Source organism: Ornithodoros turicata, chromosome 3, assembly GCF_037126465.1.
Source record: "Ornithodoros turicata isolate Travis chromosome 3, ASM3712646v1, whole genome shotgun sequence".
Taxonomy (NCBI): Eukaryota; Metazoa; Arthropoda; class Arachnida; order Ixodida; family Argasidae; genus Ornithodoros; species Ornithodoros turicata.
The window spans coordinates 107,559,680-107,681,575 of record NC_088203.1 but is presented as its reverse complement, the minus strand read 5'-3'; the positions used below and the strand labels follow the sequence as shown (position 1 = coordinate 107,681,575).

Here is a 121,896-nt window from a genome sequence, read left to right as displayed (position 1 = left end):
TCACTTATTTTTGAAAAGTACAAGTTCCGATTCGAAACTCGCGAGGGTCGCCTGCCCTGCCAGAAATGCAACCATTAACGAGAGCCAATTTTAGCGTTCGTCCAACCTGAGCCAGATCCGGTCAGATGTTCTGATTTAGCCGACAGGATATAAGAGACTCCCTGCCGTGTGGCGACAAAATGCTATCTGTTTGTTCATACCTGTATAGTGGATGGGATTTCGTTACTCGGTGTAAATACCAGTAAACCAGCGAACGGAGTAACTTTCGTTACCCGACAGATTCCACGGGCAGCAAAAGACAACTTGGAATTGGGCACGTTTAGTGGCGCTTTGTCCCGGTTCCATGGCTAAAGGCGGCATACAGGTGACATATCGAATAAGAAACCGGTTACGAATGAATACCAGAAGTATTTGTGCCAACCACTTTTGCTTAAAAACGCAAACATCACAGCGTTACGAGCGCACTTGGCTCCCTCGCATTGGGCTTGTTTTTATTGCTGGGCCTGTTCTAATGCGGTGTGGAACGAAAACCGAACCATCGCTTGCGGTACTGTTTCCAGGAAGATTTTTTCGTAGAACCACTGAATTCTGGTGGTGGCAACCCTGGACAAGTATGCGCTTGTGGTGCGATATCCAGTGTGGGCACACAGGCGTCTTGTGCCAAGAGTTTTGGCGTTCTTTACCAGGCTCTTTTTCTTGTTCTTCCAGCACGAAATCTTCGGGTCATACTTCACAGGCCTGCCAGTAATGCAGGAAACACTATAGAAAAGCAAAAAATAGGGAATGTGATAACTGCACTGTGTGCCGTAATGTACCTTGATTGGTCCTATATTGACCTCCCATTTACCCAACATGGGACCAATGTTAGACCAATATTCCGCTGCTGCCTTTGAAATATGGGATGTTCATTGGCAATACAGGAGCTGTATATCGACTGCCAATATTATGCCTTGATTGGGCCGGGTTGCAATTGCAGAATTGGTCCAACATTGGGAATCCGAGATAGCCAATATTTGTCCAGCCTGGGGCCCACATTGGGGTGCTCCCTGGGTACAACCATCGCTCGGCGTTTTGGGCCTTCGAAACTCACGATCACAATCATCTGATAAAGCGCGAGTCCGGGTCCTGCTACGAACTCACGTGAAGGTCTATGCATGGCGTGTCGGTGAGCTCGATCATGCGGCACATCTGGGCAATCACCAGATAATATCACACCTGCTCTGTTTACAAGTGTGATGTTATCCGGTGAGTACACTAACATGCGGCATGATCGAGCTCTTCGATACACGCCATATTGACCTTCACGTGAGTTCGAAGCAGGAGCCTTATCAGATGATTGTGATGCTGAGTTTGGAAGGCCCGAAACGCCGAGCAATGGGTACTATACATGACTATGTTCAGCGATGCTTGAACATTGCCATATGTACGAGAAATGTTTATACGAAAACTGCTAAAATGTATTTTAACAGCAGACTAGATTTTCATTTGACAATTTAAAAGGCGCAGTGAAAATACTCGCGAGCGAATGAAATTAATTATGGAAGACGACGACCACCATAATGGATTTTATCAAATCCAAACTGTTCATCAACGAACGTCTTTTCGTGTACTCCCATATTATCGTCTAACCGAGTCGACCTGAGAGAAAAAAGAAAACGGTGTTAAGTTGGACGACCGACCGAGCTCAAATTGACCTTCCTTTCATTTAGCTCCTTTCCTAACCGCGAAGCTATTCATTTTTCCTAACGTCTACTTTTCAGCGCGTTTCCAGTTACACGAGCCAACATAATGATACGTCATTAAGGACGCATGCGCAATGAAGACGCACAACCCGACATTAAATCCCCGAGGATAAAAAATTGGAGTATAGCCTACCATTATTCGGTAGTCGGTCGTGTCTGACCCCAGAGGACTTTGTTTTGCTCATTCAAGTGGTTCATTTTCAGTCTGGTAAGAAGGAATACCGTGACATTTCGGTGACTAACAGAAAGAGCATGGGTGGAAGAAGAAGCAAAATGGAGAGGATTCTCGTAATTGGACAAGACGGAACGAAAGGAAGGCAACGCAGCATGACTATCATTTGCACTCTGGTGAGCAAAAATAATCCTCCGCACCCGATTTGAAAATATTTGCCCACGAGAAATTCCGTATGCATATTACTTGAAAGGAAGCAAACAAGTGGTTACTCTGGAAGTGGGAAACACGCTCTTGATGTGTTTTCGACCAGATAACGCACGCCATGCCATCCAAGGAGCGAAAAATCTAAATAATCCCTCCTCCGCCTCCTCCTTGCCAAAGGAGGCACCGCGTGACGTCAGCGCTCCGCCCACAGTACTGCAACCGGTTATGCCGTAGTTGCGTATCCGGGCAATTGTTCTGCCTTATTGGCACGTTACTTGATACGCGTTCAGGCGGGTGCTCTTTGATGGCGACGAGAAAGTTTGGCGACAGGATCATTCTTTGCCTCTTGAAGCCATCATGGATTAGTGGTTCCACCCTCGCCATGTTTCTGGACTTGGCTGTGTAGACGGCTTCTCTTGGCATGCAGGTAAGCAATGGGATGTCCTTGAAACGTTTATATCTTATCCAATTGTTGGAGGAAGCTTGGAGACGTCCGGACTGAAGCAAGTTCCGTTACAAATTTCTCATATCTTGTAACTATTTACGCTCTTGGAAGAAGAAATCCTCCGGTAGACTGTGCGCGAAAACCGGCAAGTACTACAAACTGAGCAATGTACGCATTGCCTAAACTTCCTGAGAATATTGTCTCGAATATTAACCCGCGATTTTTGTGTGGGGTACGACTAACAATATATGCACGTCGTAACCACGTGCTTATGTTTCGCTATATCCACCTTGCCCATATTTTTAAGTGTTTCAAAAACTATGCCCAAAATACTGAGTAACCCTTATTTTAGGAGTCGTCTCGCATTAAAAACCGCCCCCCTTCCCGCAAATTGTGCTGTCCAATTTCATTGCTTCAAGTTCTTGCTTTAAGTCGAAAAAGTGCGCACAAATTGGGAATGACTGTGACAAAAAAAGAAAAAACAAAAATGGATCTTATGGAGCTTATTTTCAGCCAGCTAAAACATGTTGTATGCACACGTGCGTCCTGATGGTGCGGTTATTTACGCCACAACTTCATTGAAAATGGTACTGCGCGGCGTCACCGATCGTTCGAGACGATGGAAGTCCGTCAGATGAACGGATGAAGACGAAGCCTGTATAAAGAAAATGATTTGCGTCTCGTCCTCTGTCGTCTTTACCCCAGCTTGCGTCCTCACACTATTTTCTACTCTGAGTTTTGTTTACTTTGGATACGGTAAAGAAACGCACGAAAATTGTAGTTCTACGATCGTGGGTCCGTCTACTCCATGAGTGCTGAGCGACCGCTTGGGAATGTAGGAGAAATGAAGAAATAAAATATGAACAAGTAGGATGTGATCGGCAAAAGGGAAAGGGATACATGACGATAAGAGAGAAATAACGGAAACAAAGGAGGGCGACACTTTCACAGGCGCTTAATTGCGGCAAACTACAACCTAAAAATCCTCCAAGAGGGGGAATATTAATATATTATTAATTGGTGGCATCGCGCTCACAGTTGATTAATTTTGGACCCACCTGGGCGTTATTTAACGTGCGCTGAAATCTCGCTGAATGTGAAAGCAACTTTTGGCATAGATGGCTGGTGGACAAACTCCACAATGTGAAAAGCCTGAGTCTGGGTACGACTAAGCGGAAAGGAGTTGTGCCTAGTCTTAGGACGCAACTTGTGGAGGGACAAATAAGTTCTCCTCCTTTCACTCAACTGTGGCAGATATAAAGTGTCGTTAAACTCGGAAGGTCGAGAACGGGAAGGCGTCCACTTGAATGTCCAGGAAATGTTTGACTAAGGCTCGAAACGCTCGTGTCTTCAACTTTCCAGAATTTTGACCACACACCGGTCGTCCAGGCTGAGGTGACGTGCTTCAGACACACTCAGTGCCCCACAGGCAGAGCTGTTGGCGACAGAACCCGTCGTCTGGGTCTATCCCGCAAAGTTGCCCACATCTCACACTTTGTCGCTCCCATAGACAGTTGAACCGCACGCTCGGGAAGCTGGCACATCTGCTGCGTTATTCCCAGCCAGAATGACCACTGTAGGCGGTATAGGAGCAAGGCCTGCGGAAACCAACACTTCTTGCAGGGCTTTCATTCAAACAAGGTGTTGAGTCACGATTGTGCTGCTGTCTCAAGAGCTTCGCTGCAGTGAGTGATGTGCGCAGACAACTCTCAATTGAGAGCTGAGGAAAGTCTGCCCTATACGTTGTGCAGAACCACAAGGGCTTGCTTCCCATAAGGCCAAGGGAGACTCATGCAAAAGAATGCAGTGGCGGTTTGGTGTAATCTTGAGCAGCTTCGTCGCAGTATGATACGAATATAATGACCGTGGGGAGGTACACGTGTAACTCCAGCCGTGGACACTGTGTGGCAGCCGGACCATGCAGCCGTACTTCACAAGGCACTGTGAAGATGAGGACTCCCAGACAAAATGCCAGTCTCATGCACAGCCTGTGAATTCAATACCTTGTCATCTCATTCGTCAGTGCCTCATGCAGCCTGAACATTACTATAATCTTTTTTATATATCTTATTTGTCTTTAATCTGTATGATCCTTATTTCACCTGTTGTTAGTTTATCCTAATCATTTTCTTCTTTTTCTTTATTTTCTTTTTAATTTCCTGTGGAACAGCAGACCGACACACCGTTTGGCTGACCTGTCCTCCTTCTCCCCATTTGCGTTCTAATAAATATATCCATCTTTTTACTTATTTTATTTTATGTATTTATGCCCTTATACGTAATTTGCTTCCGACAATATAGAGATGGGAGACGATGTAAAGTCACATTAAAAAAAATAAAGAAAGAAAAGAAAATACACTAACAGGGCGACAAATTGCGGTTTTAAGCATCCTTTTTTGATTCTTTGTCGCAACAACAAAATTTTCTCACATCTTGAGAAGTCCCAAAAACTGTAATGATGAAAGCTTTTTCATTAAAAACCCGATATTTCGCTCCATTTCTGTTTTTGGCAAAGTGTTAATCCATTTAACCTTACAAATATAGTCTACCCAAACGAGCAACCACCTTCTGCAAGAAATACTTGATGGATTCGTGACATAACCTTTGCTGTCGCTGCCCAAGTTGAGGGTCCGGACGCCCATTAACATTTGAACCGAGATCAATCCAGACTTGTACAAAATACTGCGCAAAAGTATTTAAAATAAGATACTAAATACTCTACAGAAAAAGTATTTAAAATAGACTTCAAAATACTCAAAACTGAAAGTAATTTGAGTAGAGTACTAAATACTCTAAGAAGTATTTAAGATACTATTTAAAGTACTTTAGTACAAGCAGTAAGTGAAACGCGTATTCTGAACGTGACCTTACAAATGAAAGGAATAAACTTCATCAGCCATGCATATCTTTCATTTGCAACGTCTTGGTGTCAAGTAATGTTTGGAGAACTTTGATGAACCCAAGTAAACTTTGTTGATATGTTCTGAACCAATTCGTAATCCGTCCTGTATGTCGGTTCGGGTCTTTCAACCTCTGGCACGTGTTTATTGCTTTGATGACCAAGGAAATAAATGCCGGGATTATCTTGTACCTAATCCCCCGGTGATTCACCTGGCAATATGAATAGGAACGGTTTTCTGACGAAGCTGGCTATTGAGAAGCAAGGCCAGGCTTGGGACCAGCCTAGTGTACAAGAGGATAAATGATACATTCGCGAATTCCCGAAAAAAAAGAAAACGATGAAAAAGGGGGTTAAATTCCAGTGAGCTGAAAATCTCGGCACGGCGGGAAGCGTGCTGGATATGGCTTGACGAGGAAGGAAAGTATTTTGAGTACTGAGTAGCAAATACCGAAAAAAGTATTTTAAATACATTAAAAATACTTTCGCAAAAAAGTATTGAGTAGAGTACCAAAATACCGGAAAAAGTATTTAAAATACTGTATTTTGAGTACGTACTCAAGATACGTACAAGTCTGAAAGGGAGCTACTATTACTGAAGCATATATCACGTCACTAACTAACGTTTGTAAAAAAATTGGAGTGCTAACTACAATTTTTAGCAACCCTTGATCTAAAGCTAAAGTGAAAAGCTAAAAGTGAAAGCTATACCTGCTGATCGTGAACCAGGACTCGAATGTGGTCTATACAGAAAGAAGTTTCACGCCAGCCTTAATAGTAGACGCTTAAAAAGCGCCTTAATTAGGAAGCAAAAACGGTCCAGCGTGAAAATTGCGCGCATAATAGATTTCGTGACCACGTATGGCGAACAACACGCATGACGCAACACAGGCGTCACGTTACAATGCTGCCGGTCTTATACCTATATCTGCATTAAAAGATGATGACGAAATTTATAGCTTAAAGATACCGTAAAACAGCAGACAGGAAGTTTATGTTGGCGTATATAGTTTAACAGCTCGTTGCTGGTAAGCCCAGTTAAACATGTGACAGGTATTTTTAATTGCCGAGTTAAATTGAGGTGGGGAAACAATCCCCAATTTGTCAAGCAACAGCGATCTGGCTCATGAGTTCCTAGGCGAATGGTATAGTCGTCTTCGTTTTATATTTATTGGTTTTGCACTAAGGCTCTCAGTTGGTGAGGTCCTCACCCGTGGCCTTCTGACGCGCTAGTTTCGTCATTTCTGCGTTTACCGCCTTCGAGAGAGCTTCCAAATGAACGTCGTTGAGCTGGCTCACACTGGGAGTACCCAAATTCAAGAAAAAGAGGAATTACACACTCCTCCCTCTTGTACACTTCCTTTCACCCTTATCCCGTCCCCTTTATGCGACGAGCGGTCAAGCATGTATCAAGTGTATCTGCGACGATGCACCCATTGAGTTTCGGCATCGAGCTGCTTATATGGTCATATTATGTTATGCGGGCTGCATATGGGCAGTCAAAGGTGTCGTGGAGGATTTCATGACGTCAACACGACACCTGTCGCTAGTGTCGGAGTTACACCTGGAGAATGTACTCCGTAGTTACTCCTGGAGAAATTTAGACACTCTCGTAGGGTGTAAATTTTACTCTCAAAGCGAGTGCTCTTGGGAACGAGCTACTTACTCCCCTGAAGGAGTTGTGAACCATTTGGTTTTCAAAGTGACGCCGCAGTTGGTGTGTGGAGGGGAGGGAACGTTCTGGAGCAGCAAATGACAATGTTGGCGGAATGCATGAGATAGATAGACGTAGAAAGAAAATCAATGGCAGCCGCGACCCATAACGCTGGTGGTGGTAATGGAACCGTATGGCCAAACGGGCAACGTCACGACTGTCGCGAGGTGCTTCGTGCTTCCTGGGCCGACTTCACAGGGAGCACACTGTGCCGACATTTGTCTCTAGGTAAAACACCCAGACAAGCACAGCCGGACTCGAACACGGGACATCTTCCAGTCTCATCGTATAGCCACTAAGCCACAGGATCTGACGTAATGGCACAAATGCATTGCTGCAGAGCCAGCGATCACCCAGACAAAAATGTTCTACTTTCGTTGTAGTACGAGGGGTGTTCAAGTCAAACCGGGACTTACAGGCGAGAAATTAGTTTTATTTTTCATCGTAATCTCCAGCTGCACTAATGCACTTGTCCCGGCGTTTCACGAGGGCTTGGATGCCAGCAGCGTAGAAATCCTTACCGGCGCGTAGCAGCCATGATCGGACCGCATTCTTGACCTCGTCGTCGCAGCTCAAGTGGCGGCCCCAAGGAACGCCTTCAGTGGCCTGAAGAGACGGAAATCGCTGCGGGCGAGGTCTGGACTGTAAGGGGGATGTGGCAGCAACTCCCAGCCAAGTTCCTGTAAGGTGCGTGTCGTGATATGCGCGATATTCGGGCATGCATTGTCCTGTAGGAGGAGGACCCCCATGGTGATGAGGCAAGGCCGCTTTTGCTTCAGCGCCTTATGCACATCCCTGAGAACCTGGCAGTAATATGCGCTATTGATGGTGGTACCATTGGGCAGAAAATCAACATGAACAACGCCAGCCTTGTCCCAGAAAACCGTGGCCATGACCTTACGGCAGACGGGGTGCTTCGGAACTTCTTGGGAGCTGGCGAGCCCGGATGCTTCCACTGTTTTGATGCGCGTTTAGACTCAGGAGTGAAATGGTGCACGCACGTTTCATCGCGCGTGATGATCTGATCAAGGAACGGCTGTCCTTCAGTGTCGAAACGGTACCTTAGCTCTTGGGAGATTTATAGTCTTCTCTGCCGGTCAAACACGGAGACCTGCCTCGGGACCCAACGGGCACTAACTTTCCGAAACTGGAGGTGTTCATGAATGATAGTGTTCAACGTTCCCACAGGAAGGTCCGTCTTTCGAGCCAGTTCGAGACATGTTATCCGTCGGTCCTTGAGGATAAGGCGCTCCACAAGTTGGATGTTCTCAGGAACTCTGACACTGGGCTCTGAGCCGCCCCGGCCGGGATCGTCCTGCTCTGATGTACGGCCGTCTCGGAACCGTTTGCACCACTCAAACGCTTTGCTGCGGCTAAGTGTATCGTGGCCATACTGAGCCTGAAGTCTTCTGTGAATTTCAGATGACTTTACGCCTTCATTCACGAGAAACTTCATGCCAATTCGCTGTTCGATGTGCGCGCTCACCTCGTTGTCGGCCATCTTGTCCAGCACGTGTCTTCTGTTTTGCACAAACTTTGGACCACCACGTGGTGAACGCGGAAGCCTGGCGCGAGTGAAAATGACGAAAAAAGAAGTAGCGCGAGCCATTTGTACACTCCGGAGACAGAAAGTCCCGGTTTGACTTGAACACCCCTCGTATATAATGGGTGCGACCGTCCGCAACCAATGGGCTGCCATGCACTCCGTCTGTCTCTTCATTCCCATTTAAGCCATAGTGGCAGGGATATGCAGTGACCTCTTAGACGCTGAACTGGATCAACTATATACCGGATCTTCATAACGAACCCTGAGGCTGAAAAAAAAAAAAACACTAAACAGTCTCAGTCTCTCTTCCCCAGTCTCGGGGTTCGTTATGAAGATCAATTATCACCAGCTCGCCTACTTCCTTGCCGCTCTCTACGTTATATACCGGGTGTTTCACGAAAGTCCCCCGGTTGAATAATTCGTAAACAAACGGTGCTATCGAAAAGCTTTGTGTATAGTCACCATCTCTGAGACATCAGCCAAGAATTGTACAGTGGGCGGTTCATTTGCATACACTTATTAATCAAATAAAGCTTCTAACTTTAAAATTTTCCTTCGTACGCTCTCCGGAACCTCTGTTTTATCGACCGGAACCTTCAGCGACGAACGAATTCAGCTACGAATATTCCAGAAAAACACACCAATCGACACTTAGTGATTTTTAGAGTAATTAATTGATTTCGGTTAACATGTTATTTCTTGCGCGGAGCTGCGTACCAAAGCGCTCTTTCGCTCAGCTATCCGCCTGCCAATTACGTGCTCATCCGCCTGGGTCACACGCGGGGGTGACGAAAGATAAGGAGCAGACAGAAGAGGCGCTTTTGTGCATTCGTTTATCATGACGATAAAGGCACTCTCTATACGGCGGTTCCTTATCTTCCGTCACCGCCGCGTGTGAACCAGGCGGATGAACACGTAATTTGCAGCCCGATAGCTGAGCCAAAGAGCGCTCTGGTACCCTACTCCGCGCAAGAAACATATAAACCGAAACCAATTAGTTACTCTAAAAATCACTAAGTGTCGACGCGATTTGTGTAAAAACATTTTCCGCTGAAGGTTCCGGTCGGTAAAACAGAGGTTCCGAACGCGTCCCAAGTAAAATTTAAAAGTGAGGAATTTCAGTTAGTTAACGAGCGTATGCAAATGAGCTGCTCACTGCTCAGTTCTTGACCGATGTCTCAGTGATGCTCACAGAAAATAAAGCTTTTGAATACCTCCACCTGTTTATGAATTATTCAGCCAGGGAACCTTCGTGAAACACCCAGGTATATAGCGAATGCAATGCCAAGCAGTCATCGAGTCAGTGTAAGCAACACCGTAGCGTACAGTATGCTCACAGCTGCACCAATTGTTTCTTGTGAATTATGATATGCCCTTGAGTATATATGGAGCAGCTCAGTATAAGAAGAACTGAGCGCAATGCTCGACGTTCGGGACTCGGTCGGCCAGACTTGTAGAGAGGAAAGCTGTGGATCGCAAACATTGTCACCCTTCAGCAGACCTGCAAGAGGGTGGCTCCCAGTATAAAAATAATGGTCTTCTACCCAGGAGGAGCTGGAATTAGAAAAGAAAAACATGGAGATGGTTGCTCCTACAAAACACAGGAGCCGGACTCCAAAACACTTAAAAATAAAAATCAGTAACACTAAAAAGTTAGAGGCTTAGAGTTAGAGGTTAAAAGTTAGAGTGTCCACAAGAAATGCCATTAAAGCAGCTGTCGCACGCTGGGCCATTTTCCGAGAAAGCGCGTTATTTGCTTTGGTTATTGACAAGCATAAGCAGGAAGCCGCATTGGCGATATGCTGAAGCTGCAGGAATCGCAATATTTAAACTATATATACACTGAAGTGATCGGTGGAAACGACGAACACGGGGCTATACTTTGGGCCAAGTCAGCTCGTACAGGTCATCCCCGCCGACAAACCTAAAGACGTCTGTAGTTCACGTAGGCGGGAGCATGACACCTCCGAGTAACAACGTAGTGTTGCTTCCAACTGTTGCTTTTGTACTGATCAGGTTGCGTTGCATGCTTTTAAAGCAATTACACGTAAACTATTGGCGTTATTAAAATGGTTTCTCTGTCTGCCTGGCGTCCGCCACCTTCAATGTGCAGACTATATTCTCCGGAGATACACCTCTGTGGCAGCAGCTCTTGAGTTGGACTTTTCTTTGGCGGAAGGTAAAACTATCATGTACTCAGTCGTCCCATTCGCAATATCAGTGATGAAGGTCATGGGGAACAGGCCAGGTACCTAACAGCTGGGAAGGTGATTTGGTAATCCTGTTATTTAAGCCAGGAAAGTACATCTCGTCGTTTCAGTCGCTTACTTTAACAAGTTGTCAGGTACTGATGGGGATGGTACTACACAGTCTGGAATGGATGCTCGAAAGGAAATGAATTTTCGCTCAAGAAATGGTGTGCTCTCGTCAGCATTGTAGTCCCACAGACTACATCCTGGACCGACAAAAGAGAGTGGGCGCAGACAAGCTGGTGCATACTGAAGGCTTGTCTCCGTCTCCATTTTTGTCGTCTCCGTGTCTCCGGTTCCAGCCTTCAGTATTACATCCTGGACCCTGTGACCGACGTCGAAGAAGCGAAGAGTCACAAGAAAATAGTCGTAGCAGTATTCCTCGATATCAGAAGAGCTACCGATACTGTCAGCCATACGTATATTACTACACGACCCGGACTGCAGTATCTCGTAGTGTTTTTACTGTACAATAGGAAAATATTGCGTGCTAAGCTCGATCCCATCCAACCCTCCCTGTGACGGATTATAACCGCTGTATCCGCCAGAAACTTGTCGTACAGCAGGTGCATCTGCATTTGGACCACTGAGAAATCCGGGACCGCAATTCAACAACAACGAGATCGGTATACTTCACTAATGTCAGCATTCATGGACATCTCAGATGAGACGTCTGTTGTGCTGTCAGTCACTCTAACTCATAATGTTTGGGTGCAGTATGACGTGGGGCCCCGTGCTGCTCTCTTTCTTTTAAGTCTCCTACCTGGTTGCAAAGAGGTGACGTGTGACACTCTGGCATGAGTATCGCGACTTTCTCCAGCGTCTTCTTTTGATATCAGTGGAGTACGATTTAGTAGCGTGGATGATACCGCTGTCTTGTCTAGCTCTCTGCAGGGGCCTTTCCAAGCTTCTTGAGATGGTGCTTGTCAAATCGGGATCAATGAAGGAGGGATAATCAGCAGGGTCGGAGGGATGCCCTCCAGTGTTCTCTGCATTACTGTGTTGTTGGCTTCCTCAGACCCTCGAATCGGCTTTCGGGAGATGTACGGAGCCGAGCGTTGTCTTGCTTGCTTAGTCCTTGTTTAGCTCACTCAATGCACTCCAGTGTTACGCTGTGACTATAAAACCCCGTACAACAGACGCATTGTCCCGCACCTATATATATATATAGATTAGAAGCTTAGGAGGGCGGTTATATTATATATATATATATATATATATATATGTGTGTGTGTGTGTGTGTGTGTGTAATTTACCAACTATAACATGGACACTTTTTCATATCTCTCTCCCTCTCTCATCCCTTCCGCAAAAGCAATGTGGCGGTGAATGGTCATCACATCATCATCCCCTGGATATGTGTGTGTGTGACCTGACTGCACGGGCATCGCTGAAAGTGGTGAGGATTTTGTAAAGCAGGCTATCACATATTTTGATGGCGGCTTGTGTAGTGAGGAATCTGTGCGTTCGGGTGAGATTTTTTGGTGTAGCGTAGTACTTGGAAAATACCGTGTAATCCAGTGGTAGCAGATGCGGTGACAGCCTCTGCAAAGTTTCTGTGATGAACATAACACAAGAAGGCAAGCGACCTGATGTGACGGCGAAGAAGGCAACATCTCCTTGAGTTTGGGGACGACGACCTGAACGTTTATGAGCCTTGTCCTATCTGGTTCTTTGTTCACGTCCTCATCCCTCTACTATCCTCAAGCTCAAGGACACATTGCTTTCTTCATGGTTTCTGTGAAGGCACTTGCAAGTCTCACTTCTGTACTGGAACCGTCTCATAGAAAGTTGTCCTGAAATTGTGCCAGTAACAGTGTTTTCACCACGTCCTTTTCCAACATGTTGTTGGTTCTGGCAAGTTGTGTGTGTATTTGTTGTTGTGGTAGTATCCAAAATGGTTGTTCTGGTTGGAGAGTCAGAACCCTTTTCTGAGGCAGATTTCTTTTCTGTTTCCGTACTGTCTGTGCTTCATTGCTTTCGTAGCGATTTTCAAATTTTCTGGTGGTTTGACTGTTGGGTGGATGACGTGTTTTTCTGTTTCTTTGCATCTTAGAACTACAGAAGGTGGTTCACGAGCTTCCGCCATCCTGGTAGTCCTTGGTAGTTCCAGACAGATTCTGGGGTCCAGGATGGAGTACGTCTAGCTTAACTTCCTCATGGGGGCCATGTTGTGCGTGTGCAGAATGCTGTAAACCAGTGCTTATTTTATCACTGGTTGGTGAACGGTCTGAATCTGATTGATTGATTTTTAAAAGAAAAAAAAAATGGAGATGGTCTGGATCTCATTTCATGTTGTCCAATATCTTGATAATAATTGCATAAGCCGATTGTCTGCTGAGGTTTCCTGATTTCTTGCGCCCATGACAGAATCTGGTTTAGGATTATTCCTAGGTTAGTCATTCGTGGCTTTACGTCGCGAGACCAGTCAGCGTAGCACAGGCATCGGTCACAGGGCGGATGCAAGGCCCGAATCTTGCAGGACGCGGAACAGGGCTGTTGTGAAGGCCCACTGGGGTAGGACGGGACCAAGAAGGGTGGCCATGGACATCGTGCTGCACTGAAACTGCATTAGACGCTGCTCACAGTGCAGAAGATATTGAGGAATATCGGCCAGAACATAAGGGGGAGCTGAATTGGCCCATTTTGTATAGCAGCAACCAAGTGCGGGCAACGTTGAGACGGAGGCGGTGCAGAAGTGATTCCTCGCGGCGACTGCAGTGACACGCAATGAAGAAGGCAACCGAGGGGTCGATGGACTGCATGTGACTGTTGAGGCATCAGGGAGATATCACAGAGTGCCCAAGAGTATAGCGTCACGAAGGAGCAGCGCAGTGTAGCACCGAGAGAGAACGTTCTAGGTAGCCCAGAGGGGAGCACCGGAGACTCAACCGCTGGCATGCGAGGAGGATATGTCGCCTTCTACACGACACTCATCTTGAGCAGGATGAGTGGAGTTGGTGCCACATTCAGCAGCAGCTTATGAAGCAACGTATCCCCTTTATACGCGGCATGGTTCAATAGCGGGTCAATGGATCGCAGGTATTACTGGTGTGGATAGCTTCTTGCTGAAAGAGCGGCGTGCGACGGATTTTCGGCTGGCACATAGAGAACGTAAGGGGACTGGTCCGTATCCCGGGCACGCCGAGCCAGAGCATCGACATGGTCATTGCCAGAAAGTCCGACATAACAGGAAATCTACTGGAACCACATGCGCAGCTGCGGAAACACGAATGCTATTGGCTGAAGCCCTTGAGATAGAGATTTTACTTGCGCCTTGGCTGCTTCTCGCCGCCGTCTTGACGCCACAGACGAAGTAAGCTTTCCAGCTGTTTTTCGGCAGTAAGATCCCTACTTTTGCGTCAAATGAAGTGTTGGATCAGGTGGGCAGCATCAGTACTGAAACAATTGACATCATTCAAACCAAACAGCCGTAGAAATTCCTATTTCGCTTCTCGTTTTTGTCTGTAGCGTTTTGAAGCAGAATAAATTACCTGACACACATTACCGATGAAGAAATTGTATGCCTGAATTGACGAATTGACGTTCCTTCTGTGGAGCGGTGTCAATCTGCCATTTGGGATGAACTCGCTCATTCTTGCTCGGATTCACCAACGAATCACTTGCGAGGAGGGACGTCTCTGTAGCCGATTCAAGAGATCGACAAGCCGGCCATATATGTGTTGACACGCACACAAAAAAAGTGTGGAAGCAACGCAAGACAGACGGACAGCGTTACAGGAATTTGACTGACGGAAAGGACGTGTGTCGGTCGGTCCGTCTGTTTGGACACGTTTCAAGTGATCAGTCATCTCTATATTTTCGTGGTGCCATTAATATGGGCTGTCGTTATTTTGGTTGCCTCTATAAGCGGAAGGTTCCGTTACTTCCAGATGATGGATCATTTGTCGTCACACAATAACGGTCATAGCGGATCATATATTTTGGATTATTGGAGGCAAACACAGGAAATTCCTTTCATTCCCAAATTATGCAAGTTAGAGGCACGGTAAATGCAAAACCTCCAGCGATGTTGGTTCTGTTCCATCGTAGAACATGGCGGCGAAATTGCTGTTAATATGATGGGAATAGAAAGGACAAAGCCTCAAGTGCCTAAGATGAAAGAAGGCTAACCTTTTCAGTGATTCCTTCTTTCATCATTAATTGCTGTTAATATATTGTCTGAAAAAAGAAAATTTATTAACATACCGATAGGCGAATATATTGCTTATGAACCGGCTCGTATTCGAGAGGAGGGAGGAGCGTCACGTGCCAGTTTCGTTCGTTTATGCTTTACCCTGTAACCCGACAACTTCCCTGAGTCTTTGCCTACAGGAGTCTCCGGGTGGTATATAGTAGCCCTGAAAGAGCTCGCCGTTGTCGGCCTCACAGAGGTGTGTCGCGACTAACACTCTGTGCGTCCTGGGCCGACTTCTAAGGGAACTGTGTCGACATATGTCTGACAGCGTCTGAGGAAAATCAAACTTCCGTGGGAAAATGTTCCTCGCGGTCACTCGAACAGTCCAATGACCATTGAAAATTTGAAAGCCATCTCAAGCTACATTAACAGAGGAGATGACACCCATCCATCGACATAAGTTTTGTAGAAGAAAGGCATATATAGTGAAGGAAACTACTTGATAGTATTTTAATTGTTCTCTAATGGTGCGGTCACGATTTAATTACACATTTTTGCACCGCTGTGCGTGGTGTCGAAATGAGAAAAGCAAATTTGAGAATATCTGTTGTGGCATTTTGTTGCAGTTTTCTTTGGTTCAGTGCTTAGCTATCAGTGGCAATTTTCGAGGATTACCCGAGGACTACCTGATATGGTTGGTCGACACGAGGCCACAGCAGCCGCGGATAGGGCTGTGTGCGAGTATTTCCAATACCGAAGCGTATATCGGATGCCAATTCCTAATGCAACTAAGGAACTCTTCATCGAATTTCGAATCCAAATGATGTCTCAGTTTACCGATCACTTACATGTTGGAATAGTTCCGATGCTGCACACCAGAAGAGAGGATATAAAACAAACATTCGCTTAGTATTTGCTTCGGGTATTTACTTCCGTTACTATTTGCGGAGCCCTATCAGCAAGCGAGTTCTGTCAAGTCCGAATCTCACTGGTGCCAGGGATGGGTATACAAAAGCGATAGAAACCATTCATCGGGGTGAATGGTTTCCATGCAGGTGCAAAGAGTGCGTGCTCCGAGAAATTGCTTGGGAATGATAAATCGTGCGATAAATCGGGAGATGAAAGACTGCCGGGAGGTGTTGAGAAAGCGCCTTTGTTTCTTTTCCAAGATCCCAGTCCGAGATCTGAGAATCGTGCGACGCCGCGCATCTTTTAATCAGTACCGTCTTCATCGGCGAACATCCATGTACGAGTTTACGTCCACCATTTTTTCCTTCGCTCATATACGCCGAAGGATTTAAGCAGAATGAAAATAAATTTCGAGTCGATTTTAAATTGCACGACGAGTAGTTTCTTACGTCTAACGTTTTTCCGTGCGAGTGCGTCAAAGAATGACGTCTCACTTTTCTGCCAACTCGAACGAAAAGAAACCTTTGCCAGCATTGCACATTATGTTCAACTTGGACAGTCTGTGTTGCTCAGCGACTGTCCCATGGTCTCCAGTGTTGCGGTTCTTGAGTCAAGAGATAACCCGTGAGAACCCGATTCAAGTGCAGTCGGAGTCAGACGCGTTTTGCGAGTATAAGATATATTTTCGTGCTCCTGTTCATTGCACGAGTGTTGTTTATGAAGAACAGAATCGTCTTATTTCTGTAGGCGGGCGAAGATAAGGGGCTATGAAAAAAGTTTCTTTCTCGTATGGAAGAATGTCTGCTAACATTGGTGCCAAACCCTTATATGATAACTGGCGATAATTAGTGGCTTGACGTCGCGAGCCAACTATGATGATGAGCGACGTTGTGGATTCCACCTGCGCTATATTTAACGTCTCTCGCGGAAGAGTGTATGTGTCTGAGCCCCGACTGGGATCGAACCCGCAACCCCCAAGAACTATCTGGCTCAAACGCGATAGTTGGAAACGTTTCATGGGTTATCGCCACCGTTACGGGATAGAATGGTCCAAATACTTCCAAAGGAGGGGCATCCTATGTAGCTCTATTGAGAAGAACGTCTTCTCGGCTTTTTTTGCGCCAAAAGAGTCAGTTTTATTTCGCTCTCAAGATCGTCTAATATTTGTGTCAATTATCGGTTGTACACACACGTATTGTGCCATCAATAACAACCCCAACTTGACGTGTTCGCGGTATAAGGAGAATCCCGGAGCGCTACCGCCCGTGGAGATAGTAGCGGCGCCTCGTGGCGGCGCCCCCTGCAGCGTCTGTGTGCGTTTCCATGAAACGATCATGGTTCCGGAAACCCCGTCTCTCTTTTTTGCTGCTAACGCTAATCGGAAGTTAAGTAACGTCAATTTCCGTCCAGTATTCATAACGGAAGACGGGTATTTTTTTGGAAATCCCACTAAGAAAATTTATATATTCTCGCAGGTCATATCTCTCTCTCTCTTTTTTTTAGAATAAAGTATGATCGACCAGTCCTTTAGAAATTCAGGGCGCGGTTTTCTGAGACCAGGAATGGCGCCCTGTAATTAAGCCAAGCAGTCGCCGAAAGAAAATGCGTGGTTTTCAGTTGCACCGAGTCTGAATGCTTGTGCGGCTACCGTCTACATGCAAAGCAGAAAGACGCTCTCGAGATGTACCGTACTTTTCGGTGTCCATCCAAGTTCTTTTTTTTCTTCCCATATCTAAACAGATGCCAGATTTTCTTTTGTGTTTGTTGTGATCGTCACGTATCCTTTGGTGTATACGTCCTATGTGTGCTGAGCGGAACATGCTGACAGCATTCAGGATGCTTTGTTTCAAAGATGGCACCCCGTAAAATGACCTTGATCCGTAGAGACCTTGGTAAGTCTCCCGACTGAGCCCCTCAGGTCGTGCAGTCCAAACTGGTTTGATCCTTCTCTCTTGATTCGCTGCTGTCTTGGCATCCAACTCTGCGCCGAACCACGATGGATATCGAAACCTCTTTGTGGAAAAATGTTTCGTCGGAGGCTATTGTTTACGAGACGAGGATATCCCGATAAAAATTTCTCACGAGCATGCCAACTCATGCTCATTGTAGCGAATGGGTTGAGCACGAGTAAGCTGAGCGGGAAGTGAGTGAGCATCAAACGAACGGAAGGTGCTCAGCTCTCGTTCCGACGTTCTCTCCGTTCTCTTCATATGACGAACAGTTACAATGGCAAACAAGACCATATGTATGGGCGAAGGTAGTCTTTATGGGGCTGCAACACTGACGTCAAAATTCACTCATGCTCAATGTGGCAAATGAGGTGAACAGGATTAAGCAAACGGAGAGCTGAGTGAGTGAGCCGAGCTCTGCGGTATATAGACGAGGGTGGTTTAGTGGATCGGAAGAGAAAGTCAAATGTCAGCCACTCAGAAGGGATGATCATGTTTTCGTTAATATTGCACTTTGAAGGTTATTATCGCTATCAGATTGAACTTTCTGTATTAAGTGTACTGGGGTAGCCAGTTTGACTTCGTCGAAACTTACATCCCCATTTTTTTCTTTATTCACATCACATCATCACATCATCACATCGCTATTACCCACCGCCAAGTGGCGGAGAAACGGATGTCGGGTTACCACGAGGGATTAAAAAATAAACAAACAAAAACATCCAGATTCTGTCATCTTATTTACGTCTCGAGGAGCGACATAGACGCTCCGCTGAGGGAAGTGCGCCAATTTTGTGTAGACGCTTTGCAGGAAAAACCATCAACAGTAAGAACGAGTGGCATTAATGGGAAAATTGAGGGCTGCACAAAATATACAAAGTGGAGTGGAGTGAAGTGAAGTCTGCCTTGTGTGATGATGACGACGGAATGTCTTTGAAGCCTTTTTGTGGACCACAGGAAGGCGTGTGCAATGATTGGCACAGACCAACTATGGAACATCGAAAATGGAAGGCTTCTTTGGACGCCCGTAGCAAGCCGACATAGGTCTGGCTGACCTCTCCTTGCGTGGACGCCACCTCCTGTTTATTAAACTTATATATACCCCCCCCCCCGTATGTTTACAAAAAGGTGTCTCCTGAAGTCAAGGCTATCACTCTTTGAGCGCATGTTATGGCGTCAAGAATCTGCTCTTGGTAAAAAAACATGCTTCCAGGGTGCGTCATCTTGCTGATCATCAACTCATTCGCGTCATCAACTTATTCGCGTGTGGTAACAAGTCTTCCCGCCGTGTTCTGTCTCGAAGGTATGGAAGGGTCGACTCCAAATTATTTATATGCGTGTGTCAGGAAAAAGTTGCATTAATTGGTGGGGGTGCAAACGGTGGGCCAAGTTTCCTAGCAAGGAAGGATTCCTTCCTTGTTAGGAGACTTGGCCCACAGTTTGCATATACGTTCGTCACGAACTTTACCGAGCATTCTCTTGACGTCGGATCCCTCGTGACGCACACTGGCGTTTCCAAGAACCCCAACCCCTAGACGACGTGCTGTTATGTTCACACGTGACATTTTGAACGATGCCAGCTATGACCACGGCAAGGATGGAAGACAGACCTTGGAGTCGGCAAAAATTACCCATAAGATCTGATGAGTCACCGGGGCGACCAGTCAGTTTGCTCTTTTGTCAGGCTGCGCTGTTATGTCGCAACTTGGGATATTCTGTTCACTTTCAATATTGTCATTATATGGCGTCCCTGCTCTGTTCTTCCCATTCGAGACTTCATCAGCCATCTCAAAACAGTCCTGAGGTGGCAAGTTTCTCACGCAAGGGGGCGTTCCGTATTCTGCTTCCTGCGTCGAAAAACAAACAAAAAAAGTTGCAGGGGGGGGGGAGCGCGACGGTTGTCATCGGGGCACGCCCCCTCGCATAGGGGGGATTCAGAGTAGAAATTTCTTCTCTCCAATGATCCTCGCCGACGACGCCCATTTTTGCATTGTGGCCTTGGCGCCACATCAGAATCCGGCGAGATGGTTGTCAGCGCCAGACACGGATACCTTCCTTTTGGAGACCCCATCATATTACGCTGTGTGGAAGGAAATGCTCGGAAAATTTGTCACGTGTGACTTTATGAAGGGCCTCGATTACGAGTGAGTTCTCGCTCTGAGAGCGGTACTGAAGCACATGTGGCCTCAGTTGTTGACTTGGGTGTATAAAACATACGGAGTTGAAGTAGGGTAAACGGAGCTCGCCTTGTGGTCACTCGTCTTATAAATGAGGATAGTCAGTTTGAAACCGAACCGAACACGAAGCAAATAGTGGCTATGTAGCCGAAGCGAATACGAAGCGAATATTTATCTAATGGAGCTGAATACGTATGCACGCGCAGCGAAAGCAACGCGAAAACGGATCAGGTGATCCAAAAGTGCACTTGTATCCAACGGCATTGAACACCATCACCCTTGGAAGCGCCATTGCTTCGTAGAACGTATTTCGAAACATCACTAGCGCTTCAGCGACCACTTCCAGCAGTTTCTTACATTGCTCTGCAAGAGACAGTCACCACACACACACACACACACACACCACGCCGATTACCAGCAAACGAAAGCACCGCAAAACACGGGAATGTCCCAGCGTGGATAAACTTGGGGAAAAGTCGCTATGTTTAGCTGATTTGGATGTCTGTTAGTTACAAAATTTTGCGCAAAAATGTTGCGCAGACAGTTCACCTACTTGGATAGGGTACAGTCCAAGGTGGGCCGCATTAGAGTCACTAAATAATCTACGCTTCCGACTATCGACACTGAGTTCCAAGAGCGAGCATGCGCCATCTTGTTTCCGCGCCACGCTACCCACGCGCACGCGCACTGCGCACGTTAGCGCACGATGCCATCTATCGTGCGCGGGTGAAATGTTCCTTTCGTGTGCAAGCAGCAGTTGACGGCCTCGAGCTCACCTCGACATCCTCGGGGCGCTCTGGATGACAACACATGGATTATCGCGCAACAATCAACGCTTCTCTATCCCATTATGGTAGCCGTCTTTGGTCCTGAAATGGGGATGGTACCGGTGCTGCGGAAACAAGATGGCGCTCGTGCTCTCCCTTGGACCTGAGTGTCGATACCCTGAAGCGAAGCTTGTTTAGTGACTCTAGGCCGCATAAACAAAGGCGCGCTCGCCCTAAAAAGGAGAGTGAGGCTCACTCCAAGAAAGACCTGAAGACACTGACGACGCTTCAGGGTTCTCTTTCCGGTTCCTCACCTATACAGGACGCTCTAATTCAGTTTGTCGTCTTTCAAGTCTACACTTGCGCTTTTAATGCGCAGCAATTTCTAACTCAATAAGTTATAGATTGTGTTCCGCGTTTCCTTTTTTAATCGAAAAACTCCGAAAAACATTCGTCGGGTAAATTTTCCCTCATTAAAATTATTCCCTCAATTAAAATTAAATTAAATTAAAATATTTAAAAAAACACCGAATACAGAGGGACATTCTAGGAACGATGACGGAGATTAAATTGCTCCACATGCCCAGCAAGTTGTTGATGCAGATCAGAAAACCGTACAGAAATACGATGGTTGTGAAAAACGTCCGTTTACTCTTTTCTTTAAACCGTAAACGCCACCGCAGCGAACAACGTCACGTTGAATGAGCGTCGTGGGGAAATACATTGTGATTTCTATTAGCCCATAACTGTCGGGTAAGCCACGAAAAACATGGAAAAACACCGATTTCCTGAAAATCAATAACCACCGAGAAACATACCCCGAATCTGGTCAAAAATAAAAAGCGGAAATGCGAAACCCTAGATCTCGTTTTTGTCGTTTTTCGTGGTTGTTACTTTCATTTACTTTTCGTAAATCTTATCGACATTTGAGGCTCACCTTATCAGGTTCCCCTGTTTACCGTATACTTCTTGGAACCAATAATCGCAGCTCATTGGCCAGTGTTAGTAGACTGTGACTCAATGAATGGATAATATTCTGAGTGCTTCACGGCGACTCTATTACCTTTGGGATTGATTGCTGATGGTGTTATGGCTAGTTGTTATTGGAGTAGATTTACACGTAATGGCGACATATGCTGCACGTGAGTAGGACTGCCGATAATTTGGACCACCTGAGCTCCCTTTGACCTGCGCCGGAAATCTGCGACACACGGTCCTGGGAGCAATGTTTACCTCCACCACATTGCCACCGTCCTCGGCCAGGATTGGAACCGCAAACTTGAGCTCAGCAAGCCAACACATTACCGACTGTGAGCTACCGAGGCCGGTCATTGATGATGATGATGATGGACAGAAGAAAAAATGTGGAGGCCGGCCATTGCGGCTGACAGAAGGCTGGCTCGTTGTAAATAAATGCACGAGGGTCGGCTGAAAAGTAATGCGCAATCGCACGTGGCGCCAGAACAAAACATGATAGAGAGCGGCGGTGTGATGGTTGCACCCCACGACAAACGTGGTTCACTCGGCTTTGTCAGCATCGGTTGCGATCGAGTGCGCCTGCTATGTGATCGTATTTTTGACAGCCGAGAAGGTGAATCCATTCGGCGTCGCTTACAAAACTTTTATGGTATAACGATACTGTTGATCCAAGTGCTGCGCAGAGACAAGGCCTCACCTATCCAGGTCATCTCCTTCCACTTTTGCTGGCTCAGAAACGGGCCTTATGGACGGTCCTCGTGATGCCATATCATATGCATTCCCTCTCTTGTCCGTACACAACGTCTACGACCTTTTCAAGTATAAAGTTGCTCTTGTTATGCATTCATTTTCTTGTACCTCATCCACTAGACTTGACCTTTCGGTCAAGAGGAACGTCCAAATGTATTTTTGTACATCATACTAGTGTCATGTTGCGATGTTCTGACTACATTTGCTTCTTTCACTTTAACCCCAACGTCGTTGTTACCTTGCTTTTTTTTTGGTTCAGTCTTCTGGTTCCACTCTACTTTACTCTTATTGTAACTGCTCTAATTAACTGATTGTTGGACTGTACCACAGGGCTTTGCCCTCACAGTCTTGTTATAGATCTGTGTCCCTTTCGGAAAGAAAGAAATGCATGAGAAGCTGGCAAAGCGAATATTGAGGATGAACTTCTCTTGACAGTGTTCTGGGATTGTGCGGCGTACACATGAGAAGACGTGTTCTGCGGCCACACACATCGCGAGCTGTCACACTCTTGGTAACCGAATTTATAGGGACACCATTCGATTCACCATGGATGCAATGAGGTCGTGGTTCAAGGAAAGGCCGCCAGAATTCTTCAACTGGTTGCCGGCGGGATAAAAGTATAGCTATAAATGGTGGTTGAAAGGTAAATGAGCATATATATAATATACTTTCACGCATCGCCCCCGGGGATGAAACTCCCAAGCCATCATCCCGTTGTTTTTTATTCGAGCATCTCTTTTCGTTTACGAGGTAAGCGCTACTTTTTTTTCAGCCACACGATCGTATATTGCTCATTTGTACAAGTAGAGTCCTCCCTTCTTTTGTAACGTGTCGGGTGGTGATGATGGTGAAACGGCTCGTAGATGTGGCCAGCGTCACGGGGGGAATGTGCGTCCTGGGCTGACTTCTATTCTAAGGGCCGACATATGTCTGAAAGCGTCTGAGGAAAAAAAAAACCCACAGCCGGCACCGGGATTCGAAACGTGTCGGCATAGCATCGGGGCCGCAAGCGGACCAAATAATATATTCCATCCCCACCCTGTTTCTATTCCTCTTTTTTGGAATAGCAAGCCTCGTGTATATCTAACCTTTCCTCTTATTCGGTCATTAAACTCATATACAGGTGCTTTAAGAGCAGCATCGACATCGTTTTAGTACAGGCGTCTCGAAGAGAGTATATAACTACTAGGTGACCAATTACCTCTCTAACTAGAGAGACAATCCTCGTTGAAAGCCATTTTAAATTCTACAACGAGCACATACGTACAGTTGAAATATCCATCGCCCAATACTTGTCATGCAAATGAACAAAAGCAACTAAAACGGTGCGCCTGACCTTCACCGGATGAGGATTATCTGGTCAGCAAATCAACACCCGCTCCAATCACCTCCATCGCTCCAAAGCACGTGGAATGAGTGCTGTGCGCTCCTGATGGGCACGGTTTCGGTTTCGACTCATATGCATAGCAAAATTCAGCGATGGAATAGAACAATAACTTTATCTAAATGATGATGAGTGTCATCGCCAGGCGCGATATCCCACCCCTTCAGCGATGGACATTTCAATGTACGTGCTCATTTCAAGATTAAAAAAAAAACAGAATGGCTTTCAACGAGGATTACAAAAACGGTATATAGACGACCTGAGCCCCTACGTCATTGATTACGTAACGCCACCGCGCAAGGCATGCCGGTGGGCACTATCAGCTTTATCAGCCGCCGCGTTTTTCCCGCTTCTTGCAAACCAGAGCAAAATATAACCTCGAGCCGGCCTTCTCGGGATTCCACATGTTTGTAAAGGGAAAGTCGTCTATATACCCCTGTTTCATTTTCACATCCACTACAACGGTATATATGCCGCTCTCGTAGCTTTTTAAGAAAAGTCGGATGCAGCTAAAAAATAATAAAATACCCCTATATTGGCACCTGTATGTTATACTGTCATGCTTCGTCTAGCTGTTGTTGTACTAATAAGATTAAGCGAGATCCACTTTGAAATAAACGTTCCTTAAAAGAGAGAAAGCGTCCCCCTTCCTTGTAATCAGATTGGTCGATCGCGCGCAGACCTCCGGATATCATTTTGCGCGCCAACAATCTCCCCGTTGCTCGGTGACCGTTTATAAGTAACCGTGCCAAATCCTGTTTAGGTTCCTTGTTTCTGAAGGGCGATGATGGGGCGGCTCCCTTTGTTGGGGATCCGTCCCTGGGATGCATCCGACGACGCCATGTCTTTGCCAGGGATTTCGTGTCATTCTCTACTGTTGCTCAAGTTTTTATCTCCAGAAAAGAATACTGAAAGAAATGCACCTACGAGAAAAATACTTATTATTACAGCAGTTGTGAGTAGATTTATACCCTATATAGCCACACGGTAAACTTATACCCCTTTCAGACGGGCTAATTTACTGCCATTTTCGTGAACTGCACTCCAACCATGCGCATGTCACGTTCACTACGTGCTTGCTACACGGCTCAAGCAAGTGTCTCTTGAGCAGGGATGGAAATTACGATAGATAAGAATAAACGGCGGCTAAAGTTTTAGTCGTGTGCCACAATACTTTACTCAGAATATTTTTCTTTGATTCAGAAATACATCCCGTTAATATCTGTTAAGTAATCTTCTTCCAACGTTAAACAAATTGGCCTCAAATATGTGTTACAACAAAAATGCCGCCACCGGATCGTCGAGACCGCCAAGTTCTCACAGGCTTTTAAGAGAGTAATGACGTGTTTTTTTTTTTTTCGAAAAAATGTCACGCTGTACTAAAATAAAATAAACGCGCTGTAGAAAATACTCGTTTAAAAATATTGTGGTGTCAGGGCCCCCCGCTTTTTCTCAATATTTTTACCTGTACCGCAATGGCTACCATTGCGACTACAAGCTCGATCAGCCGCACTTCCTGCCGAGTGTCACTAAAAGTTGTCGTGTGACGGCACACGAATGACACTATAAGCGCAAGTGTTACTCGTTGAAAGTAACACAAAATTAGTCCGTCTGACACGGGTATTAATGCATTAAACGGAATGGCAGTAACTTGACCTCCTACATGTTCTACTCCATCATCATCCATGTTCATCTCTGTTCATCATCTCTCATCTGTTTGCACTTTCTGTATGTAGGCGTACTGGGGTAGCAGTACCACTTCGTCGAAACTCACATCCGTATTTTTTTCTTTGGCACATCACCATCACCTCCTAACCAACTACCATCTCCAATGACATCGTTCCCTCCCCTGATTTGTTGAGAACGGTACAATACTGTCTGTATACAATAATGTGTAAAATAATCTACTGTACAATAATGTCTCGCATAATTGGCACAAAAAAGGCGTACGCCACCTGTTTTTAACAAATCAGAACGATGTCATTGGTTAGGAGGTGAAGTTATTGCCATTCCGTTGAATGCATTTATTTTTCAGATGATGAATGGGGAGTTTCATCGCCAGGGGCGATACTGTACCGCATTACTGATGGTGATTTGGGGAACGAAATAAGGGCATATTCCACGTAGGATGAGCGAGCCTATTTGTGTGCTGACATCCTGCACGTGCGGATAGTTTCGATCTCCTGCACTCTAAAAAATAAAACTCCTTTTTAGGTGTAATTGGGGTGTATTTGGGGTGTATCAATTGTTTTACTCCCTTATTACACCCTCAGGAAAAAGAATACGCCCTGTTTTTGGTCTGAAATGGGTGTATCCGGCTCTGCAGGGTGTAATTTCGAGAATTGGTGTGAAAAAGGTGTAATGGCCATCAAATTTCTAACGTTTCGCTACGACAGGTCTGGCAACAGTGTGCTGTTTACTCTGTGTTCTCCAGCTATGGCGGTTGGAGTTAGTTGTGGAAGTTTTCGTGTTCTTTGGGGAGGTCGTTTGGTGAACTACAGGTCATTTGACCATCTGAGTTTAGTATGACATTGCAAGGATTATGGTTCCGGGTCTCGAACGGATGCAAGCAACAGATGCGCCGTGCCCATCGGATCGAGTAACTTGTCCGAGCGTCTTGCCGCAGAGTGCTGTTTGGTAAGTGTTGTCGGTGTATTTTGTCTTGTCTGTTGATTGAGGTGCCTTTGAAGCGGGTATTTTGAGATTATGTTTGAACCTTAAGTGAAATGCACGGATTAGATCAGAGAACAGTGCGCCTCGTGTTGTGTCGTCGCGCGTCACACGTGGTCGTTAGGCAAAGTCAAGGGGTATACGTAACAAACGAAGTTGGTGCAATTTGTGGTAGCAAGTAAGGCAGCTGGCAAGAGTCACAACTCAAGAGGCGAGAGGTAGCGGGCAATGAAACCACGAGCCCACAACCCTCTGATTTCCGGTCAGATGTGCTGAGTCAATGGCTGTGCGCGTCTTCTGAACAAGGCCCTTGCAAGTTTGCGTGTTGGCGATGTCAGAATGGTGTAATTGGTAATACACTTCACCAGAAATCTTTCTTTCTTTATTTACCCTCAGGTCAGAGAATTACAGAGGGGAGTGGCAAAATAAAGGAACATACAACGAATTTACATACAAAGTAATTGGTCCAGCAGCTTGCGGAAGCTGTTAGGGTCCCGGACGATGACGGTCAGAGGTCAACACAAATCAGAGAGTATGGGTTCGGGTCTCGCTACCGACACTTCGCTGACCCTTTACCGATTGCAGCTTTGTAGGGACATTGGTCTTTTAACTACACTATGATTGTGTGCTTCTTAATTTCTACGTCATTTTAGTATAGTCATCTGATTTTTAACTAGTCACAATATTACCATGGTTTTGGCGTATTATAGCTTAAGTTGCTTTTGCGCCAATAAAATTCAATCATCATCATCATTTATCGATTGTCTTACTTTCTATCTTGAGCTGCTTGCATGTTGACGAGGGCTGTGTTTGTGTATGCTCTTAATTCTTCTCTAGCCTCAGCCATCTGCGTAACTGTCATGTAATTTGTATTTCGCCCTTAATATGACTAAGACATTTCACTGTTCATTTTTTCTTTCACTACAGAGGCAGGACTTCTCTTGGCGTCACTGTAATACCTTCATCTTGGTCGGCATGTTGGTGGACACTTTTATGTTTTGTATTGTGCGGTGACTATTGGTGTTGTTATTGCAGTGCATACAGTGTATTATAGGTAATCCGAATAAAGAATATGCCTGTTAATTTAACCGTTGTGTTTCTGTTGCCCTCGGCATAACACCCTTACTGAAGGGTGTTGTCTTGCCTGAGGGTGTAGACATACACCAAAAAGGGAGTCAGTTAGGGTACCGCTAGATTACACCAAAAGAGGTGTTCAGAGAACACCCTTTCTGAGGGGTGTAGTCTGGCCAGAGGGTGTATATATACACCAAAAAGGGAGTCAGTTAGGGTATCGTCAAATTACACCCAAAAAGGAGTTATATTTTTTAGAGTGTGGGATACTTTTGACGGGAATCTCCGGCACACGGTGCTGCCCACGTTGCTACCGGCCGCACACCCTCTGATTTCCGGCCACGTTTGGGACTCTCAAAGGGTCACCGTTCTCCACCTCACGTTGGAAGAGTAGCATATTGGAGCAGAATACAATGTAGGACACGGATGTCAAGGTCGTGAGATTTAACGATATTCGAGGGGCGGAAATAGCGCTGTCTGCAACAACGTCATTTCCCCGTAATGTGACTCTTCGTCCTGCCTGAGTTATCCTGGATGGTTTTCACGCTCGTCGTGTCTCTGCTGTCCAACACTATAAATGTTTTCAATGGAACTTTGTACGAGTGGAGAGAGTTCAACCCACACAAAGCCAGCAAACTCCATAGTATCCCAAAATGTAACCGCAAAAGATGATAAACGCTCAAAGGTCGGCTATCAATAAGAATGTGAAGTGGATGACAGCTGTGGGGGGAGCGTTCTTGATACACGCCACGTCTAATGATGTCAGTACATTTGCATAGTGAGCATCAGTGACGCACCCGTGGGAGTGCATGGGGTCATCAGTCGGGGTCGCATAACAAAAGAGGGGGCCACCGAAGATCCTAATTAAAAACACTGGTGGGGATGGGGCTTTTGTACGGCCGATTTATTCCTCGTATGGTCGCTCTATTGGCGATTTACAGGAGGGATTATTTAAAGCGTTAAAAGAAAAAGAAAATGTGCATTCTCAAAGTACTCTTGTTTTGGTCTTGCGTTTTGTCAGCGCAATCCACGATGCAAATCACGGTGTAGAGTGTGCACTTAGTTTTCACGCAATTCCGAGCACGTGGTTGTTCACAAGGGACGCTTGTGTTGACACCGACTGGCTCGACGATGTTTACCGATTAAATCCGCTCTCGATTAATAACAAGTACAAACCTCATTTTGTCGTTCAAATACGTCGCAGTAACATTATACACAAGACCTTATTTGATGACTACGAGAGGCTTGTTTCATCGCATTCCAGTTGGACGAAAAGTATGATCAAGTTGACCGTGGGCAAATCACGTTTCAAGTCGAGTCCGAGTGTCGTCCCGAAGGTGCCCGCATTTTAGGAGCGACCACAGGGATAACGCTTTGAGGATACCTTCAGATACAGCGGGGGTCTCCCGGGAGTATTCTTTCAATAATACGCGAGACGTTTTAGAAATATGATCCTTGGAGTATCTCTTCTCCCAAGGGACGAGTAAGCCAGCACAAGAGTGAGAGCGACAACAATGGCATGTAAAACTACGAGGGCCTTTATCTAATCATGACTGGAATTACCGACTAACCCTGTGAGACACATTGACATTCAAAGCAGGCCTGGTATCACGTTTCACTGTGGCGACTCCGTGCGTGCGTGCGTGCGTGACCACTTTTGAATACCAAGTAGGCCATATGATGTTGGTCAAGCAAAAAGAGAATCGTTTCACTAGACTGAGTCTTATGAGAGTTATATGAGGATGATCGGAAAGGTTCGCCTCCAGAGGGAGCAGCTTGCTGTTATCCAACGTCTGGTTAATTGTCGAATTGACTGCGATTAAAACACGTTGTTATGATCACGTGTTCCTGCTGTCCTTCTACGGTGGATGATAATTATGCCTGGTTCAAAGATCAACATTTTGTGTTGGCCGTCGTACACAGTGTTTCGGGGACCGCTTCAATGATTGAACGACAACTTTTTTTTTTCTTCTCCTATCTTCATAATAAAATCTGGACAAGCACGGACATTTCGTGAGGACCATTCACGCACGGCGCAAAAGCTGGATACCACGACAACGTTCATGTTCACACTGGTCTAAAAACAGCCTATGGTAACCAAAGCTTTTTCCTCTATAGCTGGTTTTAGCTGCACTCAGTGGCCCCTGGGAGATCCTGCGCTCCGGGTTCTTCACCTGTTCATGGATTTCCTGTCGTCCACTGGATTGCTTTCTCATATTTTCATCCTTCCTTCATCATCTTCACATAATGTTCCACGTGCAATTGGGGTAGAGTACCGCACCACTGCGGTGAAACACCCCATCTCATCGTCATCATCTGTTGTTGTTGTTGTTGTTTTCCTCTATATTTCCTCTATATCCAACTTGGTCTGGTTGGCAAAACTCGAGGCTTTCCAGGCTGAACGTCATAGACCACGAGTCTATTTGGAACGGGCATTTTTTATAAAGTATATGGTATAGCATCACGGGAAGGAATAAATATTAGCTTCCACGCACCACGTGCTTGGTTGAGTACTACACAGATTGCTACATAGTGTTTGCCCCGTTGTAGCGAAGTGGAAACCCCTTTCAATGATCGAACTATACGAGGGAAAATTATTTGGATATTTCCCAGCCGGATTTATCGAGGCACATTTTCGACCGTGTCGATAAGCATGATGCGCAGTGCACTCTTTACAAGCGCCCCATTGCTGGAGTATAGATGGGTAGAAATCCAGCGAACCGGTCGAGATGTAGGAAGGGAGTTGCCTCAGGACAGAAGCCGCCGATATTTCGAACAGAGACTGTTCAGACGAAGAGCCAGAAGAAGAACAGTCTCTGTTCGAAATATCGGCGGCTTCTGTCCTGAGGCAACTCCCTTCCTCCATTGCTGGAGTGTACCTCAAAGAAGTGGAAAGTCGTCAAAAGGTGGTGTTGACGAAAACCGGCTTGCCGTTGTTGGCCTCACGACTGTAGCCAGGATGAGATGAGAAGGTGGTTCACAGAAGCGATGCGCATCGTCAACGTAAGGTCCAATTAAAAGGAACCAAGTATATACGTGGTATTACGTGAATGGGACTTAAACAATATCAAATATGTCCAATTGATTGAAGCAACGGAATAAGAACAGCGTGTCTACCAACCTGGAAGTTAGGGAATTGTCGGGAAATTTTTCGTGCGACTGGGACAGCCAGGGGACTGTCAGAAAATTTGCTCAACACAAGTGAGGGAAAATCGCAGATAAGCACCGTGACAATCGCGAGTGCGACTATACGCCGCAGTAACATCGCCGCGAGCAGCCAATACGACAAGCTCAGAGGCAGAAAAGAAAGTCAGCCTTATACTAATACTCAGTGAATTATCTGTATCGAAAAGTTCCCTTCTGTTTTGGTCACGGAATTTGCTTCAAATAGTCCGTGACAAGCTGGAGGGAATTTGAAGGCTGCAATGTGGTAGAAGAAGCTCCATCTAAAATTCATAATCCATTCGTTGCAACATGTTTTCTACCGACTTGGCTAAAACTCCTGTCCGATCGACTTGCCAATTTTTTTCTCAGCACGTGTTGAGTATGCAGCTATGCACTTTTGTGCTTCGTTTTAGTTACGGTTATCTTTTCTTTACTTTAATCGTTCATCTTCACACAACTGAATCTATTTTACCCGTATTTGTCTAACCGGCTCATTGTGGTTTTCGTGCACCACTTACTGATTCTAGATTCTACCGACTAAAGGCTGTAATACAGGCATTTCAACAACCTTTCATAGAATGCTTTTCTTTTTCCTCGCATGGAAGACGCTGTGAGAAAGACTTTGTGGAGGAGTCTCACTCTGGCGCCGCGAAGCGAAGAGTGTTCGATTGGCGCTCATCGATCGCTCCTTTCTTTCCCGCATGGGGACATCTTCTTCCCTCCAAAGATGGCGTCCTCTTTTATCTTGGACCATTCAAAATGGCCTCCCTGTGGGCGTGGCTCCCACGCGCCATGCCACCCATTCTTTTCCTTTCGATTGTTCTAGTAACGCTCAGACAAACGACCCTGGGTAACGAAGGTCCAATTCCTGCAATACTCTTTCGCCTTGCATTACGGAACAGTACACGTGTCTAGTATTTCGACTTTTCATCCGCACCCGCGGCTTCCTGCAAAGCTTAGTTTCAAGATGAAGAAACTGAAATGGCGAGCTGAACATTTCCATTCGAGTTTGAGGAACACAATGAGCCAGCGAAAAGTAACAACAGAAGAATAAGGAGAGCGGAATATTGCTACCTCCCACGATGGTATTTTTTGTGTGGAAGGATACATCAAGAAAGAGCATCCACAGATGAATCATATTTCCCTGTGGCCGCAAGGGTATTCCTTCTTGGATGATCTTTCCCGTTGGAGTGGGTACTCATTCCCTTGGATGTTTCTTTCATAAGCGGACGCAGTGTAACAGACACCGGGCTCGGGAAGTCAGAAACGAAAACCGTGGCTGTCTTGGTCACCGCAAATAGTGGAAATCACTTCAAAGAGTCGTACAAAGTTGTCGGATAGCTAAACAAGGCTAAGTATGGAAGAACGAGGTGTGAAACTAAACATAATTAATAACGTAAGAACAATCAAATAAAAGTCCCGAAGGACGGTATAAACAAGATGGATTACTAAGACCAGTAAGACAACACCGTGTGAGGCAACAGGACTGAGTGGTCAACGACACGCGGCCGGTCCTTATGGATTCGAGGAGAATATCATCTTTACAATGGACAAAGATATCGTGGTTCCCTAACAGGGTGAGCACAAGTCTAGATGTTTAGTTAACTTTAATCAACCCATTTTCTCGTGTCCTCTGAGATGTACATTACGTTAATGCACCTGCTAGTTTCCCCGGTGGACTTTTTGTAGTTAATTTAACTGTCACAATGGGTAACAATGCATTTTTTTTCTTTTCTTTTTACGAAGGCCTCATGAAACCCGTTAAGCTCGATAATTTGTTTTAACAGAATAAGCAGTCACGCGGTTTTGTGTCGTCCTCATCGTCTCGTGTGTTCGACAAACTCCAGAAAATGTTACCTTTTTCTCTTTCTTTTCGGGCTGTCCTCTGTTGCAATTTGACTGGCCACCTTGTATCACAGATGGCTGTCTAAATATAGGCTTCCACCCATCCGGCGCATGGGTGCGCATTTCTCCGAGAATCGTGTTACCGAAATCCATCATGAGTCCGAGGTGATTCATTCGCTGGCTAAGACACTCGGATAACAGAAGGCACCAGAACTGGTGTCTGTTTGTGTTCCTCAATGTCAGTCGATAAAAGCGATCGATTCAACACGGTGCTTTGCGAGGATTTGTATGAAGTGTCTCTCACCACCCATAGAAAGTGGGGTCTTAATGAGAGCAATTTGTCAGGAAGGATACCCTGTTTGAAATATTGAGGGGGAATTTCTCGCCCCGTTCGACGCCCAGGAACTCTTTTAGAACAATCTTTTGACGTGAGGGAGAAATTGGAGCTTCCAATATGCTCTTATTGTTGTTCCAGTCTACGTTCGCTGAACGGACTTAAGTGGCTTTAGAAAGTGTCCGGTCCTTTGTTGACAGAAACATTCCATTCCGCACAAATGTCATTCAATGAGTGTCGATTAATGGGCCACCAATATACATAATAGGGTCGTTTCAAGTCGTACTTGGCTGTTTTCCAATTGTAGGGACATAACGAGCATAGAATGTGCTTGTAACACAACGGTCGTCGACGATCTATCGAAGGAGGAATCCATTTTCGGGGATCATTTGCGCGGCATAATAATATCCACCCATTCTGCTTTTTACGACTCTATCTGACACTTGCTCCCTCTATCGACCTACAATCATTGGACGCGTCCCCCGAAGCGAATTTATTCCGTTTTATCACGTTCCCGAGCAATCCTGCAACGGCAGGAGTAACTATCTGCGAATGCTGAACGCACATCCTTTTCCTTACAACTGGATATACTATACGCGTGGCCAGATATAATTTGTCTCGATACGTCCTGGAGCGTGACCCCACTCGAGTGATATGAGCTTATAAAACCCAAGTGCATACCTTCAACATTGGTTAATTGATTTGAAGAAAAAAACTGGAGATTTTGGCTTCACTAGTGTGAGGCTCGCAACTCCACATCTCTTGCGCCAGTTACTTTGGTGGAAAACTCCTGTAATGATGATGATGATTCCAATGAAGAGCATGATGATGGCGAAAATGATGATTAGTGATGGTGGCCATTCGACAGAAAACAATTGCGAGCGCACACTGTGTTGTCACGAATTTCAGTTTATCTTTCCAATTCTTTTCAGAAACGCGAAAGAAAGAAGGAAATAAGCTGTATCTGTATCGGCATAAAATGATTGGAATTATTTTGCGAGTGTCAAAAGTGGATACAAGAAACGAAACGAAACCGATGGGCGCATTCATGTTTTCAGAAAGATATGATAACACCTTTCTCCGATCACGTGACGTGCGAAGTCGTTAACGACGTTCAAGTGTGTAGAAAGAGAAAATCGTTGGCTGCACTATAAATAGGATGGGGGCCCCTGGATGTTCCAAAATACGGACGCAGCGGAGTATTATGTATGCACCTCGTCGCAACATCGATCAGCCATGATTCCCTTAAACAACGTCATCCACATGAATGGGCGTAAAGAGAAGAAGAAGGGGGTCACTCCGGGTGGTATCCCCGTTATTCAGCAGAGTGGCAAATTTTGCGGACGGCCGCTAATTCTTCCGGATCCAGCGAAATCTCAGCTGCAAGTGGCTCAACGAGTGGGTCCTTTCATTGAATGATGCCTTTATGCAGTACCACCACGGGGGGGAATCTCTAATGCACCACCCGTCTGTTTTGGACGGTCCGATGCTTCGTTGAGCGCCTGCCAAAATTGCCACAAAAACGCCTGTTTTCTTTTAGTCCGCGTGCCCGGATATTCCCTTCGCAAGAGTATTCTATACACCCACGGATTTTAGCTGGCAGAAAAGTTGACGTAACCACCAACAAACAATGCAGCACTTATGACATCGTCCTAGATCAACGCTTTCAATGTAAAGTGCATCGTTGTTGTTGTTGTTGTCTGGGGGTCAACATGAAACTTTGTCCAGCGCATTTTCTGGTGCTCAAGATTGCCTTAGTTTGCGCATCGCTTGCCCGTCCTTTGTGGTGCTTATTCCCACGTAAACACGATTGCCTACTTACGTTTGTTGGTACAGGTAAAGATTGCACACAAGGACATTTTTGCTGTCTCTAACACTTTAACGAGACAATGCGAAGGATTTTCCCCAATATTGTTCCTCTCGGGGAACATATTTTTTCAATCAACTCGTTAGTATCTCCGGAAAGAGACGTCTGTTGTGGACTTGAGAAAGCGATGTCATTCGTTCTTGAACCAATTTGCTGAACCATGTTGCGTCCATGTGGACCCTGGAACGAATGTCGCACTCTTAGGAATGATGGTGACCGCATAGCACGCTTCTAGCCAACCATAATTCCGAATGATATCGTTTGTTGAAGACGGGAGGCGTACGCTTTTTTTGTGACACTTACCCTGTTCATAGTTGTCGCGAAAAAGGCGTACGCCTCCCGTTTTCAGCAAACCAGAGCAGATAACGTTATCATTCGAGGTTAAGTTTGGCTAGGAGCGTGCTGCGGGGTGAAGTTCATTTTAACGAGTGCACACTCTCAAAACAGATCTTCACTGCATAGAGTCAACCATCATCCCAAATGACATCGTTCTCGCCAATGATTTGTCGAAAACAGTAGACGTACGCCATCTTGTGACGATTACGCAGGTGTGGTAATTGTCACAAAAGGAGGTACGGCTCGCGCTTTCCACATATCATTCTGTGCAATGGTTGGCGTTCTGTTCACTGACAACTATTTTCCTAGATGAAAGACGCAGCCACATTTATAAAAACGACACGGAGAAAATGGCCAAACAAATCCGAGCCTATAATTCCTGTGGACAGTATTGTGCAGTCAAGTGGCGAGCAGAGGTTTGTGGGAAATGAATCGATTGCCAAGGAAAGAGGATCCCGCCCACAGGAGGGAATCGACCGCTGTCTCTTCCAACCACGCCTCTTTAGCATCCTATGAGTTCCAGTCTGGATGGATGGATGGAGGGACTCTCCACAGTATTCTAATAAGATCTTGCTGTCAACTCCACTCTAAAAATAGAGCGGCATATCTTTCCGGATTAGTTGAACGTGGGAAACTTTTTTGTGACACTTTGCGTGACTTTTTTTAGTTATATGTTAGCGCCGCGAAGCAACTGTGGCTATGAGTGGCGTGCAGACGTGGACAGAGGAAGAAGTGCAGTCTATTAGAAATGAACTTGACCGCATAGCACACGCTCCTAGCCATCCCATCATCTAGAATGATATCGTTATCTTATATATCGTACGCCTCCGTTCTGAACAAATCATTCGAGATGTTGGTTGGCTAGGAGCGTGCTATGCGGTCAAGTTTATTTTTAAGAGTGTGGGAGACGGCGGGGTTAGTATGCGTCCTGGGCAGACTTCAGGGGGAACTGTGCCGACATTCATCTGGAAAGCCTGGCGGAAACCCCAGTCAGCACAGCCGGTGCGGGGATTCGAACGCAATTTGAATTAACTGCCACAAAAAGGAGTACGTCCCGGCTGAAATCAGACGGCGTGTTCAGATGCCGGTGAAAGGGCTCGCCGTTGTCACAGGTGTGCGTCCTGGGCCAACTTCTATGGGAACACATGTCTGAGAGCGTCTGAGGAAACCCAGGGAGAACCCTCTGCGCACCGGGATTCGAATCAGGGTACCTCCCAGTACCTGGACCCAGTGACCGCACAGCACGCTCCTAGCCAACCATCATCCCGAATGACATTGTGCCCTCACTAATTTGTTTTAATTGGGACGCAGAGATGTTAATTGTCACAAAAAGGCGCTTTCCACAAGTGAAGACTGATGACGATTTGGTTCTGTCGCCTTTCAGCGTGTCTTGTGGTCAAGTTTTTGTCTTAAGACTGCCCCGGCGGTACATACTCTTGACCAGAAGGCACGCCGAAGGCAATCATTGTACAGAGTGACGACCCCTACAATTTCTGTGCTGGGGTTTCACAAAAAGGCTTCCCCCCGTTATGGAATGGTCAGCGGAGATGGCGGTTCACGTGAAGAGAACCACCTCTTATATTTTTATTTATTTGTTTATTTTTTTCGAATGAAGTTAGCCTCGAGTTGTGTCCCATTAATCGCTCTTCCCTAAGTTGTTCCTCGCGCGCCGATCCCCTTCAGTGTGTTCGGCATGATTCATATATGGGCTGACACCATATGGGTCGTATCTTCAAATTGGCGCAACAACGTGCAATCGAGGAGAAAAATTGCTCTTTTTTACGCAGCGCTAAAAGGTGGGGAAAATGAACCCGCGCCAGGAACATTATAGGGAAATCCTACATAACCGGTAGAATACAGTCCGATACAAAAACCGAGGAAGGAGAAGCGGCCGAGAATAAAAGGAACGAGGTGGCCCAACAAATGGAGCCCATTCATTTGGTCCGATGGATCCTTGGCACGCAATGTCTGAAAGGGGATCCCTCGAGGATGCATTTACTTTTTTTGGCGTGGAAAATATTTTCTCGCGCAGAATTGGCTTGGAAAAGTGATTCGCTAAAGGCCTTAACCTCGTCAGGTGACAGTCAAGAGCCTGGTGGTATCCATGCCGGTTCTAGACTTTATGAGAAAGCTCCATCGAAAGCCCCGAATAAATGAGTGCGACTAGGCGTGAAAACTGCATTCACCTTTTGCATTAACTTATGGGTGCATTCAATATAGATGCTTACACGGATTTTCGCTCTTGGACTATACGGATTCTACGGACTTTCGCTGTTGGTCATGGGTTTAGGTTGGTGATACCCAGTGTACCACTCCACTCTTAATCAAGTTCAGCAACTGAAGGGACTGCTCTGAACAGCAGGGATGGAGTGGAAACCAGGAGTTGGTACCAGTTCATATTAGGATTCCAGCAGCAAAGTAGACGAAGAACAACACAGAGCTAGGAACAACACAGGACACCACGTCAGCGGTGTCCAGCGGGTCTTCTCTGCCTGTGAAGTAGAGGACTTCTTGCACGCGTCGGGTGAAATCCCCATGCATGATGGGTGCGCGTTACTTGCAGTTTTGTGGCATCTCTCATTTCTTGGTATGCCCGCACCACATGCGTGACCCACTGGAGCCCTTGACAGTTCTTTTCTTCTTCTCAATCGCTAGATGGTGCTCTTCGTACTGCTAAGGATTGCTGTCAGCAGGACACAGTGCATTTGCAATGTTGGCAACCTGCGGCACTTGTTCCGGCATTTTGTATCTATACCACCCTCGAAAATCTGGTATAGTGCGTTCTACTGTCTTCTCCGGATGATCGGCTTCCAAAGAAGTTGCTGGAGTTTTCTTGGGGATAGCCATTCTTGCCTGACAAATTGATCCAAGTAAAGTAAGGGAAGAGCTGTCGATCCCTGTGCATTTTTCGATCCCCTCGGGTTTCTAATATTGTCGGTGACGACTCGTTTGGCTTGCGTATCGTACGTGGGTCTGGCCACAGATAATGAGTGCGTCGTGATTCAGTATTTGACAGCCTGAAGCAGGGTCTTCGTGGTAGCAGCGCGTTTGGTGTCCTTTGTGTACGGTATACATACGACATTGCAATCATTGAAGGCAAGTACATGACGCCTGTAAAGCGCGCTTCTCCGGACACAAGGGGATAATGCCGTGAAGCCAAAGATACCGGAACACTCTTCTTTCAAGTCACTGCGCATCGAGGGAAGGAGAGAGGATTATGGGAAGGGGCGTTCGTCCGCGGTTCAGTCGCGTCGTCTGCTACTGCTAGACGAGTTGACAAAATGGCGAAATGAGGAAGTTCCCAACCGCACGCTGCGTTTTGGACGTGTATGTTAGTCTAGACTGACAGAAGGAGCAGTGCTTCCAGACGTACAGTGGAGTTATTCCGAAGTACGCGTGAAAATGGAGCGTACGTTTTCGACGTTTTAACGTTCCGTGTGAACAGGGGTGTGAAGGTGGCGGCCGGAAACGGCAATATTTGCGGAAATGCTCCTCTAACTTTCCACTATAGTGGCGCATCGTCTTCATTCCGGTTTCGACTCAATTTCGTACGCCTGTGTCATATTCATGTAAACGAGGCTACAACCATTTTCTTAGCAGACGCAACTTTGTGGTTTCGTGGCATCCTATTTTGACCGGACCGAAATGGGCGTTCACATATAGACAATTTGGGCGGTTCATGTTTCAGACATTTCTGTCGGATCGCCCACACTCGCTCGTCCAACCATCGTCCCGAATGACATGATTTGTTTAAAACGAGTTTTGCAGCTGCGTTAATTAATGTCTTCACAGGAGGCTTTCCACAAATCTGGCGTGATATCATTATGTGCATTCATTGGCCCGTTTTCTTATTGGGAGTCCCAACTGTGTTTCTCAGGCAGGGGTCGAACTGAACCGTAACCGAAAAAAAAAATTTTTTGTCGAACCGAACCCGAACCTAATCGTAAACATTTTTGTCTCTCCCCTTGAGCGAACCGGGACTGAACCGAAAAAATATGATGCAGTAACCGGTTCACCAGACGGTAAACACGCCTATACCGTCCCACTCGACTGCCGCACACCAGCTCCTTGAGTCGCTCGGAATCTTGCCGAATCCATAGAGCGGACAAATTGATAAACTAAGAAGTGGTGAGTCCATGCACAGCCTCCTCCTACAGCCTCACCTCCAAAAGGGTCACGACACTCCTGTACATTTTTGTGACTCAAGGTGTAAAAAAAAAGAAGAAGAAGAAGAAGAAGAAAAAGATGAGCTATACGACAGCTACACTTTGCATTGTTGCCTCGGCTACTTCCTTTCATTCTGTGTCGCAGTGAAATTAAATACTTCGTGAATTTTAAATCCGTAAATTTTAATAGTTCACAGTGACATCCACAAGCTGCGCTGACCTCTAGCGACCACACTCTTAAAAATGAACTTCATCGCATAGCACGCTCCTAGCCAACCATGATCTCGAATGATATCGTTCTCTGCACTGATTTGTTGGAAACGGGAGGCGTACGCCTTTTTTGTGACACTTATAAACAGCATAAGTGTCACAAAAAAGGCGTACGCCTCCCGTTTCCAACAAATTAGGGCAGACAACGATATCATTCGAGATGAAGGTTGGCTAGGAGCGTGCTATGCGATGAAGTTCATTTTTAAGAGTGCACGGGAAAGAGGTTGGCGTGTCCAGAGCATGAAGGTAGGAATCACAGGAGCGACCTCTCGCCCTCTTTTCAACGGGGAACATGGGACTCTGAGATACTCCTATTACTACGTGACCACTTTCTTCTGTTTTTCTTTTTAGAAATTAGCGATAGCCTTTTGCAATGGAGTTCAATGGTATGCTGTACACCACTTCCCAGCACTTTTCGGTACAGGATGATCTGCTGTGAACTGCGTGGTTCTTTGTACCTATGAAGTGTAGAGGAAGTAAGGAGGAGCAAGCTATCGCCGGAACATGATATTACCTCTCACATGTGGTACACTGATTAGCACAGCACACGTAAACTGGTTTGAACCGATTAATATCGGTTCAAAGCGTTATTTTGGTTGCGCTGAACCCGAACCGAACTGATAACCTTGAACCGGAACTTGAACCGAACCCTCAAAAATGACGGTTCCGAGCCATGCTCAGGGCAACGAGGTTATCCTTCTTGATCCACCAACGCTGGGATTCGCCACTGAAAGCGCAGAGCTTCTCCTCCATCATCATCATCATCCATTCATCTATGTTGTTGTTGTTGTCTCCTGGCCCATCACACTGCAACTGGGAAACACAGTCAGAAGAAACAATGTTCATCTCATCAAAGGTTTTTGTGACCGGTTCTGAAAAGAGTTTCCTCAGATTTAACACGCATTAAGCTAATTTTGCAATTCAACTCAGAATTTTCTTCTGGGGTTTACGAAACACATGATCGTAAAGAGACATTTTTTCGTCAGAATTTGCCAGCCGTCAACCTATTAGAAGCTTGAGGCTTCCTAAAGACAGAGCTTCACCGCATAGCACGTTCCTAGACAACTATAATCTCGAATGAAAACCCTCCATTGATTTGATGAACACTGGGGGCGTACGTCATTTTTGTGGCAATTATTGAATTGAATTGAATGTATTTCATCAAATAATATTATGAACTGCACTGGGGTAGGGTCCTGCACTCAACGCAGGGAAACATCCCACATCATCATCATCCATTCATCTATGTTGTTGTTGTTGTTGCACAATGCCACAAAAAACGGTGTACGCCCCACCTCCTTTCCCGATTTCAACAAATCAGGGGAAAGAACATTGTCACTCGGGTGAAAGGTTGGCTAAGAGCGTGGTTTGCAGTAAAGTCCATTTTTGCCACCATTTTTAAGAGTGTACGAGCATTCCAAATGGTATCATTAGTGGAGGATGCTATGTACCCGGCGTACAAATGCAGCAAATGAGAAGATGTGATGTAATGTGATATATATATATATAAAAAAGCATGCGACGATATCGGTGGTTGGCCATCCTACACTCTTAGGAATGAACTTCACCGCATAGCACACTCCTAGTCAACCATCATCTCGAAAGATATGGTGTCACAAAAAGGTGTACACCGCAGGTTTTTAACAAATCAGGCCAGATAACGATATCATTCGAGATGATAGTTGGCTAGGAGCGTGCTATGCGGTGAAGCTCATTTTTAAGAGTGTTCTGTACATGGAAATTCGTCGTTTGCATATCAGTGCCGAAAGAAAGCGTGGCTTCTTGTTGGAATTGGAATTGGAAAAAGAAAAATATGGAGATGCGGTATACTACGAGCCAGTTACTTGTGACACAAATAGTCATTCTGAGTGTTTCCCAAAATGGCCAGAAACGAGGAGAGATGTTTTCTTGCTATTTAAATCCCCACGATGGGCAATCGAGTGTCCCTCATAAATTTATCCCCCGCGTCAAGTGGATCGTGAAGAGCTTCCACCCACACTTCTCGAGGACGTGTAATTGGCGGCTGTCATAGTTCCAAACTGCGGGACGATTTAATGACCGATACTGCACGGACGAGTAATGACTGCGTAATGATTGTTCCGCTCTGAAAGCGCCATTATGGGATGCCTCTCAATCAACCGACACAACTTTCCCGTTAAATTGGATCCTCTGCGTCAAGATGACAAATTTCTTTTTCTGGTCGGATTCATTTGTCGGTATATAAGCGGCTTCTTTCAACATGATCCGCAAAGTAAAAACTAGGCTTTTGCTTTTTGTCTATACGGCACTCGGAAAAATAATGGAACGTCCGAAAAAGAACAAGTTCAAAAGAGTTTTCTATCGCGCTTAAAAGATGGGACGGACTGACCTCGTGACCCATAAGGGCCTCACACACTTTTCCAATCCACTTTCCTTCGAAATCCGGATCAGCCGGATAATTAGCGGAGAAACTCATTACTGCCACGGGCGAAAAGGCCTCGAAAGCTCGTCGGCTCAAAGGAGCAAAAGGCGAGATTTTCATCCCTCGGTGAGATTTTACCGTTCTCGAAACATTTTTCACCTGGACATGTTTCCGAAAACTGTCTGTTGTGCCTCGGTTCTTTCTCAACAACGTTCTCTTAGGATCAAATGTCCGTTAGTGGTTTGTCTTCATTCAGTGCGCGGGAAATAGGTTTAGATAGAAACACGTCAGGCGAAAAATGCCCTCTTATGGACCCACCCTCCAATATCTTTGACAGCATGGGAAATGTCACTTCTCCGATCATTGTTTCGGTACGATGCACTACTTGAGGTAGTTCTTGTGGTGTTCATTTTCACCATTCAAAAGTTGTTCGGAAGTTCCCGCGTATACTCTGCCAAAAATCTGGCGCCATCTCTCGGCGCTACTCGTAGACTTGTTTCCAAAAGTGCTTTGTGTGTCTGCCTGTCATTGTCATGCAGTACTGTTGAGCAGTGCATTTTTCCGGGCTGGGCAGTAATATTATTTCTCGTATTATAATTATAATACATAATACTGGATGAAAATGTGTAATATAATACTGATACTTTTGAAACCGCGTGTACGTAATACTAATACTATATTATAACTAGGGTTCCGTGTTTTCGGTTTTTATTTTGGGGCGGATTCGGCGTATGTTCCTCGATGTTTATTGATTTTCACGAAATCGGTATTTTTCCATGTTTTTCCTGGCGTGTACACGGTTTACTGGGCAGTTATCCGCTAATAGAAATCACAATGTAATTTCCGCACGACGCTCAATCAACGTGGCGTTGTTCGCTGCGGTCGGTTTTTTTACGGCTAACGAAAGAGTAAACGGACAATTTTCGCAACCATCGTATTCCTGTACTGTTTTCTGATCTGCATCAACAGCAATTTATCTCTATCATGTCCTGGAATGTCCCTCTGTATTCGGTGTTTTTCGATTAAAACCGGAACCCTAATTATAATAAACCGGTAATACGGGAAATTTATATTCCTTTAGAACGCACATGCAACATTTCTTTCAGTGTGTAAATTTTCTGTGCTATTACACAATACAACAACAACAACAACAATAGGCGTCTACACAAAATTTGAGTTTCACAGTATACGTGAGTGTTATTTATATATTTATGTAGTCAGCTACATCGCTCAACGGGCATAACAGTAGCGGGGAACACAAAAGAAAAGCGATAACAACTACTATGAAACACGACTATACGCACACATCTCAGCACAAACATTACGTATACAGAATAACACCATTACAAACACTACAAACTACTTATCATGCACGACTACGCACACATCCTACTATAAGCATAAACAGTAGACTATGCATTACATGGAATACAAGAGCTCGCAGAAACACTTAGAATTCGCCTCATTAAAAAAAGTGAGACAGAGAATATTTAGTGACATCAGTTCTGCACATATATTTGTTAACTTTATTGTTATAAGCTGGTGAAATGTACAGGAATGGCTCCATTGCTGATTCGTGGTCATAAATAGCGTGAAAAAATTTGGGAGGTGCAGCGGATCCCATCCCTACATGTGACACTTTCATCATCATTTAACGTACACGACACGACACCATTTAAACGTAGAGTCAATATCTTGTTGCACAATAACTGCAGCATTACTTCCACGAATTTCCCTATATATAATAAAACAGTCGTCCTCAAAAAGCTTTATTTTCGAGTTAATACGTTCGGTCATGTCGTTTATATATATTAGGAAGATGAGTTGAAAGGGGGAAGGAAAACAGTCTTGAAGCAGGGTGGCTACCACTACAAGTCTTATGAGTAATACCCATTTTTGCGTATTATAATACGTAATGCACTCACACACACACACATCTAAATGAGATGATGATGTGGTGGGTGATTCACCGCCGCCATGAGGGAAATATGTTTATTACGTATATATAAAAAGGGAGGGAAAGGTTAGCCTGCGCTACGGCGGCTTGCTATTCCCAGCAAAGAAAGGAAGAAAAGAAAGCAAACACTAAAGTACACAAAAGTATACAAAGAGTATTACAGTAATGCTATTATAATACTTGGTATTAACACACATGCCCATCCCTAGCCATTTTTTGTCATTAATGAAGAAGATGCGAAGAGGAATGTCGATAGTGTTCACCAACCTCGCTGACGCAAAGAAAAAGCGCTCGGTGTCACTCTTGAGAAATTTTCTTGGCCTTCATGCTGTCGTGGAGGCTGATTGACAGGCACCACTTAGGGAGAGGAGGAAGTACCTGAACGACCGGATGCTATACAATGGTCGGCCAGTTGAAGTGGCCGCCATTTCACGGACAACATCCCGCAGGCGTTTTAAATTCCCACTCAACATTTCCGGGGGTTTTGCTGGGATTTCAGTCAATTGAATTTTCGCGCGTGCTGAAAATAATGGCCTCATAATTATTAGGAGAGCCTGGCTGGGGTAAGAATCGGATTCTTATAAATAGGGCTGCAATAGGGGAAGGCATTTGGGTGAACGAAGCTCGCGATAAATTTCTTCCACAATGAACACAAATAAGTAATGCCTCTGTCAGAGACCACGGCGAGCCCTTTCAGCACTACCACTAAGAGCGGTGTGATGGCACCTCTCGTACCTCGACACCCTCAGCGTAATCAGTCCGCACTGTTTGAGATAAAGGGCAAAATTTTGTCCTCGCAATATGAAAGATTTCGTCATCGTGACAATAATGCAAAAGGAACGAGACTCATCCGTTGCGCCATTTGTGAATAAAGCTTCCTCCGAATCAACGCAAAACATCAAAAGTACGACACCCCATCCAATTGCCAAAGGAAATATATAGCGGGAATTGCCCACATATCTTTATCCAACCGACTTGGCTGTGATGCGCATAAGGACGCCGGGACGCATATGTATAGTAACGGGAGCTATCGCTAATACCGCCGGTTTCACTGTATATACCACTGTTATTCACTGCTTGCACTGTACATATCATCAGGTTAATGTAATACATTTTTTTAAATCTATAATACCGCCATACATGGTAATACGAACAGAATCAGCGCATCAACGTGATCAAACAGTCGGCGCGAGAACACTGCGAGCGTAGCAGTATGGATCAGATTGCAGATTCGTGCGCAACAAAAGCTAGGTCGGTGCTGGAACAGTTATAATAGCGCGGTTATGTGATTATGAAGCCCATCCCTCGTATTATACGTACCACAATGCTATTCCAGACGAAAAATACGCTTTCTAGTGAGACAAGTCTTGAAAAAAATAAAATAAAAAAGTACGTTGTTTTCATTGGCAGATGGGACATTTCATCATTACGACGTATCCATTCGTCATTCTGACGTGAAACTCCTCATTACACAGACCTCACAATGAGCGTGTGTGACGAAATAGCGCGCACTTGTTATTCTTCCTGCGTTGCATTGCGAGTGTATTGGAAATAATGAACATTGAGTGCAGGATATACAGTAGCCTACGAGACTCACAAACACCAACCCCATTACAGCCCCTTTAAAGTGCCCTGCGAGAGAAGTGCACACCAGCTTCAATACGTATTTCGCCAGCACTAGTCAAGTGGAAGCTAACTAAATGAGGGGCGCTGAAGAGTTTGGTACATACGGAGAACACTATACACCCCACAATCGATAATAAGACCTGCCGCCGGAAGCCTCCCAACATGTTCCTTTACATTGAGCAATGAAATGGGGGCAAAATGAACAACGAGCGTTCTTCGACATCATGGAACGTTCAACGTATGCCTGCGAGACGATTACTCGATGAATTTTTCGAAGCACTCACGGGGCCAGGCGTTTTCTTTCGCTTAATCCTTCAGACTTGATGTACGAAATTAATGCGCTATAAAGGCTTCGAGGAATGCACTGAGAGGAGGAATAACCACGGTCACCGTCATTCACGCACTCAAAGTACAGGTCTAGCAAACGAACGCTACTGTGTTACACCGTCAAAAGCACGCGGCGTTATTCCTGCTCAGGCAAAATTGTAATGCATATGTCCACTCACAGAGTGCTCAACCTCAGTTCCCATGTTTTTACCAAAGACAACGAAGCAGAGGGAACGCGCCGAACGTAAACCACCGGAACTCAACTTTTTCAAAATACGATACGTCAAGCGAAGATTTTTTCGGGTCCCCTTTGCGGGCATTCTCGTCGTGATAAACATAAGCGACGAGGCAGTGATTTATCCTGACCCCCCCTAACACCCCCCAAAATCTACAGGAGACCCCCTAAAATTTTGTGAAATTGCGCAATATTTCGTGAAAACCATGTAAAGGCACCCCCTTGCGGAGCCCAACAACCGTCCCAAGGACGAAATTCTGGGTAAACCATTGCATCCTATATAGTGTATGGCAAGAGCGAAAAAGAAGAACACAACAACTGGTGTCCTATGCCAGCCGTAGCCTTATAGAGGCAGAAGAACGCTACTCGCAAATCGAGAAGGAGACTCTAGCTGCTCTCTGGGCAATATAGAACGCTTCAACATCTACATGGAACGCATTTTGTGGTAGACACTGATCACCAACCGCTTATGAGTATAGTAACAACTTCAAGTTGGCGATCGTCTACGAGGACTAACGACGGTGTCTTCGGATGCCGCCGTTCAGCTTCACCGTATACAACACCAAAGAGGTTGAGAAAATCCTTCCTCCAGAGTACGTGTCGCATCCCGCAGGACAGACCAACTATAGCAGGGTCCCGGACGAGTACCCTACATCCTTTTCCTCTCACGAATGGCGGTACCTCGTGAACCTGATGAACATCGAGGAAGTCATCGAGGCAACATTGGCCGATGTCATGTACCAGGAGCTCACCCAAGCAATTCAAGCATGCCCTTCTATGAGACATGATCGAACGTCAAACCCTACTACAAGCCTCTAGATATCTCTGTGACGCCGCAATGTCGAATACTGCGAGGCACATGGTTACTTCTCCGTTCAAGCCCACCTGCAGTTCAGCTTGCCCACAAAGGGCATGGTGAAGACCAAACAGGGATACTCTTTTAGAAAAGGCAGTGCGTAATTACATTCAATGAACCAACATGCGGTCTTCTAAAACCAACTCCGTTTCCTGCTGGACACTGAGAAAACCATGCCGTGGACTTTGCAGGCCCATTTCCGAATGGAAAGTATCTTCAAGTACTTGTTCATGAGTATTCCTGGTCCCGCTTCCCGGTGGTGGAAGTCGTGCCATCAACAACAGCATCATCAACCGTAGCAATGCTATGAGAACTCTCACATTTCGGCATCCCGAAGCAAATAAAAACTGACACTGACCTAAACCATTGGCACAGGAACTCGGTTTCCGACATCACGGAGTGACTCTATGATGGCCGGAAGCGAATGGAGAGGCTGAATTAACGCGTCATCCAAACTATCATGAAGGCAATTAAGGCAGGCCACGTGGAAGAGCAGAACTGGATGCACAGAATTGACGACTTTCTGCTCTGCTACCGCGCTACTGCACATGCCACTACAAAGCGTTCGCCTGAGCTTCTCTTTGGAAGGAAAATGGTGACCTGTACCTTACCAAGTTCGGTGCGCCATGAGACAAACACACACGACGTCACTCGAGTAAAAGAGATGTCGAAAGCACAAAACCTACGTAGAAAAATGTAGGCAAAGCACAACATGTAGAAAGGAACACACTCTACAGGAAGAAGGTAATGTATTTGTCAGACAGGAGAACACAACCATTTGACCCTATATGCCTTATATTGTATAAACTCTTAAAAACCAGCTTCACCGCATAGCACGCTCCAACCATCATCCCGAACGACATCGTTCTCTTTTTGTGTCACTTATGCAGAAATGTCACAAAAAGGCCCGCGCTTTCCACAAATCCAGAGTGATATCACTCTGTACAATGGTTGGCATTCAGCGTGCTATGTGGTGAAGATTCGTTTTAAGAGTGTGCACTCTTAAAAAGGAACTTGACCGCATAGCACGCTGTGCGCCAACCATTGCCGCGAATGATATGGTTATCGCTTCTGAATCGAAGAGAGATGTGGGCGTACGCCTTTTTGTGGCAATTTGGATATATGGAAATTGTCACAAAAAAGGCGAACGGCCCCCACTCTCTTCGCATCAGAAGCGATATCCCTATCATTCTTGGCAATGGTTGGAGCACAGAGTGCTATGCGGTCAAGTTCTGTTTTTAGAGTGATGGTTGGCTAGGAGCGCGCTATGCGGTGAAGTTCATTTCTAAGAGTGTAGTAGAAGTCAAGGGCAACCAAATCACAGCAAAAGAAGCAATCATATATGTAATCACACGCAAGTTTCCTCAAAACACTTGGAGAGGAGTACGAGCAGCACACACCTAACGCAGAATATAGCCACGAAGACGACGAACTGCTTGATGATTCAAGAAGTGACACCCGACGAATCCAAACCACACTCTTAAAAATGAACTTCACAGCATAGCACGCTCCTAGCAAACCATCATCTCGAATGATATCGTTATCTGCCCAGGTTTGTTGAAAACGGGAGGCGTACGCCTTTTCTGTGACACTTATGCTGTTCATAATTGTCACAAAAAGGCGTACGCCTCTCGTTTTCAACAAATCAGTGCAGATAACGATATCATTCGAGATTATGGTTGGCTAGGAGCGTGCTATGCTGTGAAGTTCATTTTTAAGCGTGAAGATCCGCAGGACGATTATTAGCACCTCGACGATCCACCCACACAGGACTCTTCCAACCGATACCCCATCAGAAGCTCAAGAGGTGTGCCACCAGACAGGCTCAACTACACGTACACTCTAAAAACAGAACTTCACCGCATAGCACACAGTGCGCCAACCATTGCCAAGAATGATAGGGTTATCGCTTCTGATTCGAAGAGAGACGGGGGCGTACGCCTTTTTGTGGCAATTTTCATATATCCAAAGTGCCACAAAAAGGCGCACGCCCACCTCTCTCTTCGAATCCGAAGCGATAACCCCATCATTCGTGGCAATGGTTGGCTCACAGCGTGCTATGCGGTGAAGTTCTGTTTTTAGAGTGCAGAGAGCTGAAACCAGGAGCACTGCGACTCTTAAACGTTTCCTTTCTTTTTCTTTTTTTAATGGTCTACCATTAGAGTCATCGGTACACAAGAATCGCGGCGTAGTCTGTCCGTGGCCCCAACGCGGCGCGCATGCGCGGTCAGGCTGCGTGGCGCCGCCAAGCTGAGTCGGAGGAAGTCTGAAAGGCTCGTTCGGCTGCGAATGCTGTCTTGCGCTTTTTCGCGCTATTCGTTTTGTGTTTTCGATACTTTTTTTATGTTTAAATAGGGTGCAGGGGGATGTCGTATATTGTACGCGCTTGCAGTCAAGCCGGAGTATTGTGCTGGCAACCAAGGAGGTTTAAGATGGCGGAGTAAAGAGTGGGGTGTAAACTATAGCGTGAAGCTGTCAGTGCGAGCCTTCTATTACGTGCTAAACAATACACCAGATGTCATGAACACAATTAAGAATTCGAGGAATTCACACCGTTGGTGGTCTCCCTGATCTTCCAGAGTCTTCGGTGTCAACATCTCCATGCTGAAAGTTGGCACACTACTTGTTCACGGCTGAGTATGATGGGCACTCGTCACTTAATGTTCACGTGGATTTTTTTTTTCTTTTTCTTCATGAACAGCCCCGAAGTTCAATCATCGAAAATTTCACGCTTGTATATACTATATATATAGGCAAGAGAGGTTGATATATCAGACGGCTGCGAAGTCGACAAAAACAGTGTCGAAGACAGTGCCCCTGTCGTAAGCTGAGTAGGGATTCCGCGATTTTTCTCTAGATTTCGCACGCATCAATGCGCCATCGTGCGCCACCGGAAGTTCGTCGGTTAAGTAGACAACAAGCTAAGTGCGCAAATGACGGTCAGGTTTATCTGCAGACACACACACACACACACATACAGTATACCGGGCGTTTCAGTTAAATCCCCGGGCTAAATAATTCGCGAACGGGTGCACCAATCGACGAACTTTCTTTTTTTACAAGTGTCTGTCCGGTACCATCTACAAGCTGCGCACCGTGTGAATGAGTGGGAGGCGCTCATTATTTAAATAAAAATTCAAATGAGTTTCGTAAAAATACATCACTTCTAAAGCAGGGCGCTGTCGGCATTAAAATGGGTGCTACGCCTTTTGGGACCTTCAGTGGACACCTTTATTTAGTCCAGGGAGTTAACTGATAAAAATGGTCCTCTTGATAGCTATATAGCTTGATAGCTGTGCAAAAATGAACGTTTCACGTGACTATGGCGGGCTAACGTTACAAATCTATAAAATTTGTCTTCTTCTTCTTCATCTTGTTCTTTGTGTCCACGATGACGAGATCCCGTCGCATGTATCTGGAAGCGTGTCGGGCCGGGAATTTTTCAGCACGCCCTCGTATTGCGTGCCTCCGATCATTAGAAATTTCGGATATGCCCAGCGACTGCTGAAAAAGTATCGCACTGGTGTTACGGGAGACATCTCTCGTTACCTTCGAGGGTTTAGTAGATATACGCTTCGCAACCTGGTGAGGAAGAAATTGGAAGGGAGGAATTGGCCCCAACATCTCATCCATGAGCACAAAACGCGAGGGAAGAGAGGAACAGCTTCATGGGTTAAATATCTAGCAAAAATACGCATTGAACGCCATTGATCCTCCCATCTACCCCTCCCCGCCTTACCTTTATCAATGCTTTTGGGGATTCGTATAAACACCATACAATAAATATCGGTAGTGTAAAATGTAGTTTTGGCTTATTTCGTAGCACGTTTGTACTTATGGGCGACATCATAATGTCCTCCGTTTATTTGCCATTTCCCTCAGATCTATAGTACCTAATACCCTGTATAGTAATGTACCTATCTTTGATAGTATCAGACTCGTACGCAACTTAAATACTGTATCTTAAATATCCTTAGGAGTATCTTACGAAGTACACTCTTCAAACAGGTACTTCATCTCAGATATCCCGTGGCATTCTGCAGCATATACCCATGCAGGAGCGCCTGTGCTTGAATGCATAGAAGCCAGGGGGGAAAGTACAAGTGAAGTCAGAATGTAGGGAGGTGGCTGTAAGGAACGCTCGATTAACATTATAAGTGAGGGTGACGTGCTCCATGACATTCGTTTTCTGTCCCTCCTCCTCTGAGTATCAGCATCTGGTACCCGCGGATTTCCCTACATCCCCCTCGCATCCCGACCTTGAAATTTCCGAGATTGCCCAATGAAGCTCAGCTACACCCACAGCCATGTATGTACCCACAAACATATATCCCCCCTCCTAGAGGTCCATTTCAGAGGGCGAGTGACATTATCGGGCGCGAGATGTCCGCAGAGAAGAGCAACGAAGGGAACATGCATCAAGAAGGTATCGCGGAAAAACAAAAGTATCCGAATACCTTCTTATCTTTACTCTCTGTCACCGCGAACTCCACAAATTGCAACTTGATATCGTCTCGAAAGTAACGAGTTACTTCTTCTACTGAGTTACCTTTTACAGCAACTTAACTCAAATACTTTTTTAAGTATCTCGTACAAGCCTGGATAGGGTTCACGTGCTTGGTTAGTAAGTGAGGAACAAGTACTAGTGATGAATTTTCGTAGAATCTCGCCAATGTCGTTGTGTACTTTGCGGACAATATCCTAATGACGCAACATTATTCGGATGAAAAGCGTCTCTTTGCACCAGTGCACACCTTCTGCAACCAAGTGACCTGCTTTTATTTCCACCTCTATTCAAATGGACCTCATTTATCTTTCCCTTCGTTTCACCAGTTTATACATCCTCTCTATCCGCCCAACTGCGATGCCATTTTTTATCATTTTTTCTCGGCCGCCCCCCATTGGTTACTGTTACCAGCACGAGAGGGCGCCGTTTTGTTTCTTCCGCCACCAGGGGGAGTCTCCTTAGTGGGCGGGGCTGGGCGGTGCCGGGGACGTCCGCCCTCTTTCCCGCCTCTCGCAGACGCAAGGTTGGCAGACGGCCGTTGCGTTCTTCTAGTCGACTTCTTTTTTGGCTGCGTCCTGTGTGCGGTGTGGTATTGCATCCCACCGCATGGTGTGTTAAGGATCGATGTTCGCATGGTGGGTGTAGCGAGGGTGTGTCTTCTTCGCGTGCCAATTTGTGTCACGCTAAAGCATGGCTGCCGTTCACAGCGAGGTGAGTGAAACTTTGGACCTCACTTTTAGTCAATACATCATGCATCCGTGTCGTCGATGTCGATGTGAGGTCTCCTCAAAGATCCCCGCGCATGGAGGCAAGCACTATTTATTTGGAACCGGTGTCTTTGGGCACCGCCATTTTGAGCAAGAACTCGCCGCTGTGACACAGAAGCCGCTGCTCAGCAGGGCGGACATCTCGGCCGTCATGCTCGTCTTGTAAGGCAACCCCCGCGGTGACCACATTGGGAGATCTGTCGCTTGCGATGTAGTATTCTTTTTATGGAACTGCTTTCGACGCAAAGTGGTGATTATTAGCGGTAAAGGGCCCCTGCTTTTACTCGCTATTTCAGAGAAGGGTGTCTTCTTGATGTCGTCATGAAGACCTGTTCCTTAAAGCCATTTGTAGATCTTAGCTCGGGAGTGGGAGGACTCAATATTGTGACCCCAAAAACGGAGCATGCTTTGGAGACATGTCTCAGCAGAGACGTCGAGCCAAGTAATTCTGCTAAAGTAGCGAGTCTCTTATAGTTGCGTGAATTGTACCTGCTACACAACAACTTTATTGTAAGATGATGAATGGGGAGTTTTATCGCCAGGGACGATGCTCTACCCCACAAGTTAAGAAACGACTTGACTGAAAACGCCGAAGGAAGCCACACCATGACAAAAAAAAAAAAAAAAAAAAGTCATCTTCGCATATCACGACTGTAGCCTGTATTATCTTCTTACGTTGCGTATACTATATCTGCAGTACGCTTTCTCGATGAGTCATCAAAACACCAGACTCGGTTTGGGAGGTGGCGATTTTTCCCGTGGGTGTGGGAAATAGTGACTCATTTTGTGGTAAATCTTTTTTTAGTAACTTGATTCTTGACTCGAAGGCGTTTCCAACTAACTTTATTGAGGCATCAGAATCATTTCCACCGTTTTATTATCGAAGAAACACGAGCAAACACCGCATTTTGCAAGGGCAAACGCCAACGAAGATGAAATTTTGCCACTGGGCAACTGTGACTTTGTATAAGCTGCGAGAAATTCACTCTTTGCAATTCCCGAATGCTATACTCGCGTAGCTTGTCGAGTGAGCCTGCTAGCGAAAGGGGAGTCTCTCCGCTTCATGTTTAACACAAATGTAGCAGAGGGAATGCAATTTGGAACAGAAATGTACAGTGCAGCTGAACCGCCAAAAAACGCGCGTGCAATTCTGGTATAGCAGCACGTTCAGTTGAGATAACAGGCACGAGAAAATTTTTCTTTCGGTTATTATATGACCCATCTCATAGAAAGTTTTGCACGATCTATGAGAATGTTATAGCGTTCTTGAAGATGAGACCGCCACTGTTGCTGCTGCGACCATTTCGTGATAACATCACTTTTTATATCGCCCATTAATTATGGCCTCGATAAAGGTCGGGCTCCGCGACAATTGATTTGTTTACAACTGATAGGTAAGGATGATAACATCGATTACCATTACATGAGTGCTGTTAGGAGACGGGAAATTGAACGCGTGTCTATAATATTCTTAGGCGAATATTTTAACGAGAATGACGACAATTTCTCGGGGATCCTTTTCCATTGAAGGTGATGGGGATGAGGTAAAGTCCTCCTCCCATGTCCATTCGCTGCACATTGTCGTCCGAGGGCACAAATTCCCTCATTAGATGGATCCGCAGCGGCCCTATACCTTTTATCAGTATAGATACTGGGAGAACCGCTTCCGTTATGGATTGGCGCGACCCTTTCCCCGCTACTTTCCGGACGAGGAAGAAGGTCTCGTCATAGTTGAGTTTCGCAAGTTACGCCATCTGGAACTAACAAATAACAGCACATTTACAAAGACTTTGGGGCTATTTTCTAATTAATTCGAAGGCTCACACCTGGTCACACGGCGTGCACAGAAAATGCGGGGATAACCTCATTTCGCGACAATATTAGCCTTTCTATAGAGGGGTATAACTCTGATAAAGTGATCTGTAAGGATGTTATTTCAACATATTCTCCATATATACACTTAAAAGCCACAACCAACACAGGGCGAGTACTCGTGCATGGAGTCAATTACTTTGGACGCGCGGCATTTTTCTTCAGTTGCAACTTTTCAACTACCTTTGGATTGCATTTTCTTCTTACGTGCATTTGGGGATTCCATTTCAGCTACAATGGAGTGACGAACAGACGACGACGAGCATCGCCACAACGGTGAGCGTCTCTACGTACCGTTACTCAGGGACTTGTCGTTGCCAGCAAATCCAGTTTAAAAAATAGCATTCTTGAGACGAACTTTAGGATTTCTCGTCGGCAGATAGTGTGAGAATATTTTCTAGCGACCCGTATGAGGTACAGAAACACAGCGCTTCTGATTGAATAACTGAACGTTCCTACATAGGCTGGTTCGAGTTGGCGTCAACTGGTGCAGAAAATGCATGCCCTGTATAGCCTGCTCGGACGCAGCTATTGTATATAGACAGGACCTTCGGGGAGTTCCCCCACCGGAAACATTCGGGTGTGGTAGGACACGATACAATTTTTGCTTCAAAATGCCGCTTTTATTGATGATTGGCAGGCAATCTGAACGGGTTGGTGCACATTGTCTTTGCGACCATATTACAACCAACGCATTTGTATTTTTGCCTGACACAATAAGTGAAAACGTATTTAGTGGCCTTTTCTCTCTCTCTAAACACTCTCACGACAACTAAAAATCGAGGGAGCAAAGAGCAACAATTGAGCCACCATATGACGGTATCTCTTCCGTACAACGTTCTCGCACATTTAAACGGTACAATGCCCATTCCTTACGGAATACCGAGCTATGCAAGCACGTACGATGACGGCAGACAAAAACAATAATGGGTTGATATAATATAATAATGGGCTTTCATAATAGGTTAGTTGACTTTTTTCACGAGTGCGTCGCAATCAGAGATTTATCGGACTGCGCTCTGGCGGTGTATTAAAGAAAGCTTCGGTGTATTATAAGCTTCGTTTTGTCGTCGAAAGATTTGGGCCTTGGAAACTTGTCGGGCAGACGACGCTTCGATAAGCCCTGGGTTTGTGCTGATCATCAGAAGATGATTATGACAGGAACAAACGTATTCTTTCTGAGTACAGAAGAAATCCGTCGGAAGGCTCAACGAAACTGCCTTAGGGAAGTTAACATAAGGAGCCGAAAAATCGACACCTTAGTTCTCTGGGCACAAAGTAACCCCAAAGAGTTTTGGAAATTTATCCGCTATACAGCACAAGAGACCATGTCGGCACGTCCCTATAGAGCCTGCACAGGCTCCGAGTAGCGAGCGAAATATTGGGTGACCTCTCTCAATACTTAAAAAGAAGGCGGCGGCTCCGATCACAAGCGATCACGCTGACGTCGAATATTTTAGTCACTACATTGGATTTATTTATTCCCACACGTACGGAATTTCCGCCCTATCGAACACTTGTCCTGCAGAACACGAAGCCAATCAATTTGGATTACAATGGCATTGTTAAGCTACAACTTGCTGGACGCAAATAAAGCTCAAGGTCCTGGCGGTATACTCAGTGGTGGGCAGTATCGCAGATACATGTATCTTCGATACAATCTTTCGATACATTTTGTGTATCGGTATTAGGTATCGCGTGCCAAAAATTAGAGTATCGGAGTATCGGTATCGAAAATACATTTTTAGTGTATCGTGTATTTTAACGATACTCGATACTAAAAAATGACGCAAATATTGAGGATGTTGTGAGACTTAGGGTCGGCGGCGCTCGCTCAGGCGGTAGTACAAGCCAGGCCGCAGCGGCGTAGACATGTCGACCATAAATTCGTTCGAAGCTTACGTCCGCGCGCGCGCTCCATCGTCAAGGTCGCCCGGAGAGGAGGCCCTGGGCCCTGCCCTGGGACGCGCTCGTGGCCGCGCGCGGCTTCTAGAAGAATCTCTTCCGTCTCTTTCTACGGCGGGCGCGCCGAAAACCCCCTACACAGTACCAACCTCACGGCTTCTGGAACTGCGCTGCCCGATGTCCCCCTCTTCTGTGCGCAAGAGCACGTCCACTTGACTTGAAGTGTGCATTCCGCGTCTGCCATGCGGAAAGAATAACCGCCGGCTTAGCTTGAGCACTGTAACCCGTTCTACAGCTCACAATTCACAACGGCCAACTAAGAAAATCAAGTCAGAGGCAAAGTCAGAGGCTACCGGGTAAGTACTGCAGTACCAAACGATAAAAGCAGCAGAAAAAAAGTTTCAGGTTTATTCGTATGTATAGTCAAGTGCTCACAGACCGGTACGCACGAAGAACATTGTCTTAAAGAATTGTTTTTTGCTAGGCTGCTTATTGATGCGATCGTTTCAACGATCGTTTCAACGTACCCATGGCTTCAGTCTAAAGTTCTAACAAGACTAGCTGCTTAGACAGTGCAGCTTCATTAAATCCGTGCGGTCGGATACGTTCAAGCCCTGTCAGAAAAAGTGCGCTATAAAAATACACTAAAGGCTCTAGAAATAACGAATAAATGTTTTTACTTCCCTAATCATATTACCAGCTTTATTATATTGTTATTTCAGTGATGTAAACTTCGCTAATCATAACACCAGCTGTATTATATTCGGGATTTCAGTTATGTATCGAAGTATCGACGATACAGTACCGAGTATCTGTATGGAAAATCAATTTCGGTTCTGTATCTTGTATCGGTATCGGAAATAAAATTTTTGAGGGTATCGAGTATCGGCGTCGAAGATACTTTTTTGAAGTATCTTTCCCAGCCCTGCGGTATGCCCACAATCGTCCTCGAGTCTGGCGATATTATTCCTACTTTTTTCTACGTTCTATATGAACTACCTCGCGATTGGCAAAACGCAAATGTTGTACCTGCCTTTGAAATGGGTAACAGATCTAATGTCGAAAACTATCGCCCTATATATCGCCTATCTCTGTATCTGCAAAGATAATGGAGAACGTTTACAATGAACACTCTTCGAATAACTTTTTTTTTCTCCATCGAACTGTGACCTTCACGCAGGTCAACTAATCGACTTTCATTTTGATATATTCTCCATTTCAGACTGACGTGATTTTCTTTGACTTTTGACACTGTTCTCATTCACTAATCGCGAGCAGTGCGTTGTCATCAACGGATCAAAATCCGGATGAACTAAATTAACTATAGCGGAGTACCCCGAGGATCCGTCCTATATATGTCCATTGCTTTTTCTTATATATATTGATGACATCACCAAGGGTGATGCCGTCACTCCTTCCGCGATACTATGCCGTGTACAGGGAAATTTATAGCTATGACGTATAGTTGCTCTCCAGGAACAAAATCCACGAATGGTCAGTGAAGTGGATGTTACTTCTAAACTTGGACAAATGCAAATCTATGTCTTTCACTCGTCCCAATAATACTCTAACTGCTTCTTATATTCTTGGCAACACACTACCGCAAAGGGTTAATGAATATAAGTACTTGGGCGTGATTTTTTTCTTTTGTTCTAAAGTGGAACAGTCGCGTTAGATTTACAGTCAGTAGTGCCTGTCGCTGCTACCCCCTACTGGGATGCCTACGGGCGTTGTAGCTAGGTATCTTAATAAATAAATTTTGAAAAAATGCACTTGACACACGAAGCCGAAAGCAAAAGAACAATTACGACTTGGATTGGATTGGATAGCAGGAATGTTGGCGTTCACGTGTTGAAAGGCCGTATATCGATCATGGCGGCTTCCGGGCTTGGACGTAGGGAGCGGGCATTGCCTATTTCTCTCTCCTTACGATTCCTGTGGGGGAAACTTAAAGCAGTCACTTTTGATATATAGCTAGCTTTGATATTTCGTGTATCGATTTTTCTTTTTTTTTTGTAGCGTTTCCTGACAGCAGTCGTTCACAGCGTGTCTTCTCTCTGCACCTTTTGCAACATACTACTGCAATGAGCGAATAAAATCAGTTTTGCACTCGAGTACTTGATGGGCTTCAATCAGCTTCGGAAGTATGTTAAGTGAAAAATACGGTCGAAGGCCGAACGGCGTTTTATTCCGACAGACGCATGCTTGCAAGCTGGTTTCTGCTCAGCGGCTATCGTAAAATTATTGTCGTCTGTAACGGGAGCGTAAAATGGATCATTTTTCTGATCGCGACGATAATGAGGCACATACAGGACGAACCCATGGACACCTATGTTGGAAAATTTGTTCAACACGTGAAACTTAGTTTCCATGTTTCGTCCGGTCGCGTCAGTTTCATGTTCGGGTAAATTAAGCATTGTGTCTTACTCACACATATTTACACATTTACACATATATTTATGTACCTATATGTTGCACGAATTGCATTAGAGTAGAGGAGCAGTGCAATACAGTTAGAACTTAGTATACGCGGGAAGTTCAATCAACGCACTACAATCAATGTACCTGATTCTTTTGTTTTGTTTTTTTTTTTTTCCTGGGATCCCGCCTGTGTGATCTGACATGTTGTGCTTTCAAGGGGTTAGAACCAATACACGTTTTATGATTTAAAATGCTGTTTTAGTCTCTGAATTTTTCTTCGTGTAGCCAAAACCTGCTACTTCAATTCCTGCTCTATAACTGCAACATTGCGTTTATAATCAAAATTGCACGTTGCAAATCTCGCGGCTCTATTTTTTTACGCGCTCTAAGTTCACCACCAGGCGCCGCACATGTAGATCTCACTCGCAAATTTAAAATCGGTCCCACATTCGCATTTCCTTTACTTCCCTGGCGGCGCCGCTTAAATTTCTTTTAATGAGGTTTAACGCCCCGTTTGCTTGTTCAACATAACTGCTCCACGGAATCGTACCAGTCATCGAAATGCCCAAATATTTTACTTCTGTTACCTCGGGCAATATGTATCCGTTACGTATACGTCAACGCGTAATTAACGGGCGAAGAGGCATTTCTTCGAAGGTTCCCTTCTTGTGCATACGTAACCATCACTGGCGCAGTTTCCTTAACTGTGTTTCTTCTCATGTGACACCTTTTCATTGGTAGCTAACATGATTGTAGATATTGATTATAATATCCCGCGCAGATAGAGTTGTAACATTAGTTTCATCGTGGTGCGAGTGATTGATCGATTTGATGCCATTGTTAGGGGATTCCGAATGGTTGTGTTTTAAAGAGACGTCATCCGTCATCCGAGTATATTGTCCCTTTTAAATGGAGGTGTCCATCTGGATTACGTGAGCCCCTTTTGACTGGTGCAAATGATGTTACACGCTTGTCCTTCCGATCCCTTAATCCCGGCCCTTTAGTTCTCCCATCCACAGAGGCACCGCAACGGCTTTTGCTGCGTGCATTGCGCATTGCTCGGTTTGCGCGATGCCAACCTTTTCTCCATCGGTATATGACTCAGTCACGGTGCATTCATCATCGAAAGTATTGTTGCTGAAAACTGCAACTATACGAGCTCCCTCGTAAGCAGAGCAGAGGGTATATATGGAAGAACTCTCTCTCCTTCAAAGAGCCCTGGCAATATTTTTGCATTATACCCTTTGGGCTCGAAAGTATTTTCACAACAAAATGGCCACTAGCATCTTCTGCCACGGCATTTGTTCGACAACTGTCAACATACTGCAACTGCCACCTAAGGACTGAAACTTTGCTCCAGACTGTCTGCAGGAGTCCAACCAGACGGCGTCCTCATCAGCTCTGCTATGAGGAAAGCGCGGCTTCTGTGCTGCATTCCTGCTGTCGCAATGAGAATCTGGCTAAGCTGAATTCGGCCAATCAACCTCTTCCGTCCAAAGCAAAGCGAGTTGCCTGTACCGATCCATCAAGGCGATGTCGATGACACCGCTTCGTGTTGACGGACGAATTATCCCTGTACGCGGAGATTTGACGAGACGCTATCTTATTGATTTCGGAATGATAGCAAAATGGGCATTTTCGCTCAAACGTAATGGACGGGAAGAGAGTCTCAAATGGGTCGACCAAGGTTCACGAAGAAGAGCCCCTTAATGTGGCTTCGATTCGTCAGTTAAGATTGAGCTCGTTCGTGGACAGAAAACGGATTAACCTATTGCTGTTACTCCAACCTCCAACGCATCCTTTCCAGACTCCAACTATTACTCCAACGCGTCCATTTAAAGTATCGTTTTTATTACTTTGAGGTAAGGAGAAGATCCGTAAAAGGGGATCCCTCGAACTACCTTTCGACGTATACACCAAAGAAAGCACAAATTCCCCCGTGTTATATGTACCGGCAGAAAAAAAGAAAAAAAAGAAAACAACGCTGTAGCCGATAACACCAAATAGGCTGACAAGGTTCCGTGCTGTAGGTGTTTACCAAATAACCGTTTTGTAAACCCGATTTCGAGTCCGAATTACTACTTTTACTCCCCCCCCCCCCCAAGATATCCCAAGAATATAAAAACGCAGCAGACAAACGAAGAATAGCGACCTCCCGCAGAAGTTAGGCGAAGTTCAACTACTATAGATTTTACTTATCGTGTGCCAAAGGTGAACTGGGCGCTAGAGCAGGGGTTGTAGCGAAATGCAGAAAACATTTGGGGCTTTCTGCGAAGGGTCTCCATACACGTCTCCTTCAACGTAACATGAAGTGAGTTTCAACGGTTAGCTTTTTTTTTTTTCGACATTAGAAGGACGGGGGCATTCGTTCCTATTTCTTGTCAAGTAATGCGATAGAAGAAGAACACAATGAGGATTTGATGGGGGGGGGGGGGGTTGTTAGGTTGTCGTGCTTCGATTATTAATTTTTGTAACTCGAAGCTTAGTGCTGTCCAGCGTTAAATAAATCGAGTGGTGCTATACGCATGACGACCGGGTGTAAAACTACTCAGCCTTAAGGAGAAAGTAAAAGAGGCCTCGTCAACTTTTTTATATATAACAAGCATCGCGTGCTAACACACATTGGAAAGCGTTAAAATGTCTCGATTGATATGTAGAGACAGAGCGCAAAAGAGACAGACACACAGACAAAAAAAGCGCATACGGGAAACGTGAGAGTTGTTGTACGCGCACTGACTCGGTTGTATTCAAATCGCAAAATTCCGTCCCTATAGATCCCCAGATTTGTCTGGAACAATCCCGAAATACCGAAACCGAAAAAAAAAAAAACAGAAATCTTCGGGGATTCACAACACTATGCGTGACCAATCAACGACCCGGCCTCACATTTGTGGATTCACATGCTTCTGTCCGATGAGAGTCGGCGAGAAAACAAACAAAACAGCGACCTCTATGTCGTCTTGTCAACGGGGTGGTTACCACTTAGCGTACGATTGATGTTGCGCGAATATAAATTACTGCACACCCATGTAATACGGAAATATACCGTCGAGAGTGTGGTACACGAAGAGCCGGGTTTTTGGTCACCCTGCAGATTTGCTTCCGATAGAATGGCGGGAACACAAAAAAAGAGGGGAGATAAGCCGAAACATGTGTCGGACGGCCTTTTTGAAAGGCGCCGACGTTTGACCCCGGTTCTGACAGTTGAAACGAAGAACGCTCACCACTTATGGGGGGTAAAGCATGTTTCGCAATGCCGACAAGAAAGTGGAATCGTTTTCCCCATCATGCATGATGTAAAACCCCCGAGACACGAAGGGATAGACACAATTAACGCGAGTTTATTGCTGAAATTTGTTAGTCTAGTAAATGCATGTTACTGAAACAAGCCAGTTGGAAGCCGACATACCGTTTGGCTGACCTTTCCTCTTTTTCTTTCTGTCTCTGTTCTAATAAATCCCCCCCCCCCCTTTGCTGGAATGTAACATGTAACACTATACGAAATACTTGTTAGATCGAATCTCGAATATGCCTGGGACATCACATATATATACTGAAGGTATAGGGAATACACAGGGTGTTTCAGGTAAATCCTCGGGCCAAATGATTCGCGACCGGGTGCACTAGTCGAAGAAATTTCTTTTTTAAAAGTATCCTCCCGATATTACCTAAAAGCTGCGCACCGTGCGAATGAGTGGGAGGCAGTCATTATTTAAATAAAGATTCAAATGAGCTTCGTGGAAAAACGTAACTTTTAAAGCTGGACACCGGCGGCATTAAAATGGGTACTACCACTTTTGGTACTTTTGTATACCTTTGTTTTGGGACCTATAACACACACACACATACGCACACATATATCACCGTAATCTCGCACTTAAGTCTCCTCCTAGGTTTCTCCTCGGACGTACCATCACCAGAAAGTATAGACATTCATCAAACGTTCTCCGAGTCATTTGTCCCAAAAACATCACTTGAGTGGAATCACCTTCACGAGTCACTACAGGAACACTTTAATGCCGTTGAATAATCTTTGTTCGTTTAATTGAATTGTATACAGCAGTATATACTGTGTCTATAACTATTGTACGACCCCCTTTTTGTTCTTTATTCCCTACACCTTTACACACTTTCACACCTTTAAAGGTGTGCGCTATGAACATTCAACCTGGTTGCGTAACATTGCATCTTCAGGATGATATTTGACAAAATTTGGAAAGCATTACTAAAGATCAAGTGTTATAGTGCAAATCTTGCTTTCATTATGTCTTGGATATCGTAGGTACGAGCTAAAGCATATATGCATCGCTATCGATAATCGAGCACGCGCAAGTGTCTACAATACTGTTCAACAATGTTGAGATGTTGCAAGACTGAATTTTTGGAGGACAGACAACACTCGAGTAAAGAAAATTTGTGCGAAACCGTGCTCCATTATGATGTTACCAAAATTACACCTAAAAAGGCGTGCGCCATGCACGTTGTTACACCTTTAAAGGTGTGAAAAGATTTAGAGTATGTATGCCCTGATGGTAAAAATAAATCCCACTTCCCGGTGGCTACCTGTTTGGAATAAACGATACAAGTTTGTCGTCGTTTTTGCTCGTGCTCGAAAACACTTTTCGAGCAAGTTTCATTTTTTCGTGGCCCTCGTGCGAAAATTCAACTGACATCTATACAAAGGAGGACGCAATTGGAGCCGCATCTGCATACAACTCTGGCAGAAGGATAAAGAGCTTTTATTTCCTAATCCGGAAACGTACATCAATCTGATAACCGAGCAACCGTTCCAATCCGCCCACCGGCCAACGAATTCATCACTGCGGTGCAGCTTTTCAAAGCGTCAGCAATGAATAATGGGCGATGAAAAAGTCCTTTTATTTGTTTTCTCGGGGTTCGCGAACGCTTTGAAAAACCATCGATCAATTTGAAAATTGGGCGGAGACTCTTTTGTTATGGCATTTGGTGAAGCATTGACGTTTCCAATAGGAGTTTGTTTTCATTGCCGCTGCGTATATATTTTTCAAAGTTCCCGACGTCACGTTTGTGTCCTCTCAAAAATCCGGAGGTAGCGTATCTAGCTCTACTTGTTAGTATTGGCAGTTTCAAAATTACTCACTCGCCGCCTCATGTTCTATAGAATCATGGCCACAATTTGTCTAACTGAATCCTGTTCCTTCTGTATTGCTCTCAAGGTAACGGCATCTCTTATTTTGCGCAAGTTTTTTGCCTCTTTAAATATGGACACGTTTTGCAGACGTCACGCTATCGATATAAAAATATTTTGCGACACGATATAATGCGGGGGTCTTTTATTTTGTCACGAAGCCGCGGAACAAAATTTGACGTCACGGCAGCACGAAACACGGCTCTATAAAATTCAGTCAAATCAGTGAGATCGAATCGAATTGAAAGTGTTTGACAACAATGGACCTCTAGTGTCCATTGTTGCTGACGTGCTGGAAGCTTACAAGAAGCTGTTGGACATTGGCCATGGCGTAGTGTTGCAGTGGGTCATGTGGGTATACCCGGCAATGAAGAGGCAGACCAGGCTGCTCTGCTGAGTCACCAGCTTACATTAGCCCATTTGATCATCTTGCTCAAACGCTATACTGTCGTACCCTTCCCCGTACCATCACTTCGGACAAGACGAGATCTCAGCGGATGCACGACACTTTATACTCTCTGCTCCACGCTGTGGATCCGTCTTTCTCACTGTCTCTTCCTCCTGGCCGACACTGCGCATCCATTCTGCACCGCATGCGGCTAAATGTTGCCTTTATTCCAGTTATGAGGCAGCCCCTTGGCCGCGCACTGTCAGACCTTTGGACCACATTCACTGTGCGCGCGTTGGCTTACGCCATCTACTTATGGACTGCCCCGTCTACCAGCGGGAATGCGAGGTTTTGCAGCACAGGATGTATGTAGTCGACTACCGCCCTTTTACCCTCGGCAAGGTGGTCGGTCCCTGGTCTAGTCCCGCTCATACGAGTATGTATCGAGATCTCCGTCACTTTTGGGAGTTTGTCGTCCTCTCCGCCATCACTTTTCTACAATCGGCACTAGGGCAGCGCCCAGCATGCTGGGCACCAGACCCGTGCATCTCATCATCATTTCTTTATGTATGTATGTGTGCGTGTATTTATATACGTGCGTATGTGTGTTCGTATCGCCTAGAACATGGCTGCACGAATAATCGCCTCGGAAAATCGCTTTGAAAACACTCGCTTAACAATAGCCAGGGTCCGCCTACTTTCTAGCGGAGATAGTAACGTGGTTCGGAAGGAATAAAGAATCCTATCTAGTATGGGACCGTGCTGTGTAATCACGTAACGAAAAGTACTTGGGGCTCTTATTCCCGGAGCTCCAAAATATGCTCGCCATGGACGAAACGAAAGGGTTCAAGACTTGTACTCCGCAAGTTTACTTGGTCATATTAAGCATCCCTTTAAATGGAACCACTCTCTCTGATGCCTTATTGTCACCAAGCGAAGAGAATGGCACATTACTCGGGTCCTGCCCAACTGGAGACATCCAGAACGGCGAAGAAAGGCGCTTATCTCGTGAGCTGCGTTCATTGGTCCAGTTTTGTGACTTCTTTGCAGCGCTTAGACGTCCAGCCATTGGGAAGTTCACTGTCTTGTTATGCCAACGTAAACGTAATATCAATGGTCAATCCTATTTTGATAAGATGACCTGCAGCGATTATGGGGGGGGGGGGGGATATGTTTATTGAGAAAAAAAAAACAAGGAAAGGTTAGTCAGGCAAAGGCGATTATGGGATCACTTGACGGGCATCGCCTCAATTTTTGCCGACTATAGGACTTTGCTTAGATTTGTTTCCAAGAATTTCCCTCGTACCTCACCTCAATCCTTTTGTTAGAAATTGCCCTCGCCTATATCGTGGGTTTGCAAACGATCTAATACATGGGGTACGAAAAGCTTGGGCAAGAACATGCAAATGAACCACCCTTCTACTTCGCTCTTAAACGGTCAGGAATGGAAATTACAGTACTAGGATTACAAGCCCTGGGATTAGTACAAAAAGCTTGTTGCGCTCCTCTGTTGTCAGCCTGTGACGTCACGTCATCCGCCCAATCACACGCTCCGAGCGAAAACGGGTGGCTTTTTTGGCGTTAATTGAAACAAAAAAGCGCTTTCCAAGAATCACGGTAGCATTCGGTGCCTTCAGCTTAATATTTTCCGTTGTGTTTCAACAATGCAGATCGTTATCTCTCCTGAAAGCGTAGTGCGTACGCCCTTTTGTAACAACTAACACAGCTGCATAAGTATCACATAAAGGCGTTCAATAAAACAAGGGATGTCACTCGGGATTATGGTTGGCTAGAAGGGTCCTTTATTGGTTTATATAGCCCTGGTTTAAGAGTGCAGGAGGCAAGTTACGAAGGCAACAAGTCGCTAGTCTCATTTGCAAAAACAAAGCGTATACAGCGTGAGAAAACGGGAACAGCTTCACTTGCGAAAAAACAAAACAAAAAAAAAACAGAAAGCGCAAGAAAAATTATTGATTTCAAGATAATCTTTCTCGATGCTCTGGAACTATAATTATGATATTACAGCGTGCATGTTTTTCCTTTTTTTAAAAAAATTTTCAGGTTCAGCTTATTCGTAATTAAAAATTTCGTATATTTCATCAACTAACCAGTTTTTATGCTACCGGGCCGGAAGTACATCCATGAAACGGCACATCGACACAGTATGCATGTATCCAGGCATTGGAACACGGGTTACTTAAAGGGGCACCAAAATGCAAAAACAACATGCTCTCAAATGAAAGGCCGTGTTTCAATTAGTATACTCGGGTCCGATCGTTTGCTCCGTATATGTGCGGCATGATGCGCACTGCTGCATTTTTCAATACCGATTCTCAGAATTGCAGCCCACAACAGTTCTCGCGAATGTTCCACTGACAACATTTATCTTCACGTCTTTCAGACAGCGACGCCGCCTTGCTTCGAAACGCGCACTATGTTTTTCACCGGGACTGCTCCATATGACGTGGCAAGCGCGTGCACGCGGAGCATGAGATAAAAACACCGATGCATGAGCTCAAACGACGTTCACTGCTTAGCGCCGAAGCAAGAAAAAGTCCGGTGTAATTTCGATTGTAGCTCCGTAACGGAACCAAAGTTTTGAATTATGATAACAAGTACGAAATTACTGTTTAACGTAATTTGAAGTGAACTCTTTTTTGCATTTTAGTGCGCCTTTAACGGCGTCTTGAAAGTGACTTCCCCTTGAAAGTTTATAGAGACGAATTGGGATATTGACATCTATTATTTTCCATACTGTTATCAACTCTGCATGAACTGCATCGAATGATTGAAACTTCCTTTATCACTATACATGCCGTCTCCACTGAGGTCGGAAACCTGCATTTATAATTCAGATATCGTCTGATTGATTATATTATAACATCCTCTTTGCAGGGCATAACCATCAGAATTTTCTTAATGGCCTTATGACACTTTTTCGGATACATGCACGGCAAAACATAGAGATTCGTTAGCCGTTAGAGGTACAGCTTGGGACAAAAGTTTACGGAACACGGCACCTGCGTATTTCTTCATCGGAGCGCTTTCCTGCTAGCTATCACGAAGCGATCGAATAGGAAACGGGTGGCGGGCTATTCTATCCATCGTTCAATATGTATGTCCACTCCTTTTTGCTGCTAGGTTGTCGGTCCATTGGAGAAATGCGACACCCCGGTGTTCCGTAAACTTTTGTCCCAAGCTGTACATGCATCTTCATAGCGATTCAGGTTGTACACTGGTTGGTGGCGGTGGGGGCGACGAACATGGCCCCACCATTAATCCACGCATTTGAACAAGATTTAAAAACTCCAGTTAGAAAGAAATCCTGCATTGCGCTTCGGTCCGTGGTCGTCTGAAGACGTTCTTCAGATTTTGATAACCAACATGTGAGTCGCGTTGAACGTTCAAACAGAAGGAGAGTTTTATATCATTTTCGTATTACATTATCTCTGTTGCACGGGCAGCCTTCGACGTCCGTTGAAGCCAACTGCCTTGAAAAACGCGCGTAGCTCCAGCACGCGTGTATCGTGTCAACCTGATTCAATGACATTTTAGAAGTTGCCACATTCCACGCTTGCTGGCGTTACTCAAGGCAGTTGGTTTCAACGGTCCTCGCAGGCTGCCCGGGTAAGAGACTCTCGTAAGCCGCGGCCCGAATGGACACGCAACGGTCAAGCAACACGCCGATGGTTAAATGTCTCGGGAGAAACACCGGCAACGCTGTTTTCAGGTTAAACACAACACAGTAAATCATTTTACACCTTTATTTGCTCAAAAAAGGTGTATTCTTACAAAAACACCATTTCTATTCCGCAAAGGGTGCAAGAAGAACATTCCTAATAGTGTTATATCGAGATACACCACGTTTTATCCAATGTCGATCATTAATGGTGTAAAGTGGGGAATTGAAACATGTGTTTACCGTCTAATACACCTTTTTTACACTCCATTTGAATTGGGAATATGGTGTTAAAAATTGTGTTTTATTTCGTGAGAGAAAAATTATGCTGGTTTCACAGCTCCGCCCAGCAAGAAATCACATTATAGACGATAACCTGTATTAAAAACGCAGTATTTGACTGGGAATTATGTTAGGTATTTAGCTGATATATTTGACTCGTTGCAAGTGTGGGTGTTAAGTGCAAAGACGCATTTCCGTCACCGTTACAAACGTTTCCCGCCCCACCACATGTAACGAACGTGCCCCAACAAATTGTATTTCAGTATATGATCCATCCAACACGCCAATATAGGCTACTGAGGGTGCCCGAGGTCTCTTCAAGCCTCGGCACTCAGGTTAGCCCCACAGTGTTACCAAGCTACCGTGGCGTGCCTGCGACGCACTGCGTTCCGGCTTAGGTTCTACGATGGAACCACGGCTGGAAGTCTGCCGTGTTCAGGGTGGTGCTTGCCATAGAAGCAAGAACGCCGAACTGTATGTCTCAGCCACTGGTCTCGGCATGCTGCCACAGAAGCTTTTATTACACTAGCTATTCGGCGAGGGAATATTTGCCAGCAAACAATTCCACAATAAAAGGCGTTTTCAATAGAATACTCCCCTTTTAAGGGTGTTTTTGTTTTTAAACGCCCATTATAACAGTGTTTTATTAGGATTACACTTAAGTAAAGGGTGTATTAGAAAACACCCATCATTTGACTGTAAAGGCAACACGAAAAAGGTATGCGCCAAGGGACAAGCCATTTACACCAAAAAGTGCAAAAAAGTTTACGGTGTAGGGGGGAAGTATTTTCCACTCAAAGTACGACTACGTAAAGACAAAAGACTACTTGTATCGCATTCGCAGCGGCTCGTTGAACGCGTGTGCATATGAATATATTGGTCAAAACTGGATGAAAGCATACGTTGCATTTTGCGCGTAAAAGCACTTCAAGAATAATTTTTGCCACCCAGGTTCCCCTTCACCTCGATCCTTTTTCCTTACCTCAATCTTTTTTTCTGGAAGTTTTCCTCACCTCGCCTCAATCCCAATGTCCGTGAGGTGAGGACCTCTGCTTGAAGCTTTCTGTGTTGTGAGAAAACACAACACGTGATCACCGTTGAGAATTTGACTCTTCGATGGTATATAGTGTACATTCATGTACATATCATGTTGTTCTATAATGAAACACTTCCATCCTCATTTGTAATCAGGCCATCTCTCCGCAGGGTGGCCATTGGGGTCGACATGGAGGCTGAACTGAAGCCACCGATTGTCGACTTGGACTTTAAACCGGTAAGTCTGTACAATCATCTCTTGTCCAGCATTTTCCGTGCGGCGGGATTACTAAACGAAGATCAATTTCTCAACTGCTGAAGTACACAGTCTCCTCCTATAGTTTATAGTTCTCGTGATCTTCGATGTATACCGATGCAGTAAGCGTAGATTTTTCGGTGTAGAACGCGCAATCCCGAAAACGAGCGAAATTATAAAAACGGCATCTTTTGCTGTGAGAGTGCTGTATATTGTAGCATTCCTGGATACATACGTAAAAATGTTCACGCAAACGCCGAATCCAGGTTGTGCAGGTAGTGAACGACGCCTTGAACGAGCCTTTTGCACGCTACGAAACAGCGTGAAAACGCACCTCTTTGAGCGGAAGCCATTCTTCGACCCCGTGTACGATCAAAGGATTTTTCAATGCTTCTCCCGCTCTCCATTGAACCGACCGAAGACATGTGTTCGCTTTGTGGCGCATTTTTAGCCGAGTGTCGCTTTGTGCATCTTTCGCTGCCTCTACACAAAAGGTAATACCGCTGCCTGCCATGCTGTTTACGGGCGGACTTTACATTTGCTACGGGCGAGCTTTTTGAAATCACGCCTGACAAGGACATCCTCAACTCACCGATAAATGTGTAACTCGATAGCGGTCACTTCTCTACTGGTTTCTTCTCCAAGTCACTCAAAGATTGATTTTTGTCATTGCACATTCCGGTGGTGCATTCGTAATAATCGTAACGAGGTTCTAAAGATGACCAGAGGGGGGGATATGTTTATTAAAAAGACCACAGATGTCATTAGGAATCGACAGGTAATGAGGATGAAACAACGGGTATCCAGATTGCACTTAATCGCAGGTGGTCGACTACATGCGCTGGAAAAACTGCTGTCATTTCAAGATTCTATTTTTTTAAATTTCGTGTTAGCGCCGCGAAGCAACTAAGGCTATGAGCGACATACAGACATGGGCAGACGGAGAGAGGACAGCAGGAAAGAGAGGGGGGTTACTATGCGTCTTGGGCCGACTTTAGGGAGAACTGCGCTGACATTCGTCGAGAACGGCTGCCTCAGACAGGACGACCGTTTCCAGGATTCGTCACCTCCCATTCTCATCCTGCCACGGCGAGTAGTTTTGAAGAATCTGGACCCACTGAGATGAGTAGAAAGAGTTGGACCACCAGTGAACTTGAGAAAGTGATTTTCTAGTCGTTTCCACGGCTTCAACTCCGAGAAACGTCCTCTATTGTGACTGCTCATCATTAGAGCGACGACAGGCACATCATGGCTAATTATGTCCTTCCGAAGCGTGCCGGTTTCCAAGGCCAAAGCTTTAATCGAAAACACGTTCCTCGCTTTTGTTGGAAGGTCACCATAGGAAACCTCCGCGAAAAAGGCGCTCAGCGTGATGTCTTGGGGAGCGAAAAATAAATGGCCGCCGCCCCGAGAAACAATCCATTTCTAGGGATTCTATAACGACCCTCCCCCCTTGGTCCTTCTCTCCTTCACCGGCCAGATGCCTTCCAGTTGCGATCCCGTGTTTTGTGCTCTTCCGACGTGCTAGCTAGGTGAGCATGTCAAGGAATGGGTCAGTTGGAATGGCGCCCCTCTCAAGTGAGTTCTTTCATGTTTGCGCTTTCCGAAGTACCAAGTTTCACCATTAGTGTTTCTCCGGAAAATCTTATTTGCGGTTCAACGTTGGAAATGAGAGCTATATACGTACCTCGTGAGACGAATGGCACTATACGTAACTTTCCTGACAAACTCTCCTGGAAGACGAGAACGTAAACTACAATGTGTTGTCGATTAACTCTCTCGCACTGTCGCTTCTGGTGCCTTGCGCTAGTTGTCCAATTGGATCAAACTTTCCTTTTCGACTTCAGTTGTGCTAAGTTTGTGGTGGTGCTCTCGTCTATTTGCTCGCATCTGTGCCTGTGTCTCACAAAGTGTTTGGATTTTTGACATTTCTTCCCCACCCTCCTCCTCCTTCATTGGTTTTATGTATAGTGAGCCCTAATTAACGCGCTCTGGAGTAGTCAGTCCCGAGTATTTTGGAACTAACATCTTCACTTTTGCTTCTTTTCATTTCCTTTTTCCAATCATCAATCGACCGCCGAGTGTTTCACCGAGAAAAGCCGTTTTATAGACTTGAGCGATTTTCGTCTTTCGAGTCGCCATATTTAATATGTTCTGCCGGGCCAAATGAAAGGTCGATTGACACATTTTCTTTTTTTTATATATAATCAATCACTTAATCGATTGGCACACACGAACTTTCGAAATGGGTGTAAAAAGAGAAACACGGAGGGTTTCCTGACGACGGAAAGAGAAGCGACAAAACCGACATTTTGGAAAGAATTCTTTGGACGTCATATTATCCCCGAATTGCGTTGGAATAACCCGAAAGTAAGAATCCCCAGATCATACAACTGGCACAACAAACCAGGTAGAAAATGAGAACATAAAATGACCAAGAGGAGCTCCCCTTATGCAAATGCAAAGTGAATCTCTGGGCGCTAACAATGGAAGCCTCTTGAAAGGTTCACTTCTTTGGGTTTCCGACTAAGCACTTCGCTGAGAACAAAAGAGCCGCAAATGGTGCGTGTCAATCATAGCCACTGAATACACGAAAACGAAAACAAAAACTTGGGAGAAGAATGAGAAAAGCAGCGCCGGTGGTGCCGTCTGCTGGCCACGGAGGGAACGAAAGCCGCCGAAAACAGCAGCGAACCTTCTACGTTCAGTTTATCTCTTGGACCTTCTATTGCGTTGCGGCGCGAGGAGCGTATTTCTCGATGCGCACCCCTATCACAGGAGAGCGTTCGGAGGTAGAGAAACCTAGGAGGCAATAGAAAACCTGGGTATATAAATGCGAGGGTCATACACCGGAAAATACGGTATTTTTTCTTCAGTTCTTTCGTATCCCCTCGTTGACAGGGCCCATTCAAAATATTCATTGAGAGGACTTGACATCGACGAAGGCTCATTGGTGCGTGAGTAACGACCAATGGGAAGTTGTTGTGGAATCTGACGATGTTTCTTTATGTGGAGTCATAACAGCGGTCCCCCACCATGGGGAGCCACTCACGCCTCGACTTTTGTGCGCCATCGTCGACCCATATATATTAAACGAAAAATAATGTTCTATTATAGTTTATAGTATCGAGGAAGTTGCGAGCGTTGCTTGTAGCAGGTTAACCAGGCTTTGTTTCTCTCGAGAGGATCGTCAGGACGATTTCCACGATAGTTGAGCTCCGTTGACACGACGGCTCAACGTGTACTCTAGAGCTCCTCTAGTTGGCTTTGATTCCCAGAATTTCGTTTAAAAAGCGCGTCCCGAGAGAGTCCCCCAGTTTGTCCTTCCCAAACAAGTAAAGAGCGGCTTCTTTTCAACAGCACGAGTGTGTGTGTGGATAAAAAAGCCGACACAATATAAATATATCGTCGTCACCTCCAGCAGGGGTGTCAGGCGGGCTCGTTAATCATTCCAGTGAACGGGACGCATCCTTATGCCGAACGTAATCGAGCGTGTTTTTCCCTTTGTGCTTCACCAGGGAGCGTCACCTTTGTCAACCTCGCTTCAATTGTTGCTCACACCCCTACCAATGGACTTTTGGGCTTATTTTATTTTACTCGGGTGGAGAGGTTACGTTCCGCAGTTTGGTCGCGGTCGGGGAGTGATGCTCGAGTTTGCAGTGGCGGGGAACCACCATGCACACAGGCCTCGTTACAGATGGGGCCGGATCGAGAACCAACGGTGCATCGCTACACCTGAACATTCGCATCGTGATACCAAACTTTACGAGTTGACCAAAAGTTGATAAAAATTAGGCTGACTTGAGCGTGTGCCACCGCGCAGGCTCTTTTCAGCGTAGATTAGCGTATAGAGCAGTTTGAATTCTTCGCAGACAGGGCATCGAGAGGGAGCTACCACAGCGCGTATTCGTCAGTATTTACTAATAAAGGTTCCACATTTCTGCACTGAAGGGTTCTTCTTACATAGTTGAACGTAGCTTCGTCCAAGCGGCGTAGGCCTATCGAGGTTACTATGATTTATTATGCCAACGTGCGTGAAAGATAAAGGAGCAGACAGGCAGCTTATGTTGATGGCGTATGAATTAACAGCTCGTTGCTGGTAAACACAACACAACAAGCTATACACGTAACAGAAAAAAAAAAACACTTAATATTTTTAGTTTGCTATCGCGAAATTGCGGTAAAATAGGGTGCCTGAATACTCAGCGTGTGTATAGAGGGAGCTATAGTATCCTGTGTATACTCCCTCTGTGTAGAGGGGGCTAGTATTGACGGTAAAACGGCTCGGTGCGACGTCTGCTGGGAAATAATGCAGAATTCGTCAAGCAACAGTGATTTGCTGCTTCCTGGTGGTTATGCGTAGCCAGCTGATTTCGTTTTAGACCCAGTGTCGTCCGCGTGCATTGTAGTTTTGCCGTCGTTCTTGACGATCAATTCGCAGTTGGTGACCACTTGGACCAAGTGGTGCCTGTAACCTTCAGTTTCAATTTTCTAAAAACCCACGAGTACAATTGGGAGGAAAATTGTGATTAAGAATACTGAGGTCAAAGGCTACCGAATAAATTTTCTCTCGTGCTTCGCGGTACCTTTAAAAGGAAGTGGATCACAAATAATAATTCGTCGCGATTAATTTTACGTCGTGAGACAACTGTGATCATGGGCGAAGCATAGTTAGTGGTGAGTTTGTGAAATAATCGGAGGCTGAAACTTCATCACATGGTACATAGGTAATGGTCCCCGCGGACGACATGTCTAAACATCACCATCGACTTGCTGGTGTTTAAGGCTCAGCTCGTAAACTCAGGTGGATCACAGCGTGTACATGAATGCACGCTACACAATACAGGTAACTTATATCGTAACTTTATCACTTTAGTGAAAGGGAGTTGAGAAAAAAAAATGTCAATAAAAGTCCGCATAACTTCGCGCATAAAAGCGCATAACTTGGCAAAAATAGAAAAAATTAGATGGGCTGTGGCTCGAAAATTGGAGCCTGGAAGTTCGTATAGATGCTTACGCACGTGTTAAAAAAACAAGCCAGTGCCGTGCAGTCGAGATATTGAAATAGGAATACATGTATATACTCTAATCTCGGCGACGCGGTACGACTGGTTGCGGAATTTCTTGACAACAATGATGGCATTACCAGTAATGAGTCCTAGGTTCATGGCACTATGACGGGCCGTGAAACTACGTTAACGACGCCCCTAAAGGCGCAGACATCGGGAGAGTGCCCCCAGCTGGTTCAAGAGTTGCAACCGACACACAATAGAGACCTTTTGCTGCGGCCCTGCGGACGTACGCGCCATTTGCCGCACCTTCCATAATGGAGCCGTTCAATTCATCCTCTATTTTCACCAGCTTTCGAATCAAAACCAACGAAGGATTCGAAATAGGCGTCTTAGTGATCCACGTAATGTACATATACATTATAAGCTACATAGATGCATCGAAACGAGAAGAAAAAAGGAACGGAGACGTTGTCTGTCGAAAAGGAAAGTCAAACGATATATGCCATCAAACCAGTCACCCCTACCCGCTACCTGCCGACCCAAGCAAGTCGTGCGAATACGAGGAGACAGAAAATATACATTGACGACCGCCAAAGTTCTTGCCGGCAGCTATCTAAGCAGGATTCTCGAATACTTGTGAGCTTTTCAAACCACCGCCAATCTCATGACGCGGCCCCATTGGTCATGACACCCCACATGTAATTGAATTATTAAACCTTCAAATATTCTATATTTCCATCTTTCATCAAGCCATATATGCACAGGTATGTGTGCGTGGGTGATCAGCGGGACCGGAGACCCGCCTACTTGGACGTCTGGCTATACGCTACTGCATCAGACTTACGAATGCGGCCATGTAATCTTAAGTGAAGTGGAAAACTAATTCGATGACCAAAGTGCATGTGTCAGTCAGTTCCAGTTACACAAACGACTGTCGGGAGCACACATTCATTTCATTCTGAATATCCCATAGGTGCATTACATGAGCGGCAGCTTATTACGGTGCGTAACTGTCAAACGGTAAATATACAGATCAGAACACGTACTAAGTACGGTTGCGTTAAGTACGGATAGAGAACGCCCTCGCAGTGCAATGTTTATAGTGACATGAGAAAGAAAATGAAAACAAAATTTAAGAACACTAAACCGTGATAACCTGCGGAACGGAAAAATTACGACTGCGCATCTATTGTCCAGAGAATCAGGGCCCGCTTGCACGAAACAAACTTAGTGTAATACTTAACGAGTTCCCCACTTAGTGTAGTGCCGGAGCCGTAAGTGGCTTGCACGAAACTTCTACAACACTGAAGTGGTGGCGCTCGCTCCGCGCAGTTTAGGACGCTGGCCAAGGGTCCTAGGAGCACCCTAAACTACCGCACTAAAGCTTAGGATTAACATGTCGGCCGCTATGAACCGTGTATCGAAGATTCGTCGTTGGCCCCAACTGTATCTCGCAATACAGTACGCATTTTCCTCGCAATACTAACAACGTCTCATTTTTTTATGCTGTGGGTGCCGTACGTGTTGTGCTTTTCGTTAGCAACATCTCTCAAAATGATCGCCGCACGCGAAGTGCCTCTCACCGGCACTGCCGTTGGCGATAAGTTCCCAATCATCGAACAATTCGAGACATACATTGGGCCACAGGCTTTATTTTATTTAACAAAAGCACGCAACAAGTGACCTAACTCGTTCTTGCAGCTACAATGATAGTACAATACCTTATTTTGGTTCTACAAACTGTTTACGTGCGACGGCAGAAGCAGACGACTACCCAGAATCCAAACATGCCGTGACGCACGACTTCCTGAGATGAACTCCGGAAGTTCTCTTTCTACCAATGAGAGTCTCCGAAAACTGCTACTGCTCGTAGCCACGATCCACTTTAGAATACTTGACTTAGGGCGGTCGTCGAAGTGTTCGTGCAAGCCACTTAACCGCAACCCTAAACTTAGTGCACTAACGCGTTAGTGCAACACTTGCCAAGTGTTACACTTAGGATTGTTTCGTGCAAGCGGGCCCTGGTCTGTCATTTATAGTAAGAAAGTGTTGTTTTTGCTAACAACAACAACAACAAATAAGTTAATGATAATGAATCAGTGGTGAAGACAGTGAATCTAGGTGAAGACAGTGGTGCCCTAAACGTGCAGAATCAACCGTATTTCGTCAACTTGGAGGTTAACACATGGAAGAAACGGCCGAGTCAAGAACATTGTCGAGCCTTCATGGTCATATTGGGTCCATTTCGTATGTGAGATGAGACTGAAGTCAGACTTTGGTTTCAAAGGGCATTGGAGAAAGGGCCATTATTTAGGAGGAATATATCTTAAACGAGAGGTAGTGTTTTCCAGTACTGAAAGGTGAATACACAGCTCGTCGACGTGTATTTTACGAGGTGAATTACTTTATCTGTGCTGCCGTAGCGCGAAATTCCATATTGGCAGTAGAGGAAGGAGGAACTAAATTATGCGACACATTTTGCAGGGACGATCAACATATTTTAGGGGCTCCAGCGCGGCACACACTGCAAATGTGCATGCAGCAGCATCGTCAGCCGTGGTAAACCATAACCGAAGCAGACCCGTACTGCAGTGTATCAGCACTGTTGCCTCACTGGCCCTTGATTTCAAGTATTCGACAGATACGTAGTATAACAAGGTAACATATTACAGGTATCCGTCTACGCGTAGGAATTCCCTGAGAGACTCCACTATGTCCTCAAAGGACAGTCGCGTATGTATATAGGCTCCCTAGGCCCCCTACGGAAATAGTTATAGTTTACCTTCCTCCACCCTGGCAATTTGTATGCTATACAGCTTCTCTTCAAAGTGATTTCGAACATTTTGTACATCACCCATATCTAATTCGTTGCCTCTTTGCCTTCGAATAAATGTAATTCGCGATGCTAATTCGAAGTAAGTTCTGCGGCAGCGGATGACGATGCTAACCGTCGTCATCATACTTTTTCTATATATATACGTGCTCGTATGTACATTCACGTATGTTCCAATTACTGCTAGAACTGAAATCTCAAAGATGTGTGCTATAAATCGCTATTTGATTAGTCTTCACATATCATAACATTTTACGCTTATTGTTACCCAACATGATTCTGAACCATGTAGCGAGCGCCATTGAAGTGGTAAACTAAGTTCGGCACAAATTTTCTACTGGTGCATCGGCATCGTGGAGCTTTCAGGCCTGGTGTAATACTTGTTCCCGACCGTCAGGTCTATAACTGTGAAATTGCAACCAAAGTCCTCCATAGGAAGATATTTTTTGTAGTTTTGACCTAGGTTCGAGTAGCTCCTTATTTTCTCTTACTCCGCGTTGAACTTGGCTTTTTAACGACCGAAAGCTGCTCCGACATTTTTTCCCCGGCGCTTTCCTGAAAAATAACGAGAGAAAATTCTTACACTGCGGAAGTAGAGGAAGATGTTCCAGAGCACCCAATAGTATTATGGAAAAACACAAGTTGTTCTCATGAGGACATATCAAGTAAAATCCCTCTGCTGGAATGCATGTAGGATCGGATTCGACTGTGCACATTCCTTATGCAAAGATCCTGGTTCAATGAAAACGACAGTGGTTGTACCGTGTTGTGAAAACTTTTTTAGAGGCGGTCTGTAAGAGAGTTGTCGATCAGAATGGTCAGCAATACGTATTTCATCGCCACATAGTAGAGTGAGCATTGTTGGACTCATTTGGGCCCTTGTTTTCTGCAGGAACATACGAAGCTAGGCGGCACTCCGCTGGCCATGCTGGCGGCACAATGCAACAAGCTGGCCAGTAAGAGTCCTCCGCCACTCGCTGACGCAGCCGTGGGAAAAGGATTTCACCCTTGGAAAAAAGGAGGTCCTGGAGCTTCATCTTCGCCTCCTCAACATCATCGTCAAGGTGGAATCCCAGCTTGTACCGGATATCAACGGTCCCCCACATCGACGTGCAGCTATACCCCTTCAGACGCTGCCCTCTTCTACCCGGGCGTCTCTGGCGCTCCGGCCTCCACTTCGACTGAGTCCCTGCTGGCTAAGGTGGAACCCAGTTCACACCTCAGCAGAATGTACTCCCATCCTTATTGCGACAGTTGGCCATTTAACGTCCCCGGTACGGCGGGCCACATAAAACCCGAAGTGGCTACCAACGCCTTTAACTCTACGTCCTGGTGGGATGTGCACGCGGGTGCTGGACCCACGGGGTCATGGTTGGACATGTCGGGTGCCCAAGGTCTTCATTCGCAACTTCCTAACGCCTACCCGGCGTCCGAGTACGGCATTGGCTCTGGACTCCCAGGTGGACCCCTATTGTCGTCAGGTCCGTTGCTGCAGGACACTTACAAGTCGATGCTTCCTTCGCAAGGTGGTGCGGGATCGAGCGGAGGCGGCTCGGCGTTTGGTTTGTCGCAGTCGGCGTTGCCGCAAGTCCCATCGCCGCGATCCCAGAGGAGGTACGCGGGTAGAGCGACATGCGACTGCCCCAACTGTCAGGAGGCCGAACGCCTTGGACCAGCGGGAGCGCATCTTCGGAAGAAAAATATCCACTCGTGTCACATTCCAGGCTGTGGCAAAGTGTACGGCAAGACATCCCACTTGAAAGCTCACCTTCGATGGCACACGGGTGAGAGACCATTCGTCTGCAACTGGCTATTCTGCGGCAAGCGGTTCACGCGTTCTGATGAACTTCAACGACATCTCCGGACTCATACTGGGGAGAAGCGGTTCGCGTGTCCCGTCTGCAACAAGCGCTTTATGCGGTCGGATCATCTGAGCAAGCACGTGAAGACGCACAACGGCGGTACGGGAGACAAGAAGGGGAGCTCCTCTGGGAGCTGCTCGGACTCCGAGAACTCGCAAAGCGAACCACCAGCCCATGGTACACCACCCCTCGGGGGATTAGGCTTAGCTGGTATAGGACCTCCTCCTCCGCACGATCCCATGCATCGGCACAAGTAAATACGGGTCTATCAACCGAGTGCCTGGGGGACTTACTGCTGTCTTTACAGCCCTTCAGAATGTGTTCTCACACGCATTCTGTGTGTTGTGTCATGTATTCGTGGTGTTGTTCATGTGATCTGATCACGCATCTGTCGCCTATGGAGACCAAGTTTTGCGACAGACATTTATTGTGAACTCGTCGAAACCGTAGTTTCATTCCGGATAATCGAACCTACCAAGACAGTCGAGGACCAACACGATAGTTGGAAACCGGATTGGAAAACTAGAATTCATTCATCACGAGCGTCTGGAAAAATAGAACATTTCGGGACGCGGCAAAAAGTAATTTCGTGCATTAGTGCCATCTAGAAAGTATAACGAAACCTGGCTGTTTAATGCACAATCTACGAGGAGAGAGAGAGAAAAAAAAGGTACTCGTTTAGCAGCTTTGGAGAACTACTGTGGAGACGACTTCCTTTTGGACAGGAAATTCAATGCAGGTTGCATCCTGATGACATCAGTGAAATGTGATGAGCGCGCGCGATCCCTATATATTCTACAACGCGCGCGACGCCTTTTTGTGTGGATCGTCCAGTGAGTGAACATTGTACATATGAGTGATTGTAGCTATGTATTGAAAAGCTCTCTCGGTGTTTCTACGGAAGACGAACGTCGTTAATCTTCATTTAAGAGAGCCTCACATCTTCTCGAACACACACTCGGGATTTCCTCCATAAATACTCGCTGGCTGGCAATTCGATCCCTCTCAAGTTATTTAATAGGTAGTGAGCAAATAAATGTATCGCTGTAGGAAGTGTGTCAACTGAGACAGGGTCTTTCTATGTTCGGTGACTGCCACATTGAGAGTCCAATTAATGGCTTTTGTGACGCTCAATTGTAACGGAAAGAATAATAACAAGTGCCACAACATTGCTTCTTGTCTCTTTCTTCGCTCCTCCTGGTGGTCATCAGATCGGATACACATTCAGTGATTTCCCATCTCAGACCGCTTTTGCGTCTTGTACATTGTGGAATAGTTGGTTAATTGACGGACACGGAAGAAACTGCTTTTCCTAACCGTTGGACGTGACTCTTTGTAAATGACAAAGAATCTCCACTCGTTCCTTTTCTGTATTTATGTTTATTATTCTATCCCTTTGAGGTCTCTCGATTTGGTAACGAGAATGAATACAGTGTCGTGCTGATGGTTCAAGAACGGAGCGCGTTTTGGACCAAGTTTACGATGAAGTTTTGGAAAGCTAGCATTCTAGCATGAGCCCGAGGTTACACTATGTACACTCGCCAAGTAAAATATCAAGTTGAAATTGTTTAAAAGATAGAGAATACGAAAGATAGATTTTTAGGAAAAATCTTCCCGAGAACACGGCACCGCAAAGGATACTGCCCTGACGACCGATAGACGAAAGATATAGATGATACGCGCCATACCTGAGGTCGTCTATAAAGTGAAAAAGAATTCACGGTCCCATAAGATAACAATCTATATACGAGCATCCACATCCCGTTCTTTTCCTTGAATACCTTATACCAGTGGTTCTCAACTTCTGCTACTAGGGGGAACCCATGATCGTGCATGCCAGCCGACCTAAGGAACCCTGGTGCAACTGTGAAGCGTGAGGAAGGCGAACCCGACGCAGTACTACTGGCAACGTTTTATTCTGTGTAACTGATTATTTAAATGTTTAGTTATAATTTATTTATTGCTCGAAGCGATAAGATAATCAAAGTAAGCTATAACTGCTCGCGAGATGCCGCTTGAGGTTTGCTGAATTCATTCAACTGTTTCACAATACTTCCCGGCAGATGACGCATTGTGCGTGACCACTGCCGCTTGGAAATCCCGGGTCTACGTATAGGCAGGAGGGTCGCTTCCAAGTTTCTACGAAGTAGCTCCGACTCCACAACCGTTTGCAATGTTTTGATACACAAGCGAAAAGCGTGGTGCGGTGAAACAGTGGGGTCGAGTTGCGGGATGGAGCCCACCGGTGAAGACCACAGCTGCTGGCTGTGTACCCTTTACAATGAGCGTCACCCGCGGCAACCTGGGGGCTTAATTGCCTCATCGTCATTACGGTCGTTACGGGCTAACGAGCGGTAAGAAATTCAAAAAGTTGGGCACGTGACATCTTGCGCGTGACGTATAGCATCTCGATGTCAATTTCAATGCCAAGAATCAAACCAAATCAAGAGCGCGCCTTGGTAGGCGGTACTCGCGGGTGCTCAACAGAATCCTCTTCACGGAATCCCGGTTGAGAAATAGACTACCTCATACCGAGAATCGCTGCTTCATCACAGCTTCATCGTCGCTTCAGACACACTCTATTCAGCGCTTGTTTGTTTCTGAAACAACAGCTTTAACCGATGTATTCTTCTCCCGGAGATATAAGCAGTAGGTAGTATTGAAAGTTGAGCATATAAGTATAGCGTGGAAACGGATGTGTTTGGGCATGGTAGACAAACCGGATAGCCTTCCCCCGAATAATACTCTCCAGGGAGTCTATACATTTATTTCAAACAGTGCGAGGATCCGAGATGATATCAGCATGGTCAAGGAGTGCAGATAATTCACTTTCTCGAGAACAATGACGCTACAGCCCCTTGCGGTCACATCCCAATCTGCCGAATCCCGGTTCGCCGAATGCGGATTATCTGTGAGAGGAAGGTAAACCGCTTTCGGCCAGCTGGGAAAGGATACATGAATTTTTTTGGCCGGGTTGGGTATGGCGGAAAATTATCTAAATAGGAAAGAGCGGACATCTTACAAGATGAGGAAATGTCCAATGGCTCCTGCTGAATCAATTTTTTTTCTTTTACCAATCAATCAATCAACCATCACTCAGTGAACTATAGCCGGAGAACTAAAAATGTGTTGAAAAACACCACACGCACAATGCCACACTGAAGCTAGCCCATTGACAGAGCATATAACGCCAAGGAATCGCTTAGAGCTTACTGATCTTGAAATAAAACGCAGTCATCTGCGTATAACCTGCATTTTGGCGGGATGTCCTAAGATGACTGATTCACATTACTGCGTCTTATGAGTGCCGTCGTTCCATCCGGAAGGGTGTTCCGTTGCAATGATTGGCTGTCAGCGGAAGTAAGACGCAAGCGCAACCGTAAACGCAGCAGTGTGAATCGGCCTTAAGGCGGTACTCCGTATGTAACAGTTAAAGGAGCCCAGAAAGCCATCCAAAATATTTTCTGTTTCTGGCGAATTACGAAAGGACGTAACCTGACGTGACAAGTGACACAAAAAATTCTCTGTACGCAGCATTTTTCTTGGAGTAAAACGCCTCCGAACATCGACGCGCGCGTTCCCGCTCGACTCCCTCTGTAGGCCGAAACGAGCAGGATGAGGAGGATTGTGACGTCATCGTGGTTACAAGAGAAACCGCGCTCCAATCGGGGTCGGTGCTTTTCGCACTTTTTCTTTTTCGTGTCTGCTCTGCTCCCAGATCTCTCTCTGTGTAGCAGACGACGCTTCTCCAAACAAGCCAACCAGTTAGCGGGTTGCACCGCGATGACGTCAAAATGACTCTGGCGGCTAGTTGCGGGCATTGCCACCGTTGCGCGTGGTCATAATTTTTAAAATCGAATTCCGCGATATGTGTGCATCTGTCGAGTGAATAACTTTGCATGGTGCGTTTTAGCAGTCAGGTTAACGCCTTCGTTTGAAAAAAAAAAGGTCGTGACTGAAGCGCTTTCTCAGCTCCTTTAACGACTCAGGTTTTCTATCGTCAGTTTGTGTGTTCTATCGCGGAAGCTCAAACTTCGACCATTGAACTACCTTCTTATTTTTACACGACAGCTGTATATGCGGGATTAAGCATCGGATATCGTGCGTGCGCCGTGTGTTCCGCGGCACGGTGAGTCGCGGAAGAAGCGCGCTGCGAAGGTGGCGTGATGCGACGTTGGGTATCACGTGAGGTGTGGTGATCCAGGTAGCGGGAGTGGAAAGCACAAAAGACACCAGGCCTTTCGCACGGATGGCTTCGCAGAGGAAGGTTCTTGGTGAAGCTTCTTGTCTCGTGTACTTACAATACGACCTCGTTCAGAGAAGATTGTAAAGATTCCTACACTATATATATACGGTGTATATATATATATGTGTGTGTGTGTAATTTTACACAAACGCCACGCTAAATGTGTTGCCGGGGCCATATAAGGTAGTCAGTGCAAAAAATTATTTGGAGTGCACATTGCACAGCTCTCATAAGCGAAAAGTGAGCCCCTTACATGGAAGGGATATTAACCTGCGAAAGCCCAGTCCGGAACTGTGCAGTGTGAACTCGAAACGGATTTTGTGCAGCATTATATAGGTTACGGCACATATGCCAGCAACAGAGTAACATCTGTACACATCTAACAGAGTAAACATCTGAACAGGGTTCGAGTTGCAATGCATTTGTAAGAGATAATTTCGAGATATTAACATATTCAAACCCAGAGAAAGAATCGTGTTAATGTCTGCCAATGCGTAGCGAACAGCTGTCGCTGTATATTTCGGCAGCGAGTACCATAGCTTGCATAGCTAGTACTCGGACATTTTTTTTAAATAGCACTCAACGTCCAAATCAGTTTTGAATGCGAGACATGATCGAAGGATTTTGACAAGCCCTAAGAAAATTAAGTCTCCTATATTAAGAACTTGCGCTATATGGTACACGGTATGAAATAACTCTGTGATGGTAGAAACCCCACGACGAAAGCCATGCAGAAAAAGGAATCCCTCCAATTCAAAAAATTTCGCGGTGTGGTTGCAAATATAGGGCTCAAGAAGTGTGCTACATGATGAAACTTGTGATATTGAGCGATAATTACTCGTGTCTATTGGACTTGTAAACCGGTGTGCATGGTGGTAGTTTTCCAAATAGCAGGAATTTTTCCCAATTCTAAAGGCTCGTTAAATAATATATGTCTAAGCTCTGATGGCATAGAGTTTTCCACACTCCAATCACTTCACCCGGTTCAGGTTCCATTTCCAACAAAGTACCCACGTGGAAAGAATAATGTTTTGGGTTTGCCCTCATATAACGATTGTTTTAGTCGCTCACTGCACTATCACAATTCGAAATATAAAGGCAGACCCGTAAAAATTACTTTTCAAACGTAATTCGAGGACGATTATACGACTATGTTCGGAACAGTAATTAAATTACAGTTACAATTACAAAATAAGAATTGTAGCTCAATTACAACTACAGCTAACTATAAAGAATAATTGAGTTATACTCAATTACAGTCATTTCACGGGAAAGCAGTGGCCTACTTTACAGCGTCGCCTTCAGACTTCACTTGATCGCGTAGTGCACTTCCTCCTGGAGAGAGGCATGGACCTGTCTCCAGAAAAGACTGTAATGCTGCTTTTTACGCGTCGCCATCTTAAACGATTTCAGCTACAAATTGGTCATCATCAGGTACGTCGTGTACCACATCACCGCTTTCTCGGCGTTACCCTCGACCAGGGTTTGTCATGGGTAGCGGAGGTGCGCTGTCTAAAAGCAAGAGCTGAGAGTCGTCTTAATGTTCTACGTTACTTATGCGGTTCCCGGTCACATCTCCTCGGGCAATGCTCAGCGTTCACCGATCTCTTATAAGTCAGATGGTTGCGCATCACATTCCCTTGCTACACGACCTCCCTGTTACCACAGAGAAGGTGTTAGAGTCTATCCTAGCAAAGGGCGTCAAGCTCTGTCTTGGCCTTCCTCGAGCAACGTCAAACGCTTTAGCCATGGCAGAAGCACGGGAACCACCTGTATCAGCTCTGAGGATGCAAGAAACGTTCCGCCACTACGTGCGGTTGGCAACGCGTCACCATCGCCATCCTCAGCTTCGAGCCATTATGAGTCGTCACCACTCTTCTTTTACTCAAGCTATCCAGACACAACGTGGTCTTATTCCGAAACACAAGCCACATGCATTACCAGATATCCCAACATGGGTCATGCAGCCTCCTGACGTAAGAACTAGTGTGCCTGGACTCCCGGGAAAGAAGGATATACCAACGCATGTTCTTCGTCAGTTCAGTCTTGAGCTACTAAACAGCTCCGCAGGCAGGATGCAGATTTTCACAGATGCCTCTACGACATCATCCGGCTCCTCGTGTGCATTTGTTATCCCGGAGGCGAATATTTAGAGAGCGGTGCGGCTGTCTCACGTCACCTCTGCAACGGCCGCTGAACTTTACGGAGTCCTCTTGGCAATAAGTTTCATCAACTCACAATCTTCAGCTGCTCGCTGGACCATCTATAGCGACTCAAAATGTGCGTTACAGACCCTAGCTACCATGTTTACTACGGGATCTCTGGCGACAGCAGCACAAGATGTCTTACACGCACACCATGCAGCAGTTTTAAAAGGTCATGACATCCAAATGCAGTGGATCCCTAGCCACTGCGGCATTGTAGGTAACGAGGCTGTGGACGCTGCTGCACGCCGGGCTCTTCAACTAAGGCGCGCCCAGGTGTTGCCCATTTATTTCACCAAGGGTGACGCGGGGCGAATGCTGAACGAGTTCAAACAACGAATGTGCAATACCTCCTGGTTAACAGGATCGGCTCGGGATTCGCTTCTGTACAAGGTCGACCCAGGGTTACGCTTTCGAGTACCACCTTCCTTTACGCGACAAACGACAACTGTCCTACATAGGCTACGGCTCAATGTACCGTACAGCGCACGTCTCCTCTTCAAAATCGGAAAGCGAGACTCTCCGAACTGTAGTGAGTGTGGCGTTGTAGAGGATGTAGAACACATCCTTCTCAGGTGTCAGAAGTACGTCGATGCTCGAAGGGCATTAGAGACAAGCCTCTCTCGTTTGGACCCCCGAGCCTTCGACATCACGAAACTATTAGGTCCTCCTTCGTCCGACAAGGCGCTAAGGGCACTTGAAGACTTCTTGCATGCAACCGGGCTTATGAACATCCTATGACACGGTGAATGTGTGATGTGTCCTGTGTGTGCCCCCGGTGATTCCGCCACTATACTCTAACTTGGGCGCAGCTCTTGAACTTTTGACCTACATGTTGAACTCCATTATCATCTCTGTTCGCCTCTGGACATCATCCTTTTGCGTTTTCATCATCTCATCATCGGATTGAACTTTCTGTATTAAGTGTACTGGGGTAGCCAGTTTGACTTCGTCGAAACTCACATCCCCATTTTTTTTCTTTATTCACATCACATCACATCACATCACAGTCATTTCAATACTTGTGTTTGGTGTATAACTTTACTGGTACAGATGTCTCCCTCCGTAAAGCCCGCGGATTATTATTATTATTGCTTTCTCGTATATTTAATTAAAAGACCTAGACTAGTGGCCTAGATGAGTTTGGGTTTGATTTGGAATTTTCTGGCGCAAAGATATCTGGGATCATGCTGCGCCGCACTAATTATGTTGTGAACTAGATTGAAAAAAGACAAATCAGGCAGAGAACGATGGCATTCGAAATGATATTTTGCCTAGAGATGCCGTTCCGCTGACGGCCTTAGGTTAGCCGTCTGGAAATTTAGCCTCCATGTATGCTGCTCATACGTCATCTTATAAGGCCTTCTTGTTGAGAACGACTTGTGATCATGAATATACCGCAAGGAGAGAACATGCTCTATTGGAGCACTGCTGAGTGCCCCGACATTGTACCTCATGATGGCATTCAAATTATTTGTCCCATGGCGCAGCAATTTCGGTTTTTCTTTTTTTCAACAAACTCAAATGGAAATAGTTCAGTAGCCGCAACTCACTGCGCTCCGTTCACTTTGACGACAGTCCCTGCACACTGGACCTACAGCAACCAACGAACCACCAACGACTTGCGCTGTATGCCTCAAAGAGATTTCACACATCAAGCGTCATGGAACAGCTGGTCGTACCAGTATGACCTACGTCTTTCCTTTTTCTTTCTTTCTACTTCTATTTTATTCTACTGGACCGACATCCTACAACACCGTCGCTCCCTTCAGATTTTCCTGGATTTTCTGCAATATATCCGCCTCCTTTATTTCCTTTTGTACGCCTCTCCACATTCTGTGTCTTCCTCACTCCACAGATGCTGCTGTACAGCCTTACTACCTTCTCACCTCATTGATATTTTACGTCTCATGCAGTCACGTCGGCATTGGGGCCACAACTCAGGTGGCGAATTTCCCCATTCGTCATCATCAGTGTATTTGTTGTGTTGTTCCAGTAGCTTCGTCATCATTGTGACCTTCAGCATATAGAACGAGAGTTGCAGCTTCTATATGGTTCTACCATTTTTAAAATTTGTCATTGCAGATTGGTTTAAGTTGTCACATGGACTTGAACCTGGAATGCACGATGGAACTTATGACGAGATCGTTGTTTAACATTTGCTCACTGACTTCTTCTTGGTTGGCAGGCATACGTCGACGGCGAATGTCAACGAAACGGGATCGCATTGTCCTGGCCTTGACTGTTGTACACGCGTTGCGTTCGTACAGCGTTCCGGCCGCGATAATCTTGTTTTACGAGTCTGAAAGAGTAAAAATTGCGGACATCGCGTAAAAGATTAATATTTGTAACGAGTGTGCATCCCAACTCGCGTATAAAGCAGCTCCAAAAGTAATCCGGAGAACATATTACAAACTATTTGCAAAAGTTCAATTACAGTTAGAATTACATAATGTAATCTTAGTATAGTAATGAACTGTTAAGAATGAAATTAACTACGGTAATTGAATTATTTATAATTAAGTACTTAACAGGTCTAGATAAAGGTAATGGCATTTAGAAAGCCACAGAACAGTACTTTATGTCCCGCATGGATGATAAAGTTCACTACTTATCAGAACCCCTTTCATCCTTCCGCTCTGAAATGACGTCCAACCATGCGAACATGCTCCAACTTCGCAAAAAATTCCAAGGTAGGTTCATCTCGAAAAAAGTTGGAGACATCCCTATTATTAGCAGCCGTGTGTCTAACTATTACTATTAAATTCCAAAATCGTTTTGTCCGTCCATTCTCCGCCACCATAGACGCCTTTTGTGTCCACGCAAAACCTTATGCAGACGAACACGAGTAGCGCCATCCGGCGTGCAATGCGGCAACCTCCCAAGGAGCATTGGATCGGAATGTGCAGCAGCGGGACAGCCTTCAACGATAATGCAAACCCCCGTGTAACAGCGGAAACGAAGAGTGAAAAGTACGCTACATCAGAGTGATATCAGTGACACTTACACTTTACACTGGCGAAAAAGTGTATATTGTTACAGCTGGATTTCCTCGACGTAGTTACTTCTTATGAAAGAAGCCGGAGCAAATGCAATCACAAAAATTCATTTTTTTATTTAAATACCCTCAGGGCGTTAGCGTTACAGAGGGGAGTGGTGGTTGAAATAAACGGGTTACACAAATTAGAAAAAGATGGTATGTGTACTTTTTGACGATGGGTAGCGCGATTTCATATGTATGTAGGTGGAAATAGAAAGCGAGATCGCAAGCTATCGTTATGGTAATATATTTTGTGGAACACGCACAGACGGATAATTTTTCGTCGCAGTGCTAGGTTAGTAAGTTGCAAGTTATGTTTCATAGAAGTTACACTGGCTGTGGAAGTTGCCGAAGATGAAGCGGGCAGCCCTGTTCTGAATGGTTTCAATGGCATGAACAAGAACTGCTGAACTCGGGTCGCAGACCGAAAATGCATACTCAAGTTTCGGGCGAACACTGGACGTGTACAGGGCTAATTTGAGATGCTCAGGTGCCTGATGAAAGGTGCGTCTAACAATATGCTGATTATGTGTTTTCCAAGACAAGTCTGATGAGATAAAAACTCCTAGGTATTTGTAGGAAAGAACCGAATCTAGCGGAGTGTTATCAAGAGTGTATGACCGGCAGTATCCACGGGTTCGTGTTATTGTCATGTGTTTACATTTGTTAATATTGAGCTCCACGACCCACCATGTTAGTAAGTTATTAAGATCAGATTGAAGAAGCTGGGCATCAGAGTCCTGCAAGATGTCTTTGTATGGAACACAGTCATCGGCGAATAAGCAAATACACGATGAAGAAATACATTGCAGCAAGTCGTTAATGTAGATTAAGAAAAGGAGAGGACCAAGCACGGAGCCCTGAGGTACACCTGATAAACCCGGCAAGACCAAAATCAATGTCGTTAACAGTTACGTACTGACTACGGTCAGAAAAGAAACAATGCAGCCATGATAGTACGTACGTTAGTATCAATTTTAAGTGCACCGAGCTTATGGTGGATGAGACGATGAGATATCTTATCAAATGCCTTCGAGAAATCAAGAAATACGCAGTCGGTCTGGGACCTCTTATTAAGAGCAAGGCTCTGTGCAGTGAACACTGGCGCAGAAGTGTCCCTTCTACGTCGTTCCTGCGCAGGGTGGACCCAGATCTCCGTTTTTATATGCCGTCAGCGCTTCCTCGACCCATCACGTCGCTCATCTACAGGCTTCGCCTCAACGTGCCATACAGTGGACGACTTTTGTTTAAGCTCGGCATGGTCCCGTCCCCCAACTGCAGTCTGTGTGACGTAGTTGAGGACGTGGATCATATACTCCAAGACTGCCCGAGGTACAGTGCACACCGATGTACCCTTGTGTCGTCCCTGTCTCGCCTGGATAATCGGCCATACTCCACCGAAAAGGTTCTTGGGTGCTGGCCAGCAAATCAGCTCATACCTGCCATGCGCGCCCTTGTGCAATTTCTAGTCTCGACGGACCTGTTTGACACATTGTGACACTCTTTGTTTTTAGTGCCTTGAGACTTCGCTTTTGGTGACAAGCTCGGTGATGATGTTTTCATTTATTCTTTCAAAGCGTTTCAAAGCGTCGAGGTTAGTGTAGTTTCCGGTAGTTTCCCTTTCTTTTATTAATAACGCGTCCTGGAGTAGCCAGTCCCGAGTGGCTCGAGACTACCATCTCCATTTTTTTCTTTTAAAATCAATCAATCAAGAGCAAGGCTCAAGTCACGTACGAGTGATACCAGTTGAGTTTCGCTGGAGAATGATTTCCGAAATCCGTGCTGACTGGTGAAAAAAAGAAATAGATTCAAGAAACAGAACCAAGTGGGAATATATGACGTGATCAAGAACCTTGCATGAGATGTTGGTGAGAGATATTGGACGATAGTTAGCTGGAGAGACCATTCCGGTTTTCCAATCGCTCTTCTAATGGCTGTTTGAAAATCATAGATAAGTCTAATGAAGAGTAACAAGAAGGATTTTTTAGAAACTTTGAATTGATACCGTCTGCACCGGAACTCGATGATAGTTTTAACGACTCAATAACTTTTTTAACCCCGATGGGGTCAATGGTAAGGGATCCATAACAACGTAGTTCGAAGCAGGAATGTGGGGTATCTTGGCTATTGCAGGTGGGGGGTGATTGGTGTGGGAGAGATTTAGATGATGATGATGATGATTGAAAGAAAAAAAATGGGTATTGTAGCCCTCATCACGCCGGCTACCCCAGATCACCTAAGGACAGGAATGCCACACATCCACCCACACCCACTGGAGATGTCGCGAAGCGGCGACGAACGTCACAGACAGGGTCATAGCCCGCCTAGCAGCTTGGTGTCCATTAAAAACTGTGTAACGGCTCGCAAAGCTGGCAGTTGAGTGCTCGTTGGCCATGGGCCCAGCACCTTCTGCACTCCGAAGGGTCGATTGTCAACCCTGCCTAACGCGGCTACAGGTCTGTCACGGCACTCAGAGTATCTTGGGCACATAACTATAATATGTTCGACGTCTTCGATTGAGCCACAGTCTGGGCAATTAGGAGAGTCCGCCTTCCCAAGCCTGTACAGGAGTCTTGCACTGTATGGTACATTGAGCCGGAGCCTGTGAAACAATGACGTAAGCTGCCGTGGCGTGGATGTTGGGAGGACCAGGGCTAGTTCGGGGTCAACCCGGTGCAGAAGGGAAGATCCAGCCTCGCCACAAAACCACAGCTTATGGCTCAGAGACTTTAAGGCACTCTTGGCGTCCGCCTTCGTGAAGTAAACACTGTGGAATGTACTACTTCCATGTGCTTTCCCGGCGTTGTGAACAAATTTCACGTGGGTACTATACAACAAGCACAACACACGCACAAGATCAACGTGATTATTGGAAACGGACTGCTCCGAAGTGGTTGCAAAAGCATAAAGCTCCTGGACACAGTCGTTTTGACTCTCGTAACGATAAGAACGATTGTTCACAAACAGAGTATTGTATGTAAGTTAAAGGGTGACCCCACTGACTTGCCATGTTCTACTAACTTTTTTCGTGATAATCTTGTGGCCGCACAAAATCCCTCAGATATTGTAATGTCAGCCGACCTCAGCTTAGCCTTAGCACGCAGGACCAGCTCGCGTGTTTTGTAAGGGGTAAACTTTGCTATGATGGGGCGTGATTTAGCTGATTTGAACGCACCGATTTTATGCACTCGTTGAAAGGAGCCAATTGTGACGGAAACGTCAACTACTACAATAAATGATGACGATGAGATGGGGATTGCCGGTCCAGGGCTCTACCAATTGAGCTAAGCTAACATGCCTTCTCAGCGACTTCCAGGGTGCGTCATCTGAAAGGACAAACCAGCCACTCTCTCTCACTCATCCTCCTTTCACTCTTACATTTTGCTCACTCACACACACATTCTGGCAAATTGAGGCTTTGTATGTATTTGTCCCTTCTATGTTGTTCCAGCCTCAGAACATCAGTTCTCTCATGTTCAAGTATGGTGTCAGGCTGACCGCCCTTCGGGCCCGGGTTAAGCTCAACGTTGCCGGACAGTATGAGAAGACGTGGAACATAATCATAAAGCTTACAAACTAAGTAGGTAAGCAACTGATTTAAAACACGGTAGCATTCGCACATGGTATCCAGTACAAAGCAAGTGGGCAAGGTAGCTCCAAGAGCAATCTGTTACTACTTTTCTTAGTATTTAGTTGAAAATCGTTTCTCACCTGTGTGAAGAGTAAAAAAATGGTTCAGGGTAACCCACATATCGGAGCCGCAATGCCCACTGCCGAATCCAAACGGGCGCACACTTTTTAGAGGAACACACGTAGCAAATAAGTTCATGGTTGCCGATGTCGGGGCTGAAAATCCGTCAGTCAACACGTGTGGTATCTTTCCCGCTTCCTTCGGCACGGTTGATGCAGTCAGTGCGGTCGTTTTCCATCGCTGTGACTTGCTGAGTACGTCAGGTGCCGACCACGGAAGAAACTGTGGGAAGAGTAAAAAATGGTTCGGGGTAACCCACATATCGGAGCCGTAATGCCCACTCTTGAGCTCTTTTGAGTTCTTTTGAGCTCTTGTATACTGTCGCATTTACATGAGATGCTCGTTACACCAAAATCAGTACTAAAATCAGTACTACTTGTTTTGCCGTCAGCAAGCTCAGTCCCTCTAAAAAGTCATTTACACGTTTGGAGACTGACTGGTCGAAAATTATGCCACTACCTGAATACAGCTATACATACTTGTACGGCTACTTTGACCAACAGTAGTACCAAAGGACCGGGGTCAAGGGACAAAAGCTTACGGAACACTGCACTGACGTATTTCTTCATCGTAGCGGCCACCTGCTAGATATAAGGAAGAGATTAAACAAAGAAACGGGTGACCGGCTACTCAGCATGTGTGTCCGCTCCTGTTTGCTGCTAGGGAGAAATGCCTGGTGTCCCGTAAACATTTGCCCCTGCACGCTGTATGTACTGTACTGGACAAAGGTTTACGGAACACGCTCCGGCGCATTTCTTCCTCAGAGTGAGCAGACATGGAAACAGGTGACTGGGTTACCTATGGGCATATATCTGTAACTCTGTACGGTTTCATTCGCTGCTAGCTTGTCACTCTGATGAAGGAATGAGCGTGTTCCATAAACTTTTGTCCAGTACTGTACAGTTTGTCCAGTACTGAAAAATTGTCCCTTCTACTAACCAGTCAGTAGTCAGGGCAGATTTTTACCATCCTCGACTGAATGAATTTTCGTTGCTACAGGTTAACATGTTTTCCAAGTACCAAACTAAATATCTTACTCGGTATGAACTGCACCTCCTCTGATACATTTGAAACGCGTGTCTGATGATAATCACAAAGAGAACGACTGGCCCAATTAAGCGAATGCTGGAAGGTGTTTTACCACATTTCGAGTCAGTTTGCGTGACGTTTCCCTGACGTCTCTGCTTTTAGTTTATCTCCCCCCCTTGTAACGAGTTACTTTGTGGAGCCACTGCAATTGTGCTGCCCTACGGAGTTATCGATGTTATAACGTCGATCAGATACACAGCATTGAAACGGATGGTGACCAGTTTGCTTTCTTTATATATTTACTTGACGATTTCAACCTCACAAGGTCTTCCCTAGCCTCTTTTAGAGCACACGTACCCTTGATGTTCAAAACCATTTATGAAGCACACAAAATAACTGACAACGACAGAAACAAATAAATCCTGACTATGACATGGGGTGATTCACTGCTGGAGAGCAGTATCCCATTACAGATTAGATGTGAGACGTGAGAATGAAGTTAAATCAGCTATATACAAGACGCTTTAGAAACAATTGGGCTGTGCTACGTCAATCAAAAGGAAGAAAAAAACCACCGATGGTAACTGGCATACAGAGTATACTGCAGCGTCTGGAGCAAACGACGAACTCCAAGAACATTAGAAGACATCGACGGTGTTGCACGTGGTTCTGACGCCAGTAATTGCAATACTTGCCAAAATGTTCAGTATTGCAGTATTCAACTGAGCACAGACTTGGGTGCCTCTCCGTTTCGTAGAGCTCACATTCTATTGGGACGCGCTCAATGTTCACCACGACGCCTACCAGGACGGAGCCATCGTCTGCCTTTCAGGATGGAGTTGTAATCGAGCGTAAGCTATATATGAATGTACAATGTACAATGTTTTTGCTTCTGTTGCGTTAAACATAACCTATGATTTTTTTAGAAATGAATAGATTTTTTTTTTTACAAGACAAATGAAATCAAGAGGGAAAGTGAATGGCATGGTTGGTTGACGTAAACATGCGCGTGAAATCGAGATAAGGTTGACTGGAATTATTACTAAAGGTTGACGGGAATCTGCGGCTTCATTCCTCTACATAACAAAAACCGCGTGTCGTTTGTTCCCATTCTCTCTCTTCTCTGCGTTTTGTCGGCTGGTTTTACCCTGTTAACAAAAAAAAAAAAAAAAAAGCAGAAGAAGAAAAAAGAACGGACGATACTGAAACTGACGAAAGTGCTCGCTCAGAAAATTAATTATTTATTATTGGCTGCAAATCTTATGAAGTGTTTTCTACATTGGCTCAGAGCATCATAAGTGGAAACGGAACGAATCTAGAATTTTCCGAACTCGAATCCGAATCCAAGGAAGATTCTGAGAATCCCCGAATCTTAGGAATCTCGAGTCTTTCGAATCCTTTCTTTAAAAAAAAAGTGAAAAAGCCAGGCAGAAAAAAAAAAAAAAAACGTGTACCAAAAAGTGTTTTGAAGCAAAATTTGATATATCTTTGTTTAATAAAAGAAGTTCACTTTCAGGAGAAAGCATACCCATACACTTCAATGGAATTTATTTCGTTCGTCGATTACTGGAAATACATAAATTCTCGGGTCTGAATTTCTTCCATAAAACTAACGAACAATCAAAAGCACACCATGTTGCTTTTGTGGAAGACAACAAGCTGAGAGGGATGACGATGTGTTTATTACGTTGAAAGGAACTAGAATGAACGCAATGTGTGTTACGTGAGCGTAACAGGCAGTGACTCATCATTCTCTTTGGTGATATCTTCAACAGCTTTTGAAGTTGTAATGTAAGAGTTCTTGCCTGAACTCTTTCAGTCCAGAGCAATGTAAACAAACAAAGACAAGAAAACATCCGCCGGCCAATCAGGCTTACGGCGGGCTCTAGAGGCGCCAATTTTAAAAAGAAACAAATAAACGTGGCTGGTGGATTCGAAATATTCGATTCGCCGTTTTGTGCACTGGGATTGGGATTCCCGAATCTCGAAATCCTGCCTGGGATCCGACAATTCGGTTGTCACATCGTAAGAAAGCGTGTTTTAGATTTTAAAAATTGGTGAATCTGCCATAGCCGGAACTGCAAAAATGAAGGGTCTTCGATTAAAGAATGGCATGGCCTATCTGAACAGCTGGACGCCTCTACCACACTATCCACCATGACACCATTGAATCCGTCAACGGCAAAAATCGTTCAAGACCGTCTATTTCGGGCGCCTGAGTTCGGAAAATAAGATACAATTAAGACGGGAGCAAACACGCTATGTGAAAACAGGAGGAAATTTACCGGCGATTTCAGCCACAAATGAAATTTATGCTTGGTCGAATGGTTTTCGGCGCAAGCCAAGAAAACTGTACCGTACTGTTTAATTCGCGTGGGCCTCCAGAAGGAGAAGCATTTCCTTGAGCCTGCTAGCCCTCTGCAATGAAAGATGTTATGTGCTTTATGGCGTTTTCTTTATGCGACAGCACTTTCCAAATATTATAGATAAAAGAAGGTTGCCCACAAGCAACACTTTCGGGAAGGCGATCGACGAAACAAAGGATGTCTGAAAGAGTCAGCCAGAAACGACGGCTTGCTAGGGTGTTACAGTTCTGCTCTCGGTGAAGAAACGCACCTAACGAAAAATACTCTTATTACTTAAGAGCATCATTGCCGCATCCCCGGCGCCGAAAGTGCCCTTGGAGGATTGGAGGCAACAGCATGGGACAGATCAACCAGGTTGCCAGCTCAAAATCCTGACAAGACGCCGACGCGTCATGAGAGAGTAGCCAAAAGTAGCCAGTTTTCCTCGTATGAAGCCAGTTCTATATCCAATGGCGTCACACGGAATGAACGAGTGCCAAAACAGCACCCAAACAAAACAGTCCGAAAGACATTGCGCCGACTGAGAGAAGATCGATCATTAAAAGAAACAGGAATGAACGGACTGTAATTCGACGTTATGAGGAGCACGATCAAAAGCACCCCAGTTTAGGTGCATAAGAGTCTTAATTGTGGCGTGAAGAAGTATCCACAAAAGTAGCCAGAAAGTAGCCAAGTCGTCAGTACCCAAATTTCGGCGCCACGACAGTGAGAAAGTAGCCAAACCTGAGACTGTGAACGACTTTGAAAAACGAAAAAAGGCTGTGAAAGATAACGCTAGTCAGTCAGCAGGAAAACTACAAAGAATCACTTCCCCGGCAGGGAAACTTGAAAACACAAGTGGCTCATCGTGTTTTCGGAACAGCTTCCGAAGCGGCTATGAATACTCTCTATGTAATCGATCCCTCCGGCAGACGATCGAGGCTTTCTTATCGAAAACAACAATGAAATTTCGAGTAGTTTGTGGCTACCACGGGGAAACACACCTCACATACATAAGCTGCATAGCCTATGGCACAGTGTACCGTACAGCGCACTTCTCCTCTTCAAACTTGGAAAGCGAGACTCTCCGAACGCGTTGTAGAGGACGTAGAACACATCCTTCTCAGATGTCGGAAATACGTTGATGCTCTAAGGCTATCAGAGACGAGCCTCTCTCGTATGGGCTCCTGTGGAAACTGCTAGGTCCTCCGTCGCCCGACAAGGCGCTGAGGGCACTTGAAGACTTCCTACAACCGGGGTTATGGGCATTCTATGACACGCTGAAATTGTGCTGTGTGTGCCCTCAGCGATTCCGACATTTTACACTCACTTGGTCGAAACTTTTGAACTACACGTTGAACTCCATTATCATCTCTGTTCTTGTGTGGTCATCATATCTTGGTTTTCTCATCATCTCTTTGTTCTTTCTGTGTTCTGGGGTAGCCAGTCTCATCCCCATATTTTTCTTTATCACATCACATCACCACGGGGAAACATCACTTCTCCTTCGTTTATTGTCGCGTGAGTGCGAAGGCATTTGGGGAGGCACACTCGGCTGTCTTTGTGTGCCTTAGGTAACTTATGCGGCGCGTTGCAATGCAGTCCACAATAGCCTTTGAGCCGGCATGAGGTCATCCTAAGATCAACGTGCATCCATTGTAAAAATAGACTCATAAATAAGATATGTGTCACGTGACGACACTCACAAGGGACAGCAGACTTGTCTCCACAACGTACGTCCGATTTGCTGCACTGTGCACTATTTGCGCGAAAACCGAAGCCAGACTTGGACGGACTATTGCGGTGATTTCCGATGGTGCCTCTTCGAACCTAGTGAGGGATGATGTCAGTGAATAAACTCCACAAAGTGCATCGCGTTACGTGTGAGCGGAACGTGGGCTGTGCGTAATTCCAAAGACAGCTGCTTCTTTCGTGCATTGGTGGTACAGAAGGCAAGGTTCTTATCTTCCGGACCACCGATGGAGATGGTCAAAATCTCTAATTCGTGGCAGGTGACAGATAACATCTCCCGTTTTGAGTCTTTAAACTGACGATTAAATGGGAGGGTTATAAGCGCGTCTTCCGAACCGACGTTTGTGTGCGACAACACGCAAACCGACCACACACAGAAATTTCTTACGTAGAATTCACGTCTTTCCGGTCGTTTGTGAGAAATTTCATGTAACGCGCCATGGCCATCATTGCTTATGGCAAAAGTTCTTTGAGAGAGGTCGCAGACTCTCGAAATCGGTCCGCCCTTCTAACTAAACGTCGTAGAGCGGTCGAGTTTGTTTCTTTAAATAGAGAATTGAGCTGGATTGCGAAGAAAAACCAGATGTTTTTAGGTGCCCAAAGGTGACCCTACATACCAGCTCAGAGCTTCAGCTGCTGACGCATGATCGCAAATGGGAGACTTTGGTAAAGGCCGAAGCTACTAAGAGGTTTCTAAGACCAGGCCTGAGGGCCAGGAAATCTGCGCGCTCGATCACCAGGCAACCACCGTCAACGTTTATTTTTTCCTACAAATAATTAAGTCTTTAGACTGGCTCATTCTTTTTTCACTTAAGTCATTAAAATGACGAAAGTGAATTGCACGGCCAAAAACCTCGAACGGAGAGACCTCCCGAAACTGAAGACCGTCTGACAGGGCTGTTCCATTAGGGAACATTCCCTGCAGGCACTACAAGTGTTCATTTCAAGCAAGCGTTTAATAGCTTCCCACACTGCTATATTGGGAAAGTTATCACCTGTGGTCATTGAAGTGCCAAGCTTCTGTTGTCAGATCAGTAATATCATGTCTCCCGCTTCAAAGGGGGTCATTTATCGCCTTTTTTGATCATCTTCTCATGTACTGAAACTTGCTATTGTTACGTCAATATCTGGAGCATTTCTTTTTTTCCAATAGGACATGGAAGATACAGATAATTGAACGGTCTCGCATACATCGATTCAATTCACATGAGCTACTTCGAAATGATTAAATTATCGCGCTCCGTCTTCTTTTCTAAGGATGATCTTTTAGGAGTAGCCCATGACGTCATCTGCCAACCATTTTCTGCCTGGTCTGGAACAGTTCTTTCTCTACCGTTCACCATATTCATTTCATGCACTTAACGTAACGGTGCAAAACAAATAAAGATATTTTGGGATATATTGTGACCGTTGGGGACCCTGAACACATCTTATTATCCTGTCCACGGTATCAGCAGCACGGTATATCTACAATCTTCTGGCTGGATGGCAGACCCTTCAATGTTGTTAAAGTTCCGGGCCCTTGGACACCCAACCACCAGTTCCACGCCATGCAGGCATTTGTGCAATTTTGCGCAGACTCCAAGTTGGTGGACACAGTGTGACTGACAGTGTGTGTGAGTGACTGACTGAGTGTCCTTGTCACTCATTGTTTTAATTGTGGTTAGCCTTTTTTTTTTTCTAAGTGATCCGGTTACTTCTTTTATTATTATTATTATTTATTACTTCTTTTCTTATCAACTCAACTCAGCTCATATTTTCCAGAATAAAACTTGCATCAGATTTTAAACTTAATTTTTCCATCTTTGCAAGTAATTCTTTCTGTTGATCTTCTGTTGTGTATGTTATGTGTGTGTTATGCTTGTTGTATAGTACCATGTGAAATCCGTCTAGTAAATCTCTCCCACACAATTCTTTCTTTCGGCCCAGAGAAAAGCATGCACCCCTCCGTCGCTGTCACCAGGCGTATGGAGGAAGAAAGAGGGATTAGGTAGTCTGCCAGAATACCGATGTTATATCTCAGCCGGTGGTAGGATTCGAACCCACCACCTCCCATCAACGATTATCCACGCATTTATCCACGCGCTGTCATGCTGCTGGTATATGATGGCTGTCCACCGTATTCTGACGATTTCTAGCCAATAATTGGAAGTGAATTTCAAACAAAGCACTGCCTAAGACAGCCAAATTACACCGATTCATTCAACGGGGCGCGCAAGATGGGAGAATAGTCCTTCGTCGTTCAAAGATGACAAGATCTGGCAATTTCTGGCGTAATTAGACTGAGAGTTTAATAAAAGGTAGATGTATTAGTCCTTCACTCTAAAAACAGAACTTCACCGCCTAGCACGCTGTGCTCAAGCCGTTGCCAATAATGATAGGATTATCGCTTCTGATTCGAAGAGAGATGGGGGCGTACACCTTATTGTGGCAATTTTCATATATCCAAATTGCCACAAAAAGGCGCACGCCCACCTCTCTCTTCGAATCAGAAGCGATAACCCTATCATTCGTGGCAATGGTTGGCGCACAGCGTGCTATGCGGTCAAGTTCTGTTTTTAGAGTGTTGGAGGAGGTCTTTCCTGAACGTACCCTGAACCACGAGCGTGCCCTAATGGAACTCTCTATGCAACGCATTGACAAGCGGCCGTTCAACCTAGCGAAGATCCTCGGTCCGTGGTCGAACGCTGCCCACCAGACGCAGGGCCTTCGTCTTCTGGCGGAGTACTTGTGCTCCACCGGTCTGGCGACGGCTCTTTGAAAGCCCCATCATCATCCCTTCATCCTCCCCCAACGCGAAATAGGGCAGTGTACCGCCTCAGCGGGGTTGAATCGCCCACCCCATCACCACCCAATGTATGTGTGTGTGTGTGTGTGTGTGTGTGTGTGTGTTCCTGAACGTATTTTCGAGGATCACGACGATATCGGAGTTGGGAAGGTGACGTCATCATCCCGTGGTGTAAAGCTTTTCTTTTGGTCGCCATCATCGACCTACAATCCTGGGAGGGAGGAATTTAATTGTTATAGGAAATGTTCACGGGAAGCATCTTCGTAGAATCTCCGCAAGGTTACCACCATCTCGCGAATGCACTTTGGTGGACGTCGGACAATTGTTTGTGTACACACAAGTATGAGGGGAAGGAAAATGTCTACGGAAAAAAGAAAGAGAGAAAAAGTTAGTACACGACCGTAAATAAGTGTCGTATATGGCGTTCACGGTGCAGAAATCTGGTCACTCATTTCGAACGAAACCAAAGACTTTTACGTTTAAAAAAGTCTTACGTTGGTCAAAATTTCGCAAATGAAGAAGAAGAAGAGAGGGGAAGCAATATACGTTTATTAGGGAAGAAAGGGAGAGAAAGGCCTGCGCTAGTCGGCTTGCTATTCCCAGCAAAACAATTAAAAAATTCAAAAATGGGAAGGCTGTAAAGAGAGAGAGCCTTTCGTTACCATGCGTTACAACACACACGGTTTCATCATTAGGAGATTATTGAAGTCTTAAAGGAACTGTGGTGAGAGACAGCGAGCAGGATAAGCCAGCCATCAACGGGTGTTCACAGGCACCTATAAATTGAAATTGCCTCGAAATAAAATTGAAATCGTTCCACCAGTATTGGTCGGCAGCGTGCAAGAACGGGATCACAGGAACTTTCGGAGTGTGGCGCAAGAAAAAGTAAAAAGTTGCTTTTTATTTTATTGGAACCTGTGACGAACCAAAATGCAATGACGAGGAACTTGATTTGTGACCGATTCGACCACATGTTATAATCCTTGTCCTTACATCGTTCACCTCAATCGCTGTATTTTAGAGAAAAACACCGAGACAAATAAACATCCATCGCAGTAACTACAACGTCGTTTATGAGAATTACTTAACCTTTTGATGAACGGCAGCCGTTGAAGATGACCGTTTAGCCCGACATTATAGGAATTATTATTATCAAAGCTCGTGGAGTGACGTCACGTTTGGTCACGTGACACCGCACCGAAGTCACTGTATAGGAGGAGTATATTGGCGTAATTGTAAAAACACACGCTGCTCACTCATTGGGGCTGCAGTATGACACTCGTGACGTCATGTTCACGAGCATACCTGCCGGAAAAACCTGCATGTGTGACAACTGCCAAAAATGCGCTATTCCTCGGAAGAGCAACTGATCGCAGACTGTGAGTAGAACAAGTCCCTATTTTACGATTTGGGCTGCATTCAGAATTGCGGTTGGAAGAAAGTCTAAGAGGAATTTGATTGGTTTCTCTCAACAAAGCAGCCCCGAACACACGCAAGAGTTATTTGAGGCGGCTCACATCAAAGGTGATATTCTAAAAAGAAAGTATTAAATTGCAAATGAGGCCTCGACAATGGTGCGGGTTTTATATGAGCTGCTTAGAATTCGCTATAGGGGAGGAAAGTGTTATTGAATTTCGGGAGGGCCGCTTCGCTAAAGCGATTTCCTCCGGCTCATATTACTTTCTCCACTCATGGTGACGAGGCAGGTGTTTACCAGCGGGGATTATTTCTCAGTATGTTTGTATCCCGTTTCATCAAATACTATTCTTTGGTTTTTATTAAAGCCCGGTAATCCCCCTTGGAACCCATTTCTGTTTCCAACGAAAGTTGCAACATTCGAAGGAGATTAAAGGCACAGTTCTCCCCCTCATTCCTGTGTGGATGGCTTCAGCCAGTCACAAATTGTCTGTCGGTGTTTTCCAATGGAGGGTTGACTCCATTTTGAATTGACGAGTATATGCACTGCCTCCTATGCTAACACTGGCGCAACTCTACCTAAATATTCCTCATTGTGGGCCGACCAAAAGGTGTTTCAGCTCCGGCAGGAACTGTAAAATTGATTATAATTGCAGCATTTGCGACGGCGGCCAAGTGGCACAATACTGGCTCTTCCCAAAAAGGTTGTTTTCATTGGCTGAGCTACCGAGGGGAAAGTACAATCGACTGGATTGGTGCTCACGCTCCGACGCACACTGCATGGTCAAATGCTGCGCCACCGAAGCGTGTCCCGCTTTGTCTTCTTTCGTCGGCGTCCTTCGTATATTCCGACCAATAAATAGTGAAGAATTATTCCTTCCTGGACCAGAAACCAGCGGTTAGTTTAAAAATGCATATCTGGTGGTTCGTATATGCCCCGCGAACCTAGCGGAGAGTTGTAGCTGTGCTGCTCTTCTGTCCTTTTTGAGCTAAAGAAGATTATTATTTTTTTCTATTTATTTATCGTTGCTAGGCGACGGGAAATTTTTATAGCAGTATCCAGGCTCTAAATAAACGATTACAATAAGCATGCCGACGTTTTCTTTAATTACGCCGGCTGCTCTACCGTATTTGCTTGCCCACTGCCAGACAAAAAGTGTCCAACGATTTTATTCCAGTACTCTTTGGCGACTCGACCAAATCACATAGCGTGTAGGTATGTACATAAATTGATCGATCACAGTTCCCAAAATGGACGAGTCTTGCGGACCCTTTGCTGGACCATCCGCACAGCAACACGTTCGTATCATGTGAGACCTTTTAAACACACGGACTCCCTTTAGGTCGCCACAAATAACGTCTTCGATCTGGTTTTCTCTACGACACAGCGAATATTACATAGCGGACGCTCAATTGCTGCTTTGTTCTGCAGCCACTGTCCAATTATCGTGGGTAAGAAAAGAAATTCTAATGTCATTTCCATTCCAATGTTTCATGTAATAGAGGATGAATTTTATTGGTGGCACGAGGGCGTTCCCCAAACAGCGCGGTTGCTACACGACCGCAAATTATCATTGGAGTCGTTCCCATTGGTGGCCATGCAATTGCCCTCAGCTGGAAAGATCGATTTGCTTTCGACGGTCATTTCGCTTCCATTGGGCCAACAATGAACGGCCTTCAAGCTGACGTGGGATTGCTTTAATTCGAGCAGCATAACATAGGCAATATTGGAGCAATATTATCGGGCGCCTCATGTGCCGACTGGGAAGCAACATCTTTTCATACGGGTTCTACGAAATATTTCCATAAAATTCAAATTATCTGTTTGTCCGGAATGAAATATACAATTCAACTTTCATTCAGGTACGAAGGCATGACGGTCACCGTTGGGCTTATTGATTGTGGTGGCTAACAAATTGATCGCTGCCAGGTGGAAAACTTTGCGAATCATCTGGAAGAAACATCAAATGGTTTCGATGTTATGCAACTTGCCCAATTCAAAGGCGTACAACTCTGAAAGGAAAACATGGATGCAGATGTCATCGTGATGATAATCGGCAGTATACACTCGAGAGAGACTTTAGAGGCCACATTATTTTCTCTTTGGAAAAGGAAAGGAAACGCTTGGTCGAAATATTTCAACACTGCATTGCACAGTGTGGAAATGTTTTCTTTACTAGTGCTGATCACGCCCTAGAATTCATCTGGAAAAGTGCCTTCACATCACCCGAAATCGGAATATGATGCATGATGTAAAACCCCGGGACTAGGGAACACGAAGGGACAGACACAAACACGAAGTCCTAGTCTCGGGGTTTTACATCATGCATCATCTTCACCAGCTCGCTCGCTTCCTAACCATTTTTTCATTGTCGGAATATGAACCAGTAAAAATGAAAACAACGGCATGCTTTCTCGTACCGCAATGAAGCCAGCTTGGATAACCAATTGCTGGTTATCTTCGCACAGCCAGACAAAAAAGATGTTTTTTTTTTCTCCAAAATCACTTTTACCGCACTGGCATCCGGGCATCCCAAATTTGTAATTGCTTCTGTTTGTTCATAAGCCGGCTCTATATGTACGTCCCGACATCATTCGCTCGCGATCTCTTTATTCTATATTTTCTCGCATATGTGTTTTGGACCGGTTGTGTTTCACACGTCGACAGTGAACCCCACCTGGATATTCTATAAGGAAAGCCACAGAAGCTGGTCTGACGAAAAATAGTCACATGTAGCAAAGATTTCTTTGGATTCCTCCTCTCCGAGACACATTTGACAGAGAGCAAGACAAGGCAGCGTTCTGTTCTTTGAAGCAGCTGTCTGCGCTCCTTTTAGCGCCTTTCATGAAGGCAGTATGGAAGGAATGTCAAAATTAGGGCCCTCTTACAACCTAATATAGTTGCGCCGACAGACAAAATGAACCACGGAACAAAACTTGATTAACGAATTTAGTTAGGATTCCACAGAAATGGATGAAATCACAGCCCCGGAGAAAAGATTTTGGGAGGGTAAATACGAAGTGATTTTTAAATTAGCAAAACCACGTGATCTTAATTTATCCAGTGCGGGGGGAACGGTTGGGTGGTTCCAATGCTCGCGTCTTATAAACGAGCACAATTATTTCGAAATCCATAAGGTAGATATGCAGCTATGTAGGAATGTGTCCCGCTTCCATCTAATGCTCTGGACCATTTATTCAGTGCCACGCAGAGAAATCTTTTTTTTTTTTTTTCACTGGGCATTCAACCGACAATGAAACCAAGTAACGAGGGAGTATACATGGTAAGTTTCACAATTTACAATGCCGTCGCGTCATGTTTGGAACATGCTGGGAATTTTTTTCTCGTATTTTCATTCTTCCTTCATCATCTTCATATAATGTTCCACGTGCAATGGGGTAGGGTAACACGCCACCGCGGTGAAACCGTCATCATCTGTTGTTTTTGGAACATGCTTAGCTTGTGTGTCAACGATACGGAATGATAACGCCAATAACGTTTGCTATGGGAGATACATATGGGTTCACGGGCAGAACAAATGACGCCTGCTGTCATTTGAGTCCCAGATGGCATTTTCCTCGTGCAACACGTCAGTTTGTAATGACATTAAACCGTCGCCCGTTCACTAGTGAAGTAAAATTTATGCCCGTTTAAAAACTTATAAGTTATAAGCATGTCGCAAATGCATGTAATACTCTGAAAGTTAACATTAGTAACTTTATTTTCATGCGGATAAACTGAACATGCCTTACAAACGTGGTCACGTAAAAGCCAACTGGCACGCAATTCAAAAGAAACATTATGTTGCATCGAGCGTCAGTATACGTGTCAAATGATACTCTCGTAATATGAAATTATGAAATGCCCTGCACGGTACAAAGTGGTTTTATGCAAGAATAAAACTGTTACCATGCGCAGACGATGGGAGAGAGAATTATATATGGGCATTCCATCGGCGAATGAGTTGCGGCGATCTCATTAAGCAGAAAATCATGCATACTTGTGCCCGTTACTGAAAAGAAGGAACGAAATACCGTTACCCGTTACTTCAGATAAAAGTAACTAAATACGTTATTCGTTGCCAACATACAAAAGTAACGAGTTCTCGTTACTCACAAGTAACGAGTTACTTTCATGCCGTCACTTGCCCTCAACTCTTTATCAATGAGGACTTGCACTTCAGAAGAAGCTGATACTCGAAATTTGTCGTCAGTCCTTCAGACTGACAAGAAGACAACAACACATCTAGCGAGGGACTTTGTGTCACACGTTGTCGTGGGTCGCGCAGGTCAAATCTGTACGCATTGCGCCACGCGGAGTGCCGAAATGTGCACACCCGCGCTGAAGAAAAGGAACGAGTAACGTCAGTAACGAGTTACCAATTTTTGTAACTGATTCCGTTACTATTACTATTTTTTAAAAGTAACTGAATCGTTACTTCGCTACCAAAAAAAGTAACCGTTATCAAGTAACGAGTTACTTGTAACGACTTAGGCACAACTCTGACTGAAAATGTCATTAAATATATCCGTGTGGCGCCGCACGAATGACGTTAAGACGATTAAGCACTAAATGTCGGTTTTCGTGCCCATCGGGTATTAATCTCATACTGAAAACTTTGTTGAATGGAATATTTATTTCACTCGTTTACGAAATGTTCACAACATGACCAAACCTGACCAAACACGAACCATATCCCGTGACAGCCTTCGACACCGCTGAAAAATCTCGGACTTGTGTGCCACATGGCCGCCATCCCTAAACTTTGCTAGTAGATCAATAAACTGAATAAATTTGACTAACTGATACGCTATCATTATTAACTTTCTCAAGAATTAACTTTAATTTTGTAGTCACGCAAGCAAGCACTTCTGCAATGGTGTTTGCTGTTTGTGTTGCTGTTTGTGTCACACACACACACACGTAAAAATCATTTCATGATCAGCCATGTCCGCTGCCACAATGCCATCCATTGCACGCCAAGATTCGTTACAATATGATCGACGTATTACTCTGTCCATTAGTCCTCCTTGGTTCCTCGGCCACCCGTTCAGCATCATAATAGGATACCGTTTGACAACCATGACAGATACATCAGTATATTTATATCGCCAATCAGCTTAGCGTTCACTTTCCTAGCCGGCAGTCCATGTAGAACAGCCTCAAACGCGCATAAGAATATATTGTCACGGACAATTTGCGATTTATAAATGACTCGAACAACACTAAATTCAATAAACATGTTTTCATACATAGGGACTAAGTGAGGGAGGGGACGAGTTGATTCACCGCAACAATTGCGGTACCATACCTCAGTGCATGTGGGTTAATATATGAATGGGATGGCGATGAAAAAAGATGAGGCATACACACTCGCGCACACACATGACGCACGCAAATGAGGTCTGATAGGGATAGTAGTTCTTCTTCCAGTCGGCCACCGGATATGTATAGAGCTGTGAAGATCACATCTCCGCATTCATGGCAAACGCTCTGAGGTCAGAGGAGTCCAAGCAAGCTAGTAGACGTCAAGAACAGATAGACCCAAGATTGTGGCAAGGTTGAGCGGCTTGTTGTTTATACGGGTAAGTTGGGACATTGCTCTCTCCGAACTGTATAGAGTGCAGTCGATGAGGACGTGCTGAATGCTTGCCACCATGCCGCAATTGGAGAACGAGCTGGTTGAAGCGTATACCCTAGTCTGTGTCTGAACTGCAGGGTGAAAGCCACATTGAGGCGTCAAAGTCCCCAAGCGACTATCAACATATCTGTTTGCATATATGTTATTCTATCGACTGATTAGTGATCAGTTTGTATATTCTGATTAATAGTTGGATGCTGAGAATTGCAGTCTGTATATTTATATATTTTCTGTCTCTTATGTGTATTTCTCTCCAAGGGCAGTGTGTATATATATACCTGCATTTATTAGTATGTCTCACAGGCTTGTCTCGCTGCTCCATTTGTATGATATATTTGCGCATGATGTATTTAAATAAAGGAAGTTGAAGTTATAACCGTCAATATCAAAGAGGCAAGTGTTTTAAAGTGTGACCCGGGTTTCAGAAAATGCTAGGCAAAGAATTCAAATTCAATTTTTTTTATGTGCCCATGAACAGCGGTAGAAGAAGAGATCCAATGATAAGACATTGCACATCCCCCAGGTGGCAGTAGAAGACATTAGCATTCATTAAATCAAAGTTCTTATTCAACAACAACAACAACTTTATTTTCGGCCTTGGAGAGTGGGGAGTTTCATCGCAACAGGCGATACTCTACCCCAGTGCTTGGTGGAATGGGGGGAATAAAATAACGAGCATCCTTGCACATTCTAACGTATTATAGTGCACTTAGTATTGTGTGCAAGATGTTGAAATTCAGACAATGATCAGAGCTCTGGTTTTGGCTAGTTGGTAATGTGCTAGTTGTGCTAATATGGATGCGCTCATATACTTGAGGAAGCTTGACACAGACAGGAACACGAGAGGAGACAGACTAGCGCAGCCTGTCTCCTCTCGTGTTCAGTTCTGCAAATCAGTTCTGCAATATCGGACTTGCAAGAGGTAACCGTTGGGGTACACAAAGGGAGCATTTTAGGCCCACTGTTATTGAGCTTATATATCAATGATATTATAAACGCAAGTATACTACTGCATCATATGTTATGTATGCAGAAGATGTTAGTATTTTTTTATCAGGACGTAATGCGAACGAGGTAATTGAGCAAGCCAATGAAGTACTTAGTAGTGTACATACTTGGATTCTGGAGAATAAACTCACGATTAATACTAACAAAACGTGGACACGTCAAGTTACATAACGTAGCTTTTTTTTTTCAGTATCCTGTATAGTCAGTGTTTTACTTGTATTTTCCGATGGAATAAAATGAAAATGAAATATGGTTGCACTATACTTGAGAAAGCTTGACAGAGACAGGAACACGAGAGGAGACAGACTAGCGCAGACTGTCGTGTTCCTGTCTGTGTCAAGCTTTCTGAAGTATAGCGCAACCATATTAGATCACACTTCACCATGGAAAAAATCCTATATACAAAAAAGAAGAGTTGTTACGAAAACATGTAATTTGCTAAGGTACTCACAGTGCTTTCAGCTCATTTTCGTGTTACAGGTACAGATTCTTTCAGCCATATGGTGTCACACGCCCACCGTGCGCCCTGCATAGAAACCTTTTCCTTTTGCACACGTGTTGACCTGCCAGAGAAGTCAGGTTTTCGCATACGAATACATTCTTGTACACCAATCCATAACGCAACAAAGTCATTTCATCTGAACTTTATCAAAATTACCTTGTTGGTGCTCTTGACGGGAAACCTGCGATATGCTTCGACGTTCTCTTTATCAATAATTGTTTATCAGTTCAAAACAGATCCTCTTCCTGAATTGAACGAACACCGTGGATTTCCACATTGCAGCGACGGCCGTTTTTTCTAAGTCGATGATTTTTTATTTTTTTTTCGCAGCTGGCCGGCATGAGCCCCATCTCATCGTCATCTCATTAGGTGTGTGGAAAGAGAATCCCATCTCTCCTGATATATGTAACTTCAGTGCTAGCAACCTTTTGGCTCCAATAGCTCCATTCCGCGTCGTGAAGGGGATAAGATTAGCAGTATATTGTCCACATCTACTTTTGCTATCCATGGCATGTCCAGCCTTTTTTTTTTTCTCATCAGGTGTAAATGTTTTTAGCATAGTTTTTGTTACAGTGTTACGATTGCCTACGTGATATGAACAATCGCATTCACAGCGCTAGATTCTATTGAAATACTGCAGTCGTCGAAAAAGCCGCGGGATTTCTTCTTGTTCTTAGGCGCCCTGTGTTGTGTGCCTCAGAACCGTTGCTTTTCATCATGTTAACTGGATTCTAGACATATTTGGGGCCACGGAGCGTCCCGAAAGCTGATACATTCATTGCAGTCTCAAGGAGCAAACTTACAGTTCGTAGGAGAAAAATTACAAACTTTTTAGCTCACTTACGCAAAATGTCGCCGTTAGTGGAAACAGATCACATCGCTCTAAGAGATCGCAGAGTCGTATAACGCTTGACACGTTGTTTATGAAGGCTGGTCTTCCTGAAGGTGTCGCTAGTGCATCGTTGTTATTTAACCTTGCGTGAAGCTGTGTCGACCTATATGGGGGGATAACCACGTGCTTAGAAGATCTTGTGAACGAACCTACACAAAATGAGACGTCGTTAAGGGCCACACATTACGTACATCGCTCCAAGACGCTACCTGCGGCGTTGGACGGTTTTCAGCGATGTCAGCTTTCGGAATTGGTGTTCTCGTTTGTTGTAGCACGTACAATATATTTATTTATTTATTATACCTTAATGGTCCGTAAGGGCACTACATAAGGGTAATGATGATAGCAACCAAATGATAGCAACAGAAATTTATTGGTGATTGTGACAAGAGATGAAGGTATAAGGTATGTTCCATTCTGAAATCGCTAAAGGGATGAATTACTTAAAAAAAAAACTCAACGTACGAGCTCTTGGGCAGACGATATAACGAGGGCGTTGAATGCGAGTAAGTCGACGATGAGGAGTGGACAAATCAAGGTCGACGAAAGGAGCCTGGGAGTAATATAATCTGTGAAATAGAGACAGACGTGCTATTTTTCTGCGAACAACAAGAGGGGGGATGCCAACATCCCGTTTTAAGGCTGTAATTATAGTAAATCTAGAGTAGAGGTTATGAACCTTACGGCCCTACTCTGAACTGCTTCGAGATCATTAATGTATATGTTACTTGGTACGAGCTCCATACTGCCTTGGCGTATTCAAGTTTACTGCGAACAAACATTTCGTAAGCAATTTGTTTAATTTCGGGTGTACACCTATTCAAATTACGCTTCAGAAAACCTAGAACTCTATTAGCGCCAGAGATTATGTTTTGAATGTGAGTTTTTCAATTCAAATCACGAAAGGTAAAACCGAGGTATTTGTACTGAGAGTATAGTGTCGCACTTGCACTTCGAGCATCTAGGTTTCACACCAGTCTTGCAGTTTGTCAAGGTCGGATCCCAGGGTTCCACTATCAGCATGAGTGTTTACACATCTATTGATAACACAGTCGTCTGTGTACAGTTGTACAGAGGATAACATACCGCTATGTAAATCATTCATGTATATTAAAAACAGAAGAGGTCCCAGTACACTGCCTTGAGGAACGCCGGAGATTACTTTAGAATTTAGATAAAGCGGAATTCGAAACATTCACACAAGTGAATTGAGGACGATTATAGTAAGAAAACTTACAAGCCAGGCTAGAATCCACATTGCACAATGATAGCCTATAAAGCAACAGTTTGAGAGGAACACCGCCGAATGCTTTCGCGAAATCGAGAAATCCACCTGCATGCCATTCTCAAGAGCGTGGTGAAGGTCGTTGGTAATCAATCCTACCCTATCAGTTGTGTCTCACACGAAAACCGCTTCGTAAGAGAGAGAGAGAGACACATGATGACGATGATATGGGGATGACTTCCGCTCATTGAGCAGAATGCTACCCCATTGCTATTGTTTCGCAAATCCGTGTTGAAATGCGTAAGAATAACCATGGTAGTGCTGACAAAGTTTAGAATAGAATAGAATGGAAGTAGAAAGAAAGAAAAAACTGGAAACGTAGGCCGCACTGGTGCGACCAGCTGTTCCTTGACGCTTCATGTGTGAAAGCACTGAATGATTTAAAAGATTACTTGAGCACGTATATCCTTGAGTAGGTCGTGAGTGCACAGAGCGCAGGTTGCTGGTGCTGCCTTGGCCAGCTCCCCAGTACCTTCTCAACACTTGGTCGGTCGTCAAGTTTCGCGAGGGCGTTCTTCAGTACTCGCCGACTAGAGTCGAAGCGTCGGCAGGTGACCAGCACGTGCTCCGTGTTCTCCACAGTTCCGCAAGTTCAACAGTTCGGCGATCCAACGACACCTATCTTATGAAGGAATGCTGCTGCGAACGGGACGTTGAGTCGCAGGCGATGGATGACGGACTCTAAGGCCTTGGCATCTTCGATGGGAGGCAGTAGGTGCAGTTGATGTCGATTTGCGCGAGGAACGAGTGTTTCATGACGTCGCCTGTCCACATGGTCTTAGAGAGGCGGTTACAAAGTTTAGAAACAACAACATATATATTCTGATGATGAAGTGGGGAGGTTTTCCACCCTAGGAGTGGAACGCTACCCCATAGCTAGGGGGTCTAATATGAGTGGTGAGTTTAGAATAGGAAATGTGTTCCATTACTTTGCAACAAATACTGGTCAGGGAAATTGGTCGACAATTTATGGGAACGTGGGGATCACCGGGTTTGAAAACGGGCACTACTTTTCCGACCTTCCAATCTGAGGGCAAATAGCTGGGTGATAGAGATTGCGAAAATATTCCGTGTTAGCGCCGCGAAGCAACTGTGACTATGAGAGACGCACACAGGACAGCAGGAAGGAGTGGCCGGGAGGTTAGTGTGCGTCCTGGGCCGACTTCAGAGGGAACTGTGCCGACATTCGTCTGGAAAGTTTTCGGAAGACCCAGGGAAAACCTGAGACAGCACAGCCGGTGACAGGATTCGAACCCGTGTCACCTCCCAGTCTCGGCGTACAAAGCGATCATCTTAACCACTACGCCACGGGAGCTGGTGCGAAAATATCTGCGCAAAAAAGAGACTGGACACAAGTTTTGTTCCCTTAAGAAGCTTCAAGTTTATATTATCAATGCCACATGAAGGCGACACCCGAGTCATCTCTATTATTTTGGTAATACCAATTGGATCGAAGGGTCCATGGGAATAAGAGGTTCATTGGTGCCCGCAGAACTCCGGCTCTTCCGAGAACACAGATGAGAAGTAGTCGTTTAGTACTTTAGCTGCCTGGATACTATACAACAATTTCCTGTCATCGTCATGCAACAATATTTCAGTGACATTGTCTTTAGGAGAGATAACTTTCCAAAATGCTCTCGGGTCACACGTTAATAGTGAAGGCAAAGTTTCCCTCTTTGGCTATCATTAGATAAGGTTTGTACTGCCGTGAGCAAGATTTGTATACCGGTTCCACGAGGCTGGTGTGTACTTTGTTGTGGCTATCCCAAACAGACGCTTCTTTTTGTTGGATGGCGATATAACGTTTTGTCGTACCATGGGAGAACAGTAGAGCACTTGGCCTTAATTTTAGGTATGCACAAGTTCGCTAGATACCTAAGTGATTTTATCTTTAAATCGTCCCATCGCAACGGTCATTATGCTTAATGATCAATAAAACCGAGCGGCACGGCCGGTTACTTCAGTTGCCGTGCACCTGCCCACGCGTTTGCTTTGTCTGATTCCGTCGACAGAACACGCTCCCACATTTGATGATCCGAACATTCCAGTCACTGTTCTGATGGACGTCACTTCGCTTCCCGCTACAGGAACGCAGGCTTCTGCTCAAGCCCATGACACCGAGGACAACCAGACCATCGCCGCCGTCGGGGCGGAGATTCGCCTTCCTCAGTTTTGGCTCAAGAACCCTCGTAGTTGGTGTCCAATATATGTATATTTGCAAATGAACTTTCATTTCTTGTGATCCAAAGGAAGGAATTTCACACATTCCAACTCAGAAGGGCTAACCATGTAGGCTAGGAAACTAAATATGATACAAAATGTTGTTAAAGGAGCACAGGCTGTGGTTGCATTTTCTTATGTAAAACTATAACCGTTAAACAGAAGCGATTCAAATGAGAAATCGTATTGGCCTATCTAAACGGCACTAATAGCCATGGATCTCGGACAGACGAGCCCTAGCACCAGCACCAGTACAAAACCAAGTTGGGCGCAAAGTAACGAACGGGCCTTTCAAAATACACGTCCATATGTGAGATGAGACTGTGTGAATCTATGAAATGCCCCTCCATAATTTTTCCAAGCTATACGGCCTGTTGCGCAACAAATAAGATAAGCGTACTCTGATCTGCTGCCTAGAATCCCCTTCAAAGAGTGTGTTGCTGCTCCCCACGCTCTCCTTATGCCTCGCAAGTCTGTTGACATCACACAAGAACATTTTCGGGGACAACGTACGGAGCCTGCTCTTCATTTTAGGGTGAGAGAAGAAATACTTTTGAAACGCGATGTAATCAACCCAATCCTCCAGTTTTGAATAAAATATGGAGCCGCTTTCCTTTCTTTCGCCGGACGGTTTTGTCAATTTGATTGCGTATAGTGACAATACACCGCACAATTACTGCTTGGACTGCTTGGAACAGGCTTTTGAGCTATGAACACTTATTCATTTAAGGTTGCGTTCTCGAATGGCAGCGGTGACAGCACGCGCGGGCGATGGAAAATGATATTTCTCAGTGTGGAAGTGCAAGTGGCATCTCTCATCGTATTGAGTTCTAAATAGTGTTGACGTCCAATGAATTTCCTCAAACGAGTGATATTTAATACGGCTCGAAACCCCGTTTCATTAATGAAGCCGCAATAGTTTCACTTTGTCGTAACAAAATTTACGAATACGGCCGGAGAAAGCTTCCTTCTCTCTGTTTTAGACCCAAAGGGGTTCTCGCACATTTCGTGTGTTCACATTCGTGTTTTGGATGACGAGATGGTTGACAACAAAAAAGTCATTGGCAAGTTAAAGGCCAAGTTAGCAATTAATTGCTATTTCGGTGCAAAAAAAAAAAAAAAGTATTTTCTCTTCAACAGTTCCCATCCTGGGGCATAAAAACGCATTTCTCCTTTTAGAATGTCAGAAAGCCATTCCAACCAGAATTATACGTTGTCAGTAGGTACAATCGAGGCTTCTTTTTGGCAGCTCTATCTTTCTTTCATAAAGCCGAGCAAAGGGTGCGCTGTATACATAGCGCCTTTTTTTTTTTTTTTTTGCAACAGATTTTTTTAAAAAGTTATGAAAGCAGCATGGGTACCGTTCTGAATAAGATGGTATATATAACTACTAGACTACTATTAATCTCCTAATTCACAATTAATTAACTCTTTATTTAGGGGGTGTCTAGCAAAAGTGGCATAGGAGAATGGGAACAATCCTCTTTGAAAGCCGATCTACGTTCGTAGCTTTTTTCTCGTAGTTTTTAGTCTGCTGATGTTGAAAAAATAAACTCTCTGCATATCCGCTCCATATATCCACTTCCGATCGACTTGAGGTGATTCTAAATACTCCGGAGTTGTCAATGCACCTTTCGTGTTTGCGGATATCCCGCAAATTATGTGGCGCGTTTACTCTGGAATCCTCGTCGCGTAAAAAGTAATAAAGCATCCGGTGAACTTCATCCTCAAAGCATCCGATATAGGAAAAGCTCCTGACGTTTTGAAAGAGCTATTCTGAAGGCCAGGTGGCGGGCGGTTTCCCCCCGTAGCCATTGGTGGATATTCATAGCGCGGTCACTTGTTTGTTATTAGGTGGTCACTGTAATTGGGCAAAGTATACGTCTCCGCGTCAAAGCGTGACGTCTGCGTGCAGCGAAATAGCACACGCGGAAAGGAAGCCTCCCATTGGATGCCCTCCGCACCCTCATTACCGACACGGGAAAAATGGCCACGCTACTATTCCTCCCGATTAATTTTCACTCGTTCTTTTATCGAGAAAAAAATTATTGTCGCACACCTTCACAATGCAAGCGAGAAAAGCAATCATCTTCCCGTCCTGCAGTGTTCGATAGAAGCTTACAACCCGTATGAGTGCGTGGGGAGTTAATATGGCGAGGTATATGCGAGAAGCAGTGTTCAATACGTAACGCCATTGCCGAAACCGATACTTCTTTTGGTATGCCAGTGAGTACCGCGATACATTTTTAAATCGGTATCGGAAAAGAATTTGTGTTACAAATGTACGGTAACGTGATATCCGTATCGTTACTGATACCTATACGTTTATAGTGCCCCCACAATTTCTTCACGGTCATAGTATGTTCTCAATTTTATTCATTGCCGCCTAGCGCAGACAAGTGGCAGCTTTCCGAACATTCACCGTGTCTTCAAAGATGTGAACAGAGCAGTCTCCTCAATATTAATGCCTCAACGGGAGGGACGTCTGTTCAGTGTCTGGTGCCGTGGAGACACGCTTTTAAGAAAGCGCACTAGGATGACAAAGAATAACTTTGAGCGCCAGCGATTGCTAAAAGTTAACGAAAGTGTTATAGCTGCATAATAAATGTTCAATTTTTTTTTTTTTTTTTTTTTGTTGTTGCAAAGCCGTCTTCTCTCAATTCGCTATTATACAAATGGAGTGTTCACGTACGCAATAAATCGCAATTGCAGAATTTCTTCGTATTAAAAAAAAACGATAAAGTATCGCGCGTTACTTTTTTTAGTAACGGTAGCTGCATACTCCGTTAAAAGAAGTAAGTCGGTATCTCGCTACTTTTTACCAGTGTTGTACATAGCGGCGCTACTAGTAGCCGAATACATTTTAGAGTGGTCACGGTATAAAAGTATCTCCGCTACAAATACGGCGAACTCTCTCTATGCATAATGTGGTTCACGTGGAACACGGAGCAAGAAAGCCAAGAGAAGAAAGGACGGCGAAACTGGATTATTTCTTCCGTTATTCCTTTTAATCACTCGTTAATCATCACGATCTTCCTCAATTTCACTTATTCTCACAACCTACGCAATCGACTATTTAGGAATACAGCAATAAATGATGAAGGAGTGATGATGGAGTGGAATACAATATGCGCTAGTCTGTGCACTTCTAGCTCACATTTACAGGAAAAAAAGTATGTGTAACATATTACATAAATAGGCTAAGAAGCTATGTAGTTTCCGTCATACAATCAGTTGCAAAGCTCTAGTGTCAGTGTGCTGGCAGCACATTGCACACCGTATTTTGCAAGTTTATTGCTCGGAGCAGATAAACAAAACATACTGTCTTTCGGAACATGATTACGAAAATGTATCGGAAACGCTATGAGACTTTGCTTAGTCATTGCACTCCAAACGTCCAGCCGACTTCACTTTGAGGTGTTTGTGCTGCAGAAAAGTACTTCTGGCAAGATAGGGTTACCCTATACGCAAGTTGCTCAACGCGATCTACTTGTTTTCCCAATACATTAATTTAAGCTGTATAGGTAAGTGAGCCACACAAAATAAAGAACATGCTTATTAACCAACATGTTTATCAAATGATATGTGCACACTTGCTTGGTGGTGATATGGCAAGCGATTAACTCTATACATTTGATTGCTCACATCGTCTGACATGTTTGGGGGGCGGTAATAAGTTCAAATTGTATGACATTGTGAGAGAAAATTTACATGCTATTATTTTCTTGTGTAAATGCTTAATTATGGATGTAATCTCAGACGGGTAGAATCTTCCTGATGAACCCATACTCCCGGAAAAAGAGTATTAAACGTAGCTTTTCTAAATGTCATACGCTTTGTAAGAGAAGCCGTGGTGTGGATGGAAGTCTGGAAGCAGGGGTAGGTATATGAGAGAACTGATGTTCTGAGGCTGGAACAACATAGGAGGGACAAATACATGCAAAGCCTCAATTTGCCTAAGAAATTAACCATGAAAGATGAAAGTCACTGAAAAGGTTAGCCAGCTGTAGGAGTCGAACCCACATCTTCTGGATTGCCGGTAGGTAACAGCAGTAACTCCTAACTCTAGTGCAGAAGGCTCTCTATTTCTTGATGGCGTTGGCAAAAGAATGAGCAAATGCAGGATTATGCCATTCGTTTGATCTTTTAGCTGATCCGGTAGCTGCTTTCTGTGACTATACTCCTCTACTCTGTTGACTATATGAGTGGTCGCTTATGATGGCAGTTGCTCCACTTGACAGCAAGGAAAACTGATCAATCCGTCAACAATAAGCAGAGGGAAGAGTTTGAGGTTTGGAGTTGCGGATATCGCGAATAAAATAATGTTACTGGTATTGTAGAAAAATAGTCTCGTGTTGAAATCATTCAGACGGGAGAATTATTAAATGCAGATATGCGCATGTTCAGTGTAGTATTATATAACTGTTGAGTTTCTTAGTTGCTTGTTGTTTGATAAGCCCCTCCTTGTGTCTTGAATAAATTTTCCTATAACAATTACGTCATCATCTCGAGGTGACGCCAATGTTTAATGGTGCATGCCGGTTTGACCTACAGTTCCCCGGCCTGTACCTGGTGGGTCATCATCGCTGTGAGCTTTCTCCAAGCCGCGGACCTTACTGCCTGTGAACCCTGCGCCAATTTTATATATTTTTATTTTGGAATTGCAATCCGACCTTTGTCTGGCTGATCTTTTATTTAATAAGCGTTCACATACTCACCCCCTGCTTGTCTGGGAAGACAAATATTGACCCATCTTTCGACACTTTCGGCATCCGGTAAGATGTTGCTTAGGGAAAGGTACGGTAGCGGAAAAGGCATAGTATTTACGTTATTTTTATTTGGTAGCGCTAAAGATATTGCGTTACTTTTTCAAATGTTTATCGCCGCTATAGTATTGCGCTACCTTTTTGTGGAGCATCGCGTAGCAGTGCTTGGTTACTTCGTTTTGGTAGCGGGTACAACACTGCTTTTTTACTCGTAACGAGTAACGAGTAACTCTGAGTAACGAGTGCCGGTATCGGGATGTTATATTTCGGTAACGGGTACAATACTGGCCGGAAGTAACTGACAATGCGTGACGTGACGACAGCAAAAATGCTGGCTATAAAATTCAGTTAAATTGAAATTATGTGCAGGGTGACTCGTAAGAAAGGCTTTGGATCAGACACTGAGATATAGCCCGTGGTCAGCTCATCCGATCCAGTGCTGCGAATATGTTATTTATTTCGAAATACTGTTTCACAAAAAGACACTACATTCCTCAACAACAACAGATATATTCTGATGGTGTACACACACACAAACACATAAATAAGATGACGATGTGGTGGGTCATTCTCCGCCGTTATGTCGGGCCCATTGCGCTTGTGGAAGGGATGTGTGGTGTTGTTCTGGTGTGAAAGGAGAATCTGATTGAGGGATATGGTTAATGGTAAAAAAAAGAAAGGTGAGCCATACTAGAGGCTTGTTATTCCGAAAAACAAATATAAATAAAAACAATAGGAAAAAACAGGAAGACAGAAAGCTAGAAAACGACAGCTCCTTCACTAGTCATCACGAAGGTATCACAGAGGGGTCATGTTGTTACCTGTCGAGTGACCAAGAATAAACTGCATGGAGGATAAGCGCATCTAGCGACAGTATATAATAGAAGCTTGAGTCTGAAAACCGAGGGTGTAGGATGCTTTCCCTTGTGACATGAAAATGAGACGAAAATAAATCTTATCTTTGTACCCTGGTCACAAATTTCTATTTGTGTGTATCGGCGTCGTAAAATAAGTACAACAAGCAGCCAACCTGGCTGTTGTCATTCATCGATTTCTTTGCAGCTGGAACAGCCGTTGCAGCGCCTTATTCACAATAAAGTTGGAATGCATATTCCAATACGAGTTTATTGATCTCAAATACTCGAAAGAGCCAATAGTGCTCAGGGGAAATCTCTTACACAGCATAAGAACAGGAGCGGCTTCTAGAAAGGTTATTAATATTTATATTTAGTTAGTATCTGGAGGGTATTTTTAAGGCAGTATATATGTGATACGCGTATGCCGTAACAAGAGACGAGACTTTATCGATACGATAAAGAATAGTGGGACTCCTGAGGTAACGTTTAAACCACCAGGAGAACGGACACCTCCTTGAACGTTTGCGAGATGTGATGTGATGTGATAGAAGAAGAACAAAAAATACTTTCGCGAGATCTCAGCTATGATTCTATCCACTACAACGGGCGTATCGTTTTTTAGGACCTGCCCGAGATTCAAGAGTAGTTTTGGTGGTGAATAGTAGGTGGTGTGAATAGTGGACCAACACTATCTACCACAGATCTTATTTTCTCCTTAAAACAAGTTGTTCGCGAACGTCGATCGTCAAAAAGCATTTTGAAATGAACACTTTGTATGGCGCCATCTACTGTTACGCCGCCGAGGCATTTATGACCCTTTGAAACCGACAGAAAAAGAACCGGTTGTCTACTTGATACACAAAGACAAAGCATCGACAAAGAATATTTCACAAATTAGAAATACTTGAACAAATAGCTTATCTTAGATCACTCACAGGGGACGCACGAAGAACACAAGACATGGCTCCTAGAAAACACTTTGGAAGCCTCTTATTCCATCCCACCGGAAATGGTCAAGAAAAGTAAACGTAATGAAACGTTCACTCATATAAAAAGTTACCATCCATGAAAGTATAAGAGCGACAACATTTGAAAATCACAGTGTGATCGACAGCACAATGATAGCAAACAATGTATAGATCTGGTTTCATATATCCGCTGTGCATAATGGTTACCATACACCCTATCCAGCCTTGGGAAGTAACTTAGTTGCTGCAACTAGTTACAAAAAGATGTAATTATTGATTGTAACTATAGTTACTAGTACGCTAAATGTAACTTTTAACTGCAACTAGGTACTTTTCCGGGTAATATAGTGACTGCTTTTCGAAATCGCAGATTTGCCATTTCGGAGCCACCTCGCATCACACTTCATTTATCTTCTCATTTCATTTATTCTCTTTTTAACGACCTTTTGACCGCTCTGCGGTTATGCCTGTGCTTCCTTACTCTCAAAACAATAAAGACTGCCATTTTTGAAGAATATAAACGTGGCACAGCATAGGGCTGCCACTGAAAAGAAGCATGTGACCTGAAAGAAATTGTAATTTGTAACTGTAACTAGTAACTGTAACTTAACTATTACTATTTTCGCCATGTAACTGTAGCTATAACTTAACTACTTTTTGGCTCGGGTAATTATAACTATAACTAGTTACTTTTCAAAGTAACTTTTCCCAAGATTGATCCCCATCTGATCGTCATCATTTATTGTTGGTTAGCATACACTATACGCGAACCATCCATAAAGGAAATCCGAGCGTCGTTCGGACGCAAGTAATTAGTCCAGATCCAAATTCCAGAAACTGTTCACAAACTCGCAGAGGTTACTTTGATTTAATTGCAGATATATTTTTTCGGATCCTGTTGGCTCACAAGAGGACTTTGGTGAAAATATTCTTGAACGGATGATCACTAGGTGGCTCGATGAACAACTTGAATTGAATCGAACGAAATTTATTTGCACCAAACGGTGCGGGGTTACTATAGCAAAAAAGCCGGGACAACTTAGGACAACTTATTCGTACAATGAGGATACAAATGACTGGCGAAACGATGAGCAACTACTCTTTATCGGTGGTCGTTATAAGTGACGTCATTGCAACCCCTTATTTGACGAGACCACAATGGGCAACCGTGCTCTCAAGAACAACGTTGCAGCATATCCGGCTATGTCATACATAAGCGGAGAGTCACGTGATGCTATTTGTGTCATCGCGAAAACTATTCGGCAGAGATGGGCGATGAATCCCACGAAGAAAGGTCAAACTTTTATAGACCAACCCACACGAAAATAAGTGACGCTTTTTTATATTTTTTTACTGGGATATTCGACGTAAGCAGAAGTGTCGTTTATAACGAAAGGGGCCACTGAAGATTTGTCTTCCAAACTGGACTTGCGTGGATTGTATCGTGAGTGTCGCGTATAAATGTTAGCGTAAATTCGTTGAAGAGTGGATTCTTCAACATGAACAACCGTACGCGATAAAGAGGTTTTCAATATGAGCGTGTTCAGATGGAAAGGCAATTACTTCCGGCTTATGAAGAGAAGTTTTCCACACAAGCGGGGCCATGAAACAACTTTGGCGAGAACGCACTCCATAATTAGGATCCATCGCTGCTCGATCGTCTCAACTTTGCGAGAACTTTGTCACCGCCGTAATTGTAGAGGGTCTGTTTTGCAACGCGGGGGAGACAGTTAATGATCGCATGGGGAGAACTTTGAATCAGCAAAACGCTTTGAGAATTAGCTAAATAAATAAATAAATAAATAAATAAATAAAGGGCCCGTTTTCTGTTCGTGTAGTACCCTCGACGCTGGTTGTCTGCGAAGGTTGGAAGAGAGGTCGCAGGTGTCCGTTTGAAATTGGCGCACAGACGCACTGGCGTCGTCAACTTCCGCCGCGGAGTTGCATAATTATGGTTGTTGAGGAAGAAACCGCTGTCATTCATGCCGACCACAGCGAAGGCGAAACGGATAGTTCACCTGCACCTGGAAATTCTTCAAGAAACAAG

The 121,896-nt window shown here is 45.0% G+C and overlaps 1 protein-coding gene and 1 long non-coding RNA gene across 5 annotated transcripts; one reads left to right on the top strand and one right to left on the bottom strand.

Moving 5' to 3' along the window:
- The first annotated feature begins 2,402 nt into the window (after window positions 1–2,402).
- On the top strand, window positions 2,403–80,307 carry LOC135389154 (transcription factor Sp9-like). Of its 4 annotated transcripts, XM_064619180.1 has the most exons (4): window positions 2,538–2,548; window positions 54,530–54,574; window positions 69,347–69,413; window positions 78,169–80,307. In XM_064619180.1, exons 3-4 carry the CDS (start codon window positions 69,366–69,368, stop codon window positions 79,393–79,395), a joined length of 1,275 nt encoding a protein of 424 aa, XP_064475250.1. In that variant the 5' UTR covers window positions 2,538–2,548; window positions 54,530–54,574; window positions 69,347–69,365; the 3' UTR covers window positions 79,396–80,307. The 4 variants fall into 4 exon arrangements, with proteins under 4 accessions (XP_064475249.1, XP_064475250.1, XP_064475251.1 ...); XM_064619179.1 differs by lacking the exon at window positions 54,530–54,574 and having other exon boundaries at window positions 2,403–2,548; XM_064619181.1 differs by lacking the exons at window positions 2,538–2,548; window positions 54,530–54,574 and adding an exon at window positions 52,201–52,370.
- An 11,922-nt stretch (window positions 80,308–92,229) lies between these two features.
- Window positions 92,230–109,888, bottom strand: LOC135387634 (uncharacterized). Its single transcript, XR_010421245.1, has 3 exons — window positions 109,706–109,888; window positions 108,811–108,922; window positions 92,230–92,601 (listed from the first exon to the last, which is right to left on the bottom strand). It is a non-coding gene; the product is annotated as an uncharacterized LOC135387634 (long non-coding RNA).
- Window positions 109,889–121,896: the final 12,008 nt, after the last annotated feature.

Bases quoted from the DNA above. Each gene is read 5' to 3' on its own strand.
- LOC135389154 (XM_064619179.1), top strand. From the start codon at position 69,366: ATGGAGGCTGAACTGAAGCCACCGATTGTCGACTTGGACTTTAAACCG. The intron at 69,414-78,168 runs GTAAGTCTGTAC...TGTTTTCTGCAG, and splicing joins TCGACTTGGACTTTAAACCG to GAACATACGAAGCTAGGCGG.